The sequence below is a fragment of the Vigna unguiculata genome, chromosome 10 (assembly GCF_037176805.1).
Source record: "Vigna unguiculata cultivar grain cowpea cultivar isolate G323 ecotype 2 chromosome 10, ASM3717680v1, whole genome shotgun sequence".
Lineage (NCBI taxonomy): Eukaryota > Viridiplantae > Streptophyta > Magnoliopsida > Fabales > Fabaceae > Vigna > Vigna unguiculata.
Genome location: NC_140801.1, coordinates 46633128 through 46775160, shown reverse-complemented (window position 1 = coordinate 46775160; position 142033 = coordinate 46633128). Strand labels below are relative to the sequence as shown.

The 142033-nt window shown below is 29.5% G+C and overlaps 16 protein-coding genes, 3 long non-coding RNA genes and 1 pseudogene across 32 annotated transcripts in view; 5 read left to right on the top strand and 15 right to left on the bottom strand.

Moving 5' to 3' along the window:
- Positions 1-7589: 7589 nt before the first annotated feature.
- LOC114166088 (uncharacterized) lies at positions 7590-13449 on the top strand. 2 transcript variants are annotated; one of them, XM_028050748.2, is made up of 6 exons: positions 7590-7918; positions 8946-9493; positions 11407-11599; positions 11693-11757; positions 11844-12054; positions 12680-13449. In XM_028050748.2, exons 1-6 carry the CDS (start codon positions 7760-7762, stop codon positions 13040-13042), a joined length of 1539 nt encoding a protein of 512 aa, XP_027906549.2. In that variant the 5' UTR covers positions 7590-7759; the 3' UTR covers positions 13043-13449. The 2 variants fall into 2 exon arrangements, with proteins under 2 accessions (XP_027906549.2, XP_085523855.1); XM_085667729.1 differs by having other exon boundaries at positions 7784-7918; positions 8962-9493.
- A 1512-nt stretch (positions 13450-14961) lies between these two features.
- LOC114167190 (propionyl-CoA carboxylase) lies at positions 14962-22366 on the top strand. 7 transcript variants are annotated; one of them, XM_028052194.2, is made up of 14 exons: positions 14962-15102; positions 15847-15930; positions 16036-16237; positions 16475-16549; positions 16707-16808; positions 17374-17414; positions 18098-18211; positions 19465-19579; positions 19685-19875; positions 19979-20095; positions 20169-20249; positions 20397-20635; positions 21072-21111; positions 21517-22366. In XM_028052194.2, the coding sequence occupies exons 1-14, from the start codon at positions 14977-14979 to the stop codon at positions 22090-22092; spliced, it is 2103 nt and encodes a 700-aa protein (XP_027907995.2). In that variant the 5' UTR covers positions 14962-14976; the 3' UTR covers positions 22093-22366. The 7 variants fall into 7 exon arrangements, with proteins under 7 accessions (XP_027907995.2, XP_027907991.2, XP_027907997.2 ...); XM_028052190.2 differs by having other exon boundaries at positions 14980-15102; positions 15838-15930; XM_028052196.2 differs by having other exon boundaries at positions 14982-15102; positions 15854-15930.
- A 1615-nt stretch (positions 22367-23981) lies between these two features.
- LOC146883364 (uncharacterized) lies at positions 23982-25722 on the bottom strand. Its single transcript, XR_014985148.1, has 2 exons — positions 25583-25722; positions 23982-24793 (listed from the first exon to the last, which is right to left on the bottom strand). It is a non-coding gene; the product is annotated as an uncharacterized LOC146883364 (long non-coding RNA).
- On the top strand, positions 24154-26158 carry LOC114166520 (LIM domain-containing protein PLIM2b-like). 2 transcript variants are annotated; one of them, XM_028051268.2, is made up of 5 exons: positions 24154-24428; positions 24724-24817; positions 24969-24997; positions 25126-25215; positions 25617-26158. In XM_028051268.2, the coding sequence occupies exons 1-5, from the start codon at positions 24294-24296 to the stop codon at positions 25968-25970; spliced, it is 702 nt and encodes a 233-aa protein (XP_027907069.2). In that variant the 5' UTR covers positions 24154-24293; the 3' UTR covers positions 25971-26158. The 2 variants fall into 2 exon arrangements, with proteins under 2 accessions (XP_027907069.2, XP_027907068.2); XM_028051267.2 differs by having other exon boundaries at positions 25123-25215.
- A 2332-nt stretch (positions 26159-28490) lies between these two features.
- On the top strand, positions 28491-38923 carry KEA1 (K+ efflux antiporter 1). 3 transcript variants are annotated; one of them, XM_028051580.2, is made up of 21 exons: positions 28492-28626; positions 28939-30620; positions 30960-31131; positions 31199-31289; positions 31707-31843; positions 31933-31992; positions 32085-32204; positions 32499-32567; positions 34081-34146; positions 34529-34618; positions 35564-35668; positions 35850-35978; positions 36429-36638; positions 36929-37078; positions 37589-37642; positions 37737-37795; positions 37973-38039; positions 38114-38290; positions 38372-38428; positions 38541-38615; positions 38706-38923. In XM_028051580.2, the coding sequence occupies exons 2-21, from the start codon at positions 29029-29031 to the stop codon at positions 38811-38813; spliced, it is 3588 nt and encodes a 1195-aa protein (XP_027907381.2). In that variant the 5' UTR covers positions 28492-28626; positions 28939-29028; the 3' UTR covers positions 38814-38923. The 3 variants fall into 3 exon arrangements, 2 of the variants coding, with proteins under 2 accessions (XP_027907381.2, XP_027907380.2); XM_028051579.2 differs by having other exon boundaries at positions 28494-28626; positions 28954-30620; XR_014985335.1 differs by lacking the exons at positions 37973-38039; positions 38114-38290; positions 38372-38428; positions 38541-38615; positions 38706-38923 and having other exon boundaries at positions 28491-28626; positions 37484-37642.
- Positions 38924-39055: 132 nt separating this feature from the next.
- LOC114167607 (uncharacterized) lies at positions 39056-42532 on the bottom strand. The gene is made up of 4 exons (XR_014985336.1): positions 42113-42532; positions 41316-42036; positions 39796-39871; positions 39056-39721 (listed from the first exon to the last, which is right to left on the bottom strand). It is a non-coding gene; the product is annotated as an uncharacterized LOC114167607 (long non-coding RNA).
- Positions 42533-45394: 2862 nt separating this feature from the next.
- LOC114188489 (uncharacterized) lies at positions 45395-51709 on the top strand (annotated as a pseudogene).
- Positions 51710-52720: 1011 nt separating this feature from the next.
- Positions 52721-55136, bottom strand: LOC114165818 ((+)-neomenthol dehydrogenase-like). Its single transcript, XM_028050404.2, has 5 exons — positions 54974-55136; positions 54604-54850; positions 54097-54162; positions 53443-53622; positions 52721-53236 (listed from the first exon to the last, which is right to left on the bottom strand). Exons 1-5 carry the CDS (start codon positions 54991-54993, stop codon positions 52859-52861), a joined length of 891 nt encoding a protein of 296 aa, XP_027906205.2. The 5' UTR covers positions 54994-55136; the 3' UTR covers positions 52721-52858.
- Positions 55137-60159: 5023 nt separating this feature from the next.
- Positions 60160-62198, bottom strand: LOC114165815 ((+)-neomenthol dehydrogenase-like). Its single transcript, XM_028050401.2, has 5 exons — positions 61919-62198; positions 61555-61801; positions 61186-61251; positions 60872-61051; positions 60160-60698 (listed from the first exon to the last, which is right to left on the bottom strand). The coding sequence occupies exons 1-5, from the start codon at positions 61936-61938 to the stop codon at positions 60321-60323; spliced, it is 891 nt and encodes a 296-aa protein (XP_027906202.2). The 5' UTR covers positions 61939-62198; the 3' UTR covers positions 60160-60320.
- Positions 62199-63904: 1706 nt separating this feature from the next.
- LOC114165816 ((+)-neomenthol dehydrogenase-like) lies at positions 63905-68079 on the bottom strand. The gene is made up of 5 exons (XM_028050402.2): positions 68012-68079; positions 67479-67725; positions 67266-67322; positions 64879-65058; positions 63905-64395 (listed from the first exon to the last, which is right to left on the bottom strand). Exons 1-5 carry the CDS (start codon positions 68029-68031, stop codon positions 64015-64017), a joined length of 885 nt encoding a protein of 294 aa, XP_027906203.2. The 5' UTR covers positions 68032-68079; the 3' UTR covers positions 63905-64014.
- Positions 68080-69206: 1127 nt separating this feature from the next.
- Positions 69207-71004, bottom strand: LOC114165809 ((+)-neomenthol dehydrogenase-like). Of its 2 annotated transcripts, none has more exons than XM_085668270.1 (5): positions 70861-71004; positions 70300-70546; positions 70128-70184; positions 69867-70046; positions 69207-69739 (listed from the first exon to the last, which is right to left on the bottom strand). In XM_085668270.1, exons 1-5 carry the CDS (start codon positions 70878-70880, stop codon positions 69362-69364), a joined length of 882 nt encoding a protein of 293 aa, XP_085524396.1. In that variant the 5' UTR covers positions 70881-71004; the 3' UTR covers positions 69207-69361. The 2 variants fall into 2 exon arrangements, with proteins under 2 accessions (XP_085524396.1, XP_027906195.2); XM_028050394.2 differs by having other exon boundaries at positions 70300-70538; positions 70861-70997.
- Positions 71005-77611: 6607 nt separating this feature from the next.
- On the bottom strand, positions 77612-79646 carry LOC114165569 (glycosyl hydrolase 5 family protein-like). The gene is made up of 3 exons (XM_028050157.2): positions 79077-79646; positions 78220-78829; positions 77612-78115 (listed from the first exon to the last, which is right to left on the bottom strand). The coding sequence occupies exons 1-3, from the start codon at positions 79644-79646 to the stop codon at positions 77694-77696; spliced, it is 1602 nt and encodes a 533-aa protein (XP_027905958.2). The 3' UTR covers positions 77612-77693.
- Positions 79647-86060: 6414 nt separating this feature from the next.
- On the bottom strand, positions 86061-88527 carry LOC114165817 ((+)-neomenthol dehydrogenase-like). Its single transcript, XM_028050403.2, has 4 exons — positions 88368-88527; positions 87995-88244; positions 87218-87433; positions 86061-87088 (listed from the first exon to the last, which is right to left on the bottom strand). The coding sequence occupies exons 1-4, from the start codon at positions 88391-88393 to the stop codon at positions 86711-86713; spliced, it is 870 nt and encodes a 289-aa protein (XP_027906204.1). The 5' UTR covers positions 88394-88527; the 3' UTR covers positions 86061-86710.
- A 9070-nt stretch (positions 88528-97597) lies between these two features.
- On the bottom strand, positions 97598-100053 carry LOC114165811 (short-chain dehydrogenase/reductase 1-like). The gene is made up of 5 exons (XM_085667965.1): positions 99905-100053; positions 99539-99785; positions 98974-99048; positions 98429-98605; positions 97598-98193 (listed from the first exon to the last, which is right to left on the bottom strand). The coding sequence occupies exons 1-5, from the start codon at positions 99922-99924 to the stop codon at positions 97813-97815; spliced, it is 900 nt and encodes a 299-aa protein (XP_085524091.1). The 5' UTR covers positions 99925-100053; the 3' UTR covers positions 97598-97812.
- Positions 100054-102798: 2745 nt separating this feature from the next.
- Positions 102799-105168, bottom strand: LOC114165568 ((+)-neomenthol dehydrogenase-like). Its single transcript, XM_028050156.2, has 5 exons — positions 105019-105168; positions 104654-104900; positions 104128-104202; positions 103620-103796; positions 102799-103341 (listed from the first exon to the last, which is right to left on the bottom strand). The coding sequence occupies exons 1-5, from the start codon at positions 105036-105038 to the stop codon at positions 102961-102963; spliced, it is 900 nt and encodes a 299-aa protein (XP_027905957.2). The 5' UTR covers positions 105039-105168; the 3' UTR covers positions 102799-102960.
- A 7511-nt stretch (positions 105169-112679) lies between these two features.
- Positions 112680-116643, bottom strand: LOC146883363 ((+)-neomenthol dehydrogenase-like). Of its 3 annotated transcripts, none has more exons than XM_085667963.1 (6): positions 116555-116643; positions 114779-114842; positions 114420-114666; positions 113900-113974; positions 113358-113534; positions 112680-113225 (listed from the first exon to the last, which is right to left on the bottom strand). In XM_085667963.1, exons 2-6 carry the CDS (start codon positions 114796-114798, stop codon positions 112845-112847), a joined length of 900 nt encoding a protein of 299 aa, XP_085524089.1. In that variant the 5' UTR covers positions 114799-114842; positions 116555-116643; the 3' UTR covers positions 112680-112844. The 3 variants fall into 3 exon arrangements, with proteins under 3 accessions (XP_085524089.1, XP_085524088.1, XP_085524090.1); XM_085667962.1 differs by having other exon boundaries at positions 114779-114866; positions 116555-116635; XM_085667964.1 differs by having other exon boundaries at positions 114779-114852; positions 116555-116587.
- A 2128-nt stretch (positions 116644-118771) lies between these two features.
- On the bottom strand, positions 118772-123188 carry LOC146883362 ((+)-neomenthol dehydrogenase-like). Its single transcript, XM_085667956.1, has 5 exons — positions 123060-123188; positions 122702-122948; positions 120122-120196; positions 119548-119724; positions 118772-119312 (listed from the first exon to the last, which is right to left on the bottom strand). The coding sequence occupies exons 1-5, from the start codon at positions 123077-123079 to the stop codon at positions 118932-118934; spliced, it is 900 nt and encodes a 299-aa protein (XP_085524082.1). The 5' UTR covers positions 123080-123188; the 3' UTR covers positions 118772-118931.
- Positions 123189-128319: 5131 nt separating this feature from the next.
- On the bottom strand, positions 128320-131861 carry LOC114165813 ((+)-neomenthol dehydrogenase-like). The gene is made up of 5 exons (XM_028050400.2): positions 131732-131861; positions 131373-131619; positions 129641-129715; positions 129099-129275; positions 128320-128862 (listed from the first exon to the last, which is right to left on the bottom strand). Exons 1-5 carry the CDS (start codon positions 131749-131751, stop codon positions 128482-128484), a joined length of 900 nt encoding a protein of 299 aa, XP_027906201.2. The 5' UTR covers positions 131752-131861; the 3' UTR covers positions 128320-128481.
- A 4223-nt stretch (positions 131862-136084) lies between these two features.
- Positions 136085-139372, bottom strand: LOC146883361 (uncharacterized). The gene is made up of 4 exons (XR_014985056.1): positions 139273-139372; positions 137718-137815; positions 137537-137610; positions 136085-136289 (listed from the first exon to the last, which is right to left on the bottom strand). It is a non-coding gene; the product is annotated as an uncharacterized LOC146883361 (long non-coding RNA).
- Positions 139373-140051: 679 nt separating this feature from the next.
- The window catches only part of LOC114165812 ((+)-neomenthol dehydrogenase-like), a 2080-nt gene continuing 98 nt past the window's right edge, over positions 140052-142033 (bottom strand). Inside the window, exons 1-5 of the mRNA XM_028050399.2 lie at positions 141963-142033; positions 141607-141853; positions 141223-141297; positions 140854-141030; positions 140052-140616 (exon numbers count right to left, since the gene is read on the bottom strand). The exon at positions 141963-142033 is cut by the window's right edge and continues 98 nt beyond it. Coding sequence (XP_027906200.2) covers positions 140236-140616; positions 140854-141030; positions 141223-141297; positions 141607-141853; positions 141963-141982 — 900 coding nt within the window. The 5' untranslated portion in view covers positions 141983-142033 and the 3' untranslated portion in view covers positions 140052-140235. The remainder of the gene's footprint in view (positions 140617-140853; positions 141031-141222; positions 141298-141606; positions 141854-141962) is intronic.

Below are 142033 nucleotides of genomic sequence, written 5' to 3'. Positions count from 1 at the left end.
CAATTGAAGCTTTGACATGGTTCTCAGGGTGGGAGGAAGAAGTCTGATGAGAGTGTTGTCCTTTGAGGTGATGTGCAACTGTTAGCAATAGTTGAAGATAGGATTTTATGAATGTGGTTGAAGTCCAACTAGATATACCGTAGATTTTGTAGCGTTCTTGTTGAGTCAAGTATTCCTATACTAAACTTGTTGTAAGTAAGGTTGATGAGTTTTATTGATGAAAGAATTTTTTTTCCCTTTTTTTATGAAGAGATTTATTGATGATGGTTAGATGAAAAAAGAAGAAAATTTTTAGTAATTGAAATTGATGTTGAAAATTGTGACATAATTAATAGTCGTAAAATTATAAAATTATATGTGACAACAACTAAGCAATGTGATCACATAAAATAACAATCATATTATCCAGATAATAGAAAAATTAAATAGTAAGAACTCAATTGACACTAACACAAAAAAGGCTTTCAATGTATGTTATTTTAGAGACGACAGACGTCAATTTAACATCTGTTACGTCTATTTCAACGTATGTTATTTTAGAGACAACATACATCAATTTAACCTCTCCTACGTCTAAACAAATATCAACTAACATCTGTTACATCTAGAACAGACGTTAATCGATGTCTGTTACATAGGCAACAAATGTCAATTTGTGGGATTTTTCTTTTCGCCAATATTTCCTCCATTAAAACATGAAAAATCGTTATACAATGCAAGAATACATTACAAAAATTTCCACAATTATAGAAGTAGTATGGGTATCTAAAATTAAAGTATAAAGTATAAAAAAATGGGTGAAAAATACTAAGAAATAAAAAATACCTTAAACAATGGATTTTTGAAAATTTTCGAACCACAATTCTCTTTGGGTATTGGTCAACGTGTTTGTCACCGCTTTTCCAACAACTTTCATTTTTTGAGTATCTTCATCCAAAGGTTTGTAGCAAAAGTTACCATAAAAAATCTTCACAACTTTGATTTTTGTGACCAATATCTCTCGGTATTGAACACTTTACATTTGAATACAACCTAATAGAAGTTACCACAAAAAATATTTGAGTAAAAAAAATCATTTTCTAGCTATTTTTAGTGATTTTTACAAAATAGAAATAATCTAAAAACACAAAAATGCAACCTTTAGGACATACAATAATGACTAGTGAATGAAAACACCAACTTTATGCGAAATACAATCGGGGAGAATGAAAGTTTGAGCCAAAACAAGCATCACCATGACAAGATAGAGTGAAAGGTTGAAGCACTTGCTCCTTCGAGTTTGACGTTGTCATTGTACTTTGGTAGAAGGTTTCGCACAAACGAAAAAGAGAAAGGTGAGGATTCTGAGATTTTAAAAGACAAATTGATGTCGAACTCTTCACAACAGACATTAAATGATGTTAGACCTAGAATAGTTTGATGTTATTTAACGTCTATTGGTCCTAGCATCGACGTCAAATTGTTAATTAACATCTATTGTAAAGTATCCGATAACAATTTAGATTAAATATTTATAAAAATAACAGTGAACATTTTTAATATAACTGATGACAAGTCCTTCTTGCACCGGTGTGAAAAATATTAAATTTTTTTAATACTCAATAAAACTTTTGTTTCAAAAATCTTTGAATGCAGAAATAAAATTTGTGGTGCAAAAAGTAATTGCCAAGTATTGGTTAAAAGACATTGATAATTAACATAGACAAGGACCACCTCGTAGGGGGGTTCTCCCTCCACCTCTAAAGTTTCTCCTGTACCCCTAAAAATGACTCTTTTGTCCTCACAGACAGTAGTGGGACCCACACTCCATTCTCCTACCTCACTTTACTCACCCTTTTCACTCACTATTCACCCACCTTCCTAAATCATTCATCACTCACTCACCTAATTCACGCACAAAACACTCACGCTTACATTTTTCTCACTCAGTCACGCTCACAGTGCACACAACATTTCACTCACTACGAACACATCAAACTACACTCACACCTAAAACTTCTCACGTATACACACTCATGCACAATACACACTCGTTTTTCTCTCTCGCAGCACACACCACGCATCCATGCAAACACTCTTTTTCTCTTCTCTTGTACACCTATGCATGCATCTCTCATAGCATCACATTTTTATATTTCACGGCAGCCCACACCTCACATTTTTATATATAAAACCACCATTATGGAGATTGGGTTTACTCTTTTCTGAGACCCTTTCTCTCTTTTATGCTTCCTTCATCATCTTCTTCCCTGCATTAGTCCGCATTACACAGTCTTACACTTCTGGGGGAAGAAAGGCTCACTTTTCAGATCCAACTTTGAGCCTCCTCACATCATGATAGAGCCAACTATTATTCCTGGTACACCATTTCCACTTCTTACAAGAACTAGAAGAACTTCCAATCCTCCAAAGCCAAAGAAAATGCAGTCATGCATCACTTCCTCTATGAGAGGCCTTATTTTCTCTGCCGCATGGACTTATCCAACGAGCTCTCCGGCAGCGTCAACCATGCCTACGGCACCACCCTTGACCGCAGCCGCTACTGTCCAGTCCTTGCCGCTTGGCTCTTCGCCGCCTTCGCCCGAACAACCTTCAAAGTATTTGTCGCGGCTGTTAATGCTGAGCAAGCATTCGGTGCTGCTGTTGTTGACGTAACTGCTACAGAAGTTACTGGCGTTGCTGCTGTTGCTGCTGCACCGGGGGTTGTTGTTGTTGGGTTTGCTGCTGAGGGGATGGTGTGTTCATGATATTTGTAGAAGACATAGGTGATGTGTGCATTGTGTAGTTCACGTTTGTGGTCGATGATGAGAATTAGGAGAAGAAGATGATGTCTTGCCGGGACCAACACCATGGCTCCCATCCTCGCATTGAATTCTAGCTGGAATGCAGAACCCTGGCAGTGCATCAAACAAAAACCTGCTACCAAAGATGGAAGCCTGTTTAATGGGTTGTGAAGAAAGGAGGGGGATAAGTGGCGGTGAAGGAATTGCACCTACGCAAGGGCTCAACCTCAAAGCCTTGATCAATTCCGTTTCACAAAATTGAGAAATGGATCTTAAGATCCGTTTTAGCTTTTTTTCTCGTTTTTTCTTGAAACGGATGTCGCAAATCCGTTTCACAAAAACCAGAAACGAATTTCAACTTCTGTTTCGTTGTTTTTTTTTTTTGTTTTTAATGAGTGTGTGTTTTCTTCTGTAGTGTATTATACACATGAGAAACGATTTGATAACCAACGAAAAGTGTGGCATCGAGACACATTGTGATGGAGATGTAATAGAGCCCTCTATCTTTGATTTGTTGTGAACTTAAAGGGTAGCAGAGAAACAGGTGCAACTACGCGCAGGTGAATCGCAGTGACAACGACTATGGTTGCAATGCCCTGTTTTCACGGTTTGAAAATCTGAAAAAAGGAAGAGGTACGGCGAAAACACCGACAGTGTTTTCCGGTGGTGACTAGTGTCGCCGCCGATGAGTCTAGCGAACTGGGGTAGGCACGATGGCTGACCCTGGATGCTGGTGTTGGGGTTTCGTGAAGTCAAACGAGATAGGAGTGGAGGTGCACGAAACGAATATCAAAATTCGTTTCCCAAATACATGAAACGAAATGCAAAATCTGTCTCAGAATTAACAAAACCAAATTACAAAACGGATCTCAAAATCCATTTATGGAAGTTGTGAAACGGATTTTGTAATCCGTTTCATATAAAAAAACACAATTTTCATGAAACGACTTTCAGAATCTGTTTCTAAAAATCATGAAACGGATTTTGTAACCTGTTTCATATAAAAAACGCAGGAAACGGCTTTCGGAATCCGTTTCTAAAAATCATGAAACGAATTTTGTAATCCGTTTCGTTAAATTGTGAAACGGATGTCAGCATCCGTTTCTATAATTTTTTTGATTATTTTTGTGAATCAGTTTCGTTAAATTCTGAAACGTATTTCAACATCCTTTGGGATTTCTTCGCTCATTTTCACTACATTTTCGAACCACCATGACACGTTGGAGAAAAGAAGGATTGAGGTGCGAAAGGTGAGAGAGAGGGAGGGTTTGGTAGAGGAGCTGAGGTATCAGAGGGCTTGGTAGCTCCGAGAAACTGAAGTGGTCGAGGCGCTGTTGGAAGTACCTGGTTTTGTAGTGAAATTGCAGTGGCACAAAATGGTTTCCATAGAGCTTCAAGCAGTTCGTAAGCCGTTCTTTTTTACCAAAATGAAAATATGTGATATTTCTTATCTAATAATAGTTAGAAAAAGTATTTTTTGCTACTGTCACGCGAATAGAAGAGACAAGAGATGGAGAATTACTGTTGTCACACAAAGACTAAGTCAAATGGGATTCAATATTGGCAGGGGTGAAGGAGGTGAAAGCCGTAGGAGAAGAGATAAATTTTACTCTTTAATCTTTATCTTTTATTGTGAAAGGCAAAGCAGGAATTAAAAAAGTTTTTGGAAATACCGAAGAATCCTTTGGAGGTGCAGGAGAAGCTCCCCACCTCGTATGAAAACCTGGGAAATGGGCACATGGAGTGTGCATTGATGTCGATGTCCAAAATTTAAAGTCTATTTGTCGTTTGCAAAATTTCCTTTTGAGTTTGGTGCACGTTACTGTCTACTCACTCTGCATTTCAAGTCAACCAATAAATTAGAAAAAATAAATCCCAAACATCACGTCATCTCCTCCATCCTCAATTTGCCCAAACAGTGTATCTTTGCATTAATTTTTTTTTCTCGATTCAGTTTAAAACTCAAAAGTTTTAACGTGTACACGTATTTTGAAGGTAATTAATTTTGTCACAAAATTGAGTTTACCCTTAAATGAAAAAAAAAAAATCAAATTGAACAGGTCAATTGGTGTAAAATTAACATACACAAAAATGATATTCACCAAATACATGTGTAACTATAATCCTTTTTAGCCTCATTTTGTGGTGGTCCTCCACTGATTCTTGCAACTTATGCACATTCTCTGCTTTTTAATTGCTACGGTTTCCCAGTTAGGTTAAAACAACCTAAATAGCTTGTATTATTCAATAACTTTGATGAAATGCATAATTAACCAACCTAACTATTTAATGAATCTTCATTATCTTTATTTCGAGTCCAAATTATTTATTAGATTTGTTGTGCTGTCTTCTGCTGAATATTAAAAACATATTGTATTAATATTTTAAATATTTTTTTAATATATTTTAAAATGTTAAAATTAATGATAATCGGTATATGATAAAAATATAATAGAAAAACAACACAAAAAATATCACCAAAGAATCCAAATTCTTTATTTCATGTGCATGTACTTTGCATGAAGTGAATGATATCTGCATAAAATTGACATTGAAAATTGAATAGAATGTGAGCACGTGGTTGCTGAACTATAGAGAAGGCCATAGACAGAGTTTATAGCTCATAAACTAATAATGCTCTATTATGTTACATTATTTGCCTCATAATTTGCCCCACTTTCTAAGTAATTGACCACTTAGAACTAATTAAGTACTGGAATTTTCTACCTAGTTTGGCATCTTCCTCTCACATTATTATATTAATCAAATTAACATTCGTTGCTGACTTTTCATTCTTCGCTTTCCTTTTTCTTCCAACCCACTCTTCCCACTGTAATGTATGTGTGTCTTTGTGTTTGACGGAGAAAAACGTGGGGTCAAAACAAAACGATGTTCACAATTTCACTCTTTCTTTTCTTTTCAACTTGACATTGATAAACAAAATACTATCGTTGGAAAGCTTACTTCGACTAGAAATAAAACAAATTCATAATATATAAGTGAGTGCAAACCTCATATTACAGTTCAGTTATATAAAATTAAGTTATTTCGATTTTATGAAATTGAGATATGTCAATTTTAATTGATCTTTTGAAAAAGGATTATTAAAAATATATTTATAAAGTAAATTGAGTCCAAGTCACATAAAATAAATGATATCACTCTCGATCCAAAATCTTAAGATAATAAATTTATAAGTTTTTTTTTATCTGATATGAAACTTGTCGATTTAGATATATTATTATAAAAATAGTGAGATTATGGAGTAGACTTGTTTTGAGGCTGAAAATGAGAGTGTTTGAGTCTTCTACGTCACTTTGAAACGATGGAAAATTACCTGATTAAGTTGAAGAGCAAATTACGGACGTGAATGTGGAATTGCCTTTACAAACAAGTTATAGCATAACATCATCACCACATGTTATTTTGTTCTATTAGTAAACTCATAAACTATAAACAACTCTTCTTACTATTCTTTTTACTTCCTATATAATCAAGAAATAAAATTTCATAATCCTAATCGTAAAATGAATACAATAACATCGAGAATATATATAATTTTGGATTGAAGGGTCAGATAAATTAAATGATTTTTACTGAACATCACATGTTTCATGAGATATTGAAAAAAAAAAAACTACTTTGAGTATATTTGAGTCAAGAAGAATTTTCTTGATGGAAAGTTTTTATGATTTACACCAACACCAACTGTAATTGTAATAGCAACAAAAGAGCATTGCATTTATACATTAAATAAACATATATAGGTTTAATTACTCTTTTGGCCTCTTTTTTCGTCCAAAAATATCAAGTTAATCACTAAGTTTTGTTTAATCTCAATCCGGTTCTTTAAAACATTGATACTATTTAGATTTTTGTTTCGTTAAATTTTTTGGAATAGATGAAAGATTTTCCATCAAAACTAGAGTTGTTAATAAGAATGATTTTCTTTTTTTGGTATAATTAATATAATCTTAGTGTCAATATATTAACGAAAAATCATTGATCCATATCAAAAAATTCGGGACCAAATTAAAATTAAAAAAATTAGAAAATTAATTTGATACTTTTCGATGAAAACAAAAACCAAAAAAGTAATTAAACTATAAATACAATATATTTTATGAATATATTATTTATTAATATTAATAAAACTTATTATTTAGTTGTTAAATAATAAAATTCATGATTATTCTATGGCTTATATTTAAAAATTTTGTTTTTATATTTTATTTTATTTTATCAGTTTGTCAGTTGAAATATAAATAATTACATACATTTATGTATGTTGTAAAGAAAAATTAAAACTTTTATTTTAATCAGTAACTGAAATAATTTTTTATAGTTGACGGGTATTTATTGAGGTATATAAATACTTGTGTTAGAAAGACAATGTATAATACTCGTGTCTTTGGTAGCATATTTTGGAAATAATTTTGAGTAAAAATATAAGTTATTTATGATAGATCTAAAATATAAAATATTAAAACATATTTATCATATTTTTAATTATATAAGATGAATATTATCTATAAAGGCTAAGACAATGTTTAACATAAATTCATAAACCAAATATTAAAGATTGTTTTTCCCCATATAATAAGACTTTAATATTTCTTTTCTTATAATTAACTTGCTTAATTTGTTGGCCATGTTAATCTTTTCTTATAGTGTGTAAAAACTTTACATAATATTAATTATAGCATTTATTTAATCATCAAAAATTCAAACTTTGACTAGTTGAAAGTGTTTCAATTTCGATATACATCCAATGGTTCTTGCTTCCTCTTCCACACACACCATCTCTCTCTCTCTCTCTCTCTCTCTCTCTCTCCATCAAACATAGCTACAGAAACCAACCAATAACACAGTTTGTGAGAAGAAACACCATTGTTCAAAATCCATGATCAAACACAGAGAGAACTTCAAAAGCTTCTTGAATTGAAAGTGATTAATTATTGAAGCAGTGTTTGAAGATGGAGAAGGACAACGAGGCATATCTGAAACTCTTCTGGGGGCGTTCGAGTAATCAGAAAATGAGTTTGTTGTCGAAGAAGGGGAAATCCAGAACAATGGTGTTTGTCATGGTTTTCTTTGCAGCCACTTTCCTTGCTTTCACTGTCTGGAACATTACTGTGAGTCACTTCTCAAACCATGCAAATTCAAAAACTTTTTCTGGTTTTTGTTTCTTCTCACATGCATGGAGATATTGATGATGCGCTTGAAAATTTTTGAATGAGTTTTAGATATGGAGTCTTATAAACTCAATTTTTTTACATGCTATTGGATTCTAGTTTAGTATTATTTAAAACCACATGCATCTAGATATTTTCAATCTTTTCAAATTCCATGCTCAGAATTTGTGGTTTTTAATGTGAATGTTTGTCGGTGATAATTAAACATAAGTGTAAACAGATTAATCACAGTTTGTAGAATTTTAAGATAACAAAAATTATGATTTATCTTAGTAAGAACCTAAGGAAAAGATAATATGTCTTCATCTAAATAAATCAACAAAAATAAATAAAGAAAATAAAACAACAACACATAAAATTAACTCCAACTCTCCTAAACTTTAGTCGCTTGAATAATTATTATTAGAAATTGAATTTAATTCTAAAACTCATGATTAGTTTAATAAAGAAAGTATCCTCACTTTTATACGGTAATTTATTCTCATAAGACATCCATTATAAGAATACACGAGTTTGATGCCATTTAATAATGAAATTTAAGCCCTAAACTTAATTAGTAATTTAATTCATACATTTAAATTTATAATTATTTTTGTCCTTATATTATTTTTACTCAATTGAACTACTATATTTTTTAAATAAAAAATTTCTTGTTTAATAAGAGACCTAAACCTAGGATATTGTTATTATTTTCTTTTTCAAAAGTACTATTCCATCCATCCCTCCATCTCTTTCCTTCCTCCCACTTGAGGTCACCTCCTCCACATCCCACTTGTTATTTGTCTCAATATTTGTGAGTCTTGATTTTATTTAAAAAAATATACAAACTTAATTGAATAAAAAATAAAAACAAAAATAAATTATAGACCATAATATAGAAATTAGATTATTAATTAAATTTATATGGTTGGTAAAAGTTTCTGAATGGCTAGTATCCTAACATGGTGATTTTTTTTATTTTTTGAAGTCGACATTTTCTCCAGGTGCTTCCATTCTAATGAAGAAGAAACCCTCCCCCGTGCCAATACCGAAAGCCCAAGAACAAGAGTTCCCACTTAGGTGCACCCCACCACACGTGCCACAAGAGTGCCCTAGAGACTACCCTAGGTCGCATAAGCCCACGGGCCCAGCCCGCACGTGCCCCTCGTACTTCAAATGGATCCACGAGGACCTGAAGGCATGGAGAGAGAGAGGGATCACGAGGGAAATGGTGGAGGGGGCAAGGAGAACGGCACACATGAGGGTAGTGATCGTGGACGGGAGGGTGTACGTGGAGAAGTATAAGAAGTCGATCCAGACCAGAGATGCGTTCACTTTGTGGGGCATCATGCAACTGCTGAGGGTGTATCCCGGTAAAATTCCTGATCTGGAGCTCTTGTTTGATTGTGATGATAGGCCCGTTATACCGAAGGGAAGGTTTGAAGGCCCAAATGCTGCTACTCCACCGTTGTTTCGCTATTGCTCGGACCAGTGGAGCTTTGATATCGTCTTCCCTGATTGGTCCTTTTGGGGATGGTACGTGTTAAAACTCAATTTCTCTTCCTCTTTTTAATTAAAATAATATCTTATTTAGTTTTAGTAAATGATACAAATTTTTTAGGATTAAATATTTATTTGGTTTCTCAAATTTAGCTGAAATTTTAAATTAATTTTTTTCAAAATTTTTATCAATTTAATTCTTTATTTTTAAAATATATGAATTTAGTTATTTAACCAAATTTTATTAAGTTTATATAATATTTAAAGTGCATTTTATGATAATATTTGAATTGTTTACACCGTTTAACACATTTTCACTTCAATGTTAAATAAAATATTATCATAAAATATGTTTAAAATATCAAAATTTGGTAAGAATGATTAAATCCATACATTTCTAAAGATGAAGAACTAAATTGATATAAAGTTTTAAGAAGAGACTAATTCCAAAATTCAATAAAACTTAAAGGAAGAAAAACATATTTAGTCCAATTTTTATTTTCTTCCTTTCTTTATTTTTTTCTCAATAACTTTTTTTCTTATGCTATTGCAAATTTTCTTTTTATTTTTTTCTTACCACTTTATACTTAATGTAACGTGTACATAGTTTAATGTTTGCATAAAGTTTTAATTTTTTTAAGCAAATCGAGTGATTAAATGGTATTAGGATTGACATGATATGTCATTGTATTACTGACATAATATTATTACCATTAATTTCACATATAGGTTATATTAACTTGTGTTAAAAATTAATAAAATCAAATTCAAAGCGTTTTAAATAGTAAAAGAAAAAAATCTTGATTAGTAAAAAGGAAATATTAAACCTTTATTTTTTAAATCTTTGGATCTTATAAGTGGCGTCTTTTTTATTAGGTCTGTTTGTTTATTTTCTTTAAGAAACAAAACCTTTTTGATAAAATAATCACGTACTATTAATAATTTTACATATTTAGGTAATTTTATTTTAAAATGTAGATAAAGAAACAATTTTTGTTTTTGACAATTGTTTTTAATTAGAAACAAATAGACTCATTATTTAATGATCATCTTATGCGAATACATCTTTTAATTATATTTTAAAATTAGAAAAAAGAGAAAAAAAAAGAAACTATTCAAATAAAAAAGTATATATATATATATATATATATATATATATATATATTTACTTAGTAAAACATAAATGATGTTCATAAAGGTGAATAAAATATAAAATTAATTAAAACAGTATAATAGAATTGTCTTCGAACTTAAATACCATTTTACAGCTTTTTTCTTGCACCCCCATAACTTTCCTTCAGTGTTTTTATACTAAAATAATTTTCCATTATTTTGTCCTTTTCAGATTATACATTCAAATTCTATAACTGAAAGTTAAAAATGACTTTGTAATTATGTAATTTAGACATAATTTAAAAAAAAGAAGCTCCTAAGTTACATAAATTATAAATTATAAATTAAAATTTAAAAAATATTTTAATTTTTGGATTACATAAGAAGTATTTTTTTAGAAAAAAAAATGACAAATTCAAAAATTACTTTGAACTTTTAAATTATAGAATTCATGAATCTTTTGAATCATATAATTCGGAAATCTTTTGATTCCACAATATCAAAATATTTTTATTTTTGAATTGCACCAAAAGAAGAACAAGACAGGGAAGTGTTTTTTTTTATATGGGATGCAAGAAGAAACTTACGAAGGTGTAAGGAGAAAGCTTACATTTTTTTCTACAAATGGTATCAGGATAATTTTTTTCGAACAATTTTTTCTTATAATTTGAAGTGATATGATTTTAAAATGAAAAAATAAAATAAAAAATATTTAAAAAATATTTTTTAAAATTGTGAAAAGGATTATTAAAATTTTGTGAAAGAAAATTAAAATTTGGTCATTAAAATATTATTTTTCATATACAAGAACTGTAATTAGGATTTTGTTATAACAGGGCTGAGATAAACATAAAGCCATGGAAATATGTGCTAGAAGATATAAAAAATGGGAACAAGAAAACCAAGTGGAAAGAAAGAGTGCCATATGCGTATTGGAAGGGTAACCCTAATGTGACTCCAACTAGGAAAAACCTTATGACATGCAATCTCACAGACAAAGATGACTGGAACACTCGCCTATACATACAGGTTTTTCCCACTTTTTCACCATTTTTTTGCTCTGTAATTCATTTCAAAAAGGAAGATTTGTATTTTTATTACATGTTTTTGTTTTGGTCACAGGATTGGGATCAAGAATCCCAACAAGGGTTCAAACAATCCAACTTAGGGGACCAATGCACACATAGGTAAGATTCAAACTCTGTGACTGACATTCTGATAAAATTGTTATGTGAAATCTATGTTAATGATGTGTGCAATGGTGGTGACACAGGTATAAAATTTATGTAGAAGGTTGGGCTTGGTCTGTGAGTGAAAAGTATATTTTGGCATGCGATTCTACAAACTTGTATGTTAGGTCTCGCTTCCATGATTTTTTTATCCGAGGCATGGTGCCATTGGAGCACTATTGGCCCATCAGAGACAACACCAAGTGCTCTTCTCTTAAGTTTGCCGTCGAATGGGGCAACAATCACACCGACAAGGTACTCTCTCACTCTCACTTTATAATAAAATTGATTGGAAAGCTATTTTGTCGTCATATTTTGTTGGATATTTCGAGAGAGAGGATCACTAAGAAGATACAATGTCAATGAGACATAAGACAAACTCTCACACATAAGAAATTGATACTACTGTTAACTCAAAATTTTAGAACAATAACTTTATAGATATTCGTTCTTATATGATACTCGATTTTCTCATATTTACTCTCACACTTAAATTTCCAGCATATCTTAATAAGTATATGGGATGTATAAAAAACTGAGACAATTGTCCATCCTTGAAAAATTTACAATTTTGTACAAAAATAATTATATAGAAAAGTGTGCAGTTTTGTTTAGAAAAATTGTAGAAATAAGTTTGTAGTTTTGTCTAGAAAATTTAGGTGTTAAACCATTCTAAATTTATTGTGTAATTTTATTTATACAATTATTTGTGAGTGTCTCTGTGATAAAAGAGATAATTTTCTAATGTGATCAACATAATATGACAATTTTTCTAAACAAAACTGCACACTTTTCTATATAGATAGAATATTGAATGATGAAAAATTTCTCATTCTATTGTACACAAAACTATGTGTCTTAACATAACTGAAATTTGCAGGCACAGGCAATGGGGGAGGCTGCAAGCAAATTCATTCATGAGGACATGGACATGGATCATGTGTATGATTACATGTTTCATCTGCTAAATGAATATGCAAAGCTCCTGAAGTTCAAACCAGTTATACCTCCAAAAGCTGTGGAGTATTGTCCTGAAACAATGGCATGTGCTTTAAATGGTACAGAGAGAAGGTTCATGGAAGATTCAATGGTGAAGTTTCCTAGTCATTCAAATCCATGCACTATTCCTCCTCCATATGATGCTACAAGCCTACAACAATTTCTAGACAGAAAAGCTAATTCAACAAGACAGGTAGAAATTTGGGAAGATGAATATTGGGAGAGTAAAAAGAAGGTACAATAGTATACACATTGTGCTCATGACAAGATTTTGTCATGTTTTATTTTACTCTTCATCTGACAAATATCATTTTATCCGAGTCTAAATTCTCTACTGAATTTTTAGTATTATTTCTCGGCTGAACTTTCAAAACACATTGATATTAAGATATTAATACATATTTTAATGTATTTTACAACATTAAAATCAATATCTATGAATATATTTTAAAATGACAACTGAGAGAATGACCAAAATCTCAGTAGAGAATTCAAATATACTCTCTTACCACATTCATATTTGTTCTCATTCTTCTTCTTTGATTTTCTTCTGAATAAAGCTTAATGATTAATGTAATTATAATTGCCTCCAATTTGTAAGAGACTTGTTTGATATAAAGCACTAAATGAAATAATTTACTGTTCTTTCTGCTCTTATGTATCTTATTGTGTTTTGGCATGGTGAAGAAGTCGAATAAGAGTAAAGCTTGAAATTTGAATAGAAGTGAAAAGGTGAAAGTGAAATAAAACTTTACAAATTTTGTTTTAATAGTGGTTACACAATTTATAACAACAAAACTAAGAACAGGTACAAAATTACAAAGACAACGACATTTTAGTGATTGAATATTTTTTCATTTTATTATACATCAACCAAATTGTAAATTTAATTCCTAATATTTGTGTTAATTGCACGTCTCATGCAATTAAATTAAATATTCATGTTAGTAATATCAATATTAAAATGAGTTTTATGTAGAATAATCATAATAATAATTTGCAATATTTGTTTAGTTATAAATCAATTTTAGACTGATCATTTTGCAAGGCTTATTCTAAAAGTTGGCTGAATCAATCAAGCATTTTAATTTGTTGTTTCTTAGGTACGTACAATTTATAAGAAACTATATATTATTCAGCGAATGCTGTACGGCCAAATGAAATATTTACTTATATATATATATATATATATATATATATTTATTTATTGTTAACCTATAAATAAAAAGAAGAGAATGAGATGTTTACCTTTTCAATATTACATTTTTAAACTTGTTAATATATATAAAAAAAAAATCATATTTTTTAAATTGTATTCATATACATATAATTAAATTTATTTGAAATATATTTTATGAATAATATAATTAAAAATAAAACATTTTAAATGTATATTTAAGTTAAAATAACTCGTAATAATGTATCTTAAATAATAATTAAATATTACAAAGTAAGATATTTTATATTTGTGTCAATTTATATATATATATATATATATATATATAGTTGAAATTTCAAAATATTTTATAATATGATTAAAAGTAATAGTTGTAAAGTTTAGAGTACATATCTCTAGCAAATAAATTTTTCATAATATTTTATTACTTTAATCACTAATAGAATTTTTAATATTTTGTGAATTTTTTCAGTAAATTTGTTATAAAATTTACCGGGAAAAACTGTTTTATTCAACGAATTTTAGTTGAGAGATAATTTGTTTGTAATAATTTCTTACAAAATTATAAACGTCGTAAGTATTTTATACAAAATTTTTTATAAAAAATATTTTATACAGAATATTTTTTTAAAAAAAATGATAAAAATTTCTTGAAAATAATTATTCATAATAAAATATGTAAGTATTTATTAATAAAATTTCAAAAAAAGAATTGACAGAAAATATATATTTTTTAATAGTGAATAATTTAGCAACTTAATTTATTAAATATATTATATTTTAAAAATAGCTCTTCATATTATTTTTACAATAAATGATTATATTTAATAAATATTGTATCCAAAACTATTGTACAAACATTTTATCCCAAAGTTAAAAATGTTTGTACATTACTTGTATATTAGTCTTATTAAAATTATTTTCTCTCAACTTCAATCTTATCCAAACATGCTGGCAAAGTGTTGGTACTAAAATATGATTCATTATTTATTTGTCAATTGATGCACGGAACCATTGTACCAACGTTACCTAGAGTAGTTAAGCCTGGGTTTGGTGGGTCCTTATTGGAAGAACTAACACCACCATCTTATTCTGATTATCACTTTTCACTAGTGGATTTCAATCTGGTTCGGTTCCTTTTCTCATACCCATCAATCCTGTTCTTCATATTTTGACATTGTTGAGTGGATGTTGCACAATCATTATCAATTTTTCCTTCATTTGTAAGTGGGCATGTGATTGTGAACTTATGTATATGCTGAATCTGAGCTACATGAAAAATGTCTCTTCTGCATGTCGTGATATAATTATTTCATCTCACATTTTCTCTCATTGAATTGGAAATAGTATGCTAAGTTACTTGTAGCTCTGTGCCATCTCTCTGTGGGGTTATGGTTAGTACAAGTTTTGATTTCAATCCATGGTTCAAGTGTCAAGTTTGATTTGTTTGTTCATGCTATCCTTGTAGTGGGATACGAGTACAGTACTCTTGTGACGGTTGAAAAAAAAAAAATCTTAATTTGATGTATGGTGTATCATTACGGTAGCCTACTGTTGATTATATTTTGGTTTGAATTTGATGTTATTGTTCAATCATATTCAAAAGAGAAAAAACGAGAAGAAGCTGGTGAAACTGGTTTGAATTTAAGGTGTTTGATGAATAGTTCACACCATCTTTCTGAAGTTCAAACGTGCCAACTTCTCATACTTGTATTCGAATGGAATTGATTCAGAAAAGTTATCTAGAATTCCTTTCTCAAGAATGAAAATGTCTTTTTGGACTTTTTTGTATAGCATTTTATTTGGATTCTTTCTCTCTATATAAAAGGGCTCTTGGATTCTTTTCTTTTTCATTTGGTTAGTCGTTTTAGCTAGCAGAATCAGGGGTGCAAGAGGACCTTGAAGTGATGGAACCCCAGGATGAAGAAGAGATCCATAACTGTTTAATCAAGCTGGTTGTCTTATTACTCCTTACCTTTGCTTATCTTTTTTGTGGTTACTGTCTCAAATGCAGCATCATAGCTAGTGAGGTGATTAACTGTGTTGATTTTGCATTACAGAGAAGTAATCCTCAAAGGCGAAGGGATAAGGTTTACATTGGCTGTGGAGCAGGGTTTGGTGGTGACAGGCCTTCGGCTGCTCTTAAGCTGCTTCAAAGAGTTCAAGAACTAAACTATCTGGTTCTGGAATGCCTGGCTGAACGGACTCTAGTTGATCGTTATCAAATCATGATGTCTGGTGGTGATGGTTACGATTCTCAGAGTATGTGTTTCCTGTCCAAATAAATTGTTAAGTTTCATTATTTGGTCTATATCTACCAAGTCTCAAATAGTACTATCTAGGGTGCTATATTCCAATTCTTAAGTTTTTTTTAAGGTGTGTAACTAAGTCCCAGTTATGTTTTAGACAGGAAACTTAAATTTATATTATTAAAAAATCTTGCTCTTGTGTTTTTTCCAATCTTATTCTACTTTTGACATTTGTAAATTTTTTCTGCAGTTTCTAACTGGATGCGTGTGCTGCTGCCTCTGGCTTTGGAAAGAGGAACTTGCATAATTACCAATATGGGTGCAAGTAAGTATTTTCTGATGCTGCATCTGATGAAATGAATGACAATATCTATTGATTGTCCAAAGATAGTTGTTCAACATTGATATTAGTATTAATATATATGACTTCTTGCTTCTTCTTTTTTCTTTCTCCAACTTCGCTTACTCTTTGTTTTTAACAGTGGATCCTCTGGGTGCTCAACACAAGGTCTTAGAAATTGCTGACAGCTTGGGTCTCAGTGTTTCTGTTGCTGTGGCTCATGAGGTGTCTGTCACTAATATAGGTATTTGGATTTTCCTGTAAACTTTACTTTAGCTTATTTTGTTGTCAAATTTTAAATGAATGTTTGAATTTCAGCTATTCAATTTATTTGTCTCATACATCAAGTTTTTAACCTCCTTACAATTTATTTTTCTCATTTTACTTTTATGTTCGGAGATCTTACCTTTGGTAAATCTTGTTCGCCTAGAAAGGTTGATTTGCTGTAATTGGATGACATCGAGAGTGCTACTTCTATCTAATGTATAAACAAACAGTTGGAGTGTTCTAATAAGGAGATTTTTCTGGCTAACAGAATGATAGTTATTAACATTATAAGCTCTATATTTATTTACTCTTAAATTAAGATTAAAAAGGCATATGTTTTTACTTTCCAATGTTTTTCCTAGTCTTAGCTCTTTACCGGGTGCTTTTCTGAAATTGTTGGTGCATCTGGTTGTACTGTTCTTCCACCTTTTAATATATTTATATATTAAAAAACAAATTAAAATTTTGGATTTTTTTTTAATTTAATTAGTCTCTGTACTTAGTTTCACGACTTATACATACATGCATACACAATCTTTCAGGTTCAGGATTTTCACCAGCAAAATCATATTTCATGGATGGAGTAAGAATATTTTCTCACGAGGCTGTTTGTGTTCACATATAAAGCCATTCTCTAATTAACTCTGTTTTTTTTTTAATTTGGTGATATATTCCCAACTAATTTGTGAGAAATCATTCACCAACTAACCACCTGCCTGCACCAAATGTGACAAGTGTAGTTTTTAGCCCTTTTTTTGACTACCTACTTCGGGTGTGTTTGAATTCCTATTCAAACAACCCAAACAAACTATTGAAAGGATTATTTGTAAATGTGTTGTGTACACATGAATATTCTTATTTATAACAAAGAGGAGACATAATAACAAGGAACAAAATCAATAATTAATAATGAGAAATATTTGCTAAGATATTTCCTTATTTAATATAATAAAGTCATATCTTTAACACTCTCCTTCAAGCCAAAACATATGTATTATATGTGTTAAACTTGTTACAAATGTCATAAAGAGGAGGCCATTTGATATTACTGATTCCTTCTGTAATTTTTCTTCAGTTCTAGACTTATAAGGCTGCATTCTGATTTACTTATTGAACTAAGTAAAGGGACCAATATATTTCACTTTGTCCGTATTTTGAATATGTTAATGAGCATAATCTGATCAAATTTAGTTATCCACGCATTTTTTCTTCACTTTATCACACTTCTGTTAATGTGAATGTTAAATTTGGCTATAATTTGCAAAGGGTATCAGCACATACTTGGGAGCTGCTCCCATTGTTCGTTGCCTTGAAAAGTACCAACCAAATGTAATAATTACTTCAAGAATTGCAGATGCTGCTTTATTTCTAGCGCCTATGGTATGATCTGTTATTTCCTTTACATTTCCCATCATAATCAATACTTGCTTTTTAGTGACTGAATTCATTCTTCATTATGGACAATATTGTTTTTCACAAGTTATAGGGAAATTTATATAGTTTAATTTGATGCTTGATTCTTTATTTTAAGGAAGTCAGTAGAGTTAGATAACACCATCAACTTCTGTATGCTTAGGATAACTCTTCAAAAAGTACTTCGCTCTGCTTCTCTTAGAGTGAGATCCTAATGATTAATCACAGCACATGGAGTCATCTCTTTATCTTTCTTTCAATACAAAGATAGCATGATGTAGTCACTGTTTTTTCTTTTCATTTTTATTCTTTTTAGTGGAACCAAAATGTACCTCCTTTTAGTATCATGTACTGTTCTCTTTTTTTCAAATATATATACCAAACATAAAGTAAAACTCATCTGTTCTGTCCTGTTCTAATACGTCTATGAAACATCTCCCCCAATTTTTTCCTTGAAAGATAAGGAGAATAATTTGTTGAACTATATTTAAGTCATTAAAGAACTATTCATGGAATGTGATTTTCATCAATTCTATCCCTGGATCAAGAGTCACTACTCATTGGATTTTCTGAGTAACATACATTGCTGACTAAAACTTTTTATGCTCATTAACTGAAGCTATTGATAGAGTTGACAATTCGCACGGTATGAAATCCTATACGACCCTGTGATTTTTAGATATCAACCTTTGTCACTCCCATTCTTCCATGTAAAAGTTGAACTTTAGCACATAGCAGTATTGATTGTCCATGATGGATTCCCTAAACATCCTTGTGAGAGGTGACATGCTAGACCTTATTCATACTTCATCCCCGCTGATAAAAAGAAAATCATATTTCATCCCCTGACAGCTTAAGGAATTTTGAAAATTTGGTATATGACAGGTAGATTTTGTTGAAGTAGCTAAAGACACTGATAAAAAAAGTAACATAGTGAAAACAGAAAAATAACTTATTATCCCGTTGTTAAAAATTTTCACATTAATTAATATTTATTTCAGAAAAGTTCTAGACTTTTTTTACAGAACATATTACATTTTTTTATAATGTGACAAATATTCTATGCTAGCAAACAAAGATAGAATCATAAGTATTCTATAATTAAAGATATTGTATTAGCTGTTCATTCTCAATCTCTTACACTTTTGAATTATATTATTCAGTCATTTGTAACTTAGTATGGAACATAATTCTGAAGGTTCAAACTGGTGAATGAGTAGGTTTATGAACTAGGATGGAACTGGGATGAATTAGATCATCTAGCTCAAGGTTCTCTGGCTGGCCATCTTCTAGAATGTGGTTGCCAACTCACAGGAGGATATTTCATGCATCCAGGTCTGCTAATATAGCTTATCTCTACCCTTGGTTTGAGATAAAATATTTGAGGATAGGTGGTGTGAATGAGATGATACTCTTTAAACGTTATCTTGTTTGGTTTAGGAGACCAGTACCGAGATATGTCCTTCCAGCAACTACTGGATTTATCACTTCCATTTGCTGAAATCTGTTTTGATGGCCAAGTATCTGTAGCAAAGGCCGAAGGCAGTGGGGGAGTTTTAAATTTCAGTACATGTGCGGAACAATTATTGTATGAGGTTGGAGACCCCGAGGCTTATGTAACCCCTGATGTGGTAAGCTAAATGTTAGTTGTGAAGCACTGGACATTTATATCACTAGATGGTAGAATATACAACAAAAAAGATAGATAAAAGAACTCACTATGTTCTTCAACAGGTGATTAATTTTCAGGATGTTTCTTTCAGTACATTATCAAGCTCTAGAGTTCTCTGTCTTGGGGCGAAACCATCTACTGTATCAGTTCCAGATAAACTTTTGCAGCTGGTTCCCCAGGTACATATCTGAATCATTCGCTGTTGATTCGCCGAATCTACCTTTACATTGATGCTTCAAATACTTTTTGCAGGATTGTGGATGGAAAGGATGGGGAGAGATATCTTATGGAGGCTATGAATGTGTTAAACGTGCTAAAGCAGCAGAATATCTGGTACGTTTAAAAACTTATAAGGAATACTTAGATCAGTGATCTAGCTTTATTTTTTTTTATAATTTCGGTTGATTCTACTGCTTGATAAGACTTATAAGTACATCTATTACTATCAATTAATATTGGTCTCTTCACATGCTTAATTAGGTTAGATCATGGATGGAAGAAATATATCCTGGTCTTAATCACCGTATACTTTCTTATATAATTGGGTTTGATAGTCTTAAAGCTACCAGCAGCAATGGAAATGAGCGGTCACAAAGAACCAGTGAAGATATCAGGCTACGCATGGATGGCCTTTTTGAGCAGAAGGAACAAGCCCTCCAATTTACCAGAGAATTTATAGCATTGTATACAAATGGACCAGCTGGTGGCGGTGGTATCAGGTAGATTTTACTGAAAATTTGCTTCTGCATTCATTTCATTGAAATTATTAATGGCCAATTTTTGCAGTGTAGGATTATAACTGTTGAATTGACAACCAATGTTCTTCTTATTTGATGATTGCTGGTGAAACTGTAATTTTATCAAAATTGTTCTTCACATTGCTTTGATTATCAGAGTCTGCACATTGTATTAGAATTGCAATGTTATTAAACAAACTTGATAATCAAGACTTGGAAAACATCGATTGTGAATGGAGTTGGAACAAAAAGTTGAAACTAGGTTGTTAAACTTTGAAGAGCTAGCTATGATGTCCATGTACTAGTTATCTGCATATTGGTTCTTCGTTTTTGTTTTGAAGGCTGTTATATTTGATACACAGCATTACTTCTGCAGTAGATCTTTAGTGACGTTGACGTATCTTTTATTTAAATGCAGTACTGGATATAAGAAGGAGAATCTTCTAGAAAAACATTTGGTATACTCTCCTCCCCCTTACTCTCTCATGGATTTACTCACAGTGATGTACATGCATGCATGTACTAGGACTATACTTAAACATCAAACACCAAATTTTCAGTAAAATAATTTGTAGAAAAGTCCTTTTCAATGGAATAAGGCTTAGTTGTTCAATCAACATTATACTTTGAGGAATGAGAACTAGGAAATTATTTGTAAAAATGGGAATGAGAAATGTAGCATTTCATTTTACTGAAGAGTTCCTTCTGAACTGCTGAAGTCAGACAATAAACTTGAACGTTCAATGAAACTTGTTGTGTCATGAAGACGTTTAGTTTAGTTGCAGTGCTAGTGATTTAGTCTTACTGCAAAATTCATTAACCCTTATCCTAGAACTATTCATCATAGCTAGATTTATTTTCAGGTTAAGCGTGAAGAAGTTTTCTGGCGAACTGGGGTAAAGAGGAACACAGTGAGTGAGTCAAATAAAGTGGTTAATCCTGAACACAATCTGAGGCACACATTGACAGTGGCAGCAAAACTACAAGCTGAAATTGACAAATCCTCTTCAGAATTTGCTTTCCTTGGTAGTAGTTGCTCAAATTCACCTGCTCCATCTGGCCAAAAGATTCCACTTTACAAGGTAGCACATAGCAGAGCTGGAGATAAAGGAAATGACATAAATTTTTCCCTCATCCCACATTTTCCTCCTGATTATAAGAGGTTGAAACAAATTATTACATCTCAGTGGGTAAAATCAGTGGTCTCCCATCTTCTGGATTTGTCTCTTTCTTCTGATCAAGATGCAAGAAATCAAACAGACAAGAGAATCAATGAAAATGTTACAGTGGAGATATATGAAGTCAAAGGAATCCAGTCATTGAACATTGTTGTCAGGAACATCCTGGATGGTGGTGTCAACTGTTCTCGGAGAATTGATAGGCATGGAAAGACCATTTCAGATCTCATACTGTGTCAACAAGTTGTGCTACCTCCTTGATTGCTTGATTCACTACTATGTGGTAATGGTCTCATGATTGGACTGAAATTGAACATTGGAAAATAAGTGATAAAATATTGAAGCTTTTAACTGCTTTAATTGAAGTAGGACTCTAGTTTTTTCATAATTTTATGCTCTTTAATCTCTTCACAGACTTCTGATTTATCTAGTAGAATAAGACTTTGTTGTAGTTGGATACTTTATATTGTCACCATGACCTATGAATAATGTGTATAAGAAATTATAATATAATTTTTTATTAAAACTTTTAAGACGATGATTTTGTTTTTTTCTTATTATTGTTCAACTTTCTTCTTTCTATCTCATGTGAAATTCACATTTATATTTGGATTCCTAATAATATGAAATTTTTATACAGATTTAATGATATGTTTAATTTAGGCGAACAAGTCCAAAGAAACCACAGAAGTAGAAACTTAAATAATTTTTTAAGTTCGTCAATAGAAAAAAAATTAAAATAAAAGATAATAAAATATTTTTTTCTCTTGTTTGTTTGTAAAGAAAGTAAAAGAAAAGAAATGAAGACAGTATTGCATTTTTATTAACAAGAACATCTTTATTGTTAAAGTATAGGTTTCTTAGCAATGCTAACAAAATCCTCATTAATACCCTTGTTCAAACACATATACAAGCAATCCTTTCAATACCTACTTAAGTATAATTGTTGATAAATATTGTTATTATTAATACTGAATTTGAAAATACAATTCATGTAAGGAGACAAAACACTGAAGAAAATATTTTGGGCAAAACAGAAACTTGAAAAATTAGAAAAAAGTTAGTTGAAAGGATACAAAAATGTACTAAGAAGAGCACCGGCAGAAGTTTGAGTAAGAAACAAATTACACTTGAACTAATAAGATGAATTTAAGTGAGTTTGAAACCTATTATTAGATTGAGTTGAGTAATCTATAACAATATATAAAGGAGATTTTTCTTTTTGTGTTTACATTTTAAAATACCAATTTTACCCTTTAAATATAATAATTTATTAAATTTTTAAAAATTGATCGTTACTTTTACAGGTTTTTTCTAAAATCGGTTATATCTCATTCTTCCCTTTTTTCTTTATTTATCAATGATTATTCTGTCATATATTCTAATATATTTCACTTTATTTTTAATAAATATAATTTTAGTTTATATATTAACTTATTAATATCACAATATTATTACCTACTGATATAATATCACGCATATTTAAGAAATCATATACACAGGCGCGATAATGTCTGTGTTTATGCTAGTATATAAGAATGAAGATTTATAAAGTTGAGTTAAATAATACTAAAATCTCTTATACAAATTGTTTAAAGCATGATTTCCATTTTATAAGAAAAAAGAGAAGATGTATAAGAAAAAAAAAATTAATGATTTCCATTTTATTTTTATTATTTAAGGAACTATGGAACAATTTTACTTTAAGAATTCATTATTTGTACAATTTTACTACATACTCAATTCTATAATTTTCTTTACTGGATATAATTCACACATTATATAAGTGGAACATGACTTTCGCTAATCAAAAGTTATTTTAACCTAGCTCTATATTAATTCACAGAATCCATAATTATTTCTTTAATAAATAAATACAGTTTAAATTACAGTTTACAATTCCAGGGGGAGGAACTATTTTCTCGGTTCTAGATTAAGATTGTTGGAGAAGAAGTAGGAGCCTGATCACCATAGATTTGACCAAAATTAAAACATGCTAAAGATAAAAATAGTCTCTTAATTTACAAAGATCAATGAGGTTAACATCTTTTATTAACCTCTTAATTATGAAATCCACATCATAATCACAAGAATAGTAAACCAAAGAAAAGTTAGAAATAGCTATTTTTGTTGCATCTAATAATCTCATCTAATTAAAGTGGTCAAACCAACCAGCCTCTTTTCTCTCCATTCAGATGGATCATATCCACAAATAACAAATAACTTTTCCATTTTTGCTTCACATTTTCAGGGTCTATAATCACTTGTTAACCACTTACAATAGAAACCTACATGTTCATATAAGTCACTTTTTTGCTCAGACATACCCAAGACTTTGTTCAGTTCCCTTTTGTCTGAGGTGTGCATTCTTGTTCAACGTCTCTTTGTTCCTCAGACATCCCCAAAGGGAATAAAAAACACAAAAAAAGTACATTCAATAAAGGAAGGGAATATAAACAATCATGTCTTTCACTGGAACTCTTGACAAATGCAAGGCATGCGACAAGACTGTCTATGTGGTTGACTTGTTAACCCTTGAAGGCACTCCTTATCATAAGAACTGCTTCAAATGCAGCCACTGCAAGGGATGTCTCACGGTATAACACCCTTCATTTTCTTCATTTTTTCCTTCATGATTTTACTATTTGTCTATTTGTAACTCCAAATTGGAATCAGAGACATCATAGTTAAAAGGGTCAAAAGAGATTTATCTTAAATCATTCTACAAAGATGATAATTTGTTCTGATATGAGGAGGTTTAGGAATGTCACTTGTTTTCTGATTTTATGACTTTGAGAAGGAAATTGCAGAAAAAATAAAATTATTTTCAAACTTTACTGAATGAAATTTGGAAAATATTAAAAAAAAATTCCTTTAAACATTGTTGATCAGATGTGCACATACTCTTCAATGGATGGAGTTCTCTACTGCAAGACGCATTTTGAACAACTCTTCAAGGAATCTGGCAATTTCAGCAAGAACTTCAGTAAGAGGAACATCTTTTGGCCAAACTTTGTGTTATGAATTCTCATAATAACTCTCATCCAACCTTGAATTGAATTACAAGTACATATGAATCACTTCCTGTTATTTACACTAATGAAGCTATGTTGTTTTCTTGATTCTAAATGTTGCAGCAAAGTCTGCTGACAAACAAACCGACATAGTATGTTCCCTATCCTTTCTTGACACACACTTTACCAATTAATTTTACTGCCATACACTTTCCTAGGTATGATTATGTATTCCTGTGTTCTGTATCTAACATGCAAGTTATATCATGATCAATAGCAGAACAGAGCCCCCAGCAAGCTATCTTCCATGTTCAGTGGAACTCTGGACAAATGTGCAGTATGCTCAAAAACAGTTTATCCTCTTGAAAAGGTTTGTGATCTCTCATATCTTCACCATGTAACATGAAAAAGTGAGAACAAGTTTGTACTGTCATATTTCTCAAAAATACTAGCATTAATCATAAATAAGTCACTAGATACTAGATACTTCACATCTATATCATGTAAATAATAATGATGGATCCTTTAAGGGAATGACACAGACTTTTAATCAAACATCTTTAAGACAATAGGTCCATGAGTTTTTTTTTTCTTATATGGTGCTTAACTTTATCGATCTTATATAGAACTTAGACTCACAATTTTCTCCAAAACACATAAAAACTAACAAGACCATTGAATGTAGAATGATTTCAAATCACTTGAAATATGATTTTGTTTGGCATGAATAAACTAACCAGGCATGGAAATTTGGTTTTATTGATGAAACAGGTGACACTAGAAGGGGAATGCTTCCACAAGACTTGTTTCAGGTGTGCTCATGGAGGGTGCACTCTGACACATTCAAACTATGCTGCCCTTGATGGTGTCCTGTACTGCAGAGTCCACTTCCAACAACTGTTCATGGAGAAAGGGAACTACAGCCATGTGCTCCAAGCTGCTGCACACAAGAGAACCGGTTCTTCTACACCTCCTGAGCCTCTATTTGAGGAGTCATCACATCCACCAGCAGCATCTGAGGAACCTGAAGTAGTGGAAGATGAAGAAAAAAGTGACGAAAAGAGTGAAGAAAAAAGTGAAGAAAAAAGGGAAGAAAAAGAAGAAGATGAAGAAGAAAGGTCTTGAAGAAAACTGGAAACATGACTTGTTTCCATTCCCCTCCCCCACCTTCTTTCAGTTTGAGCAGGGTCTTTGGTTTCAAGTTCTTTACTCTCAAAACATTTCCTACAATTTTTTTTTTGGTTTCTTTGTAAACTAACTTGAGAGCTATGTAAATGTATTTGAAATTTGAAATAAAACAAAAGTTTGAGTAACCCAATGTTTTCCTTTCACTTTTTTTTTTTAGTAAGATATTATTTATAATTAGTAAAAATTTTAATTGTCAAAGTAATTTTAAGTAAAGGTATAACTTAGTATACACTTATAATCAAAATAAGGATTAAATATGTTTTTTTCTTAATTTTTAGTAAATTTTGGGATTAGTTTATTTTAAAATTTTGAATTAATTTAGTCCTAATATATTTTAAAATACGTGAATTTACTCTTTCTAATTAATTTGGTTGTGTTGGGTTTATTTTATGTTTCATATGCATTTTAGGATTGTATTTGAGTTGTTTGTACTATTTGACATATTTTTACTTTAATGTTAAGTAAAATATTATTACGAAATACGTTTGAAATGTTAAATAAACTTAACAAAATTTGATTAAAATACTAAATTGACGTATTTCGAAAGATACAAAACTAAATTGATCTAACATTTCAAAATAAACTAATTTTAAAATTCATTAAAAGTTAAATGATAAAAAACATATTTAACCCTTTAAATAACTGATGTTCATGTTTAGTTAAAATTGTGTAACTTAAAAAATTATAGATATACATATAGATACTCACTTAGATATATTTTATATCAGAATTATATTTTCCTAAAGCCTTAGAACTGAATGTTAACATGTAATTTTTTTATATTTTAAATAAAAAAATTGTTACGAATGTACACTACACTTTATTTACTTAGAAAAGTTATTAATTTCTTTTAAAAAAATATTATTTAACATAATTTGTAATACTCATATACTGTTAATTAGAACTATCAACCTGTATTGAGCTGGAGTTTCTATTATCAATATTTCTTACTTCTTTTTTCTTTTTCCGGAGAGGTGTATTTTAATTTATATACTTGATTTTCTTAACTATCTATATATTCTTCTCAATTTAAAAATAATTCTATGTAATTTGAATTATTTATTATAGATATAAAGTGCAATTTATATATTTTAAAATATTGTTGATTATGAATTTTAAGTATCATATGATTTATATATTTTAAATATTTATCTTTTATATAATTATGAGAAACAGAAGTTCATTAAAAGTATATACAGATTAAAATACTAGTTTAAATAGATACGAAGATACCTAAATTAAGCACGTTTTCAAAACATAAACTTAACTTAAAACAAATTCCAAAACTAATCTTTAACAGTTTTATTATAGGTTATTAACTACTCATCTCACTTAAACTCAGTAAAAAAAAAAAGGATAGTAAGTTATTTTTTCATAAAGAGTGTTATTAAGAGAAAAACTCATAACTATACTATTGTCAAGGGTCAGAATTTTAAAGTGCCTTGTTGGATAAAATTCTATTTTGTTTTATCATTAATCTAACGGATGTAGGTAGAAGAGAAAACATAAATCTTATCATAAATTGTTAATATAAATAAATTTAAATTATTTAATATTATTTTATCAAAATAAAATAATATAATAAAAGTTTTCGGATATTAGAATGAAGTGGAACGAATATGCCTTAGATATTTCTTTGAAATTGCAGTGTCCATTTATCACAGACACTTTATTTTTTGCATATATATCCTCAAGTGGCCATAGAATAAATACAAACAATTTGAATTTATCCCCGATGTTTGACCACACTTCCTTCACACGCTACCATATATTTCACTAATTTCTTTATTTAAAATTGAAATAAAATTTTTATTTGTTTTTAACTCTTTATTAATTAAATACATCTTTAATTTAAAGTTACCTATTCATAATATTTCATTAAAAATATAAATCACATTTTCATCCAAAGAATATTATCTTTCCTCCTAAATAGTCTCCAAACTAATAAAACTAGTTTTGAAATTTTAAATCTTTAAAATAAGGTATTTGAAAAAGTTTCACGATAAGATTTTTTTAATGTTTAGAGATTATATTATTTTTAATATTCTTAAATTAATTAAAAATTATTTTGTTTCAGGGAGTACTTGAGAGTATAACACATTACGTATGAAATTGATAGTTTATTTTACTTAAAAAGGTTATATTAGGTTTAATATTATAAAGATATTTTATATTATTTATTCAATAAAAGATCATAATTAATGAAACTTATGAGTTTTTGAGAATGCAATTTTTATATTAATAATACATAAACAAAGAAATAACACGTTCTCTATTTTTTTATTATTACTTAATTACGTCACTACTTCAAACAGTAAAAAAACATGATAAATCTCGTTAAATAAAGAAAAAAAAAGACCCAAACTTTTCTGATTTGTAATAAAGTTAGAATTAGAATAATTTTAATTTTAGAGAGCTACAATAGAAGCCCACGCGCGTTAACCGGAGGTGAAGACAAAGCTTGGATTTGTGAATAAATATCTTCTCCCTCCCTTCGGTGTGTATCTGCTTACTCACTTCGCTGACCGTTTTAACAGAACACGCAAACAACGCATTCATTCATTTTCAACCGTCTTCAACACGACGCAAATTTGTAAATTCCATTTCCATTTCTCTCTCGAAGCTTTCTATTCATTTCTCCATGTTTCGGTAGTTTCATCGACGTTTCGAATTCCGATTCCGCCTTGCGAAAATGCTTCTCTTCGTTTTGTTTATTTCTAAATATCTTTCTGTTGAATTGAATGAATGCAAGAAAACGAAAATGCTACTGGTTATAGCATGCACTTTCTGAAACGAATAATATTCAATGATAGTATAATATGTTTGCCAAAGTCGCAGTTGAGCTGTGTTTGAACGTGATTTTGAGTTGTGTTGAATGTTGTGGAGCTTTCTAATTCTTTTTTAGACTGTTTCGTTTCAGTTTTTTCGAGGAATTGGTGGTGGAGTGCATTGAAGAGGAGTGGTTCCGTGAGAGTGTTTTGTTTCGGGAGAGAACATGGATGTAGCTTTTAGGTTACCGCAATCAAATGTGGTATTAGATGGTTTGGATTCTTGCGCAGTATTTGGCGGGAGAGGTTTTCGTTGCGCTTTTCTTGGCAACTTGAGGACTATTTCGAAGGCTCGTTTTAGTGGAACGAACAAGATAGGTAGTTGGAGTAGTTCGAGAGTAGACTGTTTCGGAGAGTTGAAAGTTTCGAGCGGGAAGAGGAGTGTGTGTTGGAAGAGAAATAAACTTTTTAGGGGGAGTGGGAAAATTTGGACAAGGTGTCAGGGTAACGATTCTTTATCATATGTCAGTGGGAATGGACGGAATGTTGATAGGGGGGAAAGTGCGGATGAGGACTCTGGTTCCAGTGCTGAATCTTTTGAATCTTTGGGAGAAGAAGGGCAAGAAGGGAGGAAAGAAGCTGGGGGTGAAGTAGCGGAGGAGCAAAATGTGGATGAATTGAAAGAACTGCTGCAAAAGGCCAAGAAAGAATTAGAAGCCGCTCGAGAAAACAGCATTGCATTTGAGGAAAAGGTTAAGAAGATATCAGAGACTGCAATTTTCTTGCAAGATGAAGCAGCAAGTGCTTGGAACAATGTTACTCATACCCTTGATATCATCCAAGATATTGTGGGTCAAGAATTTGTTGCCAAAGAAGCTGTTCAGAAAGCAACTATGTCCCTTTCTCTGGCCGAGGCAAGGCTTCAAGTAGCCATAGAGTCTTTCGAGGTTACAAAAGAAACTTACGATTCCTCACAAGGTTCTAACGATATTAATGATGATAAAGATATAATGGAAGAAGCGAAGGAACTTTTGGATGCTGAGGAAGATATTAAGGAAGGCCAGACAAATTTATCAAATTGCGAGAATGAGCTGCGAGGCTTGCAATGTAGAAAGGAGGAGTTGCAGAATGAAGTGAACAATTTGCATGAAGTTGCAGAACAGGCGCAGCTGAAAGCAGCAAAAGCAGAGGAAGATGTTGCAAGCATAATGCTTTTAGCGGAGAAAGCTGTTGCTGCCGAAATTGATGCTGCACAACATGTGAATGATGCAGAGATTGCATTACAGAAATTAGAAAAATCTGCCTCTAGTTTTAGAGCTGATACCAAAGACAGTCTACAAGTACAAGAGGTTGTAGCTATTCCCGAGGACGAGGAAGTGGGTCAAGGCTTTTCTGGTGATGATGTCGTTAAAAGGGAGGCTAATCTTTCAAATGATGGTGAGCTTTCGCTGACCGAAACAAAATCTGATAACAGTAGGCAAAGTTTGGAAGACATGGCGCAGTCTGATTATCTGAGTGATCATGAGAACGGAAAATTAAGCTTAGACTCTTCTAAAGAAGCTGAAGTTGAAACAGAGAAGTCAAAGAATGTAGTTCAACCAAAAAAGCAGGAAACACAAAAAGATTTGACTAGAGATAATTCATCATTTTTTCCAAAGACATTATTGAAGAAATCTTCCCGATTTTTTCCCGCATCATTCTTCTCTTTTACTGCCGATGAGACTGATTACACACCTGCATCAGTTTTCCACGGTCTTATGGAGTCTGCACAGAAGCAACTAGCCAAGCTGATTGTTGGGTTATTATTAATTGGAGCAGGGTGTGTATGACCTTTGTTTATCCTGATCCTGTTTTTGCTGTTAGTTTTATTTCAACCTTTTTGGAAACAATCTTGAAGTATATAGATCATATGACTGACAAATATTTATGGTATAGGAGTAAAACATGTTATAAATGAGGATGACAATTTTTGGCCTTTTTGTGAGATGATAGAAAATTATCAAGTCTAAAATATTCACTGGCTTGTTTTAAAACTGTTTGGGAAATTAAATTCCTACTCTGGAAGTTTATACTTTTCTATATGACATGCCAATTAGATCTGCAGATCAATATGAGGTTTTACTATGTTTTTTCAAGATGCGATGGAATTTTATTTCAGGCTTGTACTCTATAGCAATAGAGCAGAGAGGGGTGCTCAGCTGCTTCAGCAACCAGAAGTCATTGCAACCACTGTTGAAGAAGTTTCTTCAACTACAAAGCCTCTGGTTAGAAAGCTTCAGGATCTTCCCATGAGAATTAAGAAAATTATTGCATCATTACCTGATCAAGAGGTATGTTTTACTTCCTCATATTCTTTATTATTAAGTTTTATCTAACTCTGCATGGTATTCATCGTAGGTGAATGAGGAGGAAGCCTCCCTCTTTGACATGCTCTGGTTACTCCTTGCAAGTGTTGTATTTGTACCAATTTTTCAAAAGATTCCTGGAGGTAACTAGGTTGCCATGTTTTCTTAATGTTGGATTGGAAGAATAAAGAAGTTGTTTATCCAAATTTTATACTTAAGCTTGAATTCGATCAGGCACCAAACTTTATATATTGCTTACATGAAAATTTTGATATGTAGTTTATACCTGCTTCATTTTGTTTAGCTAACGTTTCTTTTCCTGTGTCACCATTTGTTGGTTTGATTATGATAATTGATTCCATTTGTTTGTTGAGTTTTGATAATAAATTAAGTTGCTATGCTTGAAGAAAATTTGGTTGCTTGAATTGAATAAAAGTGTGGTTCTTGTCATAGGCTTCCAATCATGATCTGAATTAGTTTTGGGGTAGGGAGTTCTTTTTAAGTCATAACTTGATAAAATTGATTGTCTAACAATCATCTCTATCTGCAACAATGTTTAGGCAGTCCTGTTCTTGGCTACTTGGCTGCTGGTATCTTGATTGGGCCATATGGTCTCTCCATTATTCGTCATGTACATGGGACGAAAGCAATAGCTGAGTTTGGAGTTGTTTTCCTGTTATTCAATATTGGCCTGGAGGTGGAGTTTCCTATAAGATCTTCTTGTTCTTTAGCTTGGATAATCTCTGTAATTATAAAAAACTGAAGCTCTGAACTCTATTTTTATAGCTTTCTGTTGAAAGGCTTAGTTCAATGAAGAAGTATGTATTTGGATTGGGATCTGCTCAGGTGATGGGAAAACTCAGTCTTGCATCCTTATTATTGTTGTTTACGTTGGGCTATACAAACTAAAAATTCTTAGCATGTATGGAAAAATGTAGGTTTTGGTGACTGCTGTAGTTGTTGGCTTAGTAGCTCATTATATTTGTGGTCAAGCTGGTCCTGCTGTTATTGTCATTGGGAATGGTCTAGCATTATCATCAACTGCTGTTGTTTTGCAAGTAAGTAAATTTAGATCTTGCTTTTCATTTTTTCTCTGTGCAAAACATTCACATGCTACCACTTCAACTTTTAATGCAAATTCAAATAAGGTGACAGATACCTTTCTGAATATATTAACTGTGACTGGATTTTCATTTGTAGTTTGCACGTGTTGAATGTTATTACTTAATAAGCTTGACACCTATAGCTTTGAAAGATGTACCACTTTGAAAGATTTTGAGACCGTGTTCTTTCTTGCTGTATAGTCTGCAAGTCTTTCATGTGGCAATAATTCAAATGAACTTGTTTTGCAGGTGTTACAGGAGAGAGGTGAGAGCACATCACGGCATGGAAGGGCTACATTCTCTGTTTTACTTTTTCAGGTCAACTTAGAATCTTAATCATCTATCTAGAAACTGCAAAACTTTCTTGTAAAATTAAATATTCAACTATTGCATCCGTGCAATATTTAGTTGGATAAATTTCATCCTATGTGATGCATTTGCTTCAATTTTCTATATTATCATTTTTACTTTCAGGAATCTGGATAACCTGAAGTTCATGTGTTGTATTAAATATAGCAAAAATAGGTTTGGGATTAATCTTCTTTGTGTAGAAAATACACATAAGTTACTGTATTTATAACAAAGAAAGTATGGGCTAAGCCCAAAATACATGTAAAGAATAATAACAAATAAACTGAAGATAAAGATAGAGATGATAGAGATAAGAAATGTAATGATATATCTAACATGTTTTATTGACAAAAATATGCCATGTCAGTCAAGTATTCTACACGGATAGAAAGCTGAAATTAGAGAGATGGTAGAGAGGCAAGGGAGATAAGGTTTCTCTTAAAATATTTCAATCCTTCAGATACATTAATTGAAGTGTGGGCAGATTGGATTAGAATGGGATGGATTAAAGTTGTTCAATCATATTCCATTTTTTTTTTAAATTTTAACACCCAATCAATTTGGTTTTAAATTTAAATCCAATCCACTTCAATCTAATTGAAAGTGATTTGAGTGCGATCAATTTTTACAATTTTGTGTTGAAATATGGGTGTGAATATTACACATTTACTGTACAATAGATATAGATTTGATTGATAGAAATACCTAAAATTAAGGGATTGGGATCAAGAGTTTATTTGTAGATTTGCTCCTTATTTAGAGTCTTTATTTCAAGAGATTCATTTCCTTTGTTTCAGGAGATTTATTTCCTTTTATTAGGATTTCATTTTTCCTTTAAGTACCAATGTATTGTTTCTTTCTGATATAAGGAAAAGTAATTCCATAATTATTGCTTACTACCTACACATTTTTTTTTGCACTTTGTATTATTTATTTATGAAAAAGTAATAAACAAACCTTGAAATATACAATAGATATAATAAAACCTAATCCAATGTATAAATATCTAATTCAAAATGTTAAGTGTTATCAGCAAAAGAAATAATAATAGATTTCATTTCAGATTCAGTCATGTTTCTTTTTTAAATTGACATACTTACACTAGGGTGTAAGCATGTTAGAAATAGATATAATACTTTAAAAATGAAATGAAATGTGTAGAGTCACTTCAGAGTAACTAATTTAACAGAGATCATGAGGTTCTTTATGAGGATGGTTAGAAGGAAAAACCTTTTAGGAATGCACAACTCTAGAATTAGACGCATATAATGTGACGTGTTACCCATAGTAGAAACTGCAGAAGCAATTGGAAATAGATATAATACTTATAAAGACTTGTTGTAAAGGAAGATCTATCTTGTTGTAACTATTACGTCTATCTGTTGCTTATGACATCGATTTTTTTATTCTTTTTTATCTTAAGCAACTTTGGTATTGCAATATTTTCACCAAAATTGACTGTCACTTTGTTTCTATTCAGGATTTGGCAGTTGTTGTCTTGCTAATACTCATACCTCTAATTTCACCTAATTCTTCCAAAGGAGGGGTAATATTTTCTAATATTCTCTCTTAAACTCTTATTAGATAATAGACAATGTCATGGTCATGAGATTTAGAACATGGCTACTTAAATTTGCATGAATTCTTGTGTAGTAGGAGATAATTTATGACAAGGGTGTTTGGCTATGTTCAACCCCTCAACACTCAATATGGGAGTTCTTTATTGTTTAGAAGACATGGATGTAACTTGATCATTTAATTTTTATAATTTTATGATATATGCACTAAGAGGACTTAAGCACAGTTCGTTCTTTCTAATTAAAGGTGGTCCATAACACTTGATTGTTGGAATCATGATTGTTGCCCCTTGTATACAACTGTCATTACCTATCTTGTCTTTTTTGTGAAACATCGTTCTTTGTCTTCAGGTTGGCTTTCAAGCCATTGCTGAAGCACTTGGTCTGGCAGCTGTTAAGGCGGTGGTTGCCATTGCAGCCATAATTGCAGGTGGACGATTGGTAAGTATCAGAATTAAGTTGTAGACCTATCATTTCTATTTATTAAAATATACTGCTATATTGTAGGACTGATGCTTAATTTTTTCTGATTAATCGAGATATTTGCATATTCCTATTTGTTCATCTATTTTGTTTAGTTATTCTCAGAATTTGGAAACAATAATATATTTCTTCTATATTACAATAATGAGGTCATTGGACCTATAAATACATGAGTCTGGTGTTTATTTTAGAAAATATAGGGAGCTAATTCTAAGGAAACAAATTCTTGTAATTATGGGGTTGTTTTTAAATACATAATCCTAGTTTTAATAGCAAGATACACATGTAATAAAGATTAAAAATATAGTGAGGATAAATTAAAAAAACTTCCTAAAATACATAATGAGCTGCACGGTTTTGACAATTATCTTAAGTGAGTACATTCTTAAATCATCATATAAGACATGAAGGGTAACAATAAACCACTGATTCTATTATTCAGGGTAGATATGCTGACATCTAAAGGTTGATATGGGGTAGAGTTTTGGTACAAATTACTGACTATGTACCAGGGATTGTATATTATACAAAGAACTTTGATTTATAAAATGGTATTGTGCAAATTTAGATATTCTACTTAACATGGTGGACAGAAGTTTCTAATCATAATTAATCATCAATTGAATGCATGAATTCAGTTGTGTATATTGGTTGAGACATATTGTACACTGTAGTGGTTATTCATTGAGGTCTTGGGTGAACTCTCTTGGGCTGCTGGGATTAAATGGAGCTGAAATTTAACATAGTTATTGTTAAATGTATCCAAATCCTATATATCATATAAAAGTTATGGCATTTCTTTAGGAAGGTATGTTATGGCATTTCTTTAGGAAGGTATGTTATGGCATTTCTTTATTCTACTCTAACTGTTTCTATGTAATTTTGCTCACCCCTCTTTGCAAGCTCCTGCGACCCATATATAAGCAGATTGCAGAGAATCAAAATGCAGAAATATTTTCCGCTAATACACTCTTCGTTATTCTTGGGACTAGCCTTCTCACAGCCAGGGTAGGTGTTTTCTGTCAATGTTTTTCTATTTCCTATTTTCCCCTTTGTTTGTGGTTTTGAGCCTAGCTGAGTTTTGGTAGTTTGCTTGAAGTTATTCTTCTGTCCATTGAAGTGAACTTTTTTGTTGTGGTGCTAACCATACTTTACCTTTGTTAATATGGTTTGTCTTTACTTTAAACAGGCTGGACTTTCAATGGCATTGGGGGCATTTTTGGCAGGTTTACTACTAGCAGAAACAGAGTTTTCCTTACAGGTGGAATCTGATATTGCCCCCTACCGTGGCCTTCTTCTGGGTCTCTTCTTTATGACGGTTTGTGGTTAATACTCACTCCAATTCAAAAGTTAGCTAGTTGTTTTGTTTATTTTTTCGTGCAACATTATCTATTTTATAGTTTGTTAATCTGCTGTTGAATTGCTTATATTCAAGTAATTCTTAGCGGGTTTTATTTTTGATTTTTGTAGAAATCTCCCATATTATAGATTTTCTTAATGGGTTTTGGTTTGGCTGCTGCCCCATTTCTGTATTTCTTTTTGCTTTTAATTGTATTAAGAATGCTGCATATAACTGGTAGAGGTTGTAGTACTAAACTGGTTAGGATTGTAAAACATTCATCTTTTTTATGTAAAACAATGTTAGAATAATCCTTTTGTTCTAAGTCTGCTACGGCAAGGAATGTCTCTGTCTTTACATTTGTCACTTTCTGAGCAAGCCAACTTCAATCCTTGTAATTAATGAAAATTAATTTTGGTGGATTTTCAGGTTGGAATGTCAATTGATCCAAAACTTCTTGTTTCAAACTTTCCAGTCGTTACTGGCACCTTGGGACTTTTGATATTTGGCAAGACTTTGTTGGTTTCTTTAATTGGTAGAATATTTGGTATTTCTATCATTTCTGCTATTAGAGTTGGTCTTCTTCTTGCTCCTGGTGGAGAATTTGCATTTGTGGCTTTTGGTGAAGCTGTTAATCAGGTTTTTATCCCTGAAAACTATTTTTCTATCTAGGGTGTTTATATGTTATAAATAATTATTTTGCTTATTTCAAATATATCATTATGCTTGCCTTGGCTTTTAACTAATGCATCTTTATGTTTGTAACTTCAATTTATTGATAATTGTGTTTGTAACTTCAACTAATTTTTTTGTCTTAAAAAGATGGAATTTGAAATTGATTAATTTACTTATAGTTAAGAAACTTTCCCTCATTGAAATTTAACATGTTAAAGAAACTAAAATATTCTTGCCATTTGATACTTACGCAGGGCATAATGTCTTCCCAGTTGTCCTCCTTACTGTTTCTTGTGGTGGGAATTTCAATGGCTCTCACTCCTTGGCTAGCTCAAGGAGGGCAGTTACTTGCTTCCCGTTTCGAGCTGCATGATGTTCGAAATTTATTACCTGTAGAAAGTGAGGTAAGACACTGAAATTTATAGCTATAGCACTAACTTTGTAATTTATATCTTCATAATTGTAATGATTAGGTGGCCAAAATTACTGAATTAAACTGAACTGAAGAAAAACTAAACTACTTAAAAATAAGTTGAACTTTAAACCGAATATATTAACTTCAAAACTGAACTACTTTAGACAACAGTTCCTAGCATTAAACTGAACAAAAATAAATTATTATGAATATATTTTGGGTTTGCAGTTCAGAGTACACCTTTATTTCTTCCATTTGAAATATTATCTTCTCCGTGCTCTTTTAATCACATGATTAACCTTTTCCAATTAATTATCCTTATTTATTATCTCAAATTTAGACTAGTTTAGTTTAGTAAGTTCTACAGTAACTTATCCTATGCCTTCATTTGTAGACAATGCAGGCAGTTAAACCAAATTGATTCAGCATTTCTTATTTCTATTTAGTTTTGAATTGTACAATTAGTTGTTGACTTCCTTTTGGAGGACATCTTTTACAGACAGACGATTTGCAAAATCATATCATTATTTGTGGATTTGGGCGAGTTGGGCAAGTAAGTTCTTTCTGTTTTGGTTTAATGAATTAATTTTAATAATTTTCTCATTTTGTTATTTAAGTATAACAGTTTACAATGTTGTTATTTCAAGATCATCGCACAACTTCTTTCTGAGCAACTTATTCCTTTTGTTGCACTGGACGTGAGAAGGCAAGTCAATAATATCCGGAAATATTGTTTTTCTTGTAACTATTTTTTTTTTTACCAACAACTGCAATTGTATTTATTGGGTAAATGCTACTATAAGATAATCTTTAAGATTCTATCATATAATTTTATGGAAAGATGTGTGAACTAACATGTCTTGATGTTTGGCAATGTCTCCAGTGATAGAGTGGCAATTGGACGTGCCCTGGATCTCCCTGTGTACTTTGGAGATGCCGGTAGTCGAGAGGTAGTATATATAACTTGAGTACTTGAGCTTCCATGCATCTTCATTACCTGACATGCTTTGGACTCTATGATAAGGTCCTACATAAGGTTGGAGCTGAAAGGGCAAGTGCCGCTGCAATAACTCTAGATGCACCGGGAGCCAATTATAGAACAGTTTGGGCTTTGAGCAAATACTTCCCAAAAGTCAAAACTTTTGTTCGCGCTCATGATGTTGATCATGGATTGAATTTGGAAAAGGCTGGAGCTACCGCTGTAATATTCTATTAACTCTTGTACTATTAATCTTATGATAGCCTTTCTTGTCTATTTATGTCTGTTCCACTTGTTTTTCAGGTTGTCCCAGAGACCTTGGAACCAAGTCTTCAACTAGCAGCTGCGGTTCTTGCCCAGGTAACTATCATATTGTTTACCCACTGAATCAAACCTTTTGCGTCCTAAGAACCAAATCATGTTTGTTCTTCTAATGGTCCATGAGGATCACACTAAGCATTACTCTCTTCAGGCTAAACTTCCTACATCAGAGATTGCAGCAACCATAAACGAATTCAGATCCCGCCATCTGTCTGAGCTCACTGAAGTACGTGTTTCTTTAAGTGATGTTGACTTAACTATAGTTAAAAGTTGCATGATCATTCATGTGTCTAACTTATATGTTTTATTTATTCAGCTATCTGAAACAAATGGAGGTTCTTTTGCATTTGGATACAATAAAATTGCAAGCAAACCCAATTCGTCTGACGATACTCAGTTCTCTGAAGGGAAACCGGCCACATGAAGACTATTCCATTCCACGTATATTTGTATAGCAACACAGTATATTTCCCATCGTTGTATACACTGTACAGAAATATATCCTCATTCAAATTTTGATTAATCATTCTTTAATCTCTCTGTTCATTTTCTCATTCCATAAACGTCTAAAAAATGACGCCATATTTCTATACTATTTTTCTCAAACCATAATGAAGTTGAAAAGAATTAGCACAATAGGGGGAGATGACGAGTACAATGAATAAAAAGATGCCTAAGCTGTAAAATTTTAATTCCTCATATATGTTTCATATGTGTCTAATTTACTTGCAGAATCCTAGCATTCTTTCGGGGCATGCAAGAATTACCAAAACACTTAATTTTAAATCCTTTATCATCTGATTCTTTCTTGGCCTTTTGCTACTATGCTACTTCACTATGTAACAAAAGACGATTATTATGGTAACAATTGTCATCGTTTCTTCAGTTTGTTTTTTATTTATTTTTAAATGCAATATTACAATATACATAGGCTCACACTTAAGACTTCTTCACATACTAATAATAAAGTCAAACATATATACGTTCATAAAACATACTAATAATAAAGTCAAACAATGTCACATAATTGAAAATTTAAACAATTTTTAAACAAAAGTAGAATTTGTATCCAAACCCAATACTATAAAAATTTATACTACGTTATCATCTACCCTAATGTTGTTCGTTCTGATGTAATTTAATGCTTCTGAATCTAGTGGTGCTATGTTGTTGAAAAACTGCAACATATACGTGATAACTTAATTTATCACTCCATCTGTAAGTTATATTGTCTTACCTTATCCCAACCTCTATTAATATCGGTTCAGATGATGGTCATCATCCACTGCATCACATAATAACCACACTCATAGCTTGGATTTGTTTATTAGACTGCAATGAAAGATAAACATGATTAACTCATTTAATGACAATGTAGAAATGAACAAGCTTTACCATTTAAATACCTTTAGGTGCATCCACCTGAGCTTTTGTGATCTTGCACTTGACTTACCATTCAATATGTTATATCCAGAGTAAACTCTGAAAAAACAAGATCTGATGTTTAAATACATGATTGTTAATGAAATTGGCTTACAAGTCTACTATTTGTTTAAAGTAGGGAGGAGGTTTCTGCTGCAAGGAGCAGAACCATGCATAACAGCTATATTAAGTTCCTGATTGCCCGATATAATCTCCAACAAATCAGACATGTAAATGTAGAATTGTGCATCACTGTTCCTGCCAAAAACATTGTCATTCCATAGCACCTTTACAGGATTTAAACCTATGGTCATAGCAACCTCCACCAATGCAGCCATAGGATCATCAATATACCACATTGTCATTCCATAAATTTAATTTTATTATAATAATACATAAACTTTAATCATCATCTTATATATATTTCATAAAATTTTGAGAACATTCCGCACTAGTCTTCAGTGGTACAAAATGAAAATGGTGACGTGAACTTTTCACAATCAAATATGCATATGAACATTATCATAAAATACAATAAGCCAAAATTAAATAAAATATATAAAAAATAAATTATAAGCTGTGTACTAATCACTGTAGTTGGAGTCATGATAGAAAAAAGTGAAAAATAATTTGAAAAAATAGAGAGGAGAAGAATTACCTTCATAATTTATTATAAATATTACGGAAAAACTTTAAAAATAAAAAATGCTCTTTAAAACCAAATTTGACTCTAAGAATCAATTAGACAACTATCTTTAATTAAATATACAAAATTAACATAATTTTTAAAATATTATTTATTTTAAATCATATATATATATATATATATATATATATATATATAAAGACAATTTAAAGTTAATTATTTTATTATGAATTAAAGATATTTATGGAATTATTTACTTGGGTTTGAAGATTAATGGAACTCCTATCTATATTCATGTAGCAAATGAAAAATGAAGTTATATATTTGCTATGAAATTCATTACGCGAGGTAGAAGGCAACTGAAGAGAGAGGCGTTGATGAGGGTGCAAGGATGGCAAATGTAGCGTCACACTTGTTTAGGAACTCGATACCCAAATTTAAATAGTAAATATTTTAAAACCGACTTAAAGTTTATGAACCAATAAATTGGTCCTATATATCCGAGTTTCGAAGACCAATAAAATAATAAATATTTTGATATTCTTTTACTATTCGTAACTAATTTACTTATTTGGTATAATTCACTCAGCTCTTTAATGGAGGATGCCGGTTCCGGCAAGGATGGCGAGGCAAACCGAATACTTGGGTTCGAATTTGGTCTCGCGGAGCAGTGCTCCTACATCTCTCAGTGGAAATAAAATTTTATTTTTATGTATTATTTATATTTTTAGAAATTTATCTCTTTTTAATATTTATATTTATCATACTAAATAAAAGTATATTCTAAATTAATAAATAAATTAAATTCTATCTATTTAATTTAAATAAATTTTAATTTTAATTAATAAAGAAACTAACCCGACGGAACGGACGGTGAGGGAAGACTGCGGCGACAGAACCGATGAGAAGGTTAGGAGGAGTGAAGGGGAAGGCGGCGTTTGGATGCTTGCTGGTGGCGCTGCACGACGGAGGAAAGTGACGGTCGGTGAGGATAGATGGCAGAGCGAGGGCAACGAAGCAGCCGTAACAAATAAAAAAAAAAGAAAGTGGAGAAAAAACCAAATGAAGGTGAATGCGAGAAAAAACAAAAGATTTTATAACAGGAGAAAGCACTACGGTTTTCTAAATAACCGATGCCAATTGTGAAAGCTTTCACTACATATCGTAACAGTGACACATTCCATTTCTCTTCTCCTACTACTACCTATCTTCTTCATAGAAGAATATAATTCTTGTTAAAGTAGAATCCTTTATTTGAGAATAAGGACAATAATCTTTAACTCATTGCATATAAACCCAGAATCGTATCTAACAATACCAGATAAGCCACTCTCATTGCATATAAATGTCTACATTCAAGAACAAAATCTCAGACAATTCCTTCTCTTGTCTTAAACAACATATATCTCATCATGTTACGTCGTGGATACTTCTTCTTTTACTTCTTTTGTCTGAGGCCAAGTGAATAAAATATTTCTGGGCATGGCTGGCAACCTGAGTGGCGCTCCTCGTTTTAACCATTCTTGAAATGTTTTTCCAGTCTCCTCTTCCATACTTCTCAAGCCCAGAAAGAAACAACCTTGTTCAAGATTCCAAGAAACAGTGTTTAATTAGTATATTTGAATCTTTCTATTTGAAACTGAGACACAAATTACCTGTGTTCTTCTCCTCTCCATCTTCTGCAGCTATTCTTCTTCTTCTTCGTCAAAGCTGAGACCTCAATCTTTGGTGTCAACATGGGTGGAGTTTGAATTGGGAAACCATTGTGTAATGGAATCTCTTGAGTCCACTCTTGTCGAAGAAGTGCGATGACTTCATCCACCGTAGAGAAACCTTGAAAATCCATGCTATTTTCTCGCATCAATTTTTTTTTCCTTCTTTTCTATTTTATCGCGCTGTGATTCTTTTTCTCTCCTTTCGTTTATATGCACTAGGCTTTCTTCTTCAATCATCTTTCAAGAAACACAGCGTGCTTATTTTTTTCTCTAACAGCTTTGTTTTACTTAACACCTTCACCACGCACCGTTTTGATTACACAGTGCTTGCTTGCTGAATTTAGTTAATGAAAAATACTATGTACACCAATTTTATTCTTGGCATGTTTTTAATCCATCAATATTTTATTTATTTTTTTATATCCGAATTTTGTATTTTAATTTTTTTTGTAAAATTTTATTAAGAATTTTTATATTTTTCTATATTTTAAATTTATACATTTTTTTTTCTAAATAAAGCCTTTTTTTTAAAAATCTAAAATGAAACTAAATGTTTTACATTCAAATTAATAATTTTTAATTTTATATTAATTTTTTTTTCAAATATTTCCACCTACAATTGTATTATTAATTAATTTTATTTTAACTTATTACAGAAAATGAAATTATTACATAAATTGTCTTAATCAAATAAATATACATTTATCAAAATTAATTTTATAAAAACTTTCATAATTACAATATTATATCTATATAAATTTTTTATTATCATAACTACTATGTATTTAAATTATTTAAATTATTATAATTACTCTTCAAATTTTTATTTTCAATCAATTAACAAATATTAAATAAAATATATTTTATAAATTTATATTTATATGAATTTCTAAAAAAATTTAAATTTGTAATAAAAGAATTTATTATAAATAAATATATAAATATTACTTAATATTCGTTAAAGCAATAAAATTTCAGTCGCAAATCCCTGCAACATTAAAAGAAAACATGATGAGAATTGATTTTTTTTTTAAAAAAATTATGTTAAAAAATAAAAAATCTAGTTTAGAAAACTTTTTTATAATCTACTCGTCAATCAATTAAAAAATATCAATAAATAAAAGGAAAAAATTATATTTACACTAATCAACCAAAAATAAATTATTTTTTAACATACTTACTTTATTACAATTATATTTTTTATGTTTTAATAATTATTTCTATGATAATAACGGTATCAATTTTTAATTGTATTTATTATTCCCTTTTCGTGTCTAAATTTTCAATAATAATAATAATAATAAAGAAATTTTCTTATCTAATAAATATGTTTCATATTTTTTTTAATATTTATTTGTATTTAAAAATTAAAAAAATAAAAGTTAACTATTTAATATTAATACACATATATTTTTACACTTTTATATAAATTACAGTTCAAATCAAAATGGACCTACCAGGTCGATCTCTCTTTAGGCTGTATAAGTAATTGAGTCGGATTCCATAACATTGTACAGAAAATATAAATGGAAAAACACTTCAATAAATTCAATGAAAACTAGGATTTGAAATGAATTTTTCAGTGTTCTTATCATAATTTTGTCAGAATGATCCAATGTGAACTAGTCTGATATTCAGAGTCGCAAGCTCAAGCCAGTAAAAAATATTTGCATATAGAATGAGTATTAAGTTAGATTATTCTACGTGATATGGAATATTTATAGATTTTCTTGAACATATTAGTAGGGATTTTAGAAAAATATGTATTTGTATGTATTCGTAGATAAAACGTCCAACACAAGTAGAAATGAATATTATACATAGATATCTGCAGGTAATGGAAACAAATATTTTTTTTCATCCTTGTATGTTAATGGGACAGGTACGGGTATCATAATATCCGTACCCGTGGATATATGTACTCGCTATACTCTAATTTAAATTAAAAAAGATAAATATGATTAAAATATTAACACATTAATTTTAAATGGGTTATGTTTTATCAACCGATTTAAAAAAATCTTCATTTCTTTGTAATTTGTCACTTAACACTATTTAAATAAGTTATTTGCACTTTTGTTTGAAATTTATGAATGTTATACATTCAATTTTTATTTGAATTTATGGTTAAAATATGTTGTTAAATATAAAATTATGTTGTTATACATTTCTCTCCCTCTTGACTTACTACTATCATTAAATCTTTGAGAACTATCATTAAATCTATGAGAATTCTTGTACATATTTATTTCTCTTGACTCCATAACTAAAACTTCATTTTGAGTAGAGAAGATAACCTACCCTTCCTCCTAGTTTCTTCATTTAAGAGGTTATCCTTGACCATGTCAAAAGTCAGTTTTCCATTAGTAAAGTTACTCACAAATACCACTAATGTCTCCCAATTGTCTAGTAATGAGTTAAGCAATGACAATGCTAGTAGTTCATCATCTAATACAATCTCTATTGTGGTCAACTTATTCACCATATCTTGAAAATTGTTCAAGTGCTCTGCTATTGAGGAATCATCTTTGTATTTTAAGTTTATTAGCTTCCTAATAAGGAATGTCTTGTTCAAGGAATTTTTACACTCAAACAAATCACTTAATCTCTTCTATAAATTGTAAGCAAGAGTCTCACCTGACACATGATGATAAATAGATCGATCTACCCATTGCCTGATAACACCAATAGTCTTCCTATTTATCTTTTTTCAATCTCCATTAGATTTAGTTGTTGGTTTAACACCTTTTTACTCAATAGGATCATGCAACTCTTTAGAAAATAACAAATCTTCCATACGAGATTTCTATATTGAATAATTTGTAGAATCCAATTTAATCATGGTTCCTACACTATCACCACCTACCATTTTCAGAGCACAAACCAATGCTTCTAACCAGAGTTCTAATATCAATTGTTGGAAAGATAACAAAATTAACATATAAACAAGTGAAAGCAAAACCAATATCAAATCTTCCCTAAATAAATAGTATGCAAAATGCTAAAATGCATAAAACAAGAAAGAGAGGAACCAATAAACACCAAAACTTTTTATGTGAGAAAACCTCAATATAGAGGAAAAACTAACGGGACTTAGTCTAGTAAAATCTTCCAGTAATAATAATTAATAAGTTTACCACAAGTTCTCTTTAAGTTTTCAAGGATCAAACTGAGTATTATTTTCTTCACCAACAAGGTGGATAACAATACAAGTAAACCCTAATGGGTACTTAGTTAAACAACACAGGGAACCCCAATATATAAGATGAGAAGTAAAACCTTTTTTCCAGGGTAGTTTTTCTACACAGATTTGCACATGATACACTGGTTACTATTTCCTTCTTCCTCACTCTATTTGGAGGCTTCTTTTTCTTTTCTCACCTAAGACACTCACAATTTTTGTCTCTTTATCTCCTCAATATATTTTTCCCTCCTCTAAACAGATGTAAATGGTTGTTTATAATTTTGAATTGCAAAATGGACTAGGAGTCCATAAAGAAAAATAGCTATTTTATTTTTCTTAATTAAGTGGGTCCAATAAATTGGTGACCCACTTGACATGGACTTACTTGGAAAGCACTCCAAGTATCTTAAGAGTGTTTGATCATAGTCTTACAAGTGTCCAATTATAAACTTACTCTAGAAGATTCGAGTATAAATTAAGTGTCTAAAAGCATCACAATATAAAATTGAGTTCAAAGAGCTAAAAGTAATATATAAACTCGTTAGTTCAATAACTTAATTCACCTACAAAAGTTACTAATAATAAGTTTGGAGGACTTGTATACCTACTCGATCCAAAATATATTATTATTGTGAGTCCAAAACGAGTCAATAAATATAAGATCCAAATATGGGATAAAAGAAAATATTAACAGTCTAGAAAAATATGATATTTATGATAATCTAAATATAATTCAGATTATAATAAACTAAATCAAATTATTATTATATATGTTAATCTATTTTTATATACTAAATGCCACGAAAGACTATAAATACCCAAACACCCACTATAAACAAAAAGCAAATATATAAAAGATATAAAAAAAAATAAGTATTTTATGACCCCGCCATAAGTAGGATAGGAAGAAATAGGTTGTAGGATTGAATCCTTTCTTACAAAAACTAATTAACGTATTAATAATCAATATTTATTAAAAAATAAATAATTAAATGGTACATAAAATTAACTGTTTCTTAAAATAAAATTTGTTCATTAAATGTACAAAAAAATATTTGAACACTTAACGAAATAAATTATTTCAATGAAAATTCAATTAACAACACTTATTCTATTTGAATAATAATTTTCAATTTCAAAATATTGAAATGCATTCTAATTGAATGTCTTACGATTCAATTTTTTTAAACATTTTACTTAGACAGAATAATTAAAATATTTATATTTTAATTTATTTTATTTAAATAAAGTCATTGAGCTTATCTTTTTAAGATAAAATTACAATTTTAAAATATTTATTTTAAAATTAAAGTTAAAAAAATATTAATCAAATTTAAATATTCAAATAATATTTTATAATTTTTTTTTCAATATAGATGTGAATAAGGAAGAGGTGACTCGGTGAAATTTTAATTTTTTTAAATGAATTTTAAATTATTTTTTTAATTATTTAAAATATTTTTTAAAAATGACTCAATTTTAATTTTCTTTTAATTTTATCGTTCAAACAATTCATTTTACTCCATTTTTTTTAAATTATCACCTTCAAACACATAATTTTAATGAGTTAATTAAGAATTAAAGACATGAAAGACGTGTCATCTTGCCACATGTAAATAAATCCATAATGAAATTGAATTCCTTCTTCAAATCTTCCAATGAGACTCTAAGAAGAAATACATTACTGAGACCCTAACATTAATTAGTTTTCATCTTACTAATATTGAAGAACATACTACAAGTACTACAACTACAAACAAATTGTATTGCAAAGGAGAGTTACAAGGTACATAATGTCCAACACAATTGTATATAACTGTAGATTAAAATATACGCATTTTCATGCTAATATTTTGTAATGATGTTCAGAACTGCTCAATATTGGAGAACCTTGCTTGGAATGCCAATACTGTAAAGCTCAACTTTGGTATGAAGAAAGAGCAAAAAAATGTAACACCTCAAAGGGAGTTGAATTCTCATTGTGTTGTCAAAAGGGAAAAGTCCAAATTCCACTATTAAAAAGACCACCTAATCTTCTTGAAGGTTTGTTAAATGGTGAAGATCAGAGAAGCAAATCATTTCTACAAAACATAAGAGTATACAATAGCATGTTTTCATTTACTTCAATTGGTGGTAAGATTGATAATTCAATGAACAATGGTTTTGCTCCACCACAATTTATTCTGAATGGACAGAACTATCATCGTATTGGCAGTTTATTGCCAGAGCATGGATCAAAGCCAAAGTTTGCACAGCTTTACATATATGATACCGAAAATGAAATGACTAGCAGAGTCAAGCATTTCAGGTCAGTGAATATATTAAATAATTTCATTATATGAAATATTTAAATACATGTGTTGACATGTATTTTCTTTATTATTTTTTAGTTCAAACACCAAGGAATCTGTTATAGATCAATCATTGGTTGCTGATTTGATTCAAATGATTGACAATCACAATGTTCTTGCGAAATCTTTTAGAAGAGTAAGAGATTTGTCACTGAAACATATGGAATTAGATTTCCCGCTAAGACTATTTAGAGGTAGAAACAAAGATCCTAAAGTCTACAATACACCTTCATGTGATGAAATAGCTGCACTTATAGTTGGTGATTTTGGCAATATGGATGTAGGTAGAGATATAGTGGTCAAAAAATGTTCTGGTGAATTAACCAGACTACACGAAACTCACACAGCTTTCATTCCACTGCAATATCCTCTCATGTTTTCATATGGAGAAGATGGTTATCAAAAGGATATCCCAATAAGAGAATCTCATTCAAAAACAAAATACAGGGTAAGAGTTAGAATTTCTTTGCGAGAATTTATTGCCTTTAGAATACAACAAAGAGCTGTAGAAGCAGGAAATATTGTGAATGCATGCAGATTGTTCCAATAGTTTCTGGTCGATTGCTATACAATGGTTGAAGCCCAAAGGTTGTCATTCATCAGAGCTAATCAGAAGTTAATTCGTTGTGATATTCTTAATGGATTACAAGAAGCTGTTAATAGAGGAGAGACAGATCCTTCTTTAATTGGAAGACGTATTGTCTTGCCTGCTTCTTTCACTGGTGGTACCAGATACATGTTCAACAATTGTCAAGATGCTATGGCAATTTGTAAAAAATTTGGATATCCGGATTTATTCATTACTATAACATGCAATGTGAATCGGAGTGAAATAAAAGAATTTGTCTTAGCAAAAGGCTTATCAGCTTTGGATAGACCTGATATTGTATGTAGAGTGTTCAAAATGAAGCTGGATGAAATGATGACAGATTTTAAGAAAAAGGACTTCTTTGGAAAAAGCACTGCAGGTATGTTATATATGAAGTAATATACATTATATAAATTTTTATTAAATTAGATTCTGACAACTATATTTCTTTTTTATTTATATATGCAGGAATGTACACAGTAGAATTCCAAAAAAGAGGTTTACCTCATGCACATATACTTTTATGGTTGGATGGAGAAAGCAAGTTGAAGAATTCAACTGATATTGATAAAGTAATATCAGCTGAATTGCCAAATGCTGATTTGTACCCCAAATTGGAAAAAGTTGTCTCAAGTTACATGATTCATGGACCATGCGGACCTGCAAGACATAATTCACCTTGCATGGAGGAAGGAAGATGTTCTAAATTTTATCCATAAAAATTCACATCTTCGACTTCAATTGATGAAGAAGGATATCCATGCTATAGAAGACTTGATAATGGTAGATTTGTTGAGAAGAATGGAATTAAGCTGGACAATAGAAGTGTTGTTCCTTACAATCCACCACTTCTAATGAGGTATCAAGCACACGTCAATACAGAGTATTGCAACAAGACCAATTCAATAAAATATTTGTTCAAATATGTGAACAAAGGTCCCGACAGAGCTACTCTTAAAATAAGCAACAATTCTACACAGTCTGAAAAATCAACCATTATTGATGAGATTAAAAGGTATTACGATTGTAGGTATCTATCACCATGTGAAGCTGCTTGGAGAATATTTGCTTTTGACATCCATCATAGATGGCCTCCTGTTCAGAGATTGACCTTTCATCTTCCTGGCCAACAATTAGCTTTGTTTAAAGATGATGATGATATTAATGTGGTCTTCAACAGATACGAAAATGCTAACACAATGTTTCTAGCTTGGTTTGAGGCTAACAAAGTTTATGAGGAAGGAAAACAATTGACTTATTCAGAATTTCCAAGCAAATTTGTGTGGTTTGCCAAAGAAAAAGAATGGAAACCAAGGAAGAAAGGCTACAACATTGGTAGACTTACTTATATTCCTCCTGGTTCTGGAGAACTTTATTATTTGAGGATATTACTGACCATTCAAAAAGGTTGTATTGATTATCAAAGCATTAAGACAATTGATGGAAAGTATTATGAAACATACCAAGAAGCTTGCTATGTTTTGGGATTGTTGGCTGACGACAAAGAATATATTGATGCAATCAAAGAAGCAAGTGAATTTGCTTCTGGGTATCAACTTAGAAGATTATTTGTTACTTTTTTGTCGATGAATACAATTTCTAAACCAGATATAGTTTGGAATTCTACTTGGAGTATCTTATGTGATGGAATTTTGTACCAAAAAAGGAAGGAGATGAACTTACCAGGTATTTCATATTTTTTTTTTAATTTGCTATACATATATATTTTAATTGTATTATTTACTTATTGCAGGTCTTCAAATTCAGACTGCTGAATTACAAAAACTATGTCTGCTGGAAATAGAGGAAATGCTAATGTCAAATGGTAGAAGTTTGAAAGATTATCCTTCATTACCTCAACTTGATCTTTCAGATGTACATACATTCAATAATAGATTTATTGTTGATGAGCTGCAATATAATAAACAAGACATGGCGAAAGAACATGACAGTTTGTTTAAAGCACTGAATGATGAACAATTCATGTATATCAGGATATCATGACAGCAGTTCTTTCAAAGAAGGGAGGATTCTTTTTCTTATATGGCTATGGTGGTACAGGTAAGACTTTTATGTGGAAGACATTGTCGGTTGGTCTAAGAAGCAAGGACATGATTGTTTTGAACGTAGCATCAAGTGGAATTGCTTCTTTATTACTTCCTGGTGGAAAAACAGCACACTCTACCTTTTGCATCCCACTGTTAATTACTGATGAATCAACTTGCAACATAGCACAAGGTAGTCTCAGGGCAAAACTTCTTATGGCAACCATTTTGATTATCTGGGATGAAGCACCAATGATGAATAGAATGTGCTTTGAGGCATTTGATAGAACACTAAGAGATATTATGCGAAATGTTGATGATGCCAATAAAGACAAACCATTTGGTGGCAAAGCAGTTGTCTTGGGAGGTGACTTTAGACAAATTCTACCAGTTATCAAAAAAGGATCTAGGTTTGATATCATAAAATCATCAATCAACTATTCAGAGTTATGGAATTGTTGTAAAGTGCTAAAGTTATCCAAGAACATGAGATTAAGTACTACATCAAATACTGAAACAGCCAATGATATTCAAGAATTTGCTGATTGGATATTAAAGATTGGAGACGGGAAAATGGATCTAAATGAGAATGGTGAGTGCATGGTTGAAATTCCAGAACAGATCTTGATTACAAACACAGATTTACCTTTATTGGCATTGATTGAATTTGTTTATCCTCAATTTGTGGTTAACATGTTGAATCCTAATTATTTTGATGATGGAGCAATTTTGTGCCCAACAAATGATTCTGTAGAGCAAGTAAATGATTTCATGTTGTCTTTAATTGGTGGTGAAGAGGTGACTTATTTAAGTTCAGATATACCTTGCCAATCTGATGAACAAGATGAAGTGCAATTTGAATGGTTTACATCTGAATTTTTAAATGATATCAAATGTTCAGGGATACCAAATCATAAAATGAAGTTGAAAACAAGTGTTCCAATTATGCTCTTGAGAAACATTGATCAAGCAAAAGGTCTATGTAATGGCACAAGATTGCAAGTCAACCATTTAGGCATGAATGTAATATGTGCAACTGTAATTACTGGAAAAAACATTGGTGACAGGATTTTTATACCAAGAATGGATTTAGTGCCATCTCATTCAGGGTTGCCTTTCAAATTTCAAAGAAGACAGTTTTCGATATCTTTATGCTTTGCAATGACGATTAACAAAAGTCAAGGACAAACACTTTCTAGAGTCGGCCTTTATCTTCCACAACCTGTATTCACGCATGGCCAACTATATGTTGCTATTTCTAGAGTCAAAACCAAAAGAGGATTGAAAATACTTATATTGGATGAAGATGGAAAGGTAACAAACACAACTAAAAACGTTGTGTACAAAGAAATTTTTGAAACTCTTTGAAAAGAAATCAATTATAGGTATGTCATTTCTATTTTTTTTTTTTCATTTCAAAACTGTTATAAATATATATCAATTGATTTATGCTATTTTCTGCTATGTAGGAAAATCATAGTACAGAAAAAGTTGAACAAAGAAGTCATTGTGTACAAAAGGAAATTTTGTACAAAACGAATTTATGAACTTCAATACCAAAGGATACATTCTAGGTATATAATTTTTTTCTTTTTTTATTCTTATATTAACAAAGTAGTGTATTAGTAATATTTTTGTTGTTTGTGGTTGACGATAATATTCAATGAAATCAAATATTAACTTGACATACCACTTTAATTACATTCTAAATTGATCTATTCTATTGATACACTTCAACATCTTTTTAAAACATTAGATTCTCATCATATAGATTATTAAATATCCAAAAACCCATTGCTATTACCACAATTATTACATATAAAAAAAAACCGTACGTTGCATGGGTAGAAGGACTAGTTAAAGACATGAAAGACGTGTCATCTTGCCACATGTAAATAAATCCATAATGAAATTGAATTCCTTCTTCAAATCTTTCAATGAGACTCTAAGAAGAAATACATTACTCAGTCCCTAACATTAACCATTAAGGTTGGATTCCTCCCACATTATTGATCAAGTGCCATTAAAAAAAAGAAACTTCACTATTTCAACAATGGTGATGGTGAGTGGCGTTGGGTTTTGAGTGACACACACACAAAAAAAAAGAAATATATATATATATATATATATATATATATATATATATATATATATATATGTGTGTGTGTGTGTGTGCATTGAGCTGAAAGTGAAGACAATACTACTGATGAAAAAACCTTCAATACAGAGGAATTGTTTCAGTCCCAATTTCATTTAAACCACCCTATTTTGCATAAACTAAACACACTTTGTCCATCAGTTTCAACATTACTCATTATCTCAATAGAAAGTAAAACTAGTTTAAACATGATATGCAGCATAACTGCATAGATATAATTATTTATTTTTATTGCAAGAACCAAGTTAAAGCATGTCTGTCAAGAGTTAATGTGAAGGTTTCAAGTTCTTGAAAGTGTAGTAACAAACATGGCTTCATGTGTTACCTATTATTCTTTGCTTTCTAGAAACAATTCATGGTCAAAATGGTTTGTGTTCACTTCTAATGAAAAAGAGGCCAGAAGGGCTTCCCTCAGGTAGCAGTGCCAATCTCACTGCAACTTCAGCACCTTCTTCAGGTGTCAGAATACCTGTATTGTAGTTTATATCTGTTTTCACATAGCCAGGACAAACAGCATTGATGCAGAATGAGGGATACTTCTTTGCCACAACCCTTGTGTAGGCATTAAGAGCAGCTTTTGAGACACTATATGCAGACATTGTAAGAGCCCAGCCTTTGGTTTCTAGTGAACCCTTTTTAAAGTCCTTTAGATATTCATCCAAAACTTCATCAATCTTTTCTACAGTAAGGCTTTCAACATCACTAAGTACTTCTTTAGGCCATCCATTCTTCATATGCTGCAAAAAGTTATTACATGAGAATAAGCACAATCTTCAACTGTAATCAAACAATAAATCTATTAATTGAATCATATAGTTATATATCTGATTGCAAACACAATGAGAATAAATAACTGAGATTTGCAAAAGTTAAGGATCCAATTTGGTAGCCCAATTGAGCTACCAAAGTGAATTGGTGGTATCAGTTCATCTGACTCACATACCTCAAGCCCTCCCATGGATGAGGAAATATTTACAATTATTGCGGAGCTTGAAAATTGGAGAAGGGGGATAAGTGCTTTGGTTAATTCCTCCGCTCCATAGTAGTTTGTTTTAAGACCTGCTTCAGCTAATTCATAGGTTTCAGTTACTATTTTACTCCAATCAACAGGACCAGAATTTTCCTGCACCAGACAACTCAACAATAAACTTGATTTCTTCGATGAATTGATTAATGGAAACATCTATAAGTGCAAGGTATGATGTGAAGTTTTAAATTCTTGATTCAAGTTATGTACACTTTGTAAATCTCTTTCTTTACAGATTGGAAAGATAATTCACAAAAGTTAACATGATTGTGCTTACTAAACGCAGCATTTGCTATCAGTAAAAAAATGTTAATCCTGAGAAAGGAAAAGAACAAGAAATGAATTCTCATCAATATCTTCATATTTCACTGGAAATCTAATTGTGTTTTTTATTTTTATCTTTTTGTTTTCCTAGTGCCTTGATTCAACTTCCTTGTTTGGTATTGGTTACAGTTGTCAACACTAGCACACGATGCAGGTAATCTATAATGCACTTGCACTAACAAATACACTAATTCCATTTCCAATGATAGAAAAAATGCTCGGAAAACACATAAACTAAAATCATACCGTAATGCCAGCAGCAGACAAAGCCTCAACGTTCACATGTGCCCCAGGAATCCCAGCATTGTTTACCTAACAATTTCCATTTCTGAAGGTTAACTTGAATCACTATAAATCATAACTATAGCCAAAATGTATTGTTTACAATGTCACGTGTGAAACTTGAAGTAAGAACATTCTGATACATTATTGATCACTGAAGTTTTGTCAAAAACTACAAATAAAATTCAGTAAGTATAGAGGCTGGCAATATTTCATGAATCACATAAAAAACAATTCAATTGTCTGAGAGGATATTATGAATATTTCTCCACAAAGTATAATGGATATTCTACATGTAACACTCTGAAACAAAAAGTAAAGCAAAATTATTCTTTTATTTAGTATGGTGTAAATAGGAAAAGAAAATATAAATGATGGTATTATATATTTATGTTACTCTATCCACTGATCTAGAAAAGGTTTATGATATGACAAGATCTCAACCAACAAAAGCCAGAAGTTTTTTCTTACCAAGATATCCAGTTTTCCGTACTGGTTTTTGATAAAATCTGCCAACGATGCTATACTTTTTGGATCAGTAATATCAAGTTGGTGAAAAAGCACATGGCCAGGGAGACCAAGTTCTTTGAGTTTCTGAACAGCTTCAACACCCCTCTTCTCATCTCTGGCTGTGAGCACCACAGTGAACCCATTTGAAGCCAATTGCTTGCATACTGCAAATCCAATTCCCTTATTTGCTCCTGTGACAACAGCATAACTACAAAACAACTTCACAAGTTAAGCTAACGTGGACACGATTCACTGAAGTTATATATATTGATATGAAGATTGTGGTTAAATTCAGAGTATGTTGAAGAAAAAGAGGCTAAAAAAATGTCACCCTTTTGTTGCTTCTGCCATTACACTTGAATGAGGAAAGTTGCAGATGAAAAAATAGTGGAAAAAAAAAACAAACTGCTATTCTCTTTATGTATTTAATCACTTTAAAATTAAACACAAAAAGCACCACGACGAAATACCATTGACCAGTACCTATTATTAATAGTTATTTTATCAACTATTTTAAACATGCAACCAACAAAAGTATACCCACTCTCTGTTTTCCGCTTCATCGTAACAATACAAAAATGGATACCTTGGATTTCATCTTTCTATTCTCTTTTGTAATCTTCTAGCAACCTCAATCTCGAGGCATGCACATGGGAAATAAACAATTGTTATGCATTATTAACATGGACTAAAAAAAAAGTTAACATTGCAACTGTCAACTAGTTTCTAAACAATGTCTCATAATTACAACTAATTGTATATGACCCTAACATCAAGCTTTTAAAAATTTCTATGGCCACAATTATCGTTGCATAACCTGTGTTTATCAACACTTTAAATTTCAAATATGGCTACAATTATGCAATTTAGGGATGAAATCCAATGTTAAGGCCTTTTGTCTTTTAAATTATTTTGGTATTCATATAAAACATTATTAGAAACAAATGGAGTTGATATGTTACACAAGATTAGCAATTTTTTTACCACACATATCAGGATGTAATAACTCTATACAGAGTATACAGAGTTATAGTAAGGGTTTTTTTAACAGAGAACTTGAGGGTTGTTGCTTTGTGTGTGCGGTTGTGTAGTGTGAGAGTTAGGAAAGTGTGCCTGAGTGCGGTGAGGGTTCGCCGTGAGTGTGCCCGTCACATGGTGGTCTCTCTTGAGGAGTGGTTTTGCGAGAAGAGAAGAGATCAGGGACGAAACAGAGTAAGAGAATCAATGTGTTAAAAAACTAACCAATTTTAGTGGGTGAAAATATCCTATGAAATTTTCGAGGATGGATATCGTTTAACAATCCGTAAAGATAATTCTCAAACCCCATCTCCTCAATTTTATAAAGATTTGACAATTTTATTTTCATAACCTTTTCACTAAACGTATTATATATATATATATATATATATATATATATATATATTAATAATTAATAATAAGACATAAGATGACTTATTCAAACTCCAGTGAATATGAACCGAGCTAGACTCATACGAATGTGGACCAAATTTGACTCAGTTCACTCAAGCTGATTTGAGTTCACTAGACTCGACTTAAGTTTGAACAAGTTTGAGCTTCAACTAGTTAATTCGAGAAGAACATAAACTTATTAACTGAAAAATATTTGATATTCAAATAGTATTTTGAACTTGATGATAATCGAAATGCTTTACTAAACAAAGAAAAAAAATTTATTAAATTTAAATTATCTAATCTAATAAGCAAAAGATTTAATGAATTTTAATGTCTTATAGATTGTGAATTTTTCTATCCAAAAGACAATATTATACTTTCAATGAGATGTATGATTTTTAAATTTTTTCTAGATAGAGTAATTAAAATATTTTATATTTTAATTATTTATTTGGATAAATTAATTTAATTTATTGTCAAAATAAAATTTTATTTCAAAATATTTATTTTAAAATTGAAATTTATAAAAAAAAGAGACAAATTTAAATATTATAATAATATTTAACAATTTATTTTTTTAATATAAATATGTATAAAAAAGAAAGTGAATAATAGTGGAATTTTAATTATCTTTGTTTGAGTGTACAACATCTTAATTTTAACAACTTAAAACTAATAAAATAGGAAGCTTCACATTAATGTTCAACACACATAAACTAGTGTATAAAATATATTAATCTAGTCTTTAATATAGTCTTACAAATGATAAGACTATATAAATATATCAATTATACAAATCAAACATTTCTAACTCTAAACACATAATAACCACTTACAACATCTTCTAATGAGACCTTCCTCCAATCTAATAAATGGCTCCTCATCCTCCATAGGTGTCTCTGAAACTGCAACTATAGTTGTTCTCACCGAATAGGTGATCGCAAAAGGAAGACAAACAACAAAAGACAGAAAGAAGGGTAAGCTAACGTGCTAAATGGTTTTAATCATTAAATAGCACAATCACTTAAATCATACATAACCAATCATTTTATTTCATACAAAGACCTAAAAGTATAACTCCATTATCTGAATACGTGCATTGATATTAGATCCAAGCAAGTTGTGCACTTGTAGTGACATCTCACGCTCTGCAGAACGATAGATAAGGAGTTATACTCTACCACATAGAAGGTTAGTCCATTAACACCTTTGGTCAAGGAAAAACTCCTAGGTTAGGGACCTCATGCTTCTCTCACTACATACCTCATTCTTCTCTACTTGAGAATTTGAATGGTTATTAGAGCGTCAAGATATTTGTCAAGACAATCCATACATCAATGCACACACTACCATAACCACAACTAATCCTCCTTGGATTAGCATCAACAGATCTCAACTCAGTCTCATATAAATAATCTTATATCATATACCTATCATTCATAACAGTTACAAAGCTTCTAAATAAATTAACAACTTGTGCTCAAGTTCTGATCCACTTGCTCATTGAACACATCTTTGCGTTGGGCGAAAGGTACGTTTTCGACTAGCGAGAGATTGCTCACCCAACGAGTGTATCACTAGGGCTTCAAAGGAAAGTATTTCAATTAATTCACCCAGCGAGAATTACTTGCCCGACGACTTCCAAATCAAAAAGTCCCTGACTATGAAACTCGCCCAGCGAATCTGCATAATTCTACAGATCAGCATTTTGCAAAATTTTGCATATTAGCCCATTTGTCCAACGAGTAATGCTCGCCTGATGAGTCTGCATAATTCTGCAGTATATGATTTCTGCATAATTATGCATACTCAAGCTAGTCTAGACAACCCAAGAACCTTTGCAATGTCAAAACACATATCAAAATCAAGTATCAAACAAACATCAATACTAATTGACCTCAATTACAATACTAAACATCAACATTTCTTTACGAACAAAATTTAAACCCTTAGATTTCATACCTTTCATATATCACAAATCATTCAATATCTCAGATAAAACAACCAATCACAAGTCACAATACAAACATACAATTACAATTTCAACATACTTGTAACTTAAAAGTAATGCAATTAGCTTCCCTTGCCTGATATTCTCTATTTAAACAACTTTATGAACGCCATACATCTCTAACTCCACAGGATGCTCTATCTATACATAGAAACATCACAAAAACAATCAGGACATACTATTACGATCATTGATTAGTAGAGACTCATACCGATGAATAAAACGACGCATGCAAGCCTGAGAGAGCTCACATGCAATAGAAAACATAAATAAACCAAAAGGAGGGTGGAAACTTAACTTACGCGACAGAGAAACTAATTTGTTCAACTTGAAGAGCTCGCCGAGAGGATCAATCCTACAGTCTTGGTTCTTCAATCAAATGACCAGAAAAAACAAAACTCCTAGAGAGAATTCAAAGAACTCTAGAGAAAAAGTTTCTAGAAAAAAGGTTTCTAGAGAGATATTGTATTTTAAAATAATGAAACTCATTTGTAGTAATTCTATTTATATCAAAACTTTTTAATACTAAAATAATCGAGTTTCACTATTTTTAAACCACTATCACTTTTAAAATATCATTTTCTAAGATTTTACAGGGTGTATTTCAAGATTCTATTTTATTTAAGTATTTGAAACGCAGAATTTTAATGAGTTAATTAAGAATTATAAACATTAAAGATGTGTAATCTTGGCACATATACAGAAACTCATACGGAAATTGAATTCCTTTTCTTCAATTCTTCCGATGAGACTCCAAGAAGAAATACATTACTCAGTCCCTCGTATTACCCGGTCAAAATGAATTCCTCCCACATTATTGATCAAGTGCCATTGAGAAAGAAGAAACTTCATTGTTTCAACAAGTGGTGTTGGATTTTCAGTGAGAGTTATAGACATACGCATCGGGCTGAAAGTTGAGAACTAATTTAAGGGTAGTTTCTTTTTGCACCTCCATAAATTTCTTTTATTGTATCTATTGTAAATTGTACAATTTAAAATGTAAACATTGTATTTAGAATCATTACAAAATGAATCGTATTAAATACGATGGGTTATTACATGTGTATAACGATGTTTATGACCATTATTTTTTGGTGTGTGACGAGTTCATATATTGTCATAGATTTTACAATCACAAAATATAATATATAATAGGTTAAGATATTTCGTTGGTCCTCATTTTCTATTAAAATCTTAATTTGATCTTCATATATTTATTAGTCTAAATTAGGTCCACATTTTTGTAAATAAATAATAGTTAGATCATTTTCATTAATATAGAACCAACAATGTTAAGTAGGTGCCACGTGTCAGCTCCTCATTTTTTGAATTTTTTGAATTTTTTTAAATTTTGTATTTTTTTAATTTTAAAAAAAATATATTTATGCCACATGTCACGTCGATAGTATACCACGTGTCAATCTAATATTATAACACATGTTGAATTATTGTATGAATATTAATTTGGTCATCATATTTTTTAATTTGATTTGATTTCAGTCCTAAATATTTTAAAAAAAATTTCAATTTCATGTGCTCTAAATTTCGACTAAATATAAATGTTATGATGATATTTTTATTACAAGTGATATTTCTATTACATGTTTAAAATAATATTAAATTTATTTAAATTTATAAATGATGACAAATAAAATCATCATAATTGTTTTTTAGCTTTTTAGCTTAAAAAAAAAAAAGGCTCGATGAGGTTTCGTGTTTGGAGTGCTCAATCAAAAAGAAGTGAAGATGAAACAAATGCTCAAAGATTCAATTTTCAGCGAAAGGAGGACATTCTGGGAGGAGTGTTCGGGAAGAGGAATGTGTTTTAATCAAAGGGTTCTGGAATTTGATGTTTATTAATCAAAAGACTCACATTTTTTTCTGGATATGATTTTTCCAAATAGGGGATTTTATTTTAATCAGAAAAAATAGGAACAAGAAAGAGGAATGTAAAAGACTGAAGAAAAAAAATAGCGTAGTTATTAAATAACATTTGTAAATATCATATTTAGCTTTTTATTCATTAATTTCAACATTACTCGTTAATTTGATAAAGTAAAACAAGTTTAAACATCATAAACAACATTACTCCATGGACATAATTATTTATTTTTATTGCAAGAACTTAGTTAAAGCACGTCCATCAAGAGCTAACGTGAAGGTTTCAAGTTTTTGGAAGTGTAACAACAAACATGGCTTCATGTATTACCCATAATTGTTTTTTCTTTTTTTTTTCTCTAGCAACAATTCATGATCAAAATGGTTTCTCTTCAGTTCTAAAGAAAAAGAGGCCAGAAGGGCTACCATCTGGTAGCAGTGCCAATCTCACTGCAGCTTCAGCACCTTCATCAGGTGTGAGAATACCTGTATTATAGTTTATATCTGTTTTAACATAGCCTGGACAAACAGCATTGATGCAGAATGAGGGATACTTCTTTGCCACAACCCTTGTGTAGGCATTAAGAGCAGCTTTTGAGACACTATATGCAGACATTGCAAAAGGCCACCCTTTGGTTTCTAGTGAACCCTCTTTAAAGTCCTTTAGATATTCATCCAAAACCTCATCAATCTTTTCTTCTGTAAGGTTTTCAACATCACTAAGTACTTCTTTAGGCCATCCATCCTTCATATTCTGCAAAAAATTATTACAAGTAAGATAGATGATTTGAATGTCTTATCATGCACTAAAGATAGGTATTTATACACACCAGGATGATCTAAAAAAGGTACGTAATTATGTTATGCATAATTACAAAGTGAGTGGCAAAAGTTAATTGCTGGTATCAGTGGATCTCACTCACATACCTCAAGCCTTCCCATGGATGAGGAAACATTTACAATTCTTGGGGAGCTTGAAAACTGAAGAAGGGGAATAAGTGTTTTGGTTAATTCCTTCACTCCATAGTAGTTTGTTTTAAGACCTGCTTCGGCTAATTCATAGGTTTCAGTTACTATTTTACTCCAATCAACACGACCAGCATTTTCCTGCATCAAACAACACAACAATAAACTTCATTTCTTTGATGAATTGATTAATGGAAACATCTATAAGTGATGTGAATTTCCAATATTACAAGTTTTGCTCAGAAAACTCTTAAACTGGGGAAAAACCATCATACCATAATACCAGCAGAAGACAAAGCCTCACCGTCCACATGTGCCCCAGGAATTCCAGCATTGTTTACCTACGCAATTTCCATGTTTCAAATACTTACTGCAGATTAACTCGAATGAGTATATATATAGATCATAAATAGAACCAAACTGTGTTGTTTATAATGTAACATGTGAAACATGAAGTAAGAACATTCTGATACACTTCATGAATCACACAAAAAACAAATCAACTGTCTGAGGGTATGAATGTTTCTCCACAAAGTATATCTGTAACGCTCTGGAAAAGGTAAAGTATGTTTATGTTACTCTATCCATTGATCTTGAAAAAAGGTTGATGACAAGATTACAACCAACAAAAGTTTTGTTCTTACCAAGATATCCAGTTTCCCATACTGGTTTTTGATGAAATCTGCGAGCGATTTTATACTTTTTGGATCAGTAACATCAAGTTGATGAAAAACAACATGGCCAGGGAGACCAAGTTCTTTGAGTTTCTGAACAGCTTCAACACCCCTCTTCTCATCTCTGGCTGTGAGCACCACAGTGAATCCATTTGAAGCCAATTGCTTGCATACTGCAAATCCAATTCCCTTATTTGCTCCTGTGACAACAGCATAACTACAAAGCAACTTCACAAGTTAAGCTAACATGGACACGATTCACTGAAGTTATGTTCATATGAAGATTGTGGCCAAATTCAGAGTATGTTGAAGAAAAAGAGGAAATTGCTTTTACCCTTTTGTTGTTTCTGCCATTACACTTGAATGAGGAAAGTTGTTGCAGATGAAAAAATAGTGGTCAGAAACAAGCTGCTGATAAATGGTTGAGGTGCCTCCTTTTTCATGTCTTTCCAATTATGTTCAAACAAAACAACTGTGCTAATGGCCGAATGATTTAAATGCTTTTGAACTTTGTGTTGAACGAAAATTCACGATAGCTTCTACGAGGTTCGGTGTTAATGGCCCACATTTTTGGTTGGTTTCAGCACAAAGAAGTGTCATCCCCTATCTTATTTTGTGTTTGCACTTCGAACCTTATGTTCCTTAATCGGCACATACCATAGCCACGAAATTGTGTTTCAAATAAACCATTTTATGTGTGTGAAAAAATTGAAAACTTAAACTATTTTACTCCACAATATCTATAACTACTAGTTTTTTTATCGGGATTATTTTTGATTATTCATTAAAAATTATAAATGTGTAACAAAAAGTTTAGATTAATATTTTATTATTAATTCATTAATTTTAAAAATTTAATGAAGTATAAAATTAATATATATATATATATATATATATATATATATTACGTGTTTTTCTCTTTTTTTTCATTTTACCCTTTTCATTATTATTTTTAAATTTAAATAATTATTTAATAATAAAAATATCATTTTTTAGTTTTATCATTTTGATAAATTTAGTAATTACTTCTTTGAAATCAAATAACTACTTATTATAAAAGAATTATTTATTATTTTATCATTTTAAAAATTAATTTTTTAAATTTAAATATTTATTTATAATAAAATATTATTTATACAATATTATTTAATTCAATAATTAAATTTTTTAACTATATACATATTTATTTTTCTAATTTTATCTATATAATTACTATTTTCAAAATTTAAATAATTTATGGATATTTAAATAATACACAGATGCAAACAGCACCTACTGCACCCGTGTGTTTAAACTAGTGTACTATAAAGTTAACTGTTAAAGTTATTATTACTTGGCAACATACCACATTTTTTTTAAGCAATTTGATAATAGAGGAACAAAACTATTCCATTTTTTAAAATTGGAGAATAAAAATTGTCATGAAAAATTATAGAATTAAAATTGAATTTTAGTTTAGTTATTTTGTCTCTTTTAAGAACACCTATCAGTATTAATTGTCATGAAAAAAAATTATAGAATAAAGGTTTGGTTTGTGCCAATCTAATTATATTGAATACATTGTATTCTGTGTTCAGCCTAGTATAATGATCGCTTTGCATCAATTTTATAAAAGAATATTATATAATCAAATGAGAAGTGCTAAAAATGCACCTTGTAACCCTCTTTTTATTTTTTATTTTGGTTAAAATTTACTAAATCTTTAAATTAAGATGAGAGAGTTATTAAATAAATTGTGAAACCTATCAAATTTTGTGATTTATAATAAAGTTAAATCTATACAAGAAAGTAAGTTCAAAGGAATAAGTAAAAGAGTGTGTTTCTATAATATGGAATAAGTTTTGTGATACAAGTTCTAATATTCACATCATATTATGACACATTGAAATTAAAAAAAAAAAAAAAAAAAACCTGATAACATACTATCAAATGACCACAGCATATTTATACACATAAAAAGAGGTTTAATCATGCACCATTAGTTCAAAATATTCTACAATCGAATCAATTAGAAAAATTTTAAAGATGTTCCTTTAAGTATTTACCATAAATGGTTGTTTGATTCATTTCACGAATAAGATGTGATGTTTATGAATACTCCAAAGTCACCTCAATGCATGGATCTACTTTGTTAGTAACACCTTTATGTATGCCTATATATACAATACAATGATATTTTGATCCACTTTTAATTCGTCATTCCAATCACTTTTTAATTATCACATCACACTACTTAAAAATATCAAAATAAATAATTAAAAAGTAATTAGAGTGATAGGCTAAAAGTGAGTAAAAATATTTGAAAAAGAACAAGAAACAATTTGATATGTCTAGAGTAATATTGATTCAGAGAGTATAACAGATATAAAGAGTTTGATCGAATGAGAAATACATCCATTGCAATATAATAATAGGAAAATGAAATGTGGTTTAGAAAAAGGAAAGTACTTCATTCTTTAAGAAAAAGAGACCAGAGGGACCATTATCTGGCAACAAAGCGAGTCTGACAGGACACTCAGCACCTTCATCAATGGTTAAAAACCCTACATTCTGGTTTAGATCAGTCTTCACAAAGTCAGGGCACAAACAGTTTATACGAAAACGAGGAAACTTCTTAGCCAACATTCTTGTGTAAGAATTTAAGGCTGTTTTTGACATGGTGTAGCCGGAAAGAACAGGTGGCCAATTCTTGGATTCCAATGATCCTTCTTTGTAATCGTTTAGAAACTCTCTTAACACCGCATGAAGTTTTTTGTTTGTAAGGTTATTGATGTCACTCAACACTCCTCTTGCCCATTCATTTGGTATATTCTGAAACAATAAATAAGCAAAAACAAAATAAGTTTATATTGATAAGAAAAAGATAAAATATATTTTTGGTCCCTTATTTTTTAATGAAAATTAGAATTAATTTCTCTTCGAAACTTTGATCTAATTAAGTATTCCAATTTTAGAAACTCTTGAATTTGGTCCTTTCAACCAATTTTCATCAAGTTTAGTTAACGTTTCAAACGCGTTTCTCAGCTAACATTAAAATAAAAATGTGTCAAAAGTTCAAATGCTATCATAAAACGCATTTGAAACAAATAAAATTTGGTTAAAAGGATTAAATGCACTTATTTTAAAGATAAAATACTTAATTGGTTCAAAGTTTCAAAGATTGACTAATTCTAATTTTCACTTAAAGTTAAAAAATAAAAAAATATAGTTAACCCAGAAAAATATAATAATTATTTGATCTATTTCAATTTTAGTATAATGAAACAAAAAATAATAATTTCTGTATAATTTTACCTTCAATACACCTCTTCTAGAGGAGACATTGACAATCCTAGGTGAAGTGGATCGTTGAAGGAGGGGAAGAAGTGCTTCTGTTACTCTTTCTGCACCAAAAAAGTTTATTTCAACACATTCTTCGGCTAACTCATAATTTTGTGGAACTATTATATTCCAATCTGATATTTCACCCCTTTTCTACAAGAAAAAAAAAAAAAAAGAAACACCATTAAAGCACATAAATTCATACTCAATAATTTAAACAATATACTCTTAAGAGTTGTTAAAGTATTTGGTTTTTAAAATTTAAATTTGGTTTCATCATGATCTTACTTTTGGAGAACGATTTGATAGGTTATAAAAGTGGAAAATATATATAAACTAGTTTTGATACTCTTAACATTTTTTGGAAACATGAACGTGATAAGCTATTTAAATATAATCATCATAAAAATAGATATTTCAAATACATAACTTATGTATATTCTAAGTATAAATTCATAAAACTTTTATTTTGTTCTAAAAAGAATTATTATTTTTTCTATATTTACTTTAAACACAATTTGAGTTAAACGAATCTTCCAAAGATATTGTCGAGAGTTTTTACTATGGAAAATTATTTTTTTAACAAAGTTTTGTTGATAAATTTGACAATACACACATGACAACATGTTAATGGACGAAAAAAAAAGTTTGATGAGAGTTGAAAAGAGAAGAAAAAAAGTCTAGTATGTTGAAAAAAAATGTCAAAAAAAGTTTCTCATAGTCCTTTTTACTATATATATAAAATAAAATATACTAATTAAATAAGTAGTTAATGACTTTAAAGTTGAAGACAAAGCACCAGGACCAAATACCATTGACCAGTATCTATTATTAATAGTTATTTTATGAAGTATTTAAACATGCACCCAATAAAATTATTACAATTCTTTTTTGTAACCTTCTAACAGCCTCAATCTCGAGGCATGCACATGCAGTGTTTCAAATCATGGACTATACCATGTGATAATTCTGTAGTTAACATTACAATAGTCAACTCAGCTTCTGAAAAATGTTTCCTAATTGCAATTAATTGTACGTGACCCTGACATCAAGGTTTTAAAAATTTCTATGGTTTCATCATTGTTGGAGACATCTTTATATTATATAAGGAAAAATAACACATATATTGTTGATTCTTACTTGTATATAAAGAAGTGAGTAATAAATAAACTATTCTGAGAATTAAAGAGTTAAAATTGAGGATTGTCATTACAACTGAATAAACTGTCGAAAAGAAATTGTATTAAAAGGTTCACTACAACAAAATGTCTTATTAGTAACTAATTTTAGGGACTATTATAGTGACCAATTTAGATACCAATTTACAAAATTAAAATTCATTGGTTACTAAAATAGTCACTAATATAAATAAAAAAATATAATTGGTCACTAAATTTGTCACTAATTAATTAGAGACCAATTTAGTAATTAAGTTATTGTGATAGCCAAAATTTAGATAGCTAATTTTTAGTGACCAAATTTCTTTGGTAACCAAAACTATGTCAGCTAATTTTAAAAACCAATTAAGTGACCAATTATAATTGTTTATTCATAATAGTAACTATTTTAGTAACCAATAATTTTTTTACTTTGTAAACTTGTATCTAAAATAGTAGTTATAGTAACTAACAACTTTTGGTTACTAAAATTGGTTACTAATGAAGCATTTTCTTATAGTGGTTTGTCAATTTTTTAAAAGAGTTGTATGAGAAAATTTTAGTTTTTGTCATTGTATAAAGGTTTGTAGTTTTTATAAAAAAAATATATATATTAATATTAATTTTATTAAGTATTTGTGAATGTATGAAAAAAAAAGTTAAATTTATGTTCTACTTTTACTTATGCTCTTATTTATAGACGTGCACCCATCAAGTTAAATTTACATGATGCTTCTATTTCTATTTCTATATATTTATGCTAAAAAGTAATTATTTTTTGAAAAATTAAATATGTTTTTAGTTGTTGTCCTTAAACTTATATATTTTGGTTTTCAAATTTAAAAAATGAATAAATATAATTTTTCTAACCAATTATATTATTATTTTTTTTTTACATATCAAATGTATTTCTCATCTGATATTAAAGTGAAAATATATTAAATAGTATAAATAACTCTAATGTCAATTTAAAATGTGTTTAATATATAAATAAAATTTAACATAAAATGACTATATTTTACTTATTTTTTAAAGTTTAGATATTAAAAAGTATTAAAATTTTAAACCAAGAAAAATTTTAATTTTGTGTCAAAATTTAAAAACTAAAAACATATATAACCATTTTTCGAATGAGTAATTTTCAACCCACCAATGTAATGGCTTGACATGTATTTGTAAAGACATGGAAGGGATTAACCTTACCTTTCTAAGAACATTCTCTCCATTTACCAGTCCCCCAGGAACACCTGCATTGTTCACCTACACCCCAAAAAGATGAAAAAAAAAAAAATGAAGGAAATCAAGTAGTTGTTTGTTCCTTAAGAATCAGAGAAAATCAATGAAACCAATACTGCAATTAATCTGAACAAGTTGAAAAAGGAGTGGAAAAATAGTGAGACACATATAAACTTGTACCAAGATGTCAAGTCTTCCAAATCTGGTTTTGATGAACTGTGCCAAAGCAGCAACACTAGGAGGGTCAGTGACATCAAGTTGATGAAAAACTAGAACCTCTGAGAGACCAAACTCTTTCAATCTCTCCACTGCTTCCAAACCCCTTTTCTCATTTCTAGCTGTTAGCACCACCATAATTCCATTCAATGCCAGTTTCTTGCATATTCCATAACCAATTCCCTTGTTAGCTCCTGTCACCACTGCATACCTGTATATATATCCAACTCAATAAATAGATCTGCAGTTTATGACTATGATAAACACTATTTTCTTGTGAAAAAAATGCATAGAATCTTTATTAAGTTCATAATATTTTGGTTTGTGCATGACTACAATGATGTTTCTGATTAAGCTTTTATTCTGTGAATCTCTGGACTTTTCTGATTTTTCATTTGCTTTTACAGGTCCAAACTCACACATGCATATATAACAAACTGAAGGTTACATACATAGAAATGCAAAAACTTTTTGAGTATCATTTAATTTTTTCTTACCTTTGTGCTTCTTCTCCCATGTTGATAATGTTTGCTTGCAGAGAGTGTGGTATATGAAATGCTTCACCTGTTCATCTTGTATCCTTCATTTTATATTCCTGCATTGCGAATTCTCAACACGTGTCCACGTATGATAATGTTAATTTAACTTCATCATTAGTAATTAAATGTAAATAGGTAAGATTCCAAATATATAATTTACTCCTTGTATTGATTGTTATTTAATTTTATGTTTGTTCTTATCCGCTTCGCTATTTGGATCATTTGGAAAACTACAAACAGTATTAGTATCAAATTTAATATGTCTTCTTTTAGACGGTGTTTTATTTGGTTCAGTTAAATATCTATATTGAGATAGCAAGTAAAAGAAATTTTCAATATTCAGACTAGAAATTTCAAATGCACTAAAGTGTAACAAATTGCTTTATGCATGGTGTTAGCTGATTAAGGATTAATGTTGAGGTGTTACTGATAATGCAAAAAATTATGATTTAAACAATTTTTTGGAGATAGAAATGACTACCATTTGTCTCATTAGTTTTTTAGATATGTAAAAGTTTGAAGTAAAAAAGAAAAAAACCACTCGTCTAATGAGAAGATTATTGTAGTTGATGGCCCAGGGAATGCAAAAGGTCACATTAAGATTTATAATTTCTTTTCAAAGAATTTAGAACTATTGAACTTGTGTGAATGGTGTTTCGTTACAGATAATGATTAGAAAAATTGTATTGCGTTGAATTTATGAAATCTAAATCTTCGCCTTCATTAAGTAATATAATTTCAATGTAACTATGAGATATGAAGACCGGATACGATATGAGCACGGTTACAGATACAGAGATAGTGTTAAATTGAAAGATATAGAGTATGGAACACAACATGCATGCAAAATTTCAATTAACACATTGTCAACTAACACAAAAATAAATTTAATATTCAAAAAAGTGAAAAATAGTGATCATGTAATATTTTTTCTTTATTTCTATAATCATAATAGAAACTTATGTGATAAATTTATAAGTTCATGGATTTTTTTTTCAGAAAATCATTAAATTTGTGATTATTAACATTATATTAGAATCATGTTAAAATCATGTTAAAGAAAAAAAAAATATATTTTAAATTGGACATATTTTACTGATACATACGCTATTGATGAGGCGTATTCAAGTTTCATAGAATATGACCGACTAAATTAAAATAAAAAAAAAATGGTATATTTAACTAAAACTTGAATATTACAAAACAATAGGTAGCTTATTAGTTTCAAGCAACAATCATAACGTATTTACACACTATTATGTACACAAATTATTCTCTTGAGATTATGACAGTGAAAAACAGTGTAGATCAAAAGGGAATGACTTCATCCATTGAGAAAAAGAGGCCAGAAGGACCATCATCAGGCAACAATGCAAGCCTAACAGGATTTTCAACACCTTCATCAATGCTTAACAACCCTTGGTTGTGGTTTATGTCAGTCTTGACAGAGCCTGGGCATATACAATTTATGCAAAAATGAGGGAACTTCATAGCTAGCATCCTTGTGTAAGCATTTATACCTGCTTTTGCCATGGTCACACCAGAAACCACAAGTGGCCAATTTTTTGATTCTAATGATCCTTCTCTGTAATCTTTCAGAAACTCTCTAAACACCTCATAAAGTTTCTCATTTGTCAGATTCTCAATGTCATTCAAAACTCCTCTTGCCCACTCATTTGGTATGTGCTGAAACCAGAGGAAGAGATGTAATCAGAACTTGCCTTTTTTTCATTGTTTTTGCAGAACTTCCTTCATTCTCAAAGAAAAAATGTGAACAAAACTATACTCATATATGTTTTGAATTTAAATTTACCTTCAATAGTCCTATTTGACCAGAAATATTGACAATCCTTGGTGAAGTGGAGAGTTGAAGCAGAGGAAGAAGAGCTTCAGTTACTCTCTCTGCACCAAAGAAGTCTGTTTCAACACATTCTTTGGCTAACTCATAATTTTGATACACTATCAGATTCCAATCCAATTTTTCACCCCTTTTCTACAAGGACAAATAAAGCTATACCATTATACAACGAGAATCAGAAATATATTACATATATTACATAACATGGAACCTTACCCTTCTAAGATAATTCTCTGCATTTACTATTCCCCCAGGAACACCTGCATTATTCACCTGCAACACTAATTATTATGCCAAATGTATGGATATGCATGAAACCCAGAAATTTTTTTGTTGTTTCTTCTTTAAGAATTTGAAAAACTTAGGTGTATACCACTGTGACACTCACCAATATATCAAGTTTTCCAAATCTGGTTTTGATGAATTGTGCTAAGGAAGTAACACTAGAAGGGTCTGTCACATCAAGTTGATGAAAAACCACAAACTCTGAAAGGCCAAACTCTTTCAATCTCTCCACTGCTTCCAAACCCCTTTTCTCATTTCTAGCTGTTAGCACCACCACGATTCCATTCAAACCCAGTTTCTTGCATATTCCATAACCAATCCCCTTGTTAGCTCCTGTCACTACTGCATACCTACACAACTGTTGATGATTATCTTATGAAAATTTACACTAATTTCATATTTGGTCTGTGCATGGATACAATAAACTTTCACAACACAAAGTCAAGGACTAATGATTTTCTTAAAATGTTCTCTGAGTTTTATATCTATAGATTTTAGCTGTGATTTTCTGTTCATGTTATGCTACCTGTTTCATGACAGTGCTTCTTGACAAATTCAAGCTTCATAACTTCTTTAGCTACGTAATAGATATGTAACAGAATAACTTTACAAGCAAAGCAGAAACAGAACAAAATTTGAGTATAATTTTTTTTTTTTTATTTACCTTTTTGCTGCTTCTGCCATGATGATGATTCCTGGTGTCTGTAGGAAATGGTTTTGGTCCGTTTTATCATCAGATCATTATAGCCTCTGAATTTTTTGGTGAAACTATGCTTCGTTTGTGGATATAGCTTTGATCTTAAAATTATGAAAGAAAGATACATAGTGAAATAAAATATGTATATTCTGTGCATAAAAAACAATTGGGTCGTTAGAAAGTCACATATTTCGAATAGCCAAATGCAATAAATTAAACTTAAAATTTTGAATTGTTTTTAGAACTTAGTTGTAAATAAAAATTAATAATTAGCCATGCCTCACTGCTTAAATAAAAAATGTGAAAGTTTTTGGAACTAAGTAATAATTAACAAGAGTGGCCTATCTCATCTTTGTATTTTCATTGCTGCCAATAAGGAAAAGGCCAGTTAGGACCATTTTATGAAACTGCCAAATTTGTATGAATTTGCTCTGTGTTTTTTTTTTGGGCTGTGTTGAATAATTTCTTCTAATTTATATTTGAAATTTATGATGTAATTTTATTTATTTATATTTGCCTTTCAATGTATTATTTCGTAAAACACACATACTTGACTCACCTACACATGACGTACGTAACATTAACATTTACTTCTGAAAAATAAATTCCATCATAAAGAACTACAAATTGATATATTGATGTTGTGGTAAACAATTTTCCTGCATATTATGGTCTAAAGTAAACAATTGATATATTTATCGTCATATTCAACTTATATGGAAATTTAAAAGATAAAATATCTATATTAAAATTATATTCTAATTAATTTAATTTTTTTTTATTTTGATCAAACAATATATTATAATTTTAATATTTATTTTCTTTTTATATTTTTTTAAAAATATTTTTAAATTTTATCAATTAAATTTTATTAATATTTATAAATTTAATAAATGTTTTGATTTTTATAAAATTTTATTTAGTATTTTCTTTTAATATTAAATACAAGATAATATTATTTTTTTTATTATAATTTATATTATTTTATAATAATTAATTAATTAATATTGAAATAGTAAAAAAACCAAATATGAATATATATCTATCTTCTGATAATAGGAATGAATTTTTCTCTAAAATTAATATGAGATAGCGAAATTTGTATTGGCCTTTTTATATCCCTACGCACTAAAAAAAAAGTGTTATCACCAAATACCTTATTTTATTACTGCTGAGATTAGAGAAAACACAAAATAAGAAAAATGTTTCCGACCACAATCATTATTCATCAAGCTATTTATTAACCTTTTTAACCCTTCAATATTTTCAAAAACTAAACAAAACAATTATTTAGACCGTATCTATCATTACGTTTAAGAAGTCCATATCAGCAAAAATAGGTTGGTCAACTTGGTAATCCGGAACATAGACATCGTCATTTTGCTGATGAACTTCATCATTTTGCACATCAACTTGGGAATCTCGAACATAAACATCGTCATTTTGCCGATGAACTTCATCGTTTTGCAAATCAACTGGAACATAGACATTGTCATTTTGCAAATGAACTTGATCATGAGGAAGAGAGACATCCTCGTTGTCCAAAGTTTTCACGTCGTCAATACTTTTTCTTTTGTCTTTATTGAGTGCGGCCAAATGTTTGTAGTAATTTTGAGCATGGCTTGCAACTTGTGCTGGAGTCCTGGTTTTCACCACATACCTTGAAATATTCGTCCATCGTCCCTTTTTGTATTTCTCGAGTCCTATCAAGAACAACCTGTTGGAAACAAAATCGTAATTAAGAATTGATTAAACCGTTATGATCGAATGTTTATCATTATATCAAAAGCTATATTTTTTAGTTTGGTCACAACTCTTTTTATTTAAGAATATAACAGTTCAAGTGTCATGATTTGATTATGATCCGGCTTACTTGTCCTCCGTCACGGGACAATTAATGCAACATGCAACAATCTCTCCATCAGCAATTGTCCAACTAGGAATTCCATTTGGATTGTGACTTGGCCCATCTGGCCTCTGCCACAAGACAATTGTACAACCCGCAATAAACATAAAGTGATAAGGTGACTTAATGGTTAGATGAGAGAGAAAGGCCAATAAAAAAACGGATAAATAAAATTGATTTGGTGAGTTTGGAAAGGAAGATGAGAAAAGTTGTAGAGGTTCAACTATTCCCGCTAACAAAAACTAACAACTAACATTTATCAATAAAAGAGAAACATTTAAGCAAAATAAAATGTACTTACTTGTGTTCTTCTTCACTCCATCTCCTGTAACTTGCAGTTTGTAAGCATGGTGATTGAGTCTGAGGTGATGCTAGAGGTGGAGAAGACGAGGATGATGGAGGAAACTCATTGCTTTGAAACTGATTGTTCATATCTTTCAGAATTCTTTGCTTCTTTCTTCTCTGAATCTAGTGTGATTATTTTTCACTGTAATCCTTGTTTTATAGGAAGAACTTTGAACTTAAAGATAAATGATAGAATAATTAGTAGATGCATTGTAGACATATAATCTCCGAATAAGAAACAGTTATATCTTAAATAATCTATTTCAACTGTATATATCTTAGTAGATTTCACTAACGGTTTTTGTAAGAGAATAATTTATCTTCTTAAGGATAAAATATTGTGATAAAAGTCATATATAATCTCTTAATAAACAACAACTATATCTTAAATAATCTATTTCAATTATATACACGTTTTGTAGATTTCGCGTAAGATTTTTTTAAGAGAATAATTTATTTCTTTAACTATAAAATAGTTGTGATAAAGATATGTTGTTTGATTATAAACATAAGCACAAATTTAAATTATAATAATTTATTAAAACAGTCTGATCTTCTTTACCTTTTTTAGTATATATATAAAATTAGATTGAATAATTTGTTTTCACTGCGAATCTCTCATGAATAGCTGTAAATAATCTTTCAACGACTAGTATTAGGATCCACCGTAAAAAAAAAAAAAAGACTAGGGTTGAAATCAATGTTTCTAGAAAATATTGAATAGATCATTACATTTAAAGTTTATCGTTAGCATGGTTAATCATTAATAACATAACCAACAATCATTGACATCTGATATAAATTAGTAAGAATGATATAATATATAACCAAATGATAATATTAATAGCAATAATAAAATTAATAAAATAACCAATAATAATAAATAATAATTATGATATAATATATAAAATAAGATTGAAAACGTTGTTCACCCTAAAAATTGAAAGTGGTACGTATTTATGAAAATTGTAACGTTTAAAAGTTAAAAAAATAAAAATAAGTAAAGTATAATGTTACGGGTAAATTTGAATAATACACCATAATATTTATTAAGAAAAACAAGTTTAAATGTAAAATGAAAATGAAAGCGATAAAATCCTTTAAATTTATAATGACGTATTAAGCATTTATATGAATTTTATAATAAGTAGTGAATTTAAACTTACAAATTACATTTAAATTTAGAATTAAAAATAGTATCACAACTAAAAAATCTTATATTACATGAGATTTTTTTTACAAATTTGTTAAAAAAATTTGGAAGAAAAGACTTTTTTCTGCCATTTTTTCTAAGAATTTTAATTGACATGTAATTCCATTGTGGGTAGTCATTTTCTACAAAATTATTAAATTTGCAAGTATTTGCTATAAAATTTATTGCAAAAAGTGTTTTATACAAAATATTTTGCAAGAAAATTGGTAGCAATTTCTTATAATTTTTTTCACAATAAAATTTGTAAGTATTTCCTACGAAAAAATTTTCAAAATAAAATTGATAGGAAATATGAGTTTTTTAGTAGTGTATGACATTCTTAGAATAATGATAACTCTTAAAATCGTTATAAAAATAATCTTAAAAACATTCTTATAAAAATATTCTTATAAATTTGAAATGTTTGGAACAGTGGAATAAACACTTCCACTCAAAATATATAAGTGGTTAAGTCTTTTGTTTGTCAATGTTCATCATACTTAGAGCAATAGAAGATGCAAATGAAATGCTTTACAATGAGATAGTATATAGTCCTTACTATAGCCAATGAGATATTTATTCTCTATTAATAATGTGTATTATTTTGAAGAACAAAATAGTTATAAAATAACTTTCAACCAGTTAAAGAAAATTAAATACTTATTTTATTGTTTGAGATTTAACTTATCCTAAACATAATACACCCAAACATATTAGTAAATGTCAAATCGAACTATGCAAAATATAAAATAATAAAGCAAAAATATAAAAAGTAAAAAAATAAAAGGGTTTCTACTATACTAATCTTAGACTCTTAAACCAATTAACCTAAGCTACACATTGGTTTGAACAAACTGGAACCACTGGCTTTGAGGATCATCAAGACATTGAGAATCATCTTTTATGCAAATACACTTTGAAGTCACAATGGTGGGTGAGTTAGCATTCTTCTGCAAGCAAAGTTGTTCCTCGTGTTGATTTAGAGTTGCCAAGTGAAGTTTAGAAAGAGATACATGTTACCAAACGTGTCAACAACTCCAATGCTAAATTAGAACGTTGTTTGCAACTTGTAATAAATTTAATATCATTAAAATTTAGGGACCAAAACCAATGCCTTTGAAAGTAGAGGGACTAGTCTGAGTGACAAATGGAAACAAAGAGATAATCCAGATTAGTGTTTAAATAAAAACTAAAGATGTTTAAGTTGTTTAGTTTCCATGTGGCTGAAGCAACAAACATGCCACCAGAAACTCCGGCAGCTCCTAGAGGCACAAGGAACAAATAATTTACAACAATTAGTTTTAGGGTTAGTCCCACCCTAACCTTGTTCTAACCCACTTCACATAGGGCTTTAGGGGTCGGGGCTTTAGAAAAGCCCTTGTTAAGTGGGCCAAAAAAATAAGGCTTAATTTTAGTCGATCAAGATCAACCCATGAGCTAGGAGCTTAAATGACACCTCTACAAATAGCTTCAAAATTTGGAGCAGAGACTCTTGTCCATTCTTTGTAATACTTCAGGATCCAAAAGCATATTTATTCCTTAAAATATTAATCTATTATTAAAAGTAGAAAATTGTTTTTTCTCATATTCTTTATTAAAAAAATGAAACTTAAATCTAAGTTTATAAAATTGATTTATAAGATGAAATTTACAACTATATATATATATATATATATATATATATATAAAATTATGTTCAAATGATGTATCTCAATTAAAGATTTTTTATGTCTTACACTTGAATATTTCTACTATTTTTTAATATTTTTATTTTTTTTATATTTTTTTTCACATAAGAATGTTTAACACTCTCAATGTAAGTGTTCAATAGAATAAACTTTTCATTTACTTGGTTATATAAAAAAAATATCTATTTTATTCTATTATTATTAAGTTTAGTTTCATTTGAAGAACTCTTTTTTTTCGCTAAAACAATTTTTGTTATCTCTCGACCATCGACTAGGTTGATATTTGAAAAGTTTTATTAGATCTTTAAGGTATTTTTCATCTTATCATACCCTTAATTATACATTTGTTTTCCTTTGTGCGATTTCATTCCATGGTCTCTCAAATTGTTTCTAAGAAACGTATTTGATCGTTTTTTTTTAAATTTTTATTTGTTATTATTTTATCATGTAGAATAATATGTTGATATTTTTATATAATTATTTTTATTTTTTAACTCATCATCAAACATGTAAGTTTATCACTATATAATTGAATAAATAAATTTTATTTCGTATAATATAATAATTTAATGTAATTGTCATGAATTTTTTGTATTACGATCCCAAATATATTGAAGTTTAAAAAATGAAATATTTATGTCAAAATTCTATTATCATTAGTTTAATCTATGTTCTTTATGTGATTTAATCAAGTAATGTATTATAACTTTTATTAGTGTATAAAACAAGATATCATTACAATTTAAAAAATTAAAGTAAAAATACATTTAAAATATCTTTTAATTTGAATATTTATTTTCCTATATATTTTTTAAAATATATTTTTAAATTTTATCAACTAGGTTTGTTCTGTGTTTGCAAATTTAATAAATATTTTGATTCTCATAAAATTTTATTTGATATTCTAATTTAAAATATATATAATTTATATAATTTTATAAAAAGTAATTAATTAATATCCACGAGTATGGGATAGCGGAAAACATTAATAAAATAACTAATAATGAGTAAAATCTTCTATAAAATAGGTAGTATAATGTACAATATAACCAATAATTGATAATATTATTAACAATAATAAAGTTAACAATAATACAATTAATAAAATAACCCATAATAATAACATAATAATTATGATATAATACATAAAATAAGATTGAAAAATATAGCTCACATTAAAAATTGAAAATGGTATACATTTATATAAATTTTGACACTTAAAAGTACATATATAAAAACAAAATAAAGTATATTATAATGTTACGGGTAAATTTTTTGAATAATATTTATTAACAAAAACAAGTTTAAATATAAAATGAAAATTTAAGTGATAAATTCTGCAAATTAAAAATAAGATTGTATTAAGCCTTTTATATTAGTTTTATAATTTTATAATAAAGTAATAAATAATAATATGACATTCTTAATACCATTATAAGAAAATCTTAAAAACTTTCTTATAAAACTTACAATGTACATTTTGACTTTGAAGATGAAAATTAAATATTTATTTTATTTGAGATTTAATTTATCCTAGACATAATACACCCAAACATATTAATAAATGCTAAATTGAAGTAGGCAGAATATAAAATAATAAAGAAAAATATGAAAAATAAAAAATAAAAGGGTTTTTGCAATACTAATTTTAGACTCTTGATAACCTAAGCTACACATTGGTTTGAACAAGTTGGAACCACTGGCTTTGAGGATCATCAAGACAAAGAGAATCATCTTTTATGCAGATACACTTTGACGTCACAATGGTAGATGAGTTAGAATCCTTTTGTAAGCAAAGTTGTTCCTGTTGTTGATTCATAGTTGCCAAGTGTAGTTTAGAAAGAGATACAGATCTCCAAGAACTATTATTCCTTTCACAATCCGAAACTATAACAGGAAGCCCTTCACCAATTGTGGTTAAGCACTTCTTAGTGCCATGTAAAATGATTTTAGTTTCATTCTCTGCACGAACCCATCTAGTTTTGGTTTCACATCTTCCAAGTTCAACTTCATTCTTGTCATTCACTTGAACACATTGACCGGACAGTGGATGGTACAAGATATTTACAATGGGAGCCTTGGAGTTAGGTTCTACATCAAGAACACACAACTTAGATAAAATAAGATATTTTATGCAGATGCTTCAAAGAACATTAATTGATATAAATCATGATAACTAAACTAAAAAAGATTACCAATATTCTTCCTTTGCAAAAGTTGGAACTTGTCCGTGAAGTTAGGATATCTAAGGTTATGCCATGTTGCATCCATTACACCAAATGACTCCTCGACTTGGACCTGATCTTTCTTTAGGTAGTAGGTACCTTGGAAAGCCCAAAATCCCCAGTCCATATCATTTCCAAGAAGATAAGTCTGAAGGCATGTCAAGAATCGGTTGTCTTCCACCGAATAACCTGCCTCGTTGAATCCAAACTCAGTAAAAATCAAAGGAGTTGCATTCTTTCCGATAGTAAGGAATCCAGCTCTATGGTCTATCGCTTTGACATTGTTAGCACATATCCTATTCAATGGTTGCTTTGTCCATATCTCTCTCAATTTAAGGGTACCAATTCCAGACCATGAGTACAAATGTGTTTCAAACACCATTTTTTTACCCAAGTCTATATTCAATGGCTTTTTCTTTAAGAATTGCAACTCAGTGTCATAGTTCAAACCTGAGATAAGCACAAGCACATTTGGATTTGCCTCATGAATTGCTAGTGCTCCTTGGCTCATGTACTTGTACCAATCCTTCAAATTTTGGCGAGGACCATGCAACTCATTCCTCAAACTCATTGCCACAACCTGCAGTAATAACAAACTCATCTTATCTTTCTAGATATATAAAGTGCTAACATAATCGTGTAAAGACTAAAATTTTCTATTTATGTGTTTAGAGGAGCTAAAACCAAAAGAATATCAAAAGAATTGAAACAACAAAATATATTGAAGCTCATATATATATATATATATATATATATATATATATATATATATATATATATATATATATATATATATATATAATTGAGCCAAAATGAAAAATACATACAACAGGGTTTCCATTGAAGTGTTTGGCAGCCAAAGTAAGACCATGCACCCATTCCTGAGGATTGAAATGTCTATCATGGAAGAAGCCATTTTCATCGTCATCATTACAGCACCACATCGGCTCACTCACATGGTTATCAAGCAACACTTTCACATTCTGAACTCCAAGTTCGTGAACAACCGCATGAAAGGTCTGAATGTGTGTCATGGACAACACAGAAGGATTGTTCTTAGCAATGCCTTCTACCACTTCTGGTACATCCAAAGAGGCTAAATTGGCACTCACATTCTCATGAGCATAGCGTGTCCACATGTAGATTGCATAAGTGAGACGTACGCAATTGAACTTGTGCTTCACAAGCTCACCAACAATGTCCTTCAATGGCCTCTTGTCAAGACCCTCGGGGATCATTGGTTGAAGGTGACCAGCCCAATTAGCACACACCAATTTGGCACGTTGTCCCGTGGCTTCATCTATGATCCATCTATTTTGTGTTGATAAAGGATATGCATTGGAATGTGATGTAGAGATGACTACAAGAAAAAAAAGAAAGACCAAACGTGAAGACATTTTTGCTTTGAATGGAAAAGAACTTTGATGTTGGATAAGAAAATGTGAGGATAAATATATATAGAGCTTTTCTGATTAAGTTTAGCAACACGTTAACAAAAGTTTAACAGATTCCAATCTGTTTTCTGTTAAACTTTCATTATAACTGATTAACTTTTTATCTTTTCTATTATATTATCTTCATCTACTTGTTATTATTATTCATGATGAAAGACAGCCTTTTATCGTTTATTCATGTGATTAACTATTTTTAACGTTATATTTGGCATTAAAAGTTGTAAATTTCAATTACGTAACGGACTCTAAAAATATCAATGATATATTTTGTTTATTTGATTCCGATGGCATCAGTTCAATCAGGTAAATGTTTAATAAATATATAACTTTTAAATTTGTATAAAATATTTATGATTATTTGTTTCTTTAATAATTTAAAATATATAGTAAAAACATTTTTACATCAAAGTAGTTAAATATATGGAGATAATGTGTGTATGGTTATTCTGTTTAAAGAGTAAGTAAAAACAATGTTGTTAATAAATCTTAACCTATTAAAACAAAAGCATTTTCTAAGGCCTCGTGCTCTTTTATTCATCATTTGTTTTCCATTCATATATAAGCATGTTTGGATATCTATTTGTAAGGGAATTGTCTGTTAGTTAGTATAGTTTGACTCAATTAGGAATATAATATTCAATTATTCATTATTCAATTATTCAATTATTCAATAAGTATACATTTATTAATTTTTATAACATATTTATGATTATTTGTTTTTTGTAATAACTTAAGAATATATAGGAAAAATAAGTTTTACAACAAAAAAAATTAAATATTTTAAAAAGGAATCAAATGATCCCAAATTAATTATAACATCTTTAATAACTTTAACTCTTTTTACAAGTTGGACTGCTTTTGCATTAAAAGTTATAATTAAATAAAAAAATTATATATATGAAAATTTCTAATTAGTGTAATGTATATATATATATATATATATATATATATATATATATAATGTGCTTATAATTTTTTTCTTTTGTTGTTATTTTCTTATAAAACCCTAAAATTTGACGAACACGTACTATATAATTATAATTTAACAGTGAAGTAAAATTACAATTTTATTTTTATAGTTTTATGATTAGCTAAGATCCTTCCCATTTTTAAAATATGTGATTATAAATATATATATATATATATATATATATATATATATATATATAATTAGTGAAAAGTTACGCATTTTCACTTCTTTTTCTAATAATAAAAATTAATTTTTATAATGTTATTATAAATATAAATAATTTTGTAATTTTATAATAAATAATTTTATTTATTTTTTAGATGGTTTTATAATTAAAAAATAGTTAAGTTTAAAAAGTGGTTAAATAGAAGAAATGGTTAAATTAAAAAAATAAATAAATCCATTTTTGTTTAAAGGATAAAATTGAAATATAAATGTGAATATCAAAAGAAAATTATATATAAGAAAATAATTATTTTAGTTTATTTAAAAGATAAAATTAAAAAATAAATGTGGACATCAAGAAGAGAATCTGTTTATATATAATTAATATATATATATATATATATATATATATAGATTAAGTTTATTATATTTGATTTAACTTTCTAAATTTACACATTTACCTTAAAATATATTCATGGTAGAGCTTCGCAAACAAAATAATTGAAATACAATTTAACTTTTCTCTTATCAAAAAGATTTATTTTGATATTTTATGTACATTTATTAAATTTTCTTTGTTTCTTTTAGATTTGGTAGCTATACATTTGGTGAGACAGGGTGCGGAAAGACGTTAAAGGTGTAGGATTTCTTTGTTTGATTTGGTCATATGAAAAAAAAAAAAGTCAATTTTGAGGAGGAAAAGAAGAAAGAATTTTTCTTTATTAAAAAAAGAGAAAAAGTATGAAAAGTTACCATAACTTTGATATATAAATAATTGTTTATACATACTTAATTATATTATAAATATTTTGTACTGTGATAACAATATATAGTTAAAAATATTAATATCACAACAATAAGTACCAAAATTAATATTTTAGTTTTATCTGATATCTTTATAGTATTAATTTTTCATAGTGATTAATGATATAAATTGATAGATTTATATTACTATAAATATATGAAATAAGTTGAGAAAGTAAAATATGATGTTTATCAACTTGATGCATAAAGTCAAATTACAAAATTCCTTATTAACAGAAAAATGAACCAGTTGAGTTTGTTCGTTTTTAACATATTTATAATAAGTCAATCCAAAGAGGTTGATATATTTGAGTAACAAAAATTTATTAACTCGATATAATTAATAAAAACTGTGGAAGAAAAAGCTTTTAGGTAAGACATAAATATATTATAACCACATTATAACCACATAAATTTATTTATTTGGTTTTTTATAACCACTTTTGCAATCCTGACTCCCTTGTATTTATTTATATGATTTGTTGTGATTGTGTCTTGTACCAACTATTTATTTTATGGAGCAATTAATTTTTTAAGTTTTTTCTTTCGAAATATTTCTTTTGATTCTTATCATTGATGATATGTACTACAAAATATTAAAATTAATTAAAAGAAATTTTCTTAGCAATACACAAAAGTTAAACAAATAAAGTAAAATACAATAAATGAATAATTTGAGAATACGTTCTTCTGTGATATTGGTGCTTATTTAGTTGAAAATTTTACGAGTGACATTTCCTTCTTTTATACTTAGAGTAATTGATCACAATCAATTTAGGCTCACAAATGTGCTAAGAAGATTTAGGATAGGTTTCTTGGATGAATTATAAACAAATGTTGAGGTCGACTATTGACTTATTGATTTTCTAAGTCTTTTGACCAAGAGAGTAAAGAGATAAGTGATGAAAGAGATTAAATAAAGAAAAATAAAAGACAAATATGAAAAAAATATATATTTAATTGTTAATTTGATTCTTATATTTAGGTGTTTCATTTTTTATTTATATGTTTTTGACTCAATTGACACTCTATTCTTGTAAAAAAAAAATCAACATGACTTGTTCTCTTAAATTGACATCAACATTGTTTAAATTGTCACGTGTTAAAATCTAAGTATGTCACGTGTTAAAATTTGGTTATCTTTTAAGTTGTAATCCCTTTGATTTTGACATGTGACACTTTAAAAGAAAATACGACTTAGATTCTGACACGTGACAATTCTAAACAACACGTCAATTTGAGTCACATTGATTATTTTTTATAAAAATAAGAACCCAATTGTGTAATGTGTAAAGACTTAGAAAATGACAATTTAGAAGTGATAGTGATTTAATAATAGAAAGACTCGATTATTTTAATATTAAAATATTTTAGTATAAATAGTTTTGTTATTAATGAGTATCATGGTTTTAAAACACACCACCTCTGAAAATCACTTTGCTAGAGTTATCTAATTTCTCTCTAAGAGTTTTTCTATCTACTCATCCGATTGAATAATTGCTCATTTGATTGAATAATTGAGACAGTATGATTGATTCTTGTGGTGAACTCTTCAATTTGGACAGATTAATCATTTGTTCGCGTAAGTTGAGTTTCAACCATTTTTCTTAGTCTATTTATGTTTTTTGTTGCATGTGAGTCTTCTTCCACTTGCATATTTTTAATCATTAGTATGAGTCTCTACTAATCAGTTATCAGAACGATATGTCCTTATCATTCTTGTGTTGTTCCTAGGTATAAATATACCATCTTATAGAGCTAAAGTTTTTTTTTTGTGTCTTAGAGTTCGTTGAGAAGTTTTTAACAAGTAAGGAAAGCTAGTCTCGAATTTGTGTTGTGAGTTTTATCATCTGGAGATGGAGATGAAATTCTGACTGTTTCTGATGAATTTGGGATAATGTGTATGTTTGATGCAATCTCGTATGTTTTGGACTATTGATTCATGCTTGAGTGTCTTTGATTTTGTGTTGTTTAGGAGAATTTAGAATATAAGCATTTAAGCAAATTGGTACAAGTTACCATGTCTTAAAATTGTTTTGAACTAATGTACTGAGAGACGAGTATCAATTTAAACAATTGAACACGTCCTCTCAAATCACAAAATTTATCTTCTAATATTTGATCTAGCGGTGGTAGACTAGCGCTGAGCCCTAGCCTTGTTGTGCATGTCTAGGAGTGTTTTAATATCCAGGTTGCTTGATACGATCCTTAGGTCCAAGTTCTCTCAAAATCACAAAATTTATTTGCTAATATTTGATATAGCGTTGAGTGGTGGCAGATTGGCACTGAGCTCCAACCTTGTTATGCAAGATGGGGAGCGTGTGGTGGCATACTAGCGCTGAACACCAACCTTTTGTGCACGTTTTTATCTCCAGGCCGCTTGATACGATACTTAGGTCCAAGTCCTCTCAAAATCACAAAATTCATTTGTTGATATTTGATATAGCGTTGTTGCAAGCATGGGAGCGTTTTTATCAAGTTGCTTGATATGATCCTTAGGTTCAAGTTCTCTCAAAATCACAAAATTCATTAACTAATATTTGATATAGTGTTGGGTAGTGGCACCAGCCTTGTTGTGCAGGTTTGGGAACGTTTTTATCTCTAGGGCACTTGTTGCAATTCTTATTAGAAAGATGACCATTTTTTTTACTTTGGATCTCTTATGTAAAGAAACAATTGAAAGAACAAAGAAAGAACGAACGTTAATAAGATGAAGAAGGCTCGTCATAAGTCAAAGACAAATATCTTATCTTCATAAATAAAAGATAAATAATAAGAGGGAAGCTCATCTACATAGCCCAATAAAATAATAAAATTAAAAAGAGAAGAACTGAAATTTGAAACGAATGGCTCACCTAGCGACTAGTGATTTGCAATTTTATTTTGAAAGTGAACTATAAGTGATCTTCATGTTCTAGGTCTTCCTGCAATTTTATCATCATGAGTATTAAGTCGTGAAGATATTTATTCTTCCATATTTTGATTTCTTGACCTTTTTATAGATCTTTTGAATTTGTCACACGTCTTCCTCCAGTTCTTTCTTTTATGTTTTACATGGATAATTCTTTATCAACTAAGTGGCCAGATGACGCTAAAATTCTGTAATATCTCTTGCATATTACCACTTATAATATCATATCTAAATATTATTAGTTGATAATTTTATATATATATATATATTAACTTATCTAAAATTAAATATTATACTTGTAGATTTTATTACTATAAAAAAGAAATTGTATTTAGTGGAAGTTATTTATATTAATATATCCATCAATAAATTTAATTACCGGAAATTTTTTAACTGAATTTCAAATATTTATTAAACCACATAAAAATATTCTATATTTATTCCAAATCTTAGTAAATAAATTTAACTAAGTAATTTTTTTATAAATAAGTAATTAGAAAAATATATAATTTTAAAAAATGTTATTTTAATATTTTTTTTCTCTTATAAAAATATATATTTCATGAAAAGCTAAGTAGAGTATTATATATATATATATATATATATATATATATATTTATTTATTTATTTATTGAATTTCCGTATTTTGTAATTATATTTATGAATTGGTTTAACATAAATATTAGTTTCTACAACTAAAAATTACACTAATAACTTAAATTATCATATAAAATTATTTAAATATTAATAATCTTAACAAAAGTAGTTAAATATAATATATGTAATGTAAACCTACAATTGCTTTAATAAATGACATTGCTATGGCAGAATACTAGAAAGAAGAAAAATTAAAAAAATAGTGAATCATTGTGAAAGTCACTTTTATTCACAAGTAAAATAAGAAATAAGATGTAAAAGTTATTTTTATGTTCGTCTATATATATAACAACATCATACCATAACGATGTAAAAAAATCCACATACAAACAAAGTGACATGTTCTAGTTACATTTTAAGAACATAAGTAGAGGTAGTTGGAATGGAATGCACAATTAATGTGAAAAAGATTTGTTTACAACATACAAACTATAGCAAGGTAAGACAAATAAAGAAAAAAAGTAAAATAGGTAAAATATATGAAAATGTAAAATGTATATATATGGACAACAAGATTTTTTTTTAAGAAAATAAGCTATTTTTTTTATACCTAACGAATTGTAAATTTATTTTAACCCTTAACCTTAATATTATATAATATATTTTTATGATTAAAATATATATATTTGATTTTATACCACGTGTCCCATCGAGAAACACAACCAAATAGAAACACCACATCCACAAGTATAATAGTGAACATGATATCATTGGTTACGTGTCAATTTTGTATTGGACTTGATTTTCCAACTCTATTATTTTTATTTCTTCATGTTGGCACACTAACATCTTTTCTACAAACTAAATTTATTTTTTCAAATTCTTTACAAACTTAACTTGTAAATTCTGATTTGAGCATGATAAGATCCATATCCATTGATGTTAAGTTCATATTTTATATGACGATGATAATATTATGTTACAGGAGATGGATGGACACGAATCATGGTATGTCTTGTTACAATTGTCGTCTTTTTCTGAAATCTCGACATCCATTATTGCTGCTTTGCGATGAGCAGTGCTTTAGCATTGCACGTGTGTTGAAAGTTTGAAGTCAAAGACCACTCTGATCCACACCTAAGATGACAGGGACAAACATAACAATGACCCATTCTTCATAATTTCCTCTGCCGAAAGTTTCTATCAGTCCAAAAATCATTGCAACTTGAACTTTGACCATTTCAAGAGCCAACAATGTGAGAAGATAAAAGAACCAAAGTAACTCAGATGCATTTCCCCACATGCCATTATGTCACACACAAGACCACAACGCTAAAACTTTCATCCACTCCATCAAAATTTTTCTCGTTCCATCTGCAAGTTGTAAGCAACAGGTCCTGTTTGGATAAATTCTTTACAAATACTTTTGCAAAAGAAGAAAAGTAAAACAATCAAGTTTCTTTTCATAAACTGATATTGATATATAGCAGAAACCTTTTTTCACTTTTTTCTTTGGAAGTATTTATGAAAAAAATTATCCAATCAAGACCTTAAAATGTGTCAAAAGCTTGACACTTCTTGTCTGGTAAAGAAGTGCCCAGAAGGAGATCCATTAGGCAAGAGTGCTAATCTGACAACACTAGCAGCACCATTTTCAACAGATAAGATTCCAGTGTTTTTGTTAATGTCTGTCTTAACAAAACCAGGACAGACACAATTGATGCATAATTTTTTGTGTCTATAGGCTAAAAGCCTTGTGTATGAATTCATTGCTGCTTTTGAGACCATATATGCAGACAAGTAGGTTGGCCACCCTTTGTTTTCTAGAGAACCTTCTTTCAAGTCTTTCATGTACTCCCTCAGCACCTCATCTATTAGCTCTTCACTCAGATTTTCTGTGTCATCAAGCACCCTCCTTGCCCATCCATTTGATATGTACTGAAACACACCATGTTATAACATCAGATTTCAAATTGATTCAAATTGGTTCAAATTGGTATAAGAAGTATAAACTGATAAAAAAGATCTTTTGTTTAAAGTGGTTCAAAATTATGTTGCTTTTGGTACCTTTAAAAGTCCTGCTTCAGAGGAAACATTAACAATCATGGGTAAATTGGACAACTGAAGAAGGGGAAGAAATGCCTCAGTTGTTTCCTTAGCTCCATAGTAGTTTGTTCTGAGGCATTTTTTAGCCATCTCACAAGTTTGAGGTAGCTCCTTCCAGTTAATTTTTGATGGCACCATGCCATCTGTGTTGAAACCATTGATTCCTGCATTGTTCACCTGCATATGAATTTCAAAATTGTTCAGTGATCCTTCATCTAAAGAAAAACAAACACAGGTTATTGCTATGGTGAATCATTCAGATTTTTCAACATCATCAAGAAAAAGTTTTTTAACTTAGTCTGATAAACTCTGAATCAGGTTGGTGTCAGCCAGATCAGGCACTTTTCACCAATACAAACTCATTGATTTTGCAGATCAATCAAAATATGTTGCAAGCTTGTAGAATTGTGAGCACCATTCTTATTATAAATATGTAGTTCAGTCATAGGAAGACTTATTAGGGGGAAAAGTGGAGAATTGGACCATTAAGAAGATGATATTGGATAAACACTGTTCATCACTAGTGTTCTGCATCAGAATCACCAGACAAATGGTATTTTGTGAATCATATTATTCAATTGAAACAACTAAGTGGGGGCACAAACACAATGCAAGATTCCACTCACTGTCATAGACATAAAAAGTTTAACAAACTCCTTTTACACACAAAAAAAGGAGAAAGTAGTAAAAAAAGGAAAAGCATAGTTCAGAACATTAAACATAACATCAAAATCTTACCAATATATCAAGTCTCCCAAACTGGTTCTTCACAAACTCAACCAAAGATGCAATACTAGCAGGGTCAGTGACATCAAGCTGGTGAAACAGCACAAGGCCAGAAAAGCCAAATTCTTTCTTCAATTCCTCAACAGCTTGATAACCCCTCTTAACATCCCTGGCTGTGAGCACAACCTTGATTCCATTTGAGGCTAAACCTTTCACAGTCTCCAATCCTATCCCTTTGTTTGCACCTGTCACAACAGCATATCTGAAAAAACAAAAGCAAATCCTTAAAATGTTAATCACCAAATACAAATTACATACACTAGAAGCAAAAGGGTATGCAGATAGCATGTTGGATCCATAACTTCATGAAGAGAGAAAGTGGTACCTTTCTTTTGCATCTGCCATACCCATGGTTGTTGTTGAATCTGAATGAATTGGATGCAGAAAGAAGAGGATAATATTTAAAGTGGAAGATGGCTATAAAATAATGTAAGCTCAATTTTCAGAATGTGAAATAAAATAGTTAGTGCCGTATTATATAGTCATGTGGGTTGGAACATATTTTAGAATCTGTTTTAAATATTACTTTGACCTTTTGTCAGTGATGTGATATTGTCTATATCAGAAATGATGATTGATCTCTTATAGTAAAATAAATAATGGTTATTTATCTTTTCTGGATTCTTTTGAAGAATCATACCACAATTCGGTCATCTAGAAAAAGTTGAAAAAACTGAGTATTATTGACAGAACAAGAAGTGGTGGAGACAATAGACACACACAGATCAAATCTGCAAAATCGCTTAAGGAGTTTACCTAACATAACAGTGATTTGCACACCGCAGAAGACTTTTGTTCTGGATTGACTTTGAGTCCTCTGTTAAATATTATTTACTTTGTGTTTGTTAGTACAGAAACACAGCACAGAGAAAGAAGAACTAAAAAGGTAAGATTTTGAAATTATCAGAATGTTGTTTAGAAAGAAATAAAAAAAAAATAGAATCACATTAATAGAAGTTGTTATTTTGGTATTTACTTCCCATATTCTATTCTTGTTACTTTTAGTTTACGTTAATAGAAGTTTATGAAAAACGGAACTTTTCATTGCAGGTGAAATCACCCGTTTAAGATTTGCAGGGTGGAACAGTAGTTAAATTATGATTGAGTTGGTGTTAATAAAATAATACAGATAATTAAACTACATATAAAATAATATTATAAAAGATTAATAGTATTAAAAACTTAAAATAACATATCTGATAAAATAAATCACATTCAAAATACTAATGAAAAAATCAAATATTTCGTAACATTTAAGCTCAAGATTTTAACAATACATAGTAATATCATTTAAAAATAAAATGTTTCTTAAAAAGAAAGTGATAAAATGTTTCTTAAAAAGAAAGTGATAAAATATTTCAAGATTTGATGTATTTTAAATAAGAAAGGTTTTCAAGATTTGATTTTATCAATTCCTAATTCCACACGTGATTTAATTTTGTTCTATACTAGGGAGTTATGCATTCATAGTATAGTGGCATAGATATTAATTACATGTTAGATTATAATACTTTATTATGACAGAAAAATAATAATAGAGTCATACTATTACAATTAAAATTTTTAATTTATTACGTTATATTTGTCTTCTAAAAAATAAACTTATCATTATAATTACCAAATTTAACTTTTCATGCTTTGGACTAGGATACAAAAGGTCTTCTCCCAAAACATTGATTTTAAACTTATTTGAAAACAAATCATTATTTTGAAATCAAAATTTATCATAAACTATCAAATAAAGCTGCCCTAATTAATTTTACTGAATTTGAAAACCTTTTTCCCCACCAACATGTAATTGTGATTGACGAACAAATACATGCATCCAAATTCCAATTACCTTCATGTATATGCACCAAATCAACTTAAAAGGTTGTGTTTTTCTAACTACATTACATAAGGTCAAAGAAAAACACAATAACAGCTTTGTAATTATGGCACAATTGAAAGGTTCAAATATCTTTAAAATGCTAAATCACTATGCAATTGATGGCTAAAATCCTTAATACTACTTAATAACCTTAATAATTTTGTTATAGAAGTGGTCAAACATAAAAAACCTTCATTAACCAGTACCAATCTAGTGCATTAATTATGGTGCAACACTTTCAAGGTTGTTCCAACTAATAAAATCTGCATGCAAATTTTCAGAACCCACTTGAGAAAGTTGGTCAAAAAGATAGGATTATAATTGCCTTGTCCTAGTTGAATAAACTGCCTTGCCTTGTCTTGTCTTATTTTGAAATTTACCTTTTTATTTATTTAATAATAAAGTGTGGTTGATTTAATGTTTAAAATAATTATTTATTATTTCAATACATTTTTTATATTTTTTTAAAAACTTTAAATTAAATGGCATCTGATCATTTTCAATGTTTATAACCATTTATGGTTTTTTCTGCATTCTAATGAGCCGTTCCATTTAACTTGATTTAATGTTCATATCTCAAATTTAATAGATTGGGCAAGTGAATTTGAATAGCATAAAAGATTAATGACTGTTTTGTGAAATTTCATACTATAATTATGTTAAAAGTCTTTATTCATATAGTTTTTAAAATAATTATTATAAAAGTTTTAAAAAAATATATTGTATTGTATTATATGTAACATTTTCTGTAACTAAAATTTACTGAGAATCTATTTAGTAATCATTTGTTCCTATATAATATTTTATTTACTAAAATAAAAATATTTACTATGCTTTAATTCAATTTTAATGAAAAAATATATTATCTAGAATTTTAACAATAACAGATGAAAATAAACCATTTTTTTATCAAAAAAGGAAAATCATAGAGAATAAAACATGTAAACTGAAAAAACGGTTACTTCTAGAATGAACCAATTAAATAGTGCTAAATTAGGGTTTAATGTGACAATCAAAAACTTGTGTTCTGCACTTTCTTTCTCGTTGACTTGGAAGAGCGCATGGGAAACCGGTGGACCCGCCTACAGCAGAGTCCTATCCTCTTCCAGAACTCAACACCGTCACCGCTCTCGTATTCCAATCTAAACAAATTTCAATAAATTAATTAATTAGTTTCCCATTTCATCTTCTTCTTAATTTTTTTTTTCTGTTCTTCTAGACTTCCAGAAAAAAAAATCCCAATTTTGACTTTTAGGTGCTTTTGAAATTTTCTGATAAATTACAATGCATGTCGAGAGGTATTTGCCAAATGTCAAGTGTTAGTTGTAACAAAAGAAAATATATATACAATATTAAACATTATATTTTTAATAAATATATTTACGTGATATATTTTGGATTTTGAATTGGATATAATTTAATTCAAGGAATGCTGATTTGAGAAAGAACACTTTAAACTAAAAATATAGCCTAATTTGCACTTTTATTTTTAGTTTCAATACGGAATATATTTTGTATTCATTAATGTTTTATTTTTCTTCTCTTTATCATAATTATTTAATTAATTCCTCGTTTATTACCAAAACTGTACTTACCTAAACACACATCGTTTCACAAAAAGAAAATACAATTGAAAATTCATGTATTTTATAGTATTTTACGTCATTAATTAATTTATTCATTAAACTAGCTTAATTAACAATCTTATGTTAAGTATTTTCTTATTTAGTTTTGTCAAATATAGATTAAGTTATTATGTTGAAAAAGGGAGGAGAAAAGTACAATATGTTAAAATATATATAATTTATCTATTAAAATTTCAAATGTTTCCCTTCATGCTCACCATATATTAGTTGAATTGGCACTAGGGTTTTCATGATTTCTTAATTAGTATTACAAAATGTTCTAGATTGCCGTAATGCGTATGAAATTTTCATTGTTCTAGATAGAATGACAAAAGCACAAAATTGTTATGAGAAGGTCAAAAGCTAAAAATTCCAATTCTATTATATATATAACATGCATGAAGCAAACGTGCAAAGTTCAAAATCAATTTATTCAAATCAAAAGATAATGGACCTAAATCATCGTAATTTCTTTATTGGAAAAAGAAAAAGCGAAAGAATGAAGAGAAAAGAATATGAATGGTAATGAAAGAGAGAGCATGAGAAAATGGTGGTTAGAATTTGATGAAGCAAATTTTGCGTTGACTTTGGTGGCATGTACGTGGGAAACTGTTCACCACTCATGCTGTAGAGAACCAAGTCTAGGTTCCAGAACATTTCCTCTTCATGAGTTCATCAATCACTGTCACTTGTTGCAGTTTATAATCTCATAAGTTAAAACTTTTTGTTATAGCCACGTTGTAACGCAATTTTTGTTTTCAAATTCTTCTAGAAAATCTCACTTTTGACCTATATTTATATTCCAAGAAAATTGAAGAGATACGGAAGAGTATATTTTAAGAAAAAAAGAAATGCAAAAAAGAAAAGTTAAGATTTTTTTATTTGAATAGTTAAGATTTTTTTTATTTGAATGATTAAATTATTATTTTTCTTATTGGTGATTTTCTAGGATTCTCACATTTAGAATTTTTCATTCATATTTTACTTGTCTAGATCAATAACTAGATGGATAAACTATGTTTAATCTATAGAAAAGATTAACAATGTAATTCAAAATTTTAAAATAAAGTTTTATCTTTAAAGAATTTAAGATATCGTCCTTTAGAGCATGAAGTTTCGTTATGATTTTATTTTTACAAAACACATTAAAGGATGAAATGAATATTTAAATTATATTTAATCTCGATTTTTTGTGCGGTGTAAAATTATTGGATATACCGAAAAAATTCTATATTCTTATATGATATTTAGATTTACATTTATATTTCTAACGCTTTTCTATTTTATTTTCTAATGAGAGAAGAAATTATGAAAAGATTAATATTTATGTAATTCTTTATTCCATTTCTTATTGATCAAATCATTTGAAAAATTTGTTGTATGTGTTTGAAGTATTTCCTTTCTTATTGATGTTTTTAGTATCAAAGAGAGTATAACTTAGCAACCCATATAGCACCTCTATGGAAAATAATTTTTTTAACAATTAAATTTTGACAACTTTCTATTATAATTTAATGTATCATTTTTTAAGAGGTATTTCATTTTCTCATTTTTTTATATTTTTAAACCAATTAAAAAATGATATATCATATTGTAAGAGAAAATTATTAAAATTTAGTTGTTAACATATCATTATCCCACCTTTATACCACATTGGTTTTAATAGGAGTTGATATAGTATATTCTAATTTTAGGTCATTGTTTTACTTCTTTTCCATGGTTATAATGTTTTCGTTCTTCCTTTTTCTTTGTTCATACAAAAAATTCATCTCCTATCATAATTATCTAGGAAGCTTCCACATTCACAAGAAACTTGAAGACATCATATTCTTTTATAAATAGAAAACTTCAAAAGACTATTAAGATTTTTTATATTGTATAGAACAATTCATAATGAGAAAGATATCATACATTTTATATAGAAAACTTCAAAAGACTCTTAGAATTATTATATAAAGCAGAAAAATTCATAATGGGTTCATTGCACAAAGTACTTATTCTCCACATTAGAGATCTCAGAAGAATTTCTTAAAATCCTTTTTTTTAGTCTCCATGGTACTTGTTGTGGTCCCCACAATATTACATATCATTTTTAAGAAAACTCATAGCTAATGATATATTTCATAGAGTTGAAAATGTATATTCATATTCCGTGATATTCTGTGTATTTGATTGTTGATCTACTAATGATGATGCTATTGCTTTCCATGTACTCGTGTTTCCTTTTAAGAAAACATTCTTAATAGTTAAAAACAAGTTATCTTTAAAACAAATAAAATATCAAAAAAGCAATATTTGGTCTTCACCTTCCGCAAAGTGGCTTGCAACGTGCTACCTAATTGCCCCTTTGTTGTTGTAATCATAATTAGGTGAAAGAAAAAAAAAAAAAGCTTTTCATTTTATCGTAATTGATTTCGATCATTAGTTATTCGTAGCTATATTGTAGTTTCCGTTCCATATATAATTTTAGCTGAGTGTAAGACTTTTTCTTTTCTAACTTAGAGAATTAGTTCAAATGAAATGGATAATGAAATATTATTTTGAAAAGAAAACATAAATAAATTTAAAATATTTCATTTTTTAGTTATTATAAATCTTCATACTTTTAAATTTGAGTGACTATATTTATCTTTTAACTCAATTGAGTTTCATTTTTCTTTTAAATTAAACAATTTTGTCCCTTTTTCAAATGTGATTAAATTAGTATTAACCCTAATTACAATTATTATGAATTTATACATTAAATTACTTCACTCAAATATTAAAATTAACTTTATTTTTCAATTTAAATTTAAACAAAATAAATATTTTAAAATTATGTATATGTTTTTTTAAAATTTGATCAAAATGTTCAGTCTTATCTAATAATCAAGTTCACTATTGACTACAAGAACTAACTCACTATTTAAAAATAACAAAAACAAAATATAAAAAATGTAAATATAAAGTTCTTATAGTCATTTTTAAATTTTAAACTTAATTTTCATATGAATTTAAACCAAACTATAAAATATTTTACATCTTATAACTTAATTTGTGTACTTAAATCAATTCTCTAAATTACATAATATTTATAATAATAAAATAAGTTGTGTAATTTATTTACTTTTATTCGCAAGTAAATTGAATTCAATCGTATATTAAAGAGGGACAACATTACTCTATTTAAAAGAAATGTGAGACTTATTTGACTAAAAAAAATAAATTTCTTTCTTAACATTAACATTTGATATTGAATAGAAGACAATGACATTTTACATTAACATTTGATGTTGTGGCATTGGTACTGACACTATTGTCACGTGGAAAGACACGACCTTGACACCTGAAAAAAGAAATAAAATATAAAAAAAACATACTATGAATTGACAAGTGATATTTACAAAAATGATATTGCAACAGAAATATTTACAAAAAGTGATATTTTTGTTTATACAAAGCCAAAAGAATTTTTTTTTAACAAAAAATTAGAATTTAATTGAAGAAAAAATAACATAATCAAATTGAATAAAAATAACAAAGTAAGGATTAAAATAGTATTTTAACTTTTATTTTATATATATTTTTCTCTGCTTTCTCTTAATCAAATAAATGCAATGCTCGAATTTTCTTTCTTATCTTTTATCTTTTATCTTTTATCTTTAGTCACCAAAAGTTGTTAATCACTTTAGTGTGACCAATTTAGATACCAATTTACAAAATAAAAAATTATAATTGGTCGCTAAATTTATAATTTACTTTATTTTTCCTGTAAAACAACACAAAGTACATTAATTTCCACTTTTTCTATTTTTTCACTATCTCATTTTGTAATTATGTAAAATTAGGACAATTCTAATGATTTTCATATTGGTTTAGTGCAAGATAAATGTCTAAATGATATGCAATTTAACTAATAATTAACACTTATCACTCGTTCAGGCAGGCAAGAAAGCCATTGAAATTATTTTTGCTTATGTTAAATTTTAGCTCAAGCGACAACTATGTTGCTCAAGCAAGAACTCCTATCACCCAAGTAAGAATCTCTCACCCAAGCAAGAACGCTCTAGAGTTTTATTTCAATTTCTATAAACCATGCCGCTTAAGTGACAAGGATCTCACCCAGGTGAAACTTGTGCTGTTTTAATTTCTTATTTTACCATGTGAATTACTGTGATAATTATGAAATATGATGTATGAGGCTATGAATGAAAGATGTTGGTATGTTGAGAATTGACTTGATGTGCTTTGCATGAAACATGATTGATTTTGAGATAACACGTGGAAGATAAGAGAATGTCATGGAGAAATTCTTTTGGTTATAATATAATGTACATAATGATTTATGGATTCAAGTAAAATTACATCTTGACACTCTAAATGATCATTCAGACTCATATAGAGTAGAATGATCCATGTGGTGAGAGTAACAGGAGGTCCTAGTCTAAGATAGAATAGTGGTCTTAAATGATCATGAAGTAACCTTATGTGTGGTAGAGTAACTCATTGACAATGGCTTTGCAAAGCAGTAGAGGCCCCTACAAGTGCAAGTTTCCAGTGAATCTGATTTGATTATGTTGGGAATCCAAGTGTGAGTCTAAGTCCTACATTAAGTAAAAATGAGAAAGTTGAGCAGCATATAAGGATCAAGGCCCATAAACCTATCGCCTCAAGATTTTGGATTAAGAGTGGTGTCAATCCTTTATGTGAGTTGAGCTAATGCTCGTTGGTATTAAATCTTCTCGGTGATCCTCTCTCGAAAGATCCAACACATTACATGTATTCGGATAATTGAGTTAGAGTGTCATTTATGCTTTAGTAATACATGTGACTTGTGTTGAGATAATTTGATTATTATTTGTTCACTTTAAAATTAACTAGCTTACCATTCTCATTGTGTATTTGTTATCTTGTTTGCCTTTTCCTTATCCTATGATTACCATCACTTGGTGTGAGCAGATGAGGAGAGGTGGAGGGGACGTTGCGATTTAGATTAGATGTTGTAGATAGTTCTCTTTCATCACATCCTTTTAAAAAACTCTAGTGTTTATATTCATAGTTTGTTCTTTGGGGTTTTTTTTGCGCCTTAGATATCATGTATACCTTTGTATTTTTAGAATGATTGTAATAGTTAAATCTAGTTTACTCTTTCTGGCTTGCTCGATTATATTCAAGCATGTCATGTTTTATTTAATAATATTTTCTATTAAATGGGATGTTACATTTTTTTATCAGGGCATTTGTTCCTTAGAAACATGTAGGTTTGTGCGTGTTAAGCTCCCTTTGTTGTTTGTTAGGTAAATTCTTTTTTGAGTTGGATTAATGGTTTTCCTCCTGTGAGCAAAGTTATGGCACCTAAATCAGCTCTTCCACCACCTCCAACACTAAACATGCTCGATGTAGCCGGAATGATACCATGATGCAGTAAAATCAGGCGTCGATGCAACGACAAAAAGCATCCCTCCAGCAACAACAGTTGGTCACACTTAAGAAAATAATTAAATTTGGTCGCACTTTATCATCCATTTTTATTACATACTCATTTATACAATCAGATCTAATAATAAAATCACATTTTTATAATATTTATGAATAATTGCATAAAGGTCTTCGACTCATCCTCTTCTAATTGCAGAGTTGAGTTCCTTTCAAATAAAGTAATATTATTTATATACACTTATTTCATCTTACAAAATTTACACACATTTTTATCATTTACAATTTTTATTCTTTTACTATTTTTCTTCAAATTACCCAATATTATTTTAAATATTAATAGTTTTTATTAGAAAATTACACTAATTTATCCATCGAACATTTTTCATTTACTATAATATCTATGTTATCTTTTTTTTCTACTCTATTATCTTCATAACGATCTCAGACTAATGCTAAAAAAGAAATTGACATGTATTTCTTTCTTTTAAGAATTGAATTTAACTAAACTTTACAAAACTAATTTATAAAGTAAAGTTATATTTCTTTATATACAGTTTATATACAGTAAATTCGACATATTTTTAGTTGACATATATTTAGTTGACATAGAATCTCAAATTAGTCTTTTAATTTCTTCATATCTTATAAAACAACTAAGAACTTTTGCAAGTTTTCATATGTGAAATATGAATTACAGAAATAGGTTCAACAAACATAGTATGTAACTCAGAATAGTAATTGCATGACAATGACATTATGCAAATACAACATGATATTATGTGCTTAAAACAGATTCAACAATTGAGAAGCAAAAGCACCGGTTCTGTCCTCAAACCAGAAAATTGCATCACTGGAAATCAAAAGGAAGCGACATCAGTTCTGTAATAGAATAGACCAGATGGAGAACCATTGGGAAGCAGTGCAAGCCTGACAGGACTAGCAGCACCTTCTTCCACTGTTAGATAACCAGTGTTTGATGTTATATCTGTCTTCACATAACCAGGACAAACACTGTTTATGCACAATGATGGGTTTTTCTTAGCAAGGATTCTTGTGTATCCATTCATAGCAGCTTTTGACACAATATAGGCACCTATATACCTTGGCCACCCTTTACTCTCTAATGAACCTTCTTTGAAATCATTCAGAAACTTCTTCACTATTTCATCCACTTTCTCTTCTGTTAGGTTATCAGCATCACTCAACACTCCTCTTGCCCATGATTCCTTAGGAAAACTCTGAATTTGACATGATTAAGCAACAAGACCTTAAGAAAATTAAAGGAACCGAGATGCAATAATGAACTAATATCTGTTACAGGATAGTTTTGTATAAACTCAATGTCGCATTGCATAACATATGGATTGGCTATTCATTAACTATTCAGAAGTGATGAAGTTATTGGCACAATCAGTTGGAGTTTATCCAGAAAAATAGGAAAATAATTTACTGGTACAAGAAGTTGTTGCCTACCTCTAACTGCCCCAGAATGGATGATACATTCACAATTGTTGGTGAATCAGACAATTGGAGGAGGGGCATGAGTGATTCTACAGTTATTTTAGTGCCATAGTAATTTATCTGCAAGCATTCTTCAGCTAACTCATATGTTTGAGTCATTGCCTTTGTTCCTTCTTCTTCTGATACAGCCTGCAGAATATGACAGCACTCTATCAAACCTCTAATAGTGTCCCCTGATCAAAATAAAACAATCACAACCTTTCTAACTTACATTTCTCTTGTTCTATCACTTTAACATTGCAAAAATGGCAAATTCCAATATTCTGAATACTATCAAGATAAGCAGGATAATTTAAGTAGAGCAATTAAACATTGCTGAAATGCCAAAGCTCCAACCAGAACTGATAAAAGTTTTCACAGTTATCAAGTTAAGAATAAGCTGTTTAATAAAAAAGACATTGTAGTTCAGAGAGCTTGAAAAGTATAAAGTCTTTCTGGGCTAGTGTACAACTTTATATGTCTATTAACTAGCATTTGGAAAAGGACTAGATACTCACCCCACGCTTAAGGAGAACTGAAGGCAATAAACCAACGTCTTTGGTTACTGTTCCACCAATCCCCGCATTGTTAACCTGCATTGTACAATTTTTCTCAATGAAATATGCAAACATCTAAAATCACAGCTTATGAGAGTCCCTTTGAAACAATCAAGAAAATTTATCAGCACTAAATAACTAGATATGAAAGAAATCTTTCAAGTTGGTAACAAAAAACTGAATCTCACTTAATACATAATGGAAGATGGAAAACATATAATGGAAGATGAAAAACAGCATAACATACATAATGAAGACAGTTTACACCAAATAAAGAGCAAATAAAAAATATCTCACACATTCTTAACATTCAGAACCACAACTAAGATTCTAGCTATGAATAACAGCCGTAGCAACATGATTACACCGACATGCAAAAGCAAAGGGAATTAAGAAAAAAGTAAAAATTGATGTTCAGAATCATACAAAAAGAAAACTAATTGTTTCTGCACTTACAAGATTGCTGTGACAGACTTTCATTCACAACCAAACTAAAAGAGAGAGGAGAATCAAAGATGAAATTTACCAGAATATCAAGTTTTCCGAACTTTGATTTGATAAAATCAGCGAGAGAAGCTACACTGGTTGCATCAGCCACATCCAGAAGATGAAACATCACACGGTGAGATAGACCTGAGGCTTTTATTTTTTCCATTGCATGCAGACCCCTCTCCTCATTTCTTGCTGTGAGTACCACCTTGATCCCTGCTGAGGCTAATTGCTTAACTATCTCTAATCCGATTCCTTTATTTGCACCTGTCACAACTGCATACCTGATAAACTCAAACCCACAAAGGTCAAAAGGAATTCACAAAAATGTAAGATTTGAGTTCAACAACAAAAGTGAAAATTGAAAGCTGAATAACAAAACTAAAAAAGGCCAATGTTCTACCTTTCTGTTGCCTCTCCCATCTTTAATTTCAACTTTTAACTCAGTTGTTGCAAATCTGTTGAGCCTGCTATCTTTTATAATGAGAAAATTTTGACAGTAATAATGCCCCATCAGTTATGAAAAAGACAAGGGCTGAATTTCCTTGTAATTTGTGTATCCTTCTATTAATGATTCTCTTTTTGTGTAAAGATGAAAATACAGAACAATAGGTTGTGAAAAAGAAAAATTCCAAATTCGGAACAGAGGACATGGTCTTCTTCAGCAGAGTTATATGTTTATTTTATTTTATTATTATAAATGAATGAATGAGTACTGAACACACAAAATAGATCTTAGAAGAATTAATACCAATCTAAGTTAAACATAAAAATAAAAAGAATGAAACATTTTATGATTATTTGTTTGAACAGTTCTTTTGAGAAAAGAAATGCAGAAAAAGATTAGGAAAAACTACCAAATTTTGAAACCTGACTTTCTACTCTTCTAAATTGATAGCCAGTTTTTATAGTGTTTCTTAGTGCAATGTGCTTGATTTGGTATGCCAATTTTCAAATTAAGGGAGCGGAATCTTATGATAATTAGGGTTTGGCCTGGTTGAACTCAATTTTCAAAGTTAAGGGGAGAATATTAGAAAAAAATGACTCTGAAGATGATTATACTTCGTCCTTTATTTTTTTTTCACTCATTCATGATGCATGAATTAGATAAAATAAATAAATAAATAAAATCATATCGATGCTTATTTATACTAAATGCTCATCATTTCAGCTTTTTCATTTATACTAAAAGCATTTGGTTTTAATTCAATCATAATATAAATTTTACATTTGCACTAAATGCAAACTTTTATTATATGAATTACCAAGATAAAATTTTAGTTTTAATTAGAAAACAACAGAAAAGTATATATCCAAGATTGTTAATGATTAATGTAAGCCTGAAATCTAATTGTCCCAACACCCAAACCTCCTTCGAGTGCATTTAAAGAAAGATGATGATCAAGATTGTTAGGTTCCACAACAGATGAATCTGTATCCAAGGTCGTGTCTTCCTCCTGGTTATCATCCTTTTCACCTTTCAATGGCAAATAATGTCTGTTACGACGTTTATGATTAAAGGAAAACTTTTCATCAAAAAATAACATAAACTTTTCTCTCTTCGTAATTGCATCTGCTCCAGGTGTACTGAAAATTTGTTATTAGGAGGAATAGATGGTGCAGGTAACAGAGGAGGCAGAAAAGCTTTTGAAACTGGTTTACTAGGATTATTGGTTGTACTGGAAGGGTATGAAATGAGTATATAAATATTATTATTTATTAAGAAAGTCATTTATTTTATCTATGTAAGGTAGCAGTAAACTATTATTATTATTATTATTATTATTACTAGTGTAAACACAGGCGCTATCGCGCCTGTGTGTACGCATTTTTTGAATTATATTAATAATTGATGATATTGTAATGTTATTAATTTAATAAACAAAATAAAAGTATATTTATAAAAAATAAAATAAAATGTACGGAGAAAATAAGAGAAAAATAACTGTTGATGAATAGTAAGAGAAAAAAAGAAAAAGGAGATAAGTAAATAATTTTATAAAAACTTGTAAAAGTAACCGTTAATTTTTAAAAATTTAATAAATAATTAAATTATAAAGGGTAAAGTTGGAATTATGAAATGTGGACACAAAAGAGGGAATCCCCTTTATATATAGTTATAGATTATTATTATTATTATTATTATTATTAGGGTTAAATATGTTTTTTGTCCCTAGTTTCAGTGAATTTTGGAATTAGTCCATTTTCGAAACTTGATACCAATTTAGTTATTTATCTTTAGAAATGTGTGAATTTAGTACTTATTACCAAATTTTATTAAGTTTATCTGACGTTTCAAGCGCATTTCATGATAATATTTGAATTGTTTATACCGTTTGACACATCTTTGCTTCAATATTAACTTAAATATTATCATAAAATGCATTTAAAATGTCAAATAAACTTAACAAAAATTGGTAAAAATGACTAAATCCACATATTTCAAAAAATGAAAGACTAAATTGGTATCAAGTTTCAAAGAGGGACTAATTCCAAAATTCACTGAAACTTGAGGGACCAAAAACATATTTAACCCTTATTATTATTGTTTTACCCATGTATAAGGTCATTTTAGCTTATGATAATTTATTTAAATTTTAATATAAATTCAAAAATAAAATAAAGGAATATGTATGTTTGTTTTTAGATCTGAATTTTGACAAAAATTTAAAATTTGTCCCTGTCCAAAATTATGATACATTTTTTGTTTTCAAATTTTAAAAATAAATGGATATAATTTTTTTAATTTAATTAATTAATTTTTTTAATATGTGAAACACATATTAAATTATCATTTGAGTTGTTTATACAATTTGATACATTCTCGTATTAATTTTAGTTGATCAATTTTAATTGATGATTGAAATATATAAAAATTGCAAACAAAAATGAATTTCTTAATCCTAAAATAAAATATATTAAAAGTTATAAACAATTAAGAGTATTAATTTGAGTTGGTGGTAGAAAAAAAGAGTCATATGTGGATGTTATATCAAAATTACAAAAACAAGAATGTTCTAAAATAAAATATATTAAAAGTTATAAATAATTAAGACTATTAATTTGAGTTGGTGATAGAAAAAAAAAAGTCATATGTGTGGATGTAACCTTATTGATTACACGATGAATCTTGACACTACTCCCCACTTTTTCTTAAAAGAAATTAACAAGCTTATTATGAATTATGTATTCCGATCTATTTACTTTAGCTAAAGTGAATGGTTCAAACACTTCACTGTATGAATTTGGAAAAGATAAACAATACGGATGCCTCAAATTTAAAATAAATGCCTGTAGTACTTAAATGTTAATTTTATTGCATACATAGTTTAGACTTTATTGAGACACAAACAACACAAGTTTAATACAACATCATATAATGTGCTTAAAACAGGTTCAACAATTTAAAAGCAAAAGCATTGGTTTTGTCCTCAAACGAGAAAATTACATCACTGGAAATCAAAAGGAAGCCACATCAGCTCTGTGATAGAAGAGACCAGATGGGGAGCCATTAGGAAGCAGTGCAAGCCTGACAGGACTAGCAGCACCTTCTTCCACTGTTAGATAACCAGTGTTGAATGTTAGATCTGTCTTTACATAACCAGGGCAAACACTGTTTATGCAGAATGATGGGTTTTTCTTTGCAAGGATTCTTGTGTACCCATTTATAGCAGCTTTTGACATAATATAGGCACCCTTATACCTAGGCCACCCTTTACTGTCTAATGAACCTTCTTTGAAATCACTTAGAAATTTCTTCACTATTTCATCCACTTTCTCTTCTGTGAGGTTATCTGCATCACTCAGCACTCCTCTTGCCCATGATTCCTCAGGGATGTTCTGAATTTTACATGATTAAACAATAAGACCTTAAGGAAATTAAAGGAAAGGAGATGCAATAATGAACTAATATAAGTTTTGTATAATGTTTTTGTTTAAACTCATGGATAGCATATGGATTAACTTCTTAATTCAACCTTATAAGATAAGGTTTGTGCTACTCATTTCAGCTGGTTACCAAAAATAAGAATTTCAAAGTTCAATCGTCATTTGCCCTTTCAAGTCAGATTTCATGCAAAACCATTAACAATTTATTGGCACAAGAAGTTATTGCCTACCTTTAATTGCCCCACAGAGGACGATACATTCACAATTGTTGGTGAATCGGATAATTGGAGGAGGGGCATGAGTGATTCTACAGTTATTTTAGTGCCATAGTAATTTATTTGCAAGCATTCTTCTGCTAACTCATATGTCTGAGTCATTGCCTTTGTTCCTTCTTCTTCTGTTGCAGCCTACAGAATATTGACAACACTCTATCAAGAAAGTCTTTCAAACCTCTAATAATGTCCATCACTTTAACATTGCAAAAAGGGAAAATCCCAACATTCTGAATGCTATCAAGAAAAGCAGGCTAATTTAAGTTCACAAATTAACATTACTGAAATGCCTAAGCTCCAACCACAATTGATCAAAGTTTTCACTGTGTTATCAAGTAAAGAATAAGCTGTTTAGTAAAAAAAAAAAATGTAGTTCAGAGGGCTTGAACAGTATAAAGTCTTTCTGGGCAAGTGTGCAGCTTTCAACATCCATTAACTAGCATTTGGAAAAGGCCTAGATACTCACCCCAGGCTTGAGGAGAACTGAACGCGATAAATCAATGTCTTTGGTTACTGCTCCAATAATCCCTGCATTGTTAACCTGCATTTTACAATTTCTCTTAATCAAATATGCAAACATCTAAAATCAAAGGTTATGAGACTCCCTAAACAATCATGAAAAATTTATCACTACTCGATAACTAGATATGAAAGAAATCTTTCAAGTTGGTAACCCGAAACTGAATCATACTTAATACACAATGGAAGATGGAAAAGAGCATAACCTGATACATAATGAAGACAGATTACACCAAATAAAACACATTCTTAACATGCAGAACCACAACTAAGATTCTAACAACGAATAACAACCGTAGCAACATGATTACACCGACATGCAAAAGCAAAGGGAACTAAGAAAAAAGTAAAAACTAATGTTCAGAATGATACAAAAAGAAAACTAATTGTGTCTGCACTTACAAGATTGCTGTGACAGACTTTCATTCACAACCAAATCAAAAGGGGAGAGAAGAATCAAAGATGAATTTTACCAGAATATCAAGTTTTCCAAACTTTGATTTGATGAAATCAGCGAGAGAAGCTACACTGGTTGCATCAGCCACATCCAGAAGATGAAACATCACAAGGTGAGATAGACCTGAGGCTTTTATTTTTTCCATTGCATGCAGACCCCTCTCTTCATTTCTTGCTGTGAGCACCACCTTGATCCCAGTTGAGGCTAATTGTTTAACTATCTCTAATCCGATTCCTTTGTTTGCTCCTGTCACAACTGCATACCTGATAAACTCAAACCCACAAAGGTTAAAAGGAATTCACAAAATGTAAGATTTGAGTTCAACAACAAAAGTGAAAATTGAAAGCTGAATAACAAAACTAAAAAATGCCAATGTTCTACCTTTCTTTTTCCTCTCCCATCTTTGGTTTCAACTTTCAACTCAGTTGTTGCAAACCTGTTGAGCCTGCTATCTTTTATAATGTGAAAATTTTGACAGTAATAAAGCCCCATCAGTTATTTCTTCAACTCTTATTAAATATGAGAAAGAAAAGGTCTAAATTTCCTTGTAATTTGTGTATTTGTATTAATGATTCTCTTTTTTCGTAAAGATAAAAATACAGAACAGAAGGTTGTGAAAAAGAAAATTTCCAAAGTCAGAACAGGGACCATGGTCTTCTTCAGCAGAGTTATAAGTTATTTTATTTTATTTTATTGTTATAAATGAATTATTGAGTAATGAACACACAAAGTAGATCTAAGAACAATTAATACCAATCTTAGTTAAAAATAAAAATAAAACATTTATGATTATTTGTTTGAACAGTTCTTTTGAGAAAAGAAATGCAGAAAAAGATTAGGAAAACTTCCAAATTTTGAAACCTGACTTTCTACTCTTTTAAATTGATGGCCAGTTTTTATAGTATTTCTTAGTGCAACCTCTTTTTTTTTTTTCTTTTTCTTTTTTTCTTTTTTTACTTTTTCACTCATTCATGATTCATGAATTAGATAGAATAAATAAATAAAATCATATCAAAATGCTTATTTATACTAAATGCTCATCATTTCAGCTTTTATTTATACTAAAAGCATTTGGTTTTAATTCAATCAAAATAGAAATTTTACATTTGCACTAAATGCAAACTTTTAGTATATGAATTATCAAGATAAAATTTTAGTTTTGATTAGTAAACAACACAAAAGTATATATATATATATATATATATATATATATATATATATATATATATATATATAATTTTATTTTACCTTTTTGCACACACAATTTTTGTTTTAGTATTTGATTGATAAAATACAAAATGATAACCAATTCAAGAGAATATCCTAATAATAGAAGAGTATAGCTTTTTATGAATAAACATATATATATATATATATATATATATATATATATATTTGTACACACAATTTTTGTCTTAATATTTGATTGAAAAAGTACAAATTGATAAGTAATTCAAGAGAATATCGTAAAAATAGAAGAGTATAGCTTTTGATGAATGAATTTAATGAATTAAAATTTTATGATTAAACATAATTGAATTAATGATTCTTATTTTTACGTAATAAGTACAATGAAATTAATTAAATAATTTTTTAATAAAAACTAAAAACAAATTATCTTATAAAGTTTTAACAATCAAAATACACAAGAAAAATTAAATCAAATATATCACAGTACTTAGATCTAAACTTTTAACAATATAACATATTTATTAAAAATAATAAATAATAAATACGTAGGGCTGATTAAAAATCAAAATTACGAGTTAAGCCATTTATAATTTGAACATAATTTTATCTTTGATTACAAAACTCATGGTAACTTCCGGGAAATAATTTAGTCAATAAAAGAAATCAGGATTTTTCACATTTTTCCATTAACTTAACTAGTGATGTATTGATATTTCAAATTAAGTTATATATAATTACATATAATTTTTATTGATATCGATATTTGTTGATGAAATATTTAATTTATAAAATATTAATACTTAATTATATTTAACTTTATTAGTATTAATCAATAAAATATTTAATTTATAAAATAATAATATTTTTATAATAATAATAATTTATAATATTTTATGTTAATAATTTTAATATATATAATTTAAATTTAAATTCATAAAAAATAATTATATATTTATTATATTGTTAATAATTAGTATACACTTTTTTAATATATATATATATATATATATATATATATATATAATTGTATTTTATTATTTTTAAAAATAAATATATGAGTGATATACGTATCAGTATATTATAAGTTAAAAGTAATTAAACAAATATCTCATTTTTCTTGTAAACAAAATTTTAAAAATAAACAAAAATAAAGTGTCATGTCATATCCTTTTTAATTAACTTTAAGAAACAAATAAAAATAAAATAAAACCAATTTATGTAATTATAAGTGTCTTTAAGATGAACAAAATAAACTAACTTGTTCTGAATTTTTGAACTGTACTACTTTAATCCACACAAAACATTGATCTATTTTATATAAATATTAAATTGAACCATGCCTAAAAAGAGAAACTAAAATGTTTTTTTTAATAGTCTAGTGCACTGTCATGCTTGTTTAAATAAAAAGAAAAAGCTAACAAGGGAAAAGTGCAATTAGAGTGTTGTTTTTTAGAATAAAAAAGAAATAAATTATCATCAACTCATTATTTATCTCATTACCATAAAAAATAATTAGATAAAAACGGTTCTAAATATGTAAATGAAATCAAATTTATGACATGTTTTAAGCAATAGTTACAAAAATTAATTAAAGAAAAAGTTAAATATACTTTTTATCCTTAAATTTTAGTAAAATATTTTCTTTAAAATTTTTGAACCATTTTCGTATACCATCATTTAAAATGTGTAGATTTAATTACTTAATAATTTTTATTAAATTTATTTTATGTTTGAAATACGTTTCATAATGAAATTTAATAAATAAACTTAATAAAATTTAGTTTAAATAATAAAATTTATATAATTTTAAAGTTTGAGAATTAAATTAGATTAAAATTTAAATAATTAATTAATTTCAAAATTAAAAATATATTTAACTTTAAAAAGCAGATTTCTATATATGTGATGCAGATGCATAAGTAAAATAAGTCAGGCTAGTTAATGTATTTTACAGGATAATTTAGTTTTAAACAATTTAAAAAAAAATTAAACTAGTTCAGCTTTATTTATTCATATAAAATTTTGAATTTCATCTTGGTTTTAATTAAATACATTCCCAGTGTATAGTTTAGTTTAATCAATTTATTTTGCTCTTATGTATTGTTTCCAGAATGTTCATTCATCATTAATTGTAGTTTTTGACATGTTTTTCAATTTTTTATATAACCAATAATAACAATAACATACTAATGGGGAATCAGAAAAGCACAAACCAACATAATTTTTTTACACTAATTTCTGTTTACTATTTTTTAAAGGACTAGAAACACAATAATTTTGACAATTTTTTAAGGGCTTATAAACAGAGAAAACATATTTAGGTACTTAAATCTGAACTTTAGTTTATCATTCTTTTATTAGGCACAATGTTTTTTTTTTCTTCCTATAATGGACTATGATGGCGCAATTGCTAAAGTAAAAAAACAAAATGCATAAAAAAGGTTTTTGGCCCAAAGGCTCCATTTCTAATTTGTATATTTGTTCCTATACCAATAAAAGAAATTCAGTTACCTTATTTTTGTTTTGGAATAAAATTTTTGAAATGTATAAAATTTATTTTTGAAAGTTCATTCAATAATAAAATTGGAAGAAATTCAAGAAGTTTATTTGACTATTCTAATTTTATTGTAGAAACCAGCTTTGAGGATCACATTCTTCCATTGAAAAATGAAGATACCTGTACCTCCATAAATCCTGCCCTGCACCCTTATATAAAGAAAAATTCATTTTTACTCAAAACTTTCAAAAATTGAAAAGTATTAAAAAAATTAATTTATATAATTTAAAAGTTTTTAATTTCAGAATTATACAATCTAATTTAAAAAAAATAGACAATGCAATTTGAACGTATTTTTTATTTTTAAAAATAACTTTTAAATTATAAAATCTTAGAAACAAAAACAATAAAAAAAATGATATGAAAACTGTCGTGGAGGAAAAAAAATGGGATTAAAAGGTATTTTCATTTTTCACTTCCATATTTTATTTTCTCGATTCATAATAGATATAATCTATTAATTAAAATACTCATGCATATAATTTAAATAAAAAAATATTTCTTTCAAAATATGTCAAAGAATGGATTGTGTATTTTAGATTATAAAATATTTTATCCAAAAATACACTCTAAAATTGTTATATTTATAAGTTTATAATTATTATTTTAATTGTGTTTCGTAGATTAAGTAATCTGGAACCAATCTATATTATGGAACAGATAATTCAAAATTATTTTCATATATATAATGTAATTCGACATATAATTCAGTATATTTTTTCATGGCTTAAATACTTTTCTGGTCTTCATTTTCGTAGTGTTTGTTGCGGATGGTCCTCATTTTGACAGAATGTTTAAAATGGTCCTCATTTTTACCGAATGTTTAAAATGGTCTTCATTTTCGCAATTTGTGTTTTATTTGGTCATTTTCTCTAACGTCGTTTAAATCATTAACGGAGCATTGTACAGGTGGCACGATTTGTATTAGGGTGTGTTATGTGTACGGTACATATGACTAATTAACGTTAATTTTTCAATTTAGGGGAAATTTTGCAATTAAGGAAATTTCTTCATCTTTGTCCTTCTTGAGCTCGGATTTGCAGAGGAAGTAGCTAATACTTGTCATTTCATCATTGGATTGCAGTTGTGCTCTTCATTTCAATTCAATTTTCCAATTAATCATCATCAACGAGGTAAGTGGGTTTAGAGTTTTCCAGGTTGTGTTTGCTCGTGGGTTAGGGTTTTCGTAATTCTATTTTGGGGTTTGTTTGTATTTCAATTGTTGTAATGTTCTACATGGTTTCTAAATTACTTCCATGATGGTTGTTTTTTAAAAGGAAAATACGGAAGTGAGTTGTTGAGTGTTGTGGGTAAAGATGCTAATGATCATTTACTGCTCTTAGCATATGCTGTTGTGGAAGTTGAAAACAAAGAAACTTGGACATGGTTCTTGGAATTGCTTAATGACGATCTTGGAGGTATTGACATGTGTGAGACAATGAACTTTATCTCTGACCAACAAAAGGTATGTTTAATATATGTTCAATTTATTAATTTTTGTTTAATGTTGTAAGTACTAATAATCTTATCATTGCACATGGATTAGTGCCTGCCATTCAAGACCTATTATCCACTGCTGAGCATAGGTTTTGCATAAGGCATCTGTATGCAAATTTCAGAAAAAGATTCTCTGCCAAAAATTAAAGATACTCATGTGGAAGGCTGCTAGGAGCACAGTGAATGTGGATTGCAGTTGTAGGAAATGGCTTCTGACTGTTATCCCTTGCTGCCATGCTATTATAGCAATGAATTTCATCAATGTCAATGTTGAGGACTTCATACCAATCATTGATGTAGTGCATTTTGATGAGGATGAATTAATTTTATGAATTTAACTTCTTCCAAACATAGATCAATTTAATTTTTTCCAAGCTTAGATCAATATCACTTACTTCAATGCTCAGATTAAGATGTCATTTTGAACATGTTGGGACTAATATCAACATCATCAAACTAATTCATTTCTTCATTTAACAATAGTACAAAACAAATTGGACTTTAAAAGATTACACACAATAACAGTACGAATCATACAATAACAACACAAGTGAACCCTATTACTAATTGCAGCCTCTTCTCATCAACCTTCAATAACTTCTCCGAATCATTAATCTGCCTCATTTGTGTCAAGATGATGATATCCTTTTCATCAACACCACCATTTGAAAAAGTTGCAGCCCACATTATTGGAATCACCACTCTGTAAATCAATAAACCAAAAATTAAAACCAATTTATTATTAACACAAAAATAAAAACAGTTTGTACCCAAAATCTTCTACCAATATTCTTTGGAGTTCTTGTCATCCTCAAAGTTGCCATTTCTTCGCAGCTACAAATCGGGATTAATCCATTTCTCGTTGAACCACCAACAGTACAAGAAGTGATACAACACGATTGCCTCCAACGATTACAACCAGAGGTAAAGGAAGAAGATTGGGACCGTAACATACCTATATAATGGGATTGTAGGAAGAAGAAGATTGCAACAACACCAATTGGGAATGGAGGAACAAGATTGCCAAAACTCACCCATTGCCCAAATATTCCTTACCAAAACCCTAGCTCACTTATTTATCCCCAAATATCTAATTACCACACCTGTACAGTACACGACACCCTAATACAAATGTTCCGTTAATGATTTAAACGACGTTACAGAAAGGGACCAAATAAAACACGAATTGCGAAAATGAGGACCATTTTAAACATTCGGTAAGAATGAGGACCATTTTAAACATTCTGTCAAAATGAGGACCATCCGCAACAAACACTACAGAAATGATGACCAAAAAGGTATTTAAGCCATTTTTCATTAAGTAATCAAAAATATAATTATAGGTTACACACAATATTTTAAATTATGTAGTTAAAAAATATTGTAGGTTACACAGTATAAAAATATTTTGGTGTCAAAATATCATTGTTTATTAAAAATAATTATTTGTTTTATCAATGGGAAGTTAACCAGTTAACTATTATTATTATTATTATTATTATTATTATTATTATTATTATTATTATTTTTGTTTATCCCTATATAAGGTTATTTTAGCTCATGATAATTTATTTAAAATATTACAATTTTAATTTAAACTTGAAAATAAAATAAAGAGTTAAAGTATGTTTTTAGATTCTAAAATTTGACACAAAATTAAGATTTGTTGTCCAAAACTTTAAAATATTTTGGTTTTTAAATTTAAAAAATAAATGGATGTAGTGTTTTTAACCAAATTAATGTGTTAAACGCATCTTAAATTACCATTTGAATTTGTTCTTGTATGGATGGAACCAAACAATCTTAAAAGCCTTTGGTCTTCTTTCTCTTTCCTCCTAACTCTCCTGATTCTGATCCACCTCCGGGAGTGGAGTACCTACAAATACTACTACGCTCAAGTCAATAATAGTCTGATTTTCTATATGCATTATATGAGTTTAAGATTAGATACCTTTTTAGTCATTGAATCGTCTCTTATATTACTTGGCATCATTCCCGACTTTATAACCTACAGGGCGATTTTCCTCCTTTCATTAAGCATTAAGAAATCTAATGAATATTGTAACTGCCTCGGACCTTAATGCAAGGTAACATTTCTAAATTCCAATTGATGTTGGGCCTTTGAGTTCTTGAGCCTTTCTCACCTTTGTATCGCCAGTCCAGGATGTACCCGCCCTTTAGGCCGAGATGTGCCTGCAACCTCATTGGACCAGGGGGTGCACATTATCCACAGTGGTTGAGAGGTACACGGACACTGGACTGAGATGTATGCGACCATCCACACCAAGTTGGGTCCATCCTCTTCTCTCCCTACCCTCCTTTGATAAACGCGCCTTAATTTGAACAACGTTCTCTCCCGCTGTGCAGTTGGCCAAATACATCTCAACCCAGTGTCCTACTGTACTAATTCGTGGGACATACATGGACACCTTACACACGATTGTTTACATAATTTTATATATTTTCGCTTCAATTTTGACCGAGGATCAAGATGTATCAAGTTTCGGATATGGTTAAATTCTTTAACCCTACTAAAATAAAACATATTAAAAGTAATCAACAATGAGTTGGTGGTAGAAAAGAAAAAAAAAAGCCATATGTGGATGTGACCTTATTGATTAGACGATGAATCTTGACACTACTCCTCACTTTTTCTTAAAAGAAATTAACAAGTTAATTATGAATTATGATGTTCCAATCTATTTAGTAAGCTAAAGTGAATGGTTCAAACACTTCACTGTACGAATTTGGAAAAGATAAACAAATACGGATGTCTCAAATTTAAAATAAATGCCTGTAGTACTTAAATGTTAATTTTATTGCATACACAGTTTAGACTTTGTCAAGATACAAACAACACAAGTTTAATACAACATCATATAATGTGCTTGAAACAGGTTCAACAATTGAGAAGCAAAAGCACTGATCTTGTCCTCAAACCAGAAAATTACATCACTGGAAATCAAAAGGAAGCCACATCAGCTCTGTAATAGAAGAGACCAGATGGAGAGCCATTGGGAAGCAGTGCAAGCCTGACAGGACTAGCAGCACCTTCTTCCACTGTTAGAAAACCAGTGTTTGATGTTATATCTGTCTTCACATAACCAGGGCAAACACTGTTTATGCAGAATGATGGGTTTTTCTTTGCAAGGATTCTTGTGTATCCATTCATAGCAGCTTTTGACACAATATAGGCACCCATATACCTAGGCCACCCTTTACTCTCTAATGAACCTTCTTTGAAATCACTCAGGAACTTCTTCACTATTTCATCTATTTTCTCTTCTGTGAGGTTATCAGCATCACTCAACACTCCTCTTGCCCATGATTCCTTAGGGAAGTTCTGAATTTTACATGATTAAACAAAAAGACCTTAAGAAAGTTTGTATAATATTTTTGTTTAGTATGTACTCTTTCCAGTCAGATTTCATGCAAAACCAATAAGAATTTATAGACACAAGAAGTTATTGCCTACCTGTAATTTCCCCTTAGAGGAGGACACATTCACAATTGTTGGTGAATGAGATAATTGGAGGAGGGGCATGAGTGATTCTACAGTTATTTTAGTGCCATAGTAATTTATTTGCAAGCATTCTTCTGCTAACTCATATGTTTGAGTCATTGCCTTTGCTCCATCTTCTTCTGATACAGCCTACAGAATATTGACAACACTCTATCAACAGAGTCTTTTAAACCTCTAATAATGTCCTCTCATCAAAATAAAACAATCACAACCTTTCTAACACCTACATTCTCGTGTTCTATCACTTTAACATTGCAAAAGGGGAAAACTCCAACATTCTGAATACTATCAAGATAAGCCTAACATTGTTGAAATGCCTAAGCTCCAACCAGAATTGATAAAAGTTTTCACTGTGTTATCAAGTTAAGAATAAGCTGTTTATGAAAAAAAAAATAATGTAGTTCAGAGAGCTTGAACAGTATAAAGTCTTTCTGGGCAAGTGTGCAGCTTTTAACATCCATTAACTAGCATTTGGAAAAGGCATAGATACTCACCCCAGGGTTGAGGAGAACTGAAGGCAATAAATCAACGTCTTTGGTTATTGCTCCACCAATCCCTGCATTGTTAACCTGCATTGTACAATTTTCCTTAACGAAATATGCAAACATCTAAAATCACATGTTATGAGATTCCCTTTGGAACAATCAAGAAAATTTATTAGTATTCGATGCCTAGATATGAAAGAAATCCTTCAAATTGGTAACTCGAAACTTAATCTTACTTAATACACAATAATGAAGACAGTTTACACCAAATGAAGAGAAAAATAAAAAAACATCTCACACATTCTGAACATGCAGAACCAGAAGTAACATTCTAACAATGAATATCAGCCCGTAGCAACATGATTACACCGACATGCAAGCAAAGGAAACTGAGAAAAAAAAGTAAAAATTGATGTTCAGCATCATACAAAAAGAAAACTAATTGTGTCTGCACTTACAAGATTGCTGTGACAGACTCTCATTCACAAACAAATCAAAAGGGGAGAGAAGAATCAAAGATGAATTTTACCAGAATATCAAGTTTTCCAAACTTTGATTTGATAAAATCAGCGAGAGAAGCTACACTGGTTGCATCAGCCACATCCAGAAGATGAAACATCACAAGGTGAGATAGACCTGAGGCTTTTATTTTTTCCATTGCATGCAGACCCCTCTCTTCATTTCTTGCTGTGAGTACCACCTTGATCCCTGCTGAGGCTAATTGCTTAACTATCTCTAATCCAATACCTTTGTTTGCTCCTGTCACAACTGCATACCTGATAAACTCAAACCCACAAAGGTTAAAAGGAATTCACAAAAATGTAAGATTTGAGTTCAACAACAAAATTGAAAGTTGAAAAACAAAACTACATAAGGTCAATGTTCTACCTTTCTGTTGCCTCTCCCATCTTCAATTTCAACTTTCAACTGAGTTGTTGCAAACCTGTTGAGCCTGCTATCTTCTATAATGAGAAAACTTTTACAGTAATAATGCCCCATCAGTTATTTCTGCAACTTTTATTAAATATGAAAAAGACAAGGGCTGAATTTCCTTGTAATTTGTGTATCCTTCTATTAATGATTCTCTTTTTGTGTAAAGATGAAAATACAGAACAGTAGGTTGTGAAAAAGAAAAATTCCAAATTCAGAACAGAGCACATGGTCTTCTTCAGCAGAGTTATATGTTTGTTTTCAAATTAAGGGAGCAGAATCTTATGATAATTAGGGTTTGGCCTGGTTGAACTCAATTTTCAAAGTTAAGAGGCAATATTGAAAAAAAAATGACTCGGAAGATGATTATGTCGATAACTAGAGGACTTTAGATACGATAAATAAATAAAATCATATCAAAATGCGTATTTATACTAAACGCTCATCATTTCAGTTAAACAATGTGTTTTTAATTAAATATTTGTCTAACAGTTTTCCCATGTGAAATTTATCTTCAACTTTTCAACTTATGTCGACAGTGAATAGTAATATGGAATCATAATTATAATGATAAATACGTTTAAATTATAATAAATTTGGATATATTTAGTAGAGACAGGCAAGATGATGAGACAAATAATAGTCACAACACCCTATAAAAAAATTAAACAAATTTAATTAAAAAATATAAAATTTTGACAACTCAATCCCCTTAATATTTTTTAATAAACTCAATTAAAAATATTTATGTTTATGAAAAAAATTAAAATTAAATTAAATCTTATAAATATTATATTCTTGACATGTTTTTAAATTCTACGCATGCACCTCAAAGTAAACGAAGAAATATATGTTATTCATAATTCAAAGGAAAATGATGTTTTAACATTTTTTTTGACCCATTTTTAACCTAATATTTTAATTATTATTAGATAATTTATTTTAATTTTTTTTAGTAATATAATATGATGATCTAATGGTGATTGAAGTGGAGGGTTAATAATAAGTAAAAACAAATGGATTAAAGTATCATTGTCCTAATTCAAATTATAAGATGTATATAAGCATTTCGTTTTAATTCAATCAAAACAGAAATTTTACATTTGCACTAAAAGGAAAACTTTTATTATACGAATTATATAGATAAAATTTTAGTTTTAATCAGAAAACAACACAAAAAAGTACAATAAATATATATATATACATATATATATATATATATATATATATATATATATATATATATATTATTTTTTTGACAAAGTACAAATTGATAACCAATTCAGGATAATCGTTACCCTAAAAATAGAAAAGTCTAGCTTTTGATGAATGAATTTAATGATTTAAAATTTAATGATATTCAACACTGATTCATAATAAAATTTATACATCAATCTCCATACCTTTCAATTACATTTCCAAAAAATGTTGAAACAAATGCATAGAAAAAAATATGTGTGAAAGGCAAAGAGGGGAGACATACAAATCATGAAACAAAATAATTTGTTGCTCAAAATCTCTCACAAAAAAGAAACAAATATCTTAACAAAAATGGAGAAAATAGTGGTCCTCACATAATAAGCAACATGAAAAGAAGTAATAAGCATAATAAGCAAGTAATTCTAAAACTTTAGTATCAAACTAAAAACTCAGCCATAGATATAACAGAAGTTTAACAGAGAAGGTGGAAGAATATGATGCATGTGGAAGAAGAAGAATAAGAGAAAAACCTACCTTCTTCCAATCTTAGAACCTTTTCTTCACCCTTTTCTCTTCTCTTTCCTTTCAACATCTTCTCTGTGCCTTCTTTTCTTTTATACCACAAAATCAAACCAACTTTTCTGCTTTTACTTCTGAAAGGTATAGCCTACCCTACCATTAACATATACTAGTCAGAATGGTGTACAAAACAAATTTCGCATTTAAACCCCTGCTTTTAATAACTTTCAATTTTGTATAAACATTATAAAAAAGTCTAAATTTATATATATTTCTACCTTAAATAAAATTATATAATTTATATTATTAATGTGTGAAATTTAAATCTAACTCAAAACATAAAAAAAAATTACAATATATATATTTGTTTAATATTTTAAGACAGTGAAATTTAAGTTTAATATAATTTTATAAAACTTTTTTGGATGTTAAGACGTAGAAGGTTTATTAAAAACTCATCCAAATATTTTTCTAGCTAAACTATAAATAGGTTTTATTATATAGAGTTTATGCATGAAACTTGTTTGTTTTTTTAGAAATCTTTGTCCCTTTGTCTTCTCTGACTTACTTCTAAGCTCTCTCACTCATACTTCATTTGTTTTTAGATCAGAGACTACCTTTGAACTGATCACAACGAAGAATCTTACACATTTGTCCAATTGGAATAACAACTAGAGTAAGTTTTTTCCTTTACCTCTTTTCTAGAAATTCAAATTGTTTGTTTTGTGCATATGTAGCTCAATCTTCCACAATTTGGTTATCAGCATGGTTGTGATTATAGTGGTAAGTTCAGATCATTGATATGAAGTTTTCTTATGTAGATTGAGTAGCCGATATGAGTGGACTATGGAGGGAGAATCTCTATAGCTATAGGAGTCCAAAATCAAGGTAAGGCGAGCTAGCGTCTTGTATAAAATTGTCTTGCTCTATGATGTGAATTATGAGGTTACAAATTGTATTGTTAAGCTTATTAGGTCTCAGAATTGTTTTTAAGTTGGGACTGATCAATATATGGATGCGATAAATGATAAATTGTTTTAATTGGTTGAGATTATTATAAATTTTGTGAACCATGATTTCTCTATGTTGTGACACTCGAAGGGTTTTGTTTAAATGGTAGATGACTTGAATTAGAAGTTTGTATTTTAATATAAAGTGTGGAAGCATTTAGATAGATCAATTTGAGCATCTTAAGGTAGAAAAAATCCAAATGGGTATGAATGTGCTAATGCAACGCTGCATGAGTCCAGATTCTCTATTGATTTTTTGGGTGATGTCCTCTGCTGAGCATTAAAAATAAGTTGTATTGATACTTTAAATATCTTTTTAATATATTTTAAAATGTTAAAATTAGTAGTGGTAATCACAATGTTATAAAAATACAGTGGAGAAACAACATAGAAAAATCCAGCAAAGAATCAAAACCCAACGCTGCACACACCACTAGTATCGTTGGGTACTAGTTCGAAAATCTCAAGTTAGAGAGTTATAGGAAGTAGTGTTGGGTGCCACTCCAACGTCGTTGAGTGTCCTCTAGATAGTGGTGAGCTTCCAAATTTAATTTATTTCCTACATTCGTTATTTTTGAGCAATTCATTCTCAATTTTTTTTTAAAAAATCGAACAATATTATCTCTTTTCAAATTTAGACCAAATTTAATTTTTATATAAATGTTATACAATTTGCATTAAAATATTCCTAATTTAGGGTTAGGGTTGGTTTAAAACTAAAATGAAAATTTTAGAAGTGAAAACTAACACTTGGTTTAAAATTTCAAGAGGTTAAAAATCACATAAACTATTTAATACTTTATGTGATTTTTAGGTTAAAAATCAATTAAATAGTTTAACCTAAAAATCAGTTTAGCATTTATATAAAAATTAAATTTGGTCTGAATTTGGGAAAGAACAAAATTACTCAATTTAAAAAAATGGACTGAGTTGAACAAAAATAATAAATATAAAAATCAAATTGAATATAAAATACTAACATGTGGCACTAACACGTGTCATTGAATCTGACACGTGATAGTCATGACATTGCTACTGCTACATGACATGATGATGACTTAACACGTCAATATTATATTTTTTAAATTAAGAAAAATTACAAAAAAAATTATAAACTGACAATGACATAGACTCACTGTTCATTAGTTATTTAGACGATGTAAAAAAAAGGCTAAATTGAATAAAATTGACAAACAACACAAGTTTAAAACAACTCATGATATAATCTGCTCTAAAATAGGCTCACTGTAGAATAGTAATTGATAACTTGACAATGACATTATCCAAATACAACATCATATAATGTGCTTGAAACAGGTTCAACAATTGAGAAGTAAAAGCACTGGTTTTGTCCTAAAACCAGAAAACTGCATCATTGGAAATCAAAAGGAAGTGACATCAGTTCTGAAATAGAAGAGACCAGATGGAGAACCATTGGGAAGCAGTGCAAGCCTGACAGGACTAGCAGCACCTTCTTCCACTGTTAGAAAACCAGTGTTTGATGTTATATCTGTCTTCACATAACCAGGACAAACACTGTTTATGCAGAATGATGGGTTTTTCTTTGCAAGGATTCTTGTGTATCCATTCATTGCAGCTTTTGACACAATATAGGCACCTAGATACCTTGGCCACCCTTTACTCTCTAATGAACCTTCTTTGAAATCACTCAGAAACTTCTTCACTATTTCATCTATTTTCTCTTCTGTGAGGTTATCAGCATCACTCAACACTCCTCTTGCCCATGATTCCTTAGGGAAACTCTGAATTTGACATGATTAAGCAACAAGACCTTAAGAAAATTAAAGGAACCGAGATGCAATAATAAACTAATATCTGTTATAGGAAAGTTTTGAATAAACTCAAGGTTACATTGCATAACATATGGATTGGCTATTCATTAAGTATTCAGAAGAGATGAAGTTATTGGCACAATCAGATGGAGTTTATCCAAAAAAATAGGAAAAGAATTTATTGGCACAAGAAGTTGGTGCCTACCTCTAACTGCCCAAGAAAGGACGATACATTCACAATTGTTGGTGAATCGGATAATTGGAGGAGGGGCATGAGTGATTCTACAGTTATTTTAGTGCCATAGTAATTTATTTGCAAGCATTCTTCTGCTAACTCATATGTTTGAGTCAATGCCTTTGTTCCTTCCTCATCTGGTACCACCTGAAAACAATGACAACTCAATCACTGTTTATAAATTTCTAGTAACACACAGTCCTCCCTACATTCAAAACAGTTATTGAGCCTTCTAGTAATAACTAGCAAAATAGCCTAATCATTAATTAACCTTGCAAAGTAAGAATCAATTCCAAAAGCCATAACTATTGTGAAAATGCTTTCATAATTCCTTAACTTTGTGTTGTTGGGCTTGACGACAAATGCAAGTTCATGATATGAGAAGTTCGCAAGCCTTTATAAGCTCTTCTTTTACCATTTCAATAGTTGACATGGGCTGGGATCTAGAATTTCAAATGGTCATGAAAAGTTGGAAACTTTAGGTCCATTTTAGACAACTTTCCATATCCATTAATTAGATTTCACAACACGATTAGAGTCTTACCCCACGATTCAGGATTAGTGTAGTGATTAAATCACTGTCTTCGATTACAATTCCGCTAATTCCTGCATTGTTAACCTGCATGGAACAACATTTCATACTGAAACACGCTAACACAAAAAATTTACTGGATGTAAAAAACTGATTCCCTTCAAACCATTAAAAAAGGATTATCCTAACTATGAGTAGATGTAAAAGGAATCTGTCAAATGGATTCAATGGCAACGGACGCTCACTTAATACCAAATATTAACAAAAACAGAAGGAGCATAATCATCCCTTTGCCAAATGAAGAAAAGTAAAATAAAGGAGATATATAAAATGCTCAATCTCTTTTTATCCCCAGGTGGTTGATTCCAGTATCTTAAAACTATAGTGGGTGAAGATGAGATCATCATGGATATTTAGAAAGAGGAATGATAACTAAGATAAAGAACTAAGATAAAAGGAAACATTCAAAAGTCTTAAAGAAATGGACTTTAATAATTCAACCAGACTATAAGTTGATATATATATATATATATATATATATATATATATATATATATATATATATATATATATCCGACATACTCTTTATTATTGATGAGTTATTTGATATTATTATTGATGGGTTATTTGATATGATGGATGACAAGATAGACAGACGAAACATCAAATTTTGTTAAAATGTATTTTAGATAACTTTAATACCATCATAAAAAATAAGAAGTAAACATAATAAAATAACTCAATCTTACAAGTAACATGAGATTTGTATTTTTGTAAATTTATCTTATTTTTAGTAAAGGCAGAATCTCTAATAAAAAAGTCTAACAACTTGGCTAATAACAAGAATCCTTTATTCATACTTACATAATTAACATTTTAAAACTGAATAACTAATGACAGTAGGGTTGGGTAAAAAATCCAATTTTGATGATCCAATCCACTTTTTCTATTATCAAATACATTTATTATCCATTTTATTAAAATTTCAATCCATTTAAAATCCATTTTATTGGATTTGGATTTCAATTTGATCTACATTTTATATATTTTATGAATTGGATATCCATTCTCTAAATCTAGATTTTCAAAATGGATAATCCAAAATATCCATTCTCTAAATCTAGATTTTCAAAATGGATAATCCATAATATCCAATCCAAATTTTCAATTTATATTTTTGGTTATGTTAGGATAAAGGTTGAGACGGACTAACCCAAATTTAGTCGTATTTAACTGAGTTGGCGTGACCTTATACAAAATTTGGCCGAATTCGGTCGAATTTAGTCAAGTCGGTCCCGATCAAAATTTAGCCTAGTCAGTCTTGGACAAAATTTGAAAGTATTCGGTCAAGTTGACCCCGACCCAAATTTGACTGCATTGGGCTGACTCGACCCAAAAAAAATTTGATCGTATTCGACCAAGACGACCGCGACCAAAATTTGGTCGTATTCAACCTAGTTGGCTCCGATCAAAATTTGGTTGAATTCAATCGAGTTGTCCTCGATTGAGATTTGGCCGAGTCGGTCCTGAGCCAAATTTGACTAAGACGGCCTAGGATGAAATTTGACCGTATTCAAATGAGTCGGTCAAGATAAAAAATTAGGTGTATTCAATCGGGTCGTCCACGACCGAAATTCGTCCGAATTCAGTCGAGTCAACTACGGTCAAAATTCGGAATTTGGCTAAGTTAGTCCTGACCTAAATTTGGCTGAATTCAGTCGAGTTAGCCATGACCAAAATTTGATCGAGTCGGTCATAGCCCAAATTTAATCGTATTCTGTCGAGTGAGTCCTGAACAAAATTTGACCGTATTAGTTGATTCTGTCATGATCGAAAATTGGCTATATTCAGTTAAGTCGGTCCCAACTGACGAATTTAGTGGAGTCAACCCTGACCGAAATTTGACTGATCAGGCCGTGACCCAAATGTGGCCATATTTGGCCAAGTCGGCTTTGGCCAAAATTTGGTTGTATTAGACAAAATCGGCCCTGGTCGAAATTTGGCATAATCCAGTCAAGTCGATCTCAACTGAAATGTTGCAAAGTCGGCCTTGGCCCAAATTTGGTCACGTTTTCCCCGACTGAAATTTGTTCAAATTCGGCCGAGTCAACCCCAGGCAAAATTCGGTCGAGTCGACCCGAGCAAAAATTTGGCTGAATTCAACCAAGTCGGTCTCGACAAAAATTTGGTCGACCCCGACCGAACGTTAGTCGAGTCTGTCCCATACTGAAATTTGACCTTGTTGACCCCAAAAATAAATTTGTCAAATTCTATGGTGTTGGTCCTATGGACAAAAGTTTTAAAAAATTCAATTTTAATTTATTTTATAAAAAATGAATTTTAGATTTTGAACTTAATTCAAATATTTGAATCTAAATTTAAACTTTATCCAAATATTTGAATCTAAATTTTAAAAGTATTCGAATATTGGATAATTAAAAATTCAATTCATAATCACGGCAGTAGCTAGCAGGATGAGCGCACCTAAGCAACAAACTTTGACTTTTAACTAAAGCTTAAGCATGGAGGATTTCTGTGACAAACTTTAACTTAGAACAAAAGAAAGAGAGAAGCATCAAAGTCTGACTTTACCAGAATATCAAGTTTACCAAATTTTGATTTGATAAAATGTGCGAGAGAAGCTACACTTGCAGCATCAGCCACATCTAACTGATGAAACAGCACAAGATGAGAAAGACCTGAGGCTTTAAGTTTTTGCAATGCTTGAAGACCCCTCTCTTCATTCCTTGCAGTGAGCACCACCTTTATTCCTTCTGAAGCTAACTGCCTCACTATCTCTAATCCAATCCCTTTGTTTGCTCCTGTCACCACTGCATACCTGATCAACCAAAACCCACAAAGGTTGTAAGGAATTCACAAAAATGTAAAATTTGAGTGCAGCAATATAATTGGTATTTGGAACTTTTGAAAAAAAAAAGGAAGCAATTACCTCTGTGTAGCTTCCCCCATCTTCACTTTCAACTCTGAATTGTGATCTGCACCTTATTACAAACCTGTTATGGCTACCAAGTTATTTATGCATATCTTTGAGCTCTAAATATGAACACAGACAAATTATGGCTTCCCATACATCACACAAATAAAAAATAATTACTGATAAAGTTACAGTGCATAGGTTTGGTCAAAGTCACTAGCCAACTTAAAATATATTTTCTTAAGTTCAATTTCTTTATTATTTTTTATGTTAAATTCAATCCAGTTAACCTATTGATCGAATTGGATTAGATAGGATAAATTGAATCAAGGTTTTGAATTTTTTTTGAAATTATAATTTTCAAGTATCAATTTAATTAAAAAAAATGACATCTTTTTTATCAAATTATATCACTACTTTAAGTAAGTTAATAAATTAAATTATAATAAATTTATCTAAATTAATTCAAGATATAATAAAAATAACACAAGTAAAAACTAGATTTATGTTTATTGAAAAATGTGTTTTGCTTAATTCATTCTTACAAAATTTATTTGTAAGCTGATCACAACTATACATTATATTTTGATATTGTATTCAATCATTATGAGATCTCGAACATACACTATTAAGACATTATACATAAGGTAAAGGACACAAAATATATATAGTGCCTCAACCGCTCATAAAATAATACAATAGATCTGGTTAAGATAAACACGATACATATAGAATAAATTAAAAAATTAAGTATTCACCGAATTTGAGATGGATCCAGTGGATTTGAACTAAAGTGAATCGGCACGTGAATATATGTTTCTGACATTTCGTATGAAAAGTCAAAATCCTATCTTTCCTTCAAGTGCATACGTCACAATTAAAACTTTATTTTATTATTTTATAGTTTTCACATCTGGAATTAGTCGACATGAATTCTAAAATATAAATAATTTAAATTTTCTATCAAATTTTTCTATATTGTTATTTTAACGTGTTTTCAAAATATATAAATAAACACTTATTTTTATATTTTAAAATATATTAAAAATAATTTTAATATCTCAACATCATATATTTTGAATAGAAAGAACTAAAATATACATTCTCACTGTCCATATTCCCACTACAATTATGGTCCTTGTCGATATATTAAGTCATGTTGTTGTTACCTTCCAACGTCGATATATATAGTTGTTAAAATGGGTTAGAATCCGTTTCGGTTCACAACAGGTTTGAGTTAGATTAGGTTGAAATTTTTTAGAAATTTCACTACGGATATATTTTTAATCCGGCTCATTAAGAATTTGACTCATCGGATTGAACCTGTGGTGAGCCGGTTAGCTCACCAATCCGCAAATGAATGGTCATACAAGTGTTTTTTTGTTAAGTTGGACTTTGCATTAAGGTCATGTTAGGTTATTTTTTTTAATGAACACATAAATAATTTGTAGTTTTTTTAATTTGGCTTGTATTTGAATTATATTAAAGTTTATTTAAATTTTAATTAGAATTATAATTTAGTTTTGACTGAAAAAATAAAAAAAATTATATTTTTTTTAATTAAGTGAATCCGTGAGTCAACCCATTTAACCCACCAACCCATGATGGGCCGGATCAGGTTCAAATTTTTTTGATTCACTAATAAGTGAGTTGAATTAGATTGACTAACCCGTGGAGTCAAATCGGGTCGAGTCAGATTACCCGTTTTGACAAATGCATGTATGAACAAAGGCGGGAGATGGTTATGACAGAAGGGAGCCACGACTCCCCCCAACCATTTTTTTTTTACTTTTTTCTATTTATTTAAAAAATAATATTTATATATTATTACTTTATTTATATTAATTAATTTTTATTTTATTTTATTTTTTATATATTTAAAAAATATATAATTATATATTATTACTTTATTTATATATTACAACTTTATTTATATAATATTACCTTATTTATATTAATTTAGTTTGGATTTTTTTAAAATTTAAAAATCACGTTTTTTTTCTCTATTATATTTTTTATACTTTTTTATTTGGTTTCTCTCTTCTGTGTCTCCATCTCTTTCTCTCGTTTTATTTCCATCTCAATTTTCACCATAATTTTATTATTATTTTCAAAATCAAATTGCACTACGACAAAATTGAAGAGTTAATGAACATTTTGGACTGAACAATTTCTTCTTTTGAGTAAGTTCATTTTTTTCCTTCTTTTTTTTAAGCAATTTGTTTTCCTCTTGTATGTGGCGCTTTTCTATGCTCTAGGCATATCTCTATCTGTTAGAGATCATAAAATCATGCTTTAATTGTTGATCAAACTCTTCTTTGTATGGATAAAGCTATTTTAGGCTTTGAAGTTCTGTAAAGGAAGAGCAAGATTAGGAATCTACTCTAAGGTAAGGGAAGCTAATCATTTAGTAGTTATTAGTTTTCTTAAAATATTGAATCTTGTTTTTAAGATTTAATTTGGGGTATTCATAATTTTATTTTTTTGTAAATAGGTGAGAGGTGACAAATTTATATTAAAAAAATTATGATAAAAAGTAAAAGAATTGATTCTTTTTTCAAGAGGAATGCTTGTGATGAAGATGAAAAAGATGCACCTACGTGATCTAAAATTGAGAAACTTCATGAGAATCCAAATATTGAAGAAAACGAAAAACAACTCTCTAAGGTTCCTAAAGTTACATATAATGAATTTAAAAATACTTTAGAACGTGATCCGGAGAAGTGTCTTCAAATCTAGCAATACCCACCAAATCAAATTGATGAGGTACGAAGGGCTTATCTAAAATGGGATCCATATCAAATGCATCTAGAAAATTATCCGTTGTCTGGTGAAGATGATCATCCAAGAAGATTTCAGTACACATGGTTTAGCTTATTTCCTTCATGGTTAGAGTATTCGCCATTAAAAGATGCTACATATTACTTACCGTGCTATCTTTTTAGTAAAAAACCATGCAAACGACCTGACTTGGCTGTTTTCATTGTTACATGCAATTGAATTTATTTTTATTGAATTCTAATTGGCAATAAGCTGATTGTCATTAACATGTCTTAACTTTTTGAATGTTTTTTTATAAGTTTTAAAAATTGGAGGAACATTTTGACTTAAGGTAACTTTTGTTTTTTTTTATATATTATTGTTGTGATAAATTTTATGTTACTCTTTCATATATATTATTGTTATATTGTTTGGATTATATTGTTATGAGTGTTTATTTTGAATAAAAAATGATGCAAAAAAATTATTTTTTTTAATTAAAAAAAATTATATATAATAAATATAATTTGTTCTTCCTAACATTTTTAGTCATTCGTCACTGGTTGTGAACATGCTGATCCCTGATCAACGGTGAACTTGTATCATCAACTTTTGCAAAGTGTAACAATGATGACGACATTAATAGTGTTGCCAAACACTGGATAATGTTAGGTTTGGTACAAATTATATAGTTTTGTAGTGATTTTGATTGTTCTGTTAGAAGGAAAGGTCCATCATGTTAAGTAGGATGGGAACACCCACGGAGAGGGTCGGGTAAGTCCAAGCTCATAAGGAAAAATGTTGGATGGACGGAGTATTTTATTCTGTTGATACGGATGGATTCATGGTTCGCACATAGTCCGCATTTATTTTAATCTCTAAAATTTAGTGGTATTAACAATATATCGTCTATATTTCTTATAAACAAGTTATTTATTATTTATTGGAGTTTTTTTTTTCTAACTCATCTAAAAATAATTTTATGATCGGTGTTTATTTTCTTATTTTAATCTAAATCAGAGTTATTTTTATTTTCAACATATTTAAAAATTAAGAATTATAAAATTTTAATATTACTATTTTTAAGAAATAGTTTTATTGAATTTTTTAATTTTATTAATTTAATTAAATAAAAACAAGGTTATTAAAATTATTACACATTATAAATAACTTTTCATGTGATCAATCCGTAAACTCATAAAACAAATATTATGCAGGATAAACTAGAAAAATTAGTCTACAAATTGCAAATCAAATGTAGGATGGACAAAATGGACGAGTCAACCTAAATTGTCATTCTAATGTTTATTCTCATGTTTACGTAGTTAGCATGTAGTAAGTATGAGAATGCAGGCAATCATTGACACATGTTTTATTATAATGTTTCCATCGCTGCATGAACAATCCAATTTATTTCAAATTTGAAGTTTTGTTTCTTTCTTACTTTATTTTTCTATAATTGTTAAAAGGGGAGCTGTAGAACTCTAAGTAGTTGAATTTTCATAAAATCAAATTAATCACAGTAAAATCAATTAATATTAGTTTTGGTGTGAAACAGATTTATTTCAAAACATGTTCATGTGGTGCAATCAAACTTATAATCCTGATTTGTATGTAAGATGTCCATAAATCAGAGCTTAAACAAATTTTCTTTGAAATGTTCTTGAACTCTTCCTTCAAAATGTTTTTATCTCTCATAAATATTCTTAATATGTCACTTTTAACAATTTTTTTTAGAAACAAGAATTACATAAGATTGAAATAACTAATCCAAAATCCAAGAGTTATTCATTCTCAACAATGAACTACGTTCAATTACTTTTATTCTTATATCAGTAGGTTATTTTGGAAAAAAAAATTATATTTAAAACAAATAAAAGTTCAATACACAGGAGAAGAATATTAAAGAACAAAAAAAAATTTTTTTCTGAAAGAATTTTAAGAAAATATAATTTTTGTTGTAGTTATCGTCATTTACCTATAAAACCTTTGAAGTAGTCAGCAAAAGTCTACAAATAAATAAATAAAAGATACTTAGAAGTTGGGACAACGTGTGTGTAGGGTGGCACGAGGAGAGGGTTTGATAAAGAAAATGATTGATATAATTGCTATCATTAAAGAGAAATTTAGGAAAATCTCTCGATTAAAATATGTCTTTAGAAAAATGATTTTGGATTAGGAGTCTAAGACATAGGAAAGAGTGGAAATTACATCTCAATGTAGGCTATTCCTTCCTGCACCAACATGAGAAGAACTAAGAAGCATAATAAGAAAGTAATTCTAAAACTTTAGTATGAAACTAAAAAGATTCAACCATAGATATAACACAGAAGGTAGAAGAATAGAATGCATGTGCATGAATACATATATTTTATGTGAACGAATATTTTTCATAAAATATTATGTATATTTATGGTGAAATGATATACTTGCTTTTATAACTAAAAATAAATCTTTTATTCCTCAAATATTCAAAAAATATTTTGATGCCTCAAATTTAAAATAAATGCCCGTAGAACTTAAATATTAATTTTATTGCATACCCAGTTTAGACATTAAGATACAAAAACAACACAAGTTTAATACAAAATCATACAATGTGCTTAAAACAGGTTCAACAATTGAGAAGCAAAAGCACTGGTTTTGTCCTCAAACCAGAAAATTGCATCACTGGAATTCAAAAGGAAGCCACATCAGCTCTGTAATAGAAGAGACCAGATGGAGAGCCATTGGGAAGCAGTGCAAGCCTGACAGGACTAGCAGCACCTTCTTCCACTGTTAGAAAACCAGTGTTTGATGTTATATCTGTCTTCACATAACCAGGACAAACACTGTTTATGCAGAATGATGGGTTTTTCTTTGCAAGGATTCTTGTGTACCCATTCACAGCAGCTTTCGACACAATATAGGCTCCTATATACCTAGGCCACCCATTACTCTCTAATGAACCTTCTTTGAAATCATTCAGAAACTTCTTCACTATTTCATCCATTTTCTCTTCTGTGAGGTTATCAGCATCACTCAACACTCCTCTAGCCCATGATTCCTTAGGGAAACTCTAAATTTGACATAATTAAGCAATAAGACCTTATGAAAATTAAAGGAATCGAGATGCAATATAATGATCTAATATCTGTTATAGGAAGATTTGAATAAACTCAATGTTACATTGCATAACATATGTATTTGTTATTCATTAAGTATTCAGAAGAGATGAAGTTATTGGCACAATCAATTGCAGTTTATCCAGAAAAATGAGAAAAGAATTTATTGGCACAAGAAGTTGTTGCCTACCTCTAACTGCCCCTGAGTCGATGACACATTCACAATTGTTGGTGAATCAGATAATTGGAGGAGGGGCATAAGGGATTGTACAGTTATTTTAGTGCCATAGTAATTTATTTGCAAGCATTCTTCTGCTAACTCATATGTTTGAGTCAATGCCTTTGTTCCTTGTTCATCTGGTACCACCTGAAAACAATGGCAACTCAATCACTATTTATAAATTTCTAGTAACACACAACAACTCAAGTCCTTCCTACATTCAAAAGATTTGTTGAGCCTTCTGGTAATAACTAGCAAAATAGCCTAATCATTAAGAGCCAGTTCCAAAAACCATAACTATTGTGAAAATGCTTTCATAATTTCTTGACTTTGTATTGGGCTTAACAACAAAAGCAAGTTCATGATATGAGAATTCTGTAAGCGTATAAGCTCTACTTTTACCGTTTCAATAGTTTGAGATGGGATGCGATATAGAATTTAAATGGTCAAGAAAAGTTGCAAACTTTAGGTCTCTTGATTAGTTAGATTTCACAACACGCCAAGAGTCTTACCCCACGATTCGCGAATACTGTACTGATTAAATCACTGTCTTCAATTATAACTCCACTAACTCCTGCGTTGTTAACCTGCATTGAACAACATTTCATACTCAAACATGCTAACGCATACAATTACTTTAAAAAAAGATTATCATAACTATGAGTAGATGTAAAAGGAATCTGTCAAATTGATTCAATGGCAACAATGGCAACGGAAGCTTACTTAATACCAAATATTACAAAAATTCAAGGAGGATAATCATCCCTTGCCAAATGAAGAAAAAGGAAAATAATCAGATATATTAAATGATAAATCTCTTTTTAACCCCTGGTGTTTGGTTCCATTATCCTAAACTTATCATTAAAAGTAATGGTTAATGCAGACACTAACAACATTGAACAATTTCTACCCAAATCCAATGAAACACCCTTACCAGCACCAAAGAGCAAAAGTTCCCATTTCCTTTGACAAATGAGAAAAAACAGAAGACTTTAGCATGACAATGAGATCATCATGGACATTTAGGAAGAGGAATAATAAATAACTAATATAAAAAGAAATATTCAAAAATATTAAAGAAATAAATTTTAATAACTCAACCGACTTGTAAGATAAGATTTGTATTTTTTGTATATATTTACTTATCTCTATTTGGATCTCCAACATACCCTTTAATATTAATGGATGCTTTGATATAGAAAGGACAGCAAGATAGACCTAAAACAATTTCTGTTAAGAAGGGTTTTGTATTGTTTTATTATTATCTTACAAAATCGACTTATAATATAAGATTTGTATGTATTTATATAATTGTAAATTCTTCTTATCTCCAATCAAGATGGGATTTCCAATATCTTGGCTAATAGAAAGAAGGCTTAATTAATGATTTAGTCCTCTAATTTGTGTATATTTGGTTTAACATTTGGAAGCCTATTTTCTAAGTACAAATACACCTTTTGTTGGTTTGATTCATTTTGATCCTTTATTATTTTTTGGTTCCATTTGATCCTCCAATCTTTTAAAAATATTCAATTTGATCATTTATGTTAGGTTGATGTTAACGTCGTGTTCGTACATGACATGTATAAATTTGTGAAATTTTCATTTATTTTTTATTTTCATAAATTTTTATTTTTTATTTTATTTTTTAAATTAAAATAAAAAATAAAATGTCGAGTGTTAGGTCATAACTGTGTTCCATGGTAGTATGTTTTCAATTTAATCTCTTTATTTAAAATTTTAATTCAATTTAATTTCATTATTTTTTAAAACGATTCAGTCTGGTCATCTATAGTTGAAGACCAAATTAATAAGTTTAATTACAAATTATATAAACATATTAAAATATTTTTTTAAAATTAATTCATGAAATAATTAACCTAAATAGTTTTTTACAATTAAATTTTTGACACTTATTAAAAATAAAATAATTGAAAATTTTGCGAATGAAAATACAAACATGGCATTAAGATCAACTTAACACAAAAAAAAAAAAAAAACAATTGAACTCAGAACAATAAAAATTATAATAAACCAAACCAATAAATTAGAGAATTAAATTCCTCGTTAAACCTAAAATAAATTATGCATTCAAATTGAATATGAATAACTAACAGCAGTAGAAGATGAGCACACCAAAGCAACAAACTTTCACTTTTAACTGAAGCTTAAGCATGGAGGATTTCTGTGACAAACTTTAACTTAGAACAAAAAGAAGAGAGAAGCATCAAAGTCTGATTTTACCAGAATATCAAGTTTACCAAATTTGGATTTGATAAAATCAGCAAGAGAAGTTACACTTGCAGCATCAGCCACATCTAGCTGATGAAACAGCACAAGATGAGAAAGACCTGAGGCTTTAAGTTTTTGCAATGCTTGAAGACCCCTCTCTTCATTCCTTGCAGTGAGCACCACCTTTATTCCTTCTGAAGCTAACTGCCTCACTATCTCTAATCCAATCCCTTTGTTTGCTCCTGTCACCACTGCATACCTGATCAACCAAAACCCACAAAGGTTGTAAGGAATTCACAAAAACGTAAAATTTGAGTGCAGCAATATAATTGGTATTTGGAACTTGTGAAAAAAAAAAAGGAAGCAATTACCTCTGTGTAGCTTCCCCCATCTTCACTTTCAACTCTGAATTGTGATCTGCACCTTATTACAAACCTGTTATGGCTACCAAGTTGTTATTTATGCATATCTTTGAACTGTAGATATGATTACGACAAATTATGGTTTCTTATATACTACAATCTTTTAGTGTGCTTGTCATTTATGTCTTGCTTCTTTGCATGCCAACAAAAGGATGAAGCATGGCAAGGACACAAAAGTTGAAAATAGATTTCATAGAAAACGTATGAAATATTTTTACATCCAAATTTATTTTCACCTTTATGCTATTTTTTATTACTTATTTTTTCACGTTTTAGTTCAGAATAAATGAATGAATATAATTTTTTTTATCGTATTAAACGTGTTTTTCAACTCACATCGAAATTAGAACGTATCAAACGACATAAACAACTTAAATATTATCGTAAAATACATTTGACATGTCAAAAACATTTAATATTATCAAATTAAAAAGACTATATTAATTCATTTTGAAGATTTAAGATAAAAATATATCAAAATTTCGAAGATAAATATTATTTTTTTGTCAAATTTAATTATATTTAATCTTAAAAATAAAAATTATTTTACCCATTTAAAAATAAAACTATTTTACCCCTATAAAATAATTGTGAAATAATGTCACAATTTTTTTCATAAAATATTTAGTATTTGCAAGAAAACATTTTCTCTCGGAAATATCAAGAAGTCGTGAATCTATAGAAAAACATATCTAAATTAAAAGAAATATTTAATATTTGATATTATATTTAATTGTTATGAGATTTCCGACGTATACAATGTTAGGACACGTGCAACTAGATAATTTATAAATGATTCGATGATAATTTTATAATAATTAAAATAACAAATTTAACAAATATTATTAAGATAGAAACAATAATGTATAAAGTATATTTAAAAAGTTAATGTTAACCTTACTTGATGGATCAAGTAGCTTTTAGTTAAAGTTAATGGGCATCGTTCATACATCTTCCTATAACATTTAGTATCGAAAAGGACAAAATCATATCTTTCCTGCATATCACAATTAAGACTTTATTTTATTATTTTATAATTTTCAAATTTCCAAAATTTTTATATTTCAAAAAATTTTAATGAAATCTAAAATTTTATGTAGAATTACTTTTATATTTCAAACAAATAAAAGTTCAATACAGAGAAACAGAATAGCCAATATTAAAATTAAAAAAAGAACTATACTTTTTTCTGAAAGAAATTAAAAAAAAAAAATTGTTGTAGTTTTCGTAATTTACCTAAAAATCTTCAAAGTAATCAGCAAAATGGTCTTCAAAATTATGATTTTACTATGTTATCATGTTTTTTCCAATTTTTGAAGAACCCTATGAATTTTTAGGTTTTAATTTTAACGAAGCTTATAGCTTATGAATTATTCTTTTATGATTTTTTTTTTTTTAATGTATGCACCCACATGCTTTGTCTAGAATGAATTGTGATAAGAATTAATGAGCTGATTGCAATTGCCATTGTTACTGGGACGTGAATGTCCATGTATGATAATGGAATTGTGCAAATGGATTGAATTAATTAAGATATCTGTTACGCGAATGAATTGCAAATCATAAATGGCAAATCTAGGGATTCAATCGCTGCACATTTCCGATTAATTGGAAAACTTCCGATACCTTTTCATGAATATATTTAATTGAATTGAGTGCATGGAATCATGTAATTGGCTTTCAATTGCAAAATCCCTATGTTACGTGATGGTGCAAATTGAAAAGCACTTTTTTCTACTATTCACATGTGATGCTTGATTGAAATGCCATAATGATAAATCAATAAATATCCGTCCAATATAACATACATACTTAGAGTATCAGGCAAATATTTAAACAATCTAAGAATAGATCATTGAAAATCAGTCAAAAAAGTTATCACGTATTTGAAGAGAACAAAAAATTATATGCTCACATACAATAAGTTCGACCAGTTGGAGATTACCGGATATTCGTACTCAAATTTTGCAAGATGACAAAAATAGTTTGAGATTCATTTCAGGTTACATTTTCATGTTAGTTGGTAGGTGCAGTTTTTTGGTGCAGTGTCAAGCAAGCTCTTATAGCTTTTCACTATGATTGTAGAATTTGTAGCATGTTATGAGTCATGAAATCATGAAACATGTATGAGAAATTTTGTTACGGGAAAAATGATTGAAGGAATTGAAAAACCACTAAATCATATTTTGTGATAATAAATTAATTGTATTGTATTCTAATAACAATAAGAACTTGCCAAGTCAAAGCACGTTGACATCAAGTTCTTAATTGTTAAAGAAAGGATACAGAGCAAACAAATTTTCATAAAACACTTAGGGACAAATTTCATGATAATAGATCACCTTATTAAAGGACTTTCGTCGAAGGTCTTTAATGAATATATTACTCACATGAGTGTTTTATACCGTTTGAGAAATCTTTGGTTTGATGGGAGTTAGTCACTTTTATATATTTATGTTTTATGTTTGATTTTATGTATGCATACATTAACTTTTGGACATGTTTTGTTGTATACGTATATTTTATTATTCAAATATTATACTTTGTATATTAAGGTTATTAAAATGATCTCATCGAGATAATACACGATTAATTGAAAATAGATGTGTATAAATCACCTTCATGTAATTTTCATACTACACATTTTATGATAAGTCTATCTCAATCTAACACATTTCAAACTGTTTTGGTTTTATAAGCGGATATAATCAAAGAATGATATTTTTTTAATATGTTCAAGATATAATGACAAATTTTGAAGTCATATAATCGAAGGATTGTAAGTCACCATTAAAATATACTATAAAGAGTATGGGGTGTATGTAGTAATTATTATAGTGCAGGTAATAATTAGGACGGTGCATGAAGTATAAACCCGTGTTTTATTACAATGTTTCCATCGCTGGATGAACATGGGCTCCGCCAAATCCAATTTATTTCAAATTTGAAGGTTTTTTTTTTTTTTTTTTACTTTATTTTGTTATAATTGTATTTCGAATTCTTTCATTTGATATAATGTTAGAATTTTTAAAGTGTATAATTTGACATATGTTTTCAAGCTGTACTATCTAATACTATATTAAGTATTTAAAATCATATAATTTAAAAATATATTCTCAAAATATTTGAAAATCTTATAAAAAATGCATTTTAAATCGAAATACATTTCAATTGTGGAATTAACAGAAAATACATTTTGAATTATGAATCCTGTGGGGTCCAAAATAAATTATTTTAATTCTCATGGCATAGGGTTCCATGTGGCATACGTCACCATGGTTTTTTGGTGTCAAATTTATTACTGATTTGTGGTTTGTATTGTGGTGTGTGAAAGTGAAGCAGTTTCTTGCGACACCTCGTATAAAAATAAAAATAAAAACACACACACATTTTTTTCAATATATAATTTGAAAATTAAAAAGTATTCTATAATGTAGAATTTTTTAATTATGTAATCCGAAAATTTTGCAGATTATATAATTTAACGGTTAAAAAAAAATTCAAATTACAGAATCTAAAAGTTAAAAAATAACTTACTGATTACATAATCCAAAAATAATTAATTAAGAAAAGTTAAAGTTAAAGGGTGCAGGAAAAAAATTGTGGAGATACAGAAGGAAACTGCAGAAAGTGAATGAGATGAAAATGTTGTAGGAACCGGTTTTGAGTATCACATTGTTCCATTTAACAAATGAAAGAGGATAGCTGCCTGTACCTCCATAAATTTTCCTCTCCACTCTTATTTAAAGAAAATTTCTTTCTTACTCAAAACTTTCAAGAATTGAAAAGTATAAAGAAAAAAAATAATTTTTGAATTATATAATTTTGAAAGTTAACTTTTAAATTATATAATTCAAAACTCATTTTTAATTTCAGAATTATACAATCTAATTTTAAAAAAAAGGTTATGCAATTTGACCATTAATTTTTATTTTTTTAAAATAACTTTTAAATTATAAAATCTAAAAATATTATATGAAAACTGTCGTAAAAAGAAAAATGTGTTTAAAAAAACATAGAAACTTGTTCCTAAAGTGAAGGGTACTTGTCCCACAAAATTCTGATTGACTTTTATTTTAGGTATTTTCACTCTTCACTTCGTATTTACTTTTCTCACGTCATAATAGATATAGTTTATTTATTAAAATACTCATATATATTATTTAAATAAAAAACTATTTCTGGATTATATATTTTATATATGTTATAAACTAGTTTATCCAAAGATGTAACGTATTATTTAATAAAGAATAAATCTTATAAAATCACATCTAATATAATTTAAAGAGCAGTGTCATGGAGTATAAGTATCACCCATTACAGTTAACTAAAATATATTTGAAGAGAAAATCAAGGCACAATAGAACAGAAAGTAATAGTTTGAGAGTTGACCAAAATACATAGGCAACCGTGCCTACAAAGAGTACTTGAAAGAATGAAATCCAACCATAGCCTGGCTACATTATAGAGTTTCCATCATCCTGGTGACTATTAGAGATTTCCTCATCTACTCACATCAATAAATTGATGATCATTGCAAAAAGGAAAACCACACCCATAACACACAAGCAAATAGAAAGGGTAAGCTAGAGTATAAATCATTTAAACATGTTATGGTACGCAGAAACTTAAAACAGATCATAAACATGCAACAAGATAGGCAAACAATCATGTGATAACAAACAAGCAAGACTCTAAAACTCAATTTATCCGGATATATATAATCAGTCAGATTCACCGAATGCTTGCATTTATGGTGGCCTCTACTGCATTGCAGAGCCATTGCCAATGGGTTTCACCCTACCACGCACAAGGTTAGCCTTCAAACATTTAAGGCCATTATCATGCCAAAGACTAGGGTCTCCTACTACTTTCACAACTTGAGTCAATCCGTTCTACGTGAGACTAATTAACTCTTTAGAGTTTTAGAACGCAATCCTTACTTGAATCCTTATCTAATTATATATACTACAACACTACCATAAAACATTACCAAGAGGTTCATGAAATTACATCCATCACATACGACACCACCATGAGATCCCACCAAGAGGTTCATGGAATTACGTCCATCACATCCAACACCACCATGAAATCTCACCAAAAGTTTCATGGAATTACGTCAATCTCATCCCATAACCATGTCTCACCAACAAACCATAGATTTATCATGCATAACAATCTCATGCTAATATCTAACCAACCACCCAATCATGATTCATGAATTTATTCATACCAATCTCATCAATTCAAATCCCAACATATCATATAGAACATACAAGGTATCATACTTGAATTGTTTAAAGCAACAAATCATCCAATCATGTGAAACATACACATATCCAATCAACTTTGTCAATATCGCTCAAGCTAAGGAGCTCTCACTCAAGCGAGAAGAACCCCTTGCTCAAGCTACCAGCTCTCGCCTAGGCGAGACTACAAACAGAGGACACGTCGAGTCTCGCTCAAGCGAGAGTACTCTCGCTCAGGCGAGTGGCCTTCGCTTAGGTGATCCCTTGAAACAGAGAGGGGTGAGTTACTGTTGTCCTCGCTCAGGCCAGAGCTCCTCGCTTAAGCGAAAACTTTCGTTTTGAGTGACCACCCCGCTCTGCTCTCACGCGTGCAAAACTAGAAAAGTTCAACCAGCAGTTCATTCTCACATAGGCATAAACATCATCCAATCATTTTAAACATAAAACAGAGACAAATACAAGAAATATAATCCAAAAACGTGAAAACCCTAACTTCCCTTACCTATAGCTAAAAACATAAGCACAACGGTCCTAGGAGAAGAGATGAGTACTATAACTCCCACCAGTGCAGGGAAACTGGAAAAACAAACACACAGGGGCTAGCATAAGGTTTCAACGTCAACTCGAGGTAGAACCCAAACACTAGAATGGAAAGAAAGGGGTAAAGTTCAAGCTCAACTTACTTGGAGAAGACGTTCGAGTGAAACAGTGAGTGCTCCGATTGTGCCCTAGCAGAGTTCACGTATGCAGTTCTAAGAGGGAGGAGAGAGCTATTCCATTTCTAGAAAAATGAGACACCAAAAGTGAACTATGATTGGAATGAAAGGTCCCCTTGCCTTTGGACAAGGGCTAATAAGTGATTTTGGGCACCTTATGGACTAGTCTTAGGCTCAATAGAATATATTAGGCTCTTAAACATTGAGGACAAAAATAAAGTGGACCTTGCAAAAAACACTTTAAAATTGTTATTTTGATATATTTTTCTCATAAACTTTAAAATTAAATGATATAGTTTTCGTTTCCACATCACCTATAAAACACATTTAATATGTAAACAAATTTAATATAATTGCATTGAAAGGATTATATTAATTAATTTTTAAAATTTAAAAATGAAAATATCTCAAAAGTTTAGATAACATTATTTTTCAAATTTTATATCAGAATTCAAGAATTAAAAATATAAATAATCCATATTTTAATTTTATTTTGTATATTAAGTAATTTGGATCCGATCTATATTATGTAACAGATAATTCAAAATTATATTCAGACATATCATGCGGTTGGAAATATAATTCAATAAAATTTTCATTAAGTAATCAAAAATATAATTATAGATTACACAGAATATTTTAAATTATGTAGTTCAAAAATATTATTCTCCAAATTAAAATATTATTATAACTTATGTAATTTAGATTAAAAATATATTTTCAAATAATGTAAAATAAAGTTTTTGAATTACCATTATAAAGGTACTATATCTAAAATCGTGTACTTTATAATAATAAAAAATAAATATATATAATTTTTATAATCTAATTATAGATAATTTTATCTATTTTATAGATATTTTTATTTATTTAATTTAAAAAATAAATAAATTGAATAAAAATTTGTTAAATTTTAAAAAAAATCATATAAAGAATAAATTAAGAAAAAATGTAGATACTAAAAAGATGAATCTCATCATATAAGTATAGATAACAATTGAAAAAAGAAAACCCTTATATAAAAAATAAAATTAAATATGTAAAAATTTGAACTTAATATTCCATATATATATATATATATATATATATATATATATATATATATATATATATATATATATATATATAAGTGTAAACTTATACATCAATCTCCATACCTTTCAATTACATTTCCAAAATATTGAAACAAATGCAAAGAAAAAAAAGAGATTATGTATGAAAGGCAAAGAGGGGAGACGTACAAATCATGAAACAAAACAGTTTGTTGCTTAAAATTTATCTCACAAAAAGAGAAACAAATATCTTACAAAAATGGAGAAAATAATGGTCCTCACATAACCATTCTAGAAAGTTATCTTATCTTGAAACCAACATGAGAAGAACTATAAGGAGCATAATAAGCGAGTAATTCTAAAACTTTAGTATCAAACTAAAAAGAAAAAGATTCAGCCATAGATATAATATAACACAGAAGTTTAACAGATAAGGAGGAAGAATGAAGATAAGAAGAGAAGAACCCTACCTTTCTTCCAATCTTAGAACCTTTTCTTCACCCTTTTTCTCTTATTTTTCCTTTCAACATCTTCTCTTGTGCATTCTTTTCTAATATACCACAAAATCAAACCACCTTTTCAGCTTTTACTTCTGAAAGGTATGGTGATCTTTATAAAAAAATTTGGTTTAGAGAAAATAATATACTCAAATTTTATTTATTTAATTATTATTACTGATATAATAAAAAAATATATTATTTTGGTTTATTTTAGTTTTATTATTTTTTTTTCAATTTACTTCTTTAATTTTAAAAAATATATAATTTGGTTCTCTTATTATTTTTAATTCAATTTAATCCTCTTTTTTTTCTCAAACGATCTAATCTTATTTTTTTCGACCTGAGACAAAATTAGTAATTAAATTTAGTTACAACTTATAAGGACATTTTAAAATATTTTTTTTATAATTGTACATCAAATCATCACCTAAATATTCAAATTATTTAATTTTTTACATTCTGTCTAAATTTTCAAATTTTTTTACATATAAATGAAGTGATTTAATATATAAATTCTAAAAACTATTTTTATATTTACATATAAATTGTAATTAAGTTTGATTACTAATTTTGTTTTAATTTAAAGAGAACAAAATTTGATAGTTGAAGAAAAAAAGAAAACTAAATTGAATCAATAAAGAATTAAATTGAATGAAAACTAATAAAGAACTAAATTGAATCTTTAAAAAAATTAAAGGTCTAAATTAAATTAAAAATAATAAAGGGATCAAAGTAAAAAACACACCAAATTGAAGGACTATAAATGATCATAGCCTTTTTATTACATATACAGTAACACAGTTTAGACTTTGTTAAGATACAAGCAACACAAGTTTAATACAACATCATATAATGTGCTTAAAACAGGTTCGACAATTGAGAAGCAAAAGCACTGGTTTTGTCCTCAAACCAGAAAACGGGCATCACTGGAAATCAAAAGGAAGCCACATCAGCTCTGTAATAGAAGAGACCAGATGGAGAGCCATTGGGAAGCAGTGCAAGCCTGACAGGACTAGCAGCACCTTCTTCCACTGTTAGAAAACCAGTGTTTGATGTTATATCTGTCTTCACATAACCAGGACAAACACTGTTTATGCACAATGATGGGTTTTTCTTTGCAAGGATTCTTGTGTACCCATTCATTGCAGCTTTTGACACAATATAGGCACCTATATACCTAGGCCACCCTTTACTCTCTAATGAACCTTCTTTGAAATCACTCAGAAACTTCTTCACTATTTCATCCATTTTCTCTTCCGTCAGGTTATCAGCATCACTGAACACTCCTCTTGCCCATGATTCCTTAGGGAAGCTCTGAATTTGACATGATTAAGCAACAAGACCTTAAGAAAATGAAAGGAAAAGAGATGGAATAATGAACTAATATATGTTACAGGAAAGTTTTGAATAAACTTAATGTTACATTGCATGACATACGGATTGATTATTCATTAATTATTCAGAAGAGATGAAGTTATCGGCACAATCAATTGGAGTTTATCCAGAAAAAAATAGGAAAAGAATTTATTGGCACAAGAAGTTGTTGTCTACCTCTAACTGCCCCAGACTTGATGATACATTCACAATTGTTGGTGAATCAGATAATTGGAGGAGGGGCATGAGTGATTCAACAGTTATTTTAGTGCCATAGTAATTTATTTGCAAGCATTCTTCTGCTAACTCATATGTTTGAGTCATTGCCTTTGTTCCTTCTTCATCTGATCTCACCTGAAAACAATGACATTTCAGTTTACAAATCTTCTAACAACACAGAATACTCGACTACTTCGTACATACAAAAGATCTATTGAATAATAACTCGCAAAATAACCCACTCATTAACATGACAAAAGAAGAGCCAATTTGACTCTGTGTTGGGCTTAACAACAATACAAGTTCATGAGATGAGAATTTTCTTACCCCACGATTCACGAGTATTGTAGTGATTAAATCACTGTCTTCGATTACAATTCCGCTAATTCCTGCATTGTTAACCTGCATGGAACAACATTTCATACTGAAACATGCTAACACAAAAAATTTACTGGATGTAAAAAACTGATTCCCTTCAAACCATTAAAAAAAAAATTTATCCTAAGAAGTAAAAGGAATCTGTCAAATTGATTGAATGGCAACTGAAGCTTACTTAATACCAAATATTAACAAAAATACAAGTAGCTAGCAGGATGAGCACACCAAGCCAACAAGCTTTCACTTTTAACTGAAGCTTAAGCATGGAGGATTTCTGTGACAAACTTTAACTTAGAACAAAAGAAAGAGAGAAGAATCAAAGTCTGACTTTACCAGAATATCAAGTTTACCAAACTTGGATTTGATAAAATGTGCGAGAGAAGCTACACTTGCAGCATCAGCCACATCTAACTGATGAAACAGCACAAGATGAGAGAGACCTGAGGCATTGAGTTTTTGCAATGCTTGAAGACCCCTCTCTTCATTCCTTGCAGTGAGCACCACCTTTATTCCTTCTGAAGCTAACTGCCTCACTATCTCTAATCCAATCCCTTTGTTTGCTCCTGTCACAACTGCATACCTGATCAACCAAAACCCACAAAGGTTGTAAGGAATTCACAAAAACGTAAAATTTGAGTGCAGCAATATAATTGGTATTTGGAACTTGTGAAAGAAAAGGAAGCAGTTACCTCTGTGTAGCTTCCCCCATCTTCACTTTCAACTCTGAATTGTGATCTGCACCTTATTACAAACCTGTTAT

Bases quoted from the DNA above. Each gene is read 5' to 3' on its own strand.
- LOC114165818 (XM_028050404.2), bottom strand. From the start codon at position 54,993: ATGGCAGAAGCAACAAAAGG. The intron at 54,851-54,973 runs GTGACATTTTTT...GTTGTTTTGTAG, and splicing joins ATGGCAGAAGCAACAAAAGG to TTATGCTGTTGTCACAGGAG. The intron at 54,163-54,603 runs GTAAGAAAAAAC...GGAAATTGTTAG, and splicing joins ACGGAAAACTGGATATCTTG to GTAAACAATGCTGGGATTCC.
- LOC114165815 (XM_028050401.2), bottom strand. From the start codon at position 61,938: ATGGCAGAAACAACAAAAGG. The intron at 61,052-61,185 runs GTATGATGGTTT...TGTTTGATGCAG, and splicing joins TGTCTTCTGCTGGTATTATG to GAAAATGCTGGTCGTGTTGA. The intron at 60,699-60,871 runs GTATGTGAGTGA...AATTTTTTGCAG, and splicing joins CATCCATGGGAAGGCTTGAG to AATATGAAGGATGGATGGCC.
- LOC114166088 (XM_028050748.2), top strand. From the start codon at position 7,760: ATGGAGAAGGACAACGAGGCATATCTGAAACTCTTCTGGGGGCGTTCG. The intron at 7,919-8,945 runs GTGAGTCACTTC...TATTTTTTGAAG, and splicing joins TCACTGTCTGGAACATTACT to TCGACATTTTCTCCAGGTGC. The intron at 11,600-11,692 runs GTTTTTCCCACT...TTTTGGTCACAG, and splicing joins ACACTCGCCTATACATACAG to GATTGGGATCAAGAATCCCA.
- LOC114165569 (XM_028050157.2), bottom strand. From the start codon at position 79,646: ATGTCTTCACGTTTGGTCTTTCTTTTTTTTCTTGTAGTCATCTCTACA. The intron at 78,830-79,076 runs GTATGTATTTTT...TTATTACTGCAG, and splicing joins ACTTCAATGGAAACCCTGTT to GTTGTGGCAATGAGTTTGAG. The intron at 78,116-78,219 runs GTAATCTTTTTT...TTCTTGATGTAG, and splicing joins TTTGCAAAGGAAGAATATTG to AACCTAACTCCAAGGCTCCC.
- LOC114167190 (XM_028052194.2), top strand. From the start codon at position 14,977: ATGCACGGAACCATTGTACCAACGTTACCTAGAGTAGTTAAGCCTGGG. The intron at 15,103-15,846 runs GTTCGGTTCCTT...TAGTCGTTTTAG, and splicing joins CACTAGTGGATTTCAATCTG to CTAGCAGAATCAGGGGTGCA. The intron at 17,415-18,097 runs GTAAGAATATTT...TAATTTGCAAAG, and splicing joins AATCATATTTCATGGATGGA to GGTATCAGCACATACTTGGG.
- LOC114165813 (XM_028050400.2), bottom strand. From the start codon at position 131,751: ATGGGGGAAGCTACACAGAG. The intron at 129,276-129,640 runs GTAAGACTCTTG...CATTGTTTTCAG, and splicing joins CAGTATTCGCGAATCGTGGG to GTGGTACCAGATGAACAAGG. The intron at 128,863-129,098 runs GTAGGCAACAAC...TGTCAAATTTAG, and splicing joins CGACTCAGGGGCAGTTAGAG to AGTTTCCCTAAGGAATCATG.
- LOC114166520 (XM_028051267.2), top strand. From the start codon at position 24,294: ATGTCTTTCACTGGAACTCTTGACAAATGCAAGGCATGCGACAAGACT. The intron at 24,818-24,968 runs GTAAGAGGAACA...TAAATGTTGCAG, and splicing joins CAATTTCAGCAAGAACTTCA to CAAAGTCTGCTGACAAACAA. The intron at 25,216-25,616 runs GTTTGTGATCTC...TTGATGAAACAG, and splicing joins CAGTTTATCCTCTTGAAAAG to GTGACACTAGAAGGGGAATG.
- LOC114165811 (XM_085667965.1), bottom strand. From the start codon at position 99,924: ATGGGAGAGGCAACAGAAAG. The intron at 98,606-98,973 runs GTGAGTATCTAG...CATATTCTGCAG, and splicing joins CAGTTCTCCTTAAGCGTGGG to GCTGTATCAGAAGAAGAAGG. The intron at 98,194-98,428 runs GTAGGCAACAAC...TGTCAAATTCAG, and splicing joins CCATTCTGGGGCAGTTAGAG to AGTTTTCCTAAGGAATCATG.
- LOC146883362 (XM_085667956.1), bottom strand. From the start codon at position 123,079: ATGGGGGAAGCTACACAGAG. The intron at 120,197-122,701 runs GTAAAGTCAGAC...TGTTCCATGCAG, and splicing joins TTGGTAAACTTGATATTCTG to GTTAACAATGCAGGAATTAG. The intron at 119,313-119,547 runs GTAGGCACCAAC...TGTCAAATTCAG, and splicing joins CCTTTCTTGGGCAGTTAGAG to AGTTTCCCTAAGGAATCATG.
- LOC114165817 (XM_028050403.2), bottom strand. From the start codon at position 88,393: ATGGGTATGGCAGATGCAAAAGAAAG. The intron at 88,245-88,367 runs GTACCACTTTCT...TTGTTTTTTCAG, and splicing joins ATGGCAGATGCAAAAGAAAG to ATATGCTGTTGTGACAGGTG. The intron at 87,089-87,217 runs GTACCAAAAGCA...GGTGTGTTTCAG, and splicing joins CTGAAGCAGGACTTTTAAAG to TACATATCAAATGGATGGGC.
- LOC114165809 (XM_028050394.2), bottom strand. From the start codon at position 70,930: ATGATAAAACGGACCAAAACCATTTCCTACAGACACCAGGAATCATCA. The intron at 70,539-70,860 runs GTAAATAAAAAA...GTAGGTATGCAG, and splicing joins ATGGCAGAAGCAGCAAAAAG to TAGTGACAGGAGCTAACAAG. The intron at 69,740-69,866 runs GTAAATTTAAAT...CTCTGGTTTCAG, and splicing joins GTCAAATAGGACTATTGAAG to CACATACCAAATGAGTGGGC.
- KEA1 (XM_028051580.2), top strand. From the start codon at position 29,029: ATGGATGTAGCTTTTAGGTTACCGCAATCAAATGTGGTATTAGATGGT. The intron at 31,844-31,932 runs GTGGAGTTTCCT...CTATTTTTATAG, and splicing joins TATTCAATATTGGCCTGGAG to CTTTCTGTTGAAAGGCTTAG. The intron at 35,979-36,428 runs GTTTGTGGTTAA...GTGGATTTTCAG, and splicing joins TGGGTCTCTTCTTTATGACG to GTTGGAATGTCAATTGATCC.
- LOC114165568 (XM_028050156.2), bottom strand. From the start codon at position 105,038: ATGGGAGAGGAAAAAGAAAG. The intron at 104,203-104,653 runs GTAAAATTCATC...TGTAAAATGCAG, and splicing joins TTGGAAAACTTGATATTCTG to GTTAACAATGCAGGGATTAT. The intron at 103,342-103,619 runs GTAGGCAATAAC...TGTAAAATTCAG, and splicing joins CCTCTGTGGGGCAATTAAAG to AACATCCCTGAGGAATCATG.
- LOC114165816 (XM_028050402.2), bottom strand. From the start codon at position 68,031: ATGGGAGAAGAAGCACAAAG. The intron at 67,726-68,011 runs GTAAGAAAAAAT...ATATATATACAG, and splicing joins ATGGGAGAAGAAGCACAAAG to GTATGCAGTGGTGACAGGAG. The intron at 65,059-67,265 runs GTAAGGTTAATC...TTTTTCTTGTAG, and splicing joins GAGAGAATGTTCTTAGAAAG to AAAAGGGGTGAAATATCAGA.
- LOC146883363 (XM_085667963.1), bottom strand. From the start codon at position 114,798: ATGGGAGAGGCAACAGAAAG. The intron at 114,667-114,778 runs GTAGAACATTGA...TGAGTTTATCAG, and splicing joins ATGGGAGAGGCAACAGAAAG to GTATGCAGTTGTGACAGGAG. The intron at 113,535-113,899 runs GTGAGTATCTAT...AATATTCTGTAG, and splicing joins CAGTTCTCCTCAACCCTGGG to GCTGTATCAGAAGAAGATGG.